Here is a 128,531-nt window from a genome sequence, read left to right on the forward strand (position 1 = left end):
ATCCAGCTTGAGTTGGCATGCTGCATCTTATTTGTTTGTAACTCGAGTTACTTGAATTGTGATGACTGATATATTACTATATTTTGTATAGGTAAATGTGTTGTAGTCCTTGGCTGCTGAAACAGTATATTTTGTAACTTGTTACTTTTGTAATATGCTACCCCCAACAATGCTTCTGATGTAGCAACAAATGCAATGTGTGAAATTGTGGAAATAAACTAAACATAAACTAAAATAAACACTTATATTGGCTTACCAAATAAATAAATAAATAAATAAATAAATAAATAAATAAGTAAGGTGTAGTAGATTGAGTTCATTTTAGCAGTTCCAGTTTTACCACTAGAGGTTGTATATGCTTGAGTTGTGTGGGAATTACCTGTTGCTGTAGTATGTTCGGTTCTGTGGGATAGCCAGGTCGTGCTGATGTAATCCTGTAAAATAAGAGCAGTTATTAGTAAACCTACCCTCCTGCATTCCTCTCTCTTGTGTGGTCTTTTCATACCAAGTTACCACATAAGGAATGACGCAAAATCACAGGGACAATGTACACACTGCACATGGACACTTAGTATGTACATAAATGGACATGAAGTCTTGATTTGAGCTGAAAAGATGTGAGAGATGTGAGATGATAAAACACAGAAATACACATTTATCTAAAAAATCTCATTCTGATTCTTATTTAGCAGATGCTTCTTTCTAAAGCGACTTTGGAAAGAAGCATCTACTAAATAAGAATCAGAATGAGATTTTGTAGATAAATGTGTATTTCTGTGTTTCCATGTTCAACCCTCTAAGAAAGCGACTTAGAATTTTAAATAATTTAAATATTTAAAAAGCGCACTTTGGAGTTTGGCAAGATCGAGTCACTTTTCGTTTAAGGTGCTTAATAGCAAGCCGCCTAAACAGGATATTCATGAGATGAACTGTAGAGTATCAGTGAAAAATAAGTAGGCTAAATATTAGTTTTGGATGGACAGAAATTCTGTGTCAGGGTTCTGTCACTTCTGTCTGGTCTGTATCTTGGTTTGGTGACAGAGCTCTGACACTCGCGGTTTGTCATGTATGTGTATAGTCTGGTTTGTTGTGAGCACATGGCTTGTCATGTATTTCCTTGTGCCATGTGCTCAATTGTCTAGCCCCTCCCATCTTGTTACCTGATTATAGATTAATTTGCCCCACCTGCTTTCATCGTTACCCTCTTTTGTTTGCTTATTTAGTCTCCCTAGTCCTGTGCTGGTTCGTTGTTCTATGTTCCTTTGTGTTTCCAGTTATGCCAGATGCCTGTCTTGTTTTCCCCTATATGGGGAGTTTTTGTTGAAGTTTTGTTTTATTTTTGATTAATTATTAAAATTCCTTCTTTCCCGCACATGAATCCTCGCTTCACTATTTTTACTAGTGATTGTGAAATGAAGCTTTGTGAAGCACCGGGGCTTTCCCCCTCGACTGTATCATTAAAGGGGGGGTGAAATGCTCATTTTCACTCAATCTCCTGTTAATCTTGAGTACCTATAGAGTAGTATTGCATCCTTCATATCTCCAAAACGTCTTTAGTTTTATTATATTTATAAGTTAAAGATTGGCTGTACCGAGTCTTTCCGGAAAAAACCGAGCGGCTGGGGGCGGGCCGTGTGGGCGGTGTGCTATAGCTGTGCTAACTGATCTAACAACAACACAGAGAGACATTTGAAGTAGTTTACTCACCGTGACTGCTCGATCCTTAAGCATTAGACGATCTGCAAATAAGTCGATCTGGGCTTTGTTTATAAAACAATCATCGTCGAAATGCAGGGAACAAAGAGTCGTGCACAACCTCCGTTGATGCTTCGAAAAAACAAACTCCATCCACTATTCCATTAACGCTGGGTTCTTTGGGAATCTGTGCAGGGTTGTCTTGCCCTGCCAACCAAAAACCCACTTCTTTGGTGACATTGACTTCCCTAAAGCCGAGCAGAGCGCTTTGAGGTAACGTACTGCTTTCGCTCTCTTCTCTCTCTGGTCTGCGAGTGCGCGCGCGGCCGCGGAGAAGTGCCCTTAGGACCCATATAAGGAAATTCCGCTCTATCTTACGTAAGACAGAGCCATACTCGAAAAAAACTTTCCGAAACTTGTGACAAACCGGAAGGAGTATTTTTGGAACAAAAATACTCCTTCAAACGTACAACTTAACTTTTGAAACTTTGTCCATGTTTAGCATGGGAATCCAACTCTTTAACAGTGTAAAAAACTCAGTATGCATGAAACAGCAATTCACCCCCCCTTTAAATGGTTCATTACTCAAAGCTTTTCAACACGTTGCACACTAACGACATCTTGTGGTCAAAAGGTGGAAAAGCTGCCTTTCTGTCCCAGAGGACTAATCCATTTTTTTTGCGCAATTTTCCACCGGACAAAATTGCGATTGTTAACTCATGATTTCTGTTCTGTCTGTGCGCACCAAACTTGTACTTCTATCTACTCCTCAACCAGACCACCTAGAGACTTCGGGTTTTCGGCATTATGTTAAGGAAGGTCTAATCTCGGGAACGCACAAAAAAATCCAGGAAAAGATTTACTATCTCTTACGCCGCCTTCACACTGGCAGTTGAAATCAGCTCCGTAATACGCAATACGCCCCCAGCGGACGTCGTACACAACGGTGAAAAGCGTCGGAAGCACTGATCTATATAGAATGACTATATATATATATATATATATATATATATATATATATATATATATATATATATATAAATGTCATATAGATCAGTGGTCGGAAGCCTCGGAAGCGAGTATATTTAAATATTGAATTATTTAATTGTATTAACTGCCCTAATAACGTTAAAACATCATGAAAATAAAAAAATGACATGACAACTAATCGTTATAAAATCATTATTTATTTTATTAAAAGTTAAGAATCCAGGTTTGTTTATCAGTACCATAGCAACGCTAACTTCCGTTGGGATTTTCGGATAGAAACCGTCCGTAGCCTTTCGCAAGAGTTCAATTTTTTGAACGCATCCGGATCGATCCGGATGGCCAACGGACACGATTTTTTTCGCACTGCACTCGTTTGCACCTGGTTCGGACCCATTCGCATGCGGTCTGCGAATCTCCATAGGAAATGAATGACTTCCGGTCGTTTCGCTGCCGGATCGGAGCTGATTTCAACCACTGATCTATATAGAATGACTGGATAGCTCATGACGTCATAAACAGTGAAGCCACCGCGCCGCCATATTGGTATTCCCTAGTGAGCTCACGCGTTCTATTGAATCAATAGGAAATTTTATGATTTGACTGAGAAAACATTGCCTAACGAGACACAGTTTTTAAATCTAAAGTCTCCCTGTATATTCTCACAACGCAAACATCCTAAGCATTTAAATGGGTATTGGTTTAAAGTCGGGAAATTTTTCCTGCTTATTAAAAAACGGCAATTTCTTTGCAAAAGGAATAAAAAGCTGTACGAGAACACTAGTCGGCCTTCACTGAAGAGCTATCTTCACAGGTAAGAAAAACAGTTTGATAATATTAATTAAATAGTGAATGCTAAAGACCTATATTTTTGTGAATTGGTGAATATTCAGGTGAATATTGTTTCGTGGCCACGAATTAATAATACCTCAGCACGTTATCTTGTGGCCACGTTGTAATTCGTTAAATCAAAATGAGGGAGGGAATTAGTTCAACGTGTCCACGATTTATTAAAACGAGGGAACAAATAAGTCGTCGTAACAACGAATTATTTAGATCAGTGGACAGGGCGCATAAGAACAACCAGAGAGAGAGACAAGAGAGGCCCGGCCGCGCGCGCGCGCACTCTCACCGCCTTCAAACAACACGAGCGCTGTATGCTCTCTCTCCCTCGCGCTTATCAACAAAATAGTAAAAGGTCGGAAGACCGGTTGTGTTTTATAGATTAGTAGTTTGTTCATATAAAGTGTTTGATTAGCAAGTACATGTTCAGGAAATGCATAATTCAAATTGTATGGGTTAATGTAACGGTAAACGGAGTCTGCACGAAGCTCTTTTGAAGCTGTCAAATGGTGTCGCTATTGGACACTTACCGTAATTGTGATTATTGCTGCTCTGAGGTTTCTTATAGGCTACTGTTGACTGTTTTATCGTTGTTTTTTGAAGAAGCAGCAGCATTACTCTTGCCTCGGAAAAAACAACACGGGCATAGCGACAATTTTGCATATAAATTATTACTTATAGGGCTTGAATTACAACCTGTTGGCAGTTTTTCTACATCCTTTTGTGAACGTCATTTTACACTTGTTTATTGCACAGCGGGTCATCTTAAAAGTGCCGTGGGAGCTACCAATCTCTGTATAACGGGCGTTGGAGCCCTCTGCTGGTAGGGAATCGTAAGATGGCCGCTCGAACACTTCCGGTGGCTTCACAGCCTACTGGCAGTTTAGAACGTCATGAGCTATCCAGTCATTATATAGACCCCTTTTGTGCGGACGTCACAGTTACGTCACGGCGCTAGCTGGAGGCAAAACAAACGGAAAATTGGAGGCGGCCAATACAAACCAGCACAGATTCGGCTACATAATAAGGAGCTTAAATTATTATTTGTATTATTAAATGTCATCTTGTTGTGTTGTTGGGTACAAGAATCGACGAAAAATGAGTATGCTGTATCTGGATTTTTTATTTCTAGAAAATATTCATATCATTAAAATTGCACCGTAGTGTCACTCTTCTTGGCGCTGGTTAGACAGAACTGCGGATCATACACACAAATCTTTACATGACCATTCAGCACATAGTTATAGGCATCTAAATATATGCCCTCAGTTTCTCTTTACCCTCGGTTTCTCTATCGGGTAGGTGTAGAAGTCAAGCCACTCAACCGGAGGTAGCGTTAATGTTAATCCTGTCAGATCGTCCATTGACTGAGCGTGTACGGTCATCTGGTTCCGTCCGTTAAAATTAACTTTTGCAAATAACAATCGCGGTCCTGGACAGTGAGTGACCTCGCACATTAAGACAAAATCGGATTTTCTCCAGTCATTGTTAAAAAAAACAGCTAACAAAACTTGCAAACTAGCGTTAGTGAAGCGGCCAGAGGGTTCTTTCTGCCTCCAGCTAAGCCCCGCCCACACAAATACGTCACCATGTTTACCAACTGTAAAAGGGTCTATAGATCAGTGATTTCAACTGCCAGTGTGAAGGCGGCGTTTGTGTTGTGATCCCATGACGTCAGAAAATTGCGCTAAAACACTCACTGAGTTTTTATTACTTGTTTTTTCATGTAATAAATCACTTTGTGCTCTGTTCACAAAGCAATAAAATTAATCATCATAATTCATGTGTAAAAGTGTTGATGTAGTTCTTACGCAATGTATGAACAAACAACTCTATGAATGAATTTATGAAGAAAAAAATTTATAAATGGGACAAATGAACTTGTACAGAAACAATTCTTATGAATCTGCTTTGATCAACAAATGCAGCCTTATTCACATAAACTTTAGCCTCAGTCCTAATCGTATGAGTTAATAGGCAAGGCTCATGTAGGAATATATAGCCTAGTCAAAATAAAATAAAATGAATGTGGAATGGTGAAGTGCTTGTAAACTGGGGAGGTGACATTTTATTTTGTGGGTAATTTAAGAAATTAAAGATTTTTATTAAGGAACAGGACTTGTTCAACAGTGTGAGGGCTAAGTCTATTTCTTTTTGTATTTACTACTACCGAAGAGCATGACGCTCGAAACCTGCTCAAGGGGTTCACGCTATTTTTGAATCTGAATACGAAGCAGTCACGTGACTGTGTGTGGAAACGAAGCTCCGAACGTCACAGATCACATGGTTATGGCAAAACGAATCAAGCTCCGATACACTGCTTCAATGTGAGATGTTTTTTTTTTTTTTATACAAGCTTCGAAGCCTCGGTGCCGAACGTCACATCACTAATTTTTACCATTCCGTGACATTCTGATCACAAAATTTTAAAAATTTAATGCCGCTATACAGCATGTAAAAAATCAAACTGGGATCAGGAGTGTGATCCTGAAAAATAATTATACTTTTACAGGCTATATCACTACTTCTCTCACACTCTAAAGGTTCTTTATTGGCCTCTACGGTTCCATTAAGAACATTTATGACATATTTATGATGCTTTTGAAAGCTTGAAAGTTTCAAGATCAAAGATTGTTTATTGTAACTGCATGTAACATTTTTCCAGATTGTAAGACTTGATTTTCCTGCTAAGACAAAAGCTGAGATAAAACGCACTCTGCAATGAAGCAATAAAACGCACCCTGGAGAGAAGATCTTAAAGAAAGAGAACAGTACTGCCCTACAAAGGCAAAAGACCTTAAGTCGCTAGAGTGTGGAACTGAGAAAAATGACTTTAAAGATTTTTAGTTGTCCCGCCAAATTAATTATAGGTAGGACACTGGAAATCTGGCAAATAGATGTTTTAGTAATGGAAATTATATACATAAAAAAATCTTGAGCTCAAACTTGACTTTTGTCCACTATTTTAAAGTTACTGTACTCTGCCTTTGTATTGTCAGCAAAAAGTGAGAAGTCATGCCAAGGCAAAAGGCAGTAACTTCCACATTATCAATATTTAGTTGCTGATCACCATTAACAAAATCATTATAGTACACACCTGTATAAAATCTAGTGATCATGGCATTTATTTTGTATGATTTACAATTATTTATAGCCATCTACTTATTGCTATCCTGTGCTTTGGTTGCATTCTGATGGCATTATTAATACATTTGACATGACAAAATACCTCCTATTAGTCCAGCGTTGACTCGACCGCGTTTAGGGCGGGGCTGAAGGCGAAGTTTTGGCACTCTGCCAGCTAGTTTGCCGAGCTTTAATTCTTGGTTGTATTCATCTGATACGGCAATGTGTAACGTTTTTCTGTCAACTCTGCATAATCCTTCGCGATCGATATCGCACGTTTGTCGATGGAGCAGACCATACTAAATGTTCTGACCGCTCTGAGGACATCAGAAGTCAGAGCGACTGATGGCAGCTGTACAAAGTACACAGGCTACACCGTAATTTTAATTTTAATGAACATTAAAACAAAGGCAGATAACCGTACAATCTGGTAGGTAGCATTATTTGATTAAACACCGGCACATTAACTTCATATTGACGCGCGGCTAAACAAAGGCAGAGCACCGTAACTCGTAATTTGAGCGTTCCAAAACAAAGCCAAAGAGCGGTAACTGATGTTACGGTGTTCTGCCTTGGTTTCTCATGGGCTTTTGGAAGTTACTGTTAAGACAAATCATTATTTTCTCGAAAAAAAAAACGGAATTGATTCAAGATACTTATCCACATGATAAAGAAGGTCTTGAATGTGCCAAAAATATAAATAACTCATTTTCGACCAAAAACGAAGTTACGGTCTTTTGCCTTTGCACGGCAGAGTACAGTACATCACCTTGTCCAAACTTTTCTCCCTCCTTATCTGTGCATCCCTCTCTCCCTCCTTCCTTCCCTTTCCCCTGGTTCAAGTCTCTAAAAGTTCACTGAGAATGTCTATATATGACATATTATGCATCTTGTGAATTTATTGTTCCCTTTCGTTCAGTCACTATGAGTTACGTCAGTGAATGACGAAATGGGGGTTTCGCTTAGAAGTTCACCTTCGAGTTCTAGAAAACGAGCCAATGGCAATGGAAATGCCATGGGTCTGTGGAATTTGCATAGCATAAATCCGCCCGACCGCGTGGGTATAAAAGGAGGACGCCGGCAATCTCGCATCATGTTTTTGCTTCGGAGCCAAGAGTACCTCTTCACTCCCTACAAGCCTGTTCTGAGTTCTTCGTGGTTCTACGAGACGAGCGGCTCTCCAGTGTATTGGTGTAACGGCACGTTCCAGCGAGATCACATTGCCTGCTGCTGATCTGTGCATTGATCTGCCATCAGTGTGTGTGTTTCTCCCTGGGCACTTCAACACTCTGCAGAGTATTTCCTCTCATTCACAAAAGAGCTTGCACGTGGCACGTCTTTTTAAAGATGTCTCGCCCATGCACTTCCGAATGCAGTCGGTCCGTTTCATTCTCTGATGGGCACAATCGCTGTCTAGTGTGTTTGGGCTTAGATCACGCTCAGGCAGCGTTTGTGGATGACTCATGTTGTCATTGCGGGAACATGACCATCTGACACTCTGGTTGAGACTCGATGACCTCCATAGAGGTATAGTCCCCTCTGCCACACCCCAATCTATCCCCTCCGCGAGAGGTGGTACTTTGGCTGGTGGCCAGGGTGACCTGAGGGTGACGGTGTGGAACAAAGCCCCGACGATGCTTCCTCGGGCTACACCCCCCTCTTGCGCACCGCAAGCCGCGAGCATTCAGAGTGAGATCGCGGGTCCATCTTCGGATGCTCCCCGCGTCTCATTCGGCGCTCCAGATGATGAGACCATGTCCATCGCCACATTACAAGTCGGGCTGGAGTCTTCTGGAGATGAAGACTCGGCTGTGCTGCCTCCTTTGGGTGTGCCAGCACTGCCCGAGTCCGATCCAGAATTGACAGCCATGCTCTCCCGGGAAGCCGCGAGCATCGGGCTGGAGTGGAACCCTCCGCCCTGTCTCGAGCACTCGCGGCTGGATGATTGGTTTTTGGGGGCGGCGAGTGCTGATGCCTGTCAGCACCCGCCCCCAATAACTTTCTTCCCAGAGGTGTATGAGGAGGTCACGAGGTCCTGGAAGTCACCATTGTCTTCCCACGATCGCTCGGCGGCCTCCTCTTTGTCACCTGGGGCCGGTTTCACAAAGATAGACTTTGACTACTAAATACTTTTTGCAACCTCCTTTTTCCATGATAACAGATCTGAGTCTTCTCCTATAATGCCTGATGAGTTTGGAGAACACCTGACAAGAGATCAGAGAGCATTCCTCCATACAGAATCTCTCCAGATCCTTCAGATTCCCAGATCCATGTTGGCGCTTCTTCTCTTCAATTCAGCCCACTCATTTTCTATAGGGTTCAGGTCTGGGACTGGGATGGCCATTGCAGATGCTTAGTTTTGTGCTCAGTGACACATTTTTGTTTGGAGGAATGGAGGAATGCTCTCTGATCTCTTGTCAGGTGTTCTCCAAACTCATCAGGCATTACAGGAGAAGACTTAGAGCTGTTATCTTGGAAAAAGGAGGTTGCAAAAAGTATTTAATAAAAGGGGGCAAATAATTATTCCCAACACATTTTGGAGAAAAACATTTGGTAACACTTTATTTTGATAGTCCGTTTGTTGAGACTTTACTAGTTATTAGTAGCCATTCAGTAGCTTGTCAACAGTGCATCAGTTGACATTCAACAACACTGTTTCAACTGACAAGTAACATACGTTCAACTGACTGCCTATAGACTATAAGGTACAATTCAAGTGTTAATCTACAGATTTTACGAAAAAGTGCCTGTTGACTGTCAATGTTATTTTGCAACAGGTTATTAACCAATTGGCGACTAACTTTCAATTGTCAACTAACTTTCTGTAGATTGAGTACCAACAACTCAAGATCAATCTGTCAGTTAAAAGTCAACAGTCATGTCAGCATATGAAGTACATGATACTGTATATCCTACTCAAGGGGTCTCATGTGCATCAAATTAATAATTATTTTAGCTGATTTAAAACTGTTTTTAAAAAATTGTTAACCATTTGTAGATAGTCTGTTGATATAGTCAACTAAAGATTAGATCTGTTGCTTGTCAACAAATAAATTGTTTATGATCAGTAGACTATTAATAGACATTATCCACTAAGTGTTAGTAGATACATTTTAGGACTATCTAATTAAAGTGAAAAACAGTTTATGCCAGTAGAAAGTCTATAACCTATCAACAGATTAATATATTGTTTATGATCAGTTGACTATTAATAGACATTATCCACTAAGTGTTAGTAGATATCTTTTAGGACTATCTAATTAAAGTGAAAAACAGTTTATATCAGTAGAAAGTCTATAACCTATCAACAGATTGAAAACATACTTTTTTTTGTACGTTTGGATAGATGCTGAAACGTATGATACAGACATGTCTGCAACGTAGAATTATTACAAATTCACAGCTACAAAACGTTTACGAATCATAAAGATATCTGTATCATTTCCCTTATACTGTTTTATAGATAAATGTAAGTTCCCTTAACCCTACTCCCAAACCTAAATATAAATTACTCATTTTATACAGACTATAAAAAGAATAAAACACTTTATGGACAGAGATGTGTAGGGAAATGCCAGTTTTATTAGTAGCATTTGAGCCACTAACATTAATCCTACTCCTGCCCCTAAACCTACCCATAACCATTTCTTAAAACTATGCAGGCTAAAATTATGAAGAAAAACAACAGATGTGTAATCATAATAATTTATTGCGAAAATGTAAATCGGTACCAAAAGTCGCTCAAATGACGACGTGTTGCAGTCCTCTCTGGCAGTATATAATAGTTTTGTATAAGGGACAGAGCAGAATTTAAGTTATTAATACATGACAATGTTAACCCAGCTTCCCTCTGCATGAAGACGGCGCGCGCGCTTCTGCATTTCAATGTTGTTTAAACTGAAACACGGCGTGCTGCAATCTGTGACGAAGCAGGCGAGAGCCAATGAGCGTTTGATATCACTGCCGTAAAACATGTCGTAACGCTTCTTGAGGGCGCAATTTTTGAATTTAAATTCATCACGAGCGCGGGATTTGACATTTACGAGATGGAGATCGTTGGATGTGGATGAAGGGCTGAATTTGGATCTGTTTCTTGCTTGCGTATGGATTATAAAGATTTGGATTACATCTAACGTTATGTTAGCAAATAAAAATTATGTATTTTGTTAATTTATATTGTGTTTTGGTGTATTATGGTTCTATAGGAGAAAACGCCTTTTGTGTCTCACCGTAACGTTAAATAAACTAAATGTTACAAAATGGTTAAACGATTAAAGAAGGTATTGTTAATGGTTTAAACTATAGTCTTGTCTGTTAATCCTCCGAAGCGAGTTTGCAGCAGGAACAGAGATTATTTCTTAAATGAGTAACTGTTATAACGTTAAACTGCATTTATGCGATTTTCTGTAAAACTTACTGTCATGAAAGGCTAAATGTATTCATTAATAATTATTGTTATTTGTTGTTTATAACTTTTGATCTTGGCCTCGGGCATTTGAAATGATGTAGACTATTGAGAGTTTTCTCATTTGGAATGCTCAATATAATTTTTTTCACATAATCAGATGGTTCAGATGTGATCGTGATATCCTTGTAAATAATGGGTTGTATTTATTTATTTTTTATTTAATAAAAGTGATTTTTTTTTTTCTCTGATGTGCTGGCCATAGTGTTTGTTCTACTTCAGTCAGGTTAGGTATGCAATCTGTTGATAGGTTATAGACTTTCTACTGATATCAACTGTCTTTCACTTTAATTAGATAGTCCTAAAAGATATCTACTAACACTTAGTGGATAATGTCTATTAATAGTCAACTGATCATAAACAATATATTAATCTGTTGATAGGTTATAGACTTTCTACTGATATAAACTCTTTTTCACTTTAATTAGATAGTCCTAAAATATATCTACTAACGCTTAGTTGAGAATGTCTATTAATAGTCTACTGATCATAAACAATTTATTTGTTGACAAGCAACAGATCTAATCTTTAGTTGACTATATCAACAGACTATCTACAAATGGTTGACAATTTTTTAAAAACTGTTTTAAATCAGCTAAAATAATCATAAATTTGATGCACATGAGACCCCTTGAGTAGGATATACAGTATCATGTACTTCATATGCTGACATGACTGTTGACTTTTAACTGACAGATTGATCTTGAGTTGTTGGTACTCAATCTACAGAAAGTTAGTTGACAATTGAAAGTTAGTCGCCAATTGGTTAATAACCTGTTGCAAAATAACATTGACAGTCAACAGGCACTTTTTCGTAAAATCTGTAGATTAACACTTGAATTGTACCTTATAGTCTATAGGCAGTCAGTTGAACGTATGTTACTTGTCAGTTGAAACAGTGTTGTTGAATGTCAACTGATGCACTGTTGACAAGCTACTGAATGGCTACTAATAACTAGTAAAGTCTCAACAAACGGACTATCAAAATAAAGTGTTACCAAACATTTACTTCATAATGTTTTTTTCCCCCCACTTTCAGTTCTTTTACTTCAATGAAAGGTTAGATTTTTGCTTTTTTTTTTTAAATAAAATATCAAAAGGATAAACAATGCAGATTTATTTTTTACAGCTATCTTTGATCATATTTACCAAGGGGGCAAATAATTCTGACCAGCACTGTATATATATATATTCCAAACAGAGTTGTATTAACATTTTTGCAATGGGAGACAACATATGTTTGCATTGAACACATGCATTTTTCACAAGTCTCTAAGATTAGAATAAAACAGAAGAGAATAAATCTTTATTGTCCACTAGGGTGGAAATTTTTCTTTGGCTCACCAAACATACTGTAAGGATGGATTTCTACTAAGACTGAATTCAAGAATTCGAACCTGCAATAAAACAATAAAACTCACTAATCTGAAGAAGAGATCTATGGGACAGAGAGCACAACACAACTGGCCCAATCTCATCTCTTCCCCTTCATGTTGAGTTCCTGACTCTGCACACTATCTTCTCCCCTACAGGTCTCATTCAGTCATGCAAATCTCACGAACCTACTGTCTGCAGCTGTTTTATGAGAGGTCTGGAACAATGCCTGTTCTTCTGATGTGGGGGATTCCCCAATAAAGATTGTTGATAAAAATTTGTCTATACTGTATCCCCCAAACTCAGGCGTGACCACTTGGGGCATGAGAAAGAGTCCAACGAAAGCTGAATAAATATTTGGGTGCTAGATGTTTATTGTTCTTTTGTTCCACTTGGGTATTTAAAGGGAATTGGCAAACCACTCAAGGAAGCATCTGTGAACAGAACTTCCCACACTGTTGCTGTGTGTCTCTATTGCCAGGTATGCAGACTCTTTTAAACTATTTTTGATATTTCATTTTGAATTATGTTTGTATTTTATGCTGATCAGTTATGTATTGTGTATTCTTTTTAATCATTTTAATTGATGTTTAACTCTGCCTGGCAAAATAAATGTTACATCTTGATTTATTCTGAAGTATTCTGAAAACATTATTTTAGTAGATTATAAGGAGGCTGGTGCTACCGCAAATCTTAGTTAGGGTAGGTCAAACTAAAGGTGTCTGTATGAACGGAGCAGTGGGCACGTCATCTGAAGACCTTTTGATTTCTGTCTATCACTGATTTAGCAAGTTGTATGGAAATGGCTAAAATAAACTACACTTTTTTTGTATGAGTGAGCAGTAGGCAACCGACTTAAGAAGTATTAGCAAACCCTGCATCCACTGACTAAAGTCAGAACTGACAAGTTTGTGTCCGGGTGAAACATGATCCGGCCGACGTGATCTCTATGCGGCATTGGGTCCATAATGAATTAAAAACTGAAAGAATGAAATGCCCAGAAAAACGTCCTGGTTGCGTAGACAACCCACCGTTCCCTGAAGGAGGGAACGGAGGACGTAGTCGACGTCGACTGAATGGGATCACGCTAGGGAGCCTGTCTTCTTTGAGCATATTAATACGGAAATACGGTTAATACGGCATAAATACGGAAGCAGATGCACACACCACTTGCTTTTCGCTGAGGAGCTGAGCGGAACTCGGGGTCAGCGGTGGTCCGGCTATAGTGGCAAAAGGACTACGTCTTCCGTTCCCTCCTTCAGGGAACGGTGGGTTGCATATGCAACCAGGACGTTCCCTTACAGTCGAGAAAGTCAGACGTAGTCGACGTCGACTGAATGGGATCTTTAACCCTGGAAAACGCCACTAGAGCTGCCACCTTCCAGTGCCTGGGTAAAAGCCTCAAGTCCCCCCGCAACTCTAAAGCGGAGAAGGGCGAGGCTTAGGCCAGGGAAGTCGACTGCTGTTCCACAGGACCACTGGGAAAGCGTACCCTGACAAGGAAGGAAGGGACGCTGCGGAAACCACATCCTGCCCGAAGGGAGGTAACATGTGGGGGATACACATATGGACTGGGCGGATGATCGGGCAGTACCACATATGGAATGTCACTGGGATGACTCCAGCCTATAACAGGGGGGAGGATCAACCAACAGTGATGGCAGAAGACACGGCTCACCGCAGGGAGCCGTACCATGGAATAATACACATATGGGATCGCCGTAGGGATCACAACATATGGACCCAGCCTAACACAGGTTCCACCAGAGCATACGAGTGATAGGCCTGGCTTCGGACGCTCCGCCACGTCCGATGCCGAAGGGTATGGAGGAACTCAACAGGTTTCAGTTTAAGAGGGAACTCAACTGGAGCAAAAATTGCGCACGTATCCAGTCCATAGGAGGGGAATGACGCAGCAAGCCGACACTTATACTGTGCTTATAGTGAAAACTGGCTTCATGTGAAGGGAGCCCATGGGAAGCAACAGTTCGACACATGCTAGTTCTCTAGCAAATGTGTATAGATGTTGCCCAGCCCCCAACTCTATTCAACATCTGTTCAGCGAGGCACTGTATGCCAACGCCTATTAGGGAGCAGTACTCTCACTTAGGAGGAGCTCACCGCCCAGGTGGGCACAAAAGCAACCACTTTGAAGTGGGCCAATTTCTGCTTGGAAACAGCCTTCCCTTCTGCCTTCCAATAACAGATAGAGCTGGTCTAAGGTCTAGGCTTTGCATTCTGGTAACGTATAACCGCACTGAGGCGGACGGACAGAGAAAAGCCAGGGCTGGGTCTGCCTCCTCCGGGGCAGCGCTTGCAGGCTCACCACCTGGTCCCGTAGGAGAGGTAGGAACCTTTGGCACAAATTCAGACCAGGGTCTCAGCTTGTGAGAGTTAGCTGACCCAAATTCCAGGCACAACTCATTGACCGAAAGCTAGCAAGTCCCTGCCCTCTAGTGGAGACCATGCGAGCAGGAGAACTGTTTCTTAAAAAACAGAAATTTTTTAACTCACTGCCTGTGATGGCTCAGGGGCGGTCTCTGCAGTGCAGTAACACCAGAGAAGAAGACACAAGAGGGTAAGGTGGGGACGCAAGGCGGATATATCTCCTTGTTCGCCTCAGAGACCTGACGATCAAATCGCACTCCGCTTGGATTTGAATCCACTGCCTCATGATGTGTGCCAATGGAGAAGCCACAACATTTTGAGGTGGAGGGGACAGCCCTCACTCCAACCATAAGCAGTTTTTAAAGGGAGCACTAAAGTGAACGAACACCTTCGGGATCTCCTCACGGAGAGAAGACTCAATTGACCTATGGCTAAGCCACGCCCCCAAACACGATGAGCCAATCACAGTGCGCATAGCTAACCCAATACACTCGGACATTCTCTGCTTCCACATCCAATGAAATGCATTGCAGTTAGTCAGTTTTCATTCGTTTTTATATGTTTTTTCTTGTCATTTTAAGTTTAAAATGGTCAAACGGTGTGCATGGGCAACTCCGACACTAGGTATCCAGAGAGGCTGGGCGACGGTGTGTCTTTTTTACCCTTTCCCAAGCCACATCTCAACCGAGATAAGTGTCTGCTCTGGATTAAGTTATGCGGTAGACCACAACACCAACTAAACGTGGATAAATTAAACAAGGATGTCTACATCTGTTCTAAGGTAAGTCAACAACGTATTTGAACGTTATCTTTAACATCTCTTTAACATCTCATTTGGGTTTTTTTTTTAGCAAAACATGTAGCCTTTTCACTCCTCTTCAACATAACTAAATATTCTAACTATTTACATACAGTGTCAATAGACAAGAGGTCAGGATGTTCAAAAGGTCATTGATTTGTGCAGATTTAGTGTGAGTAATAACTCCTAATAAAATGCTATATTTTTTGTGTAAGCATTTTGTCAATGGAGGGCCCAGCACTGAGTTTCCCGATCCTCACCAAGCTACAAGGACTGGATCTACTGTAGGACAGAGGTGTCGTCCATCTCCAAAAAAGAGGTACCTCAAACGCGTGTTGGGTGCACACATACATGAACACACACAGGTTCAAGTCACACTTTATCATTGATGACATAATATCAAGCTGAAAGCAAAAATCAGAAAAAGGATCTGCACACTGTTAAAAAAAAATCCCAGCAGCTTTAATAGCAGAAAACATTGGTGTGGCGAGGGGGGCGTGGTTTTGCGGAGTCTGTAGCGGGAGAGAGAGGACGGAGCAGAGCGGAGCGTAAGTAGGTCAAGTGCAGATGATGAACACCTGTGTCTGATTTCAGTAATTGGCGTGGAGAGACCGCATATAAGCCGGAGCGCGGCAGAGAGAGAGAGAGAGAGAGACGAGCTGGGACCTCGCGTGTGCTGTCTTCTTCCTTCCTTATTATTACTGAACTGAACCTTATCACACTGGTGCCGAAACCCGGGAAGGAAGAAGATCGCCGCCAACATGCAGTCCCCGCCAGGTACACCATTTGCGGACATCATCCAGTCGCTCGCCGGTCTTCACCAAGAGCAACACCAACATCTGCTGGCGATCAAGGAGGAGCAGGATAAACGCTTCGAGGCGCTCCTCCGATCCCAGCATGAAGACCGCGAGCTGTTCCGGAGCTGGGTAGACCGGGAGGCTCGGGCCATCCCCTCATCTAAGGACAGCACATCTCCTCTGCCGCTCAACAAAATGGGGCCTCATGACGATCCAGAGGCCTTCTTGGATTTATTTGAGAAGTCGGCAGAGGATCGGGGATGGCCCACAGGAGACTGGCCAATGCGGCTGATCCCCCTGCTGTCGGGAGAAGCGCAGATAGCCGCACACCAACTGCCAGTCCAAAACCTCCTGGTCTACCAGGACCTCAAGCGTGCCATCCTCCAGCGGGTCGGCCGGACGCCGGAGCAACATCGCCAGCGGTTCAGGACCCTTACCCTGGAAGAGTCCGGCCGACCCTTCGTGATGGCACAACAGCTCCGGGACTCCTGCCGCAAATGGTTGATGGCCGACAGTAGCGACGTCGAGGATATAATCGATCGTGTGGTACTGGAGCAGTTCGTGGCCCGGCTGCCTAGGAAGACTGCGCAGTGGGTCCAGTGCCACCGCCCGACGTCGCTGAACCAGGCCATCCAGCTGGCGGAGGACCAGATGGTGGCGTGCCCAGGGGTCGGCGATCCTTTACCATCTGCATCTCTCTCTCTCTCTCTCTCTTCCCCTCCCCTCTCTCTCTCCAAACCTGTTCCCCTTCCCAGGTCCCGGGGAGGGCTCCCACCGAAACCAGCGCCACGGTGGAGAACGGGGTATTCGGCGGAGCCAACAGCTGCACCCAGGGTTCCTCCAAGGGGGGGAAGTTCGACCACGGGATTCTTCACCCCGCCCACTCCATCACCGCTCTCTCCACGCCAATCGCTTGACCCGCTTCCTGCCGCCAGGGCGGCGGTAAAGTCTGGGCCGGCCTGTTGGCGCTGTGGGGACCCAGGACATTTTATTGACAGGTGTCCAGTGATGGAGGTGGGGACATTGATCCGGGTCCCCGACGCGCCACAGGCTGCCCTCGATCAAGCTGGCCTATACCAAATACCAGTGAGTATCAAGGGGGGTACATATCAGGCTCTGGTGGATTCAGGATGTAACCAATCCTCTATACATCAAAGTCTGATTCAACCTAAGGCATTGGATAATAGCCGCGTGGTTAAGGTTCGGTGTGTGCACGGGGAAGTGGTGAGTTATCCTATTTTGCCTGTGGATGTTCAATTCAGGGGAGAAAAGCATAGAATAGAGGTGGCAGTTAATCCGCACCTCCGGCATCCGATAATTTTGGGTACTAATTGGCCCTCATTCAACAAATTATTGGGATATTTGTGTTCGGATGCCTCTTGGGGAAAAAGAGAGAAGAGTAGAATAGCGGTTGCACAGTTGGGAGAGGCTGAACCGGAACCTCCGGAGCCTGTTTCAGGGGAACAGAGTGCTCTGGAGCGAAACATCCTCCCTGAGCGTGATGATTTTCCCCTGGAACAGTCACGGGATGAAACGCTGAAAAACGCCTTTGATCAGGTTCGTTCTATCGACGGTCAGCTTCTTCATCCTGAACAACCGCTCTCCTATCCTTATTTTTCAATTTTAAAAGATAAGTTGTATCGGGTGACCCAAGACGCCCAGACAAAGCAAGATACAACCCAGTTACTGATACCTAGAAGCCGTCGGGAAATGCTTTTCCAGGCGGCTCATTGTAATCCAATGGCTGGGCATTTAGGACAAACGGCTACACTAAACCGTCTCATGGCCCGGTTCTTTTGGCCGGGCATTCCATTCCATTCATGCCAGTTGGTGAATCCACCGGCCACCCCAAAAGCACCATTGTGCCCCCTTCCATTAATGCAGGTCCCCTTCGAACGAATTGGTATGGACCTCATCGGGCCATTAGAACGGTCAGCGCGAGGACACCGCTTTGCATTAGTTCTGGTGGATTATGCAACGCGGTATCCTGAAGCAGTACCTCTCTCCGCACTATTTCTGCTAAGAGTGTGGCGAGCGCACTGTTTCAATTGATCTCCCGGGTGGGGATTCCAAAAGAAATCCTCACCGATCAGGGCACGGCGTTTATGTCACGTACTATTCGCGAGCTTTATGAATTACTGGGCATTAAATCGATTCGAACAAGTGTCTATCACCCACAGACAGACGGGCTGGTCGAACGGTTTAACCGCACGTTAAAATCCATGATTCGTAAGTTCGTACATGAGGACGCCAAAAATTGGGATAAGTGGTTAGAACCCCTCTTGTTCGCTGTACGGGAGGTCCCGCAAGCCTCCACGGGGTTTTCCCCCTTCGAGCTTCTCTATGGACGTCAGCCACGTGGGGTGCTGGATGTCCTTAGAGAGACTTGGGAGGACGGACCTTCTAATAGCAAAAATTAAATTCAATATGTCATGGACCTGAGAACAAAACTCCACACTTTGTGGCGGCTATCAATGGAGAATTTGTTACAGGCACAAGACAAGCAGAGTCGGTTGTACAACAGGGGGGCTAGACTACGTCAATTCGCACCGGGAGATAAAGTGCTTGTATTACTCCCTACTTCTAGTTCAAAGTTACTCGCGAAGTGGCAAGGGCCCTTTGAGGTTACACGGCGAGTTGGTGATCTCAACTATGAGGTAGTTCGAACAGATAGAGGCGGAGCACATCAAATATATCACCTCAACCTGCTTAAAAAATGGTCTGAGGCGGAATCAGTGATGCTGGCGACGGTAGTGAGTGGGGAGGAGGATCTCGGTCCAGAAGTGAATTCAAAGTCCCAATCCCTCGCTCTGGCCCCTGGAGGAGACTATCTCTCACCCTCGCAGCTCACTGATATCAAATCAATACAAGCAGATTTTGCTGATGTGTTTTCACCCCTGCCTGGTCGAACGAATCTCATTCAGCACCATGTTGAGACTGAGCCGGGCGTGGTTGTTCGCAGCCGGCCGTATAGATTACCAGAACACAAGAAAAAAGTGGTTCAAAGTGAATTAGAAGCGATGCTAGAAATGGGAGTAATAGAAGAATCCAACAGTGACTGGGCGAGCCCGATAGTTTTAGTTCCTAAAACGGACGGCTCAGTACGGTTCTGTGTGGATTACAGGAAGGTGAATGCTGTGTCAAAATTCGACGCATATCCAATGCCTAGGGTTGACGAATTGCTTGATCGACTAAGCACTGCTCGTTTTTATTCGACACTGGACTTAACTAAGGGTTATTGGCAGATCCCCTTGTCTCCCATGACCAAAGAAAAAACAGCTTTCACAACGCCGTTCGGATTACACCAATTTGTTACACTTCCGTTCGGGTTGTTCGGGGCTCTGGCCACCTTTCAGCGTCTGATGGACAGAATTCTCCGGCCGCATGCTGCATATGCCGCTGCATACCTAGATGATATTATCATTTATAGTGGTGATTGGCAGCGACATATGCAGCATTTGCGAGCTGTCCTGAAGACGCTGAGAAGGGCTGGGCTCACGGCCAATCCGAAGAAGTGTGCAATTGGGCGGGTGGAAGTAAGATATCTGGGTTTCCACTTGGGTCATGGGCAGGTGCGTCCACAAATTGACAAGACGGCAGCGGTTGCGACCTGTCCGAGACCCAAGACCAAAAAGGAGGTTAGACAGTTCCTGGGGCTGGCAGGTTATTATAGAAGGTTTGTACCTAATTTTTCGGACACTGCCAGCCCGCTGACTGATTTAACTAAAAAGGAGGCACCAGATAGGGTCCAGTGGACGGAGCAGTGTCAGCAGGCTTTCACCCATATAAAGGCTGCTCTGTGTGGCGGTCCGCTCTTAAATGCTCCTGACTTTTCTCTCCTCTTTATCCTACAGACAGACGCGTCGGACAGGGGGTTGGGCGCTGTCCTGTCCCAGGAGGTGGAGGGTGAAGAGCGGCCGGTGCTGTACATCAGTCGAAAGCTCTCTAAGAGAGAGACGATGTACAGCACCATAGAGAAGGAGTGTTTGGCCATCAGATGGGCCGTTCTCACCCTTCGCTATTACCTCCTGGGACGGGAGTTCACCCTCTGTTCGGACCACGCTCCCCTGCAGTGGCTCCACCGCATGAAGGATACCAACGCGCGGATCACTCGTTGGTATCTAGCTTTACAGCCTTTTAAGTTCCAGGTGATCCACAGGCCGGGTGTACAGATGGCTGTGGCTGACTTTCTCTCCAGGAGGAGGGGGGGGGAGGCTGCAGACCGGATGGCTCCCCGGCCTGAGTCGGGCGGTGGGGGTATGTGGCGAGGGGGGCGTGGTTTTGCGGAGTCTGTAGCGGGAGAGAGAGGACGGAGCAGAGCGGAGCGTAAGTAGGTCAAGTGCAGATGATGAACACCTGTGTCTGATTTCAGTAATTGGCGTGGAGAGACCGCATATAAGCCGGAGCGCGGCAGAGAGAGAGAGAGAGAGACGAGCTGGGACCTCGCGTGTGCTGTCTTCTTCCTTCCTTATTATTACTGAACTGAACCTTATCACAATTGGGTTTTGAGAAACACGTAGAAACATTTTATGACATATTATGAATCCACTTAATATCGATTAATCCATAAAATAATCAAAACACATTGATAATGAAAATAATTGTTTCTTGCAGCCCTAATAATGTTATTTTTCTTTCATTTACAGGTGTGAATCAGCTCCCAGAAGGACCAAGAAGGACAGAAAAATCAGGAGAGGAGGTGAGATCTATTTCTTGGGACAAAAGTTATTTCCATGAAATTCATGAAGCTTTGCAATCATTGAATTGATGAACAGGACATCTTTGTGAACTCTCTCAATGTACAGATCTGCTCTTGTGTAAAGGACAAAATCACAGAAATCAAGTCCACTTAAAAGCAGCTGCCCTTGGATTTGATAGCAGTTGTGGCTTTTTGATACTTTGATGTCTTGTCCATTGTTGATGACATAGAAGTCTTTGATAGTTGAGGCAGCTTCTTCTATGGTCATGTCTCTTGATCCAAAGGGGCACTTAATTTCGAGCAGTCCAGTTTCCCCATCATCACATATAATAGCATCCGAGGTTGCACCAAGAAACGGCAGCTCTGGCTGTAGCATAAGGCCAGCATCGTGTACATGTCTAGATGGATATTTCTCTTGGTAGGGCTCCTTTGCCTTTGGCTCACTGGCAGTGGCATAGCTCGTTGCCTTTGAGGTGAAGGGTTTGGGGTAGTACATCGACTGGATGAATTCCTCTGTAACTTTTTTTCTTTTCAATATTTTTCCAAAGTTAGAGCCTGTCAGCCTTCCCTCACAATCTTTGTGCCATTTCTCACAGGCAGCCTGCGCCTTTGTCGTCACTTGAATTTTCCTTGCTTTTTCAAGTTTGAAACTCTGATTGACTTGTTCAGTAGGTGTTGGTAGAGAGATGTCTTGGGAGAGGGGCCTGGGGATGTTGTCAGCACAGGAACAGGATACGGGCAGGGATGATGCCGGCTTGTTTACACTGGAAGCTACAGGAAAAGAAAATTGAAGTTATGACAAATACAGAAACAGCAGAAATTACAATATAACTAATAATAACAACATATGAGAGGGAGTGCTCTGTTGTGGTTATTGGCACTGGTGTGCTGCGGTCTTAAGGTATTTAGTCAATTCATAGTAAATCATTAATTTTTCCTATTTTTCTAACACTATTTTCTCTTCCAAATTTTAAAAGCATTTATGTTCCATGGCTTCACAGTTTTCATTGTTTTACTTGTTTCAAATATTATGTGCTCTATCAAGTGTACATTTTAGTTTGAATAATTTTACTGATATGTTGGTTGGTTTGTGACATTTGGCTTGTACCAGAACATCTTTGTTTTCCTTCATTCATTTTAAACTATAAATTTATATTTGCAGTGCCGCTAGAGGATGAGCAACCACCCGTGCAACAGCAGCCAGAGGAAGTGCCAGAACATCTGGACCAGCATCCGCCACTGGAGCTGCCTTAAGGGGAAGTGGAGCAAGAGCTGCTGACATTAAGGACTATTCTGGCTCAGAAGGATGCTGAAATTGAAGATTTAAAAAAAAAAAAATCAGACTCTAACAACACTGACACCAGAACTCCTGCACCGCAGCAATATTTCAAACTATTTCCAGTACTGCACTGGCTTCAGTTACGATCAGTTTAACAACTTGTGCTCTGTGTTTGCTGTGCCAAATACTTATACAGATCCACAAACCTTTGTCTCATTAACATATAAGAGGGTTGATTGAGAAATAAATAAAATGCCACCACGTCACCAACTTTTGCTGGTTCTCATGAAGTTGCGCCAAAATTTAGACTTAAAGGATCTGGCTTACAGATTTCAGATACCAGAACGAAGCGCAGGCACTCTTTTCAACTCATGGGTCGATTACTTGTTTGATGTACTTGGTGAATTACCTGTATGGCCACATAGAGACACCATCATCTCCCAAATGCCAGATAAATATAAGATCAACTTTGGAACAACTCTAGCAATATTTGACTGCACAGAAGTAAAGATTGAGAGGCCAAGTTCGTTAGTACTGCAAAGTCAAAGTTTCTCAAACTACAAGTCAACCAACACTCTGAAATCACTGATTGCATGTGATCCACGTGGCGCTATCATGTTTACATCGACTCTTTTTACTGGATCATTGTCTGACAAGGAAATTGTTCAGAAAAGCAAATTCCTAGAGTTGCTGACACTCATGTCTCATAGCTACCTGAGCAAATGTGATGGTGTAATGGTTGACAAAGGATTTCTCATTGAGAAATAATTGGAAGAAATTGGACAGAGTAAATATCCCCCTTTTGCTCAGTCAAACAAACAGATGTCTGCCGCTGATGTACACAAAACAAAAAAGATAGCTGCTCACAGAGTTCATGTGGAGAGAGCTATTGCCAAAATAAAGAAATTCAAAATTGTATCGGGGAGATACATTAAATCAAATTTGGTATGTTGTAAGCATGCTCTCAAATTTTCAGCCTCACATATTATAGGCTAGTTATCCTGTATTTCTCTGTGTTGAGTAAGGGATTTAAAATGTCAAAAAGATGGCTCATCTGAAATAATTGTATTGTATGTGTGTATATATGTGTAAAGATTTTTTTGTGACTGGAATAGTTGTATTTGTTGATAATCTACTGTGATTAGCTGTAAGTGTTGCACATTTTGACCTCTGGGGGTCCCGCATACATCATTATGAGAAATGATGTAGAGGAATGCACATTGCTTGAATGTTTTCAAATGTAAATAAAAATAAATTGATCAACTGTTAGCTGTCATAGTCTACTTATGTAGATATGAATATGAATATTTCAACCATCTTTCCTCCAGATACTGTGCAGTGTGCAGACTGTTAGAGTATTATTTACCTGGTAACTCAAACCACATCCGATTGGAAGTTCCTTTCCCTGTACTGTGTCACCCTAGCAGCTGTCTGATTGACTAGGTAACTTATTGGGGCCCCGGTCATGTTTTTTATGACATCATATACGTCTGCTCTCACACCTGACTCTTTCCTAAAAAAGGCAGCAAGGTTGTTTTAGGTAATGTATTGCAAAACATGAGCTTCATATTCACCTCACAATGTTAGTCATACTTGGATATTGTACAGTACATGCAGCATCACAAAGATGAAAACATACTGTTTCTCTGAGTTCATGAAGAGAATATGAATGGATGAAAATAAAACACACAGACTGTTTAACTGCAGAATAAGTACTTTGCCCACCACTGTGTACTGTACATGACCTCAACCTATGATTACCTGTTTGGGTTGTAGGAGCAGATGACCGGCTTATTTTTCCGTTTAGCCTATTTGCTTTGGCAACAATGACAGACGTGATAGGTTGGGCACTTGTGATCTGCTTGCCTCTCGGCCGATGCCACTGCTGGGCCTGACTTGTACAGGACAGCTGATCTCTCCCCCGCAGCCAGTCAACATAGTGGAACAGACCAATAATATGGGAGCAGTAACCCGGTTCCCTATGGATTCAATCCCAATGATGTGTCAGATCAATGACATGGAACTTGTTACTGTTAACAGATGTTTAGCAAAGCCTAGTATATTACAAAACGCTGCTTTAGCAGAAGAAAGCACCGTTGTAATATAACAACACTCTTCAGAGACATCGACGTGAAGACCAATCGGCTCCGAAGCGAAAGACAAGTGGTACGTGCATCTGCTTCCGTATTTATTCCTGCGCGGCGGGGCGGAGCGCACAATGCATCTCACGCACGCCAATGCGCGCATCTCATTTGGCCTGTCAAAGTTGACATGTGGAATTATTTGGAGCAGAGAATGCAAAAAATAAGTACGAAAACGGTTTCCAGGTCAATGTCAAACATGGTAGATGATATCTAAGCACAGAAGTGATGGATTGATGTTTTGTGAGGTCAAGCACAAGTAGCAAAATTTATTTGTAAATGTTAAAGTTTACATTATATAATATATGAAATTTCATATTATTATCTTTTGAAATATGTAAAAATAACAATAATAATAAAAATAATAATAATAATTTGTTATATTTATATAGTTTATATACTTTTATCAGCACTCAGAGTGCTTTACATTTAAAGTGCCCCTATTATGGATTTTTGAAAATGACCTTTCATGTAGTGTGTAACATGTAGTGAATGAAAACATCCTGCAAAGTTTTAAATCAGAAAGTGCACCGTATATTTTGGACCAAAGTTATTGTCTTTCAAAAGTAAGAGTCAATGAGTCAATGAAATTAATTGTTTTTCAAATGATTTTGTTTCGTTGTGTCAAGACAAAAAATTTGCATATTGCCCGCCCACTCACTACATGCGCAGACACCAGGGAAAACTTGAACCTCAAACACTGCAGCTGATTCCTGTGGATACTGGATAGCATCATGTCGAGAAGACGCTGTGCTCTACAATGTGAAGGTAAAGCTAGTTTTTTTTACTCTGCCCAAGGACGATCATATGAAGAATCAGTGGTTAAATGAATCTTTACCATGATATCACAGCAGTAAAATTTCGGAGTTCAATGCAGGATTCGTAAACCGCTTGCTCTTGAAAAATGGTGTTCAAAGTACTTAGTTTTGAGTTTTATATTATGTAACTTAGGTCTCCTGGCTAACTCACGTTATTACTGTTTGAAACACTTCGGCTAATCAGATGTGGACCACTATTACCTAAAACTGTCTATTAGTGCAGATTATCTGTCGTTCTCACTACTTTGTAGAATGATTAATCATGGAGCAAGATTTGTTTTACCAACGTTTATGTTACATCAGTCATTCACGCTACAGCTCGGCTAATGTATGCGCTGTTATTGATACAGTTTCCACATGTTCACCAAAAAAATAAATAATAATAATAGCAAAAATCTAACATTTCACTGAAGTAAAATAATTGAAAGTGGGGAGGAAATCACATTATGAAATAAATGTTTTTCTCCAAAACACGTCGGCCACAATTTTTGGCACCCCTAGAATTTTTTACGAGTAAAATATCTCTGAAGTATATTCCCATTAATATTTACCTTTATTTAGCACACCAGGGTGACTAGGAATATGAAATTGTCTAGCTATGACTTCTTGTTTCACAGGAGTTTAAATATGACGAATACACAAAGACCAAATTTCTTTAATCATCCACCACAATGAGTAAAACCAGTTCTGAAGTGCATCAAAAGATTTTTGAGCATCACAAAATAGAGAGTGGCTGTAAGAAAATAGCTAAAGGTTTAAAAATCACCATTTTGACCATCAGGGCAATAATTAAGAAGTTCCAATCAACTAAAGATGTTACGAATCTGCCAGGAAGAGGACGTGTGTCTATATTGTCTTAATGGACGGTGAGGAGGAAAGTTTGAGTGGCCAAAGACTCTCCAAGGATCACAGATGGAGAATTGCAGCGATTACTTGAGTCTTGGGGGTCAGAAAGCCTAAAAAAATGATCAAATAACCCTTACACAACCACATGTCGTTTGGGAGGGTTTCAAGAAAAATCCTCCTCGCTCCTCCAAAAGTAAACTCCAGCATATTTAGTGGTCAGACACGACTAGATCTTCAAAAGGGACCGGATTTTATGGTCAGATGAAACAAAAAATCTGGTGGCTTTTTGGCAGCAAACCCACCAGATGTGTTTGGTGCAAACAGGAATAAAAAGTACCCCATGCCTACGGTTTAATATACTGCTGGATCTTATATGTTGTGGGCCTATTTTATTGCTGGAGGTCCTGGACATCTTGTTCAGATACATGGTATTATGGATTCTAGCAAATACCAAGAGATAAAAAATCAAACCCTGTCTGCCTCTGCTAGAAATCTTATAATGGGCCGTGGTTGAATCTTCCATCAGGACAACGGTCCAAAACAAACATCAAAATTAACACAAAATGGGTAACTGAGCACAAAATGAAGCTTCTGCCATGACTGTCCCAGTCCCCTAAACTGAACCCTATAGAAAATAACAGAAGAAGAAGCACCAACATGAACTTGTGAATCTGAAGGATCTGGAGAGATTCTGTAGAGAGGAATGGTCTCTGATCTCTTGCCAGTTATTCTCTAAACTCATCAGGCATTATAGAAGAAAACTCAGATCTGTTATCTTGGCATAAGGAGGTTGCAAAAAGTATTTAATAACAGGGAGCCAATTATGGCCAGCATGTTTTGGAGAAAAGCATTTATTTTATAATGTGATTTACCCCCCACTTTCAATTCTTTTACTTCAATGAAAGGTTAGATTTTTGTGAATGTTTTGAATGAAAGATCAAAAGGATAAACAATGCAGATTTATTTTTTACAGCCATTTTGATCATATTTACCAGGGGTGCCATTAATTCTGACCACCACTGTAATTACTACAAACACACACAGCAAAGTTCAGCCTCAACTCCTAAGCAGGCCAAACCAACCAGACTATCTGATGCAAACGGTACAAACCAGAGCCACGAGCTGTCCAGAAACTCTCAGCCCTTCAATGTGACTGGCTGAAACCTACACCGCTTCCAGGACTCATGCAGGTTTTTATTCTTTATTATAGATCAGTGTCATTAACACATTTTAAAAAGCGAACTTTGGAGGTTGGCAAGATCGAGTCACTTTTCATTTAAGGTGCTTAATAGCAAGCTGCCTAAACTGGATATTCATGAGATTAACTGTAGAGTATCAGTGAAAAATAACTAGGCTAAATATTAGTTTTGGATGGACAGAAATTCTGATCACAAAATTAAAAAAATTGAATGCCGCTATATGGCATGTAAAAAATCAAACTGGGATCAGGAGTGTGATCCTGAAATGAATTATACTTTTACATGGGATTTCATGTGTTGCGTGATATCTCTGCGCCCAAGTAGCAGTGCTTCGCCTGTGCTTACCCCTAATATAGTCCCAAGTCAATATCTGCCTAGGAAATCGCCTAGTGTTAATCTGCATCGCTATTTGTACTCGTTGTGAATACGCAGGCCACAAGAAGGTGGTTTTTTTTTTTTGGATCACTTTTACTCAGGACATGCTAGCTGGCAACAAATGATTCCATTCATTATGCTAAGCTAAGCTTGTGCCGACCCTGTCAAACTAAAATAATCCAAGTGTAATGGGTCAGATATGTGCTTCCACTTGTTACATTTATTTTCATGTACTGTATGGCCCCTTTAATTGCACTCTCCGCCCAGATCTGGTAGTATGATGAACTGGTTCCGGTAGGGTACTTTAGATTCGCTCCAGCCGAGAGAGTGAATGGCTGCGGTGAGTGAGTGCTCCATGAGTAAAATATGTTGTAGTAATTGTTTAACCATTTTATGGGTTAATACTGAGTAATACGTGTGTTTAGAAGTATGTTATATGATCTGGGTTCGTGCCACTGTTATATGTATTGTAATATCAAGTTTAATGTTCACCTCCATTATAGAATGTGCACGAGGGTGATTCCTGAATCTGATCACCGCTGTTCTATGTAATCAACAGGTACAGACCATGAGTTTCAAATTTGTTGATTTATAATTGTTTATTATGTAGCTTATGTAAAAAAGAGTTAATTTAGATTCGCGCCAGCCGAGAGATTTAATGGCTGCGAATGTGCAGGAGGGTGATTCCTGAATCTGATCACCTGTAACCCAGGGCCAAAATAGGGCCCAATTTAACAGCCATAGTGAAAACTAAATAAATAAAAAAAAACAAAATTCCTTAGATGATCAAATAAATTGTTTTGATTTTATTAAATGCAATAATATTCAAATTATATTAAATGGAATATAAGGCATATTGCAGAAAAACTTACCCAATGAAAATGATGAAATCGCACTGCAGATGTAGATTGACCAATTAGGTTGATTCAGTGATGGTAACTCCGCCCACCAGTTAGAGGGAGATTTGGTTGAACTTGGAGAAAGATGTGTTTTTCCGCAGAGAAACCCTGAAAAGAGAAAATATGAGAAGTTACTGGTTAAAACCTAAATCCGAATTGTTTAGGAACATATATTGAACGAGATTTTCTGATTTAAGTGAGTTTTGTAACGAGTTATAGACTTTGAGATCGTATAAATCAACTTTATATCAGCTGCGTCATATAGTTTATATCAGCTGCGTCACACGGAGGAAACAACATTTGTTGAGTTGTTTACAAAGGAATTGGTGAGTTCAATATTCAAATTGAATAATGTTTTGTTGTTTGAAGATAGACTAATAGGCTACTGTAAATGTATTTTGTTTTGTGCATGATTTATGTTCGTAATATCACTTGTATGATGTTAACAACTAATCTTGTGATCTGTTAAGTGTACAATATTGAATTGAAAATCATTTCAAGGTTGTCATGATTTAATGTGAGTGAATTAAGTTGCTGTCCGGTTATGTGCAGGCCGGGTTTTTTGTGCTTTTTGAACAGTGTTCGAGTTACTGAATCGCTGACGCTGAACTGCGTAGTCGAGGAGAGAAACAGATGGCGGGCCACCCAAAGAGCGGAATGGACTGAAATCTCGTGGATTCACGTTGGATAAACTGGTTGGATACACCCTTGAGTTTTCTTTCACGCGTTATATTTCACAACTGAGCAGACAGAACATTCTAACGCTTGCTCACTGAATGAACTGAGCGCTTTAGGGAAAAAAGAACGTTTTCTACTGACTCTTCCGTTCCCATAGAGACTTTCATAGCTCATTCGCAGTGTATGGACATTTCAATTGTATTCACTGTTCATGTGATGTGTTCTGACATTGATATGTGAAATTTGAATCAGTTGATTCTTTTCATTTGAGTGAGGTATTACCTGCACATTTGAATTGTCTAGCATTCAGTAACTTTGATATAACCTGTGGAAAAGTAGAAAAATAGTTCTTAGTTATCAATTAAAGGGAAGGAAAGAAAAAACTAAAAATTCAGAGGATTTATACCAGTGTTTTAAAGGGGAAATTTCTCAAATTTGAATGTGATGTGTTTTGTTCTTTAGCTGTTTTTTTTCCATTCATTTCTTTCTCAATTTACGGATTTTCAAAGGGTAAAATTATTTGAAATTTGAACCTGATATTCATTTTTTTGTATTAATACATTGTTATTTTACTGTTTCCTCAACAAACATACGTATACATATATATAAACTAATTTTCCCTAAAATATCGGGTCTGTGTGTTTTCCTGCCTCCTGCGATACCTAAATCTTCTGAGGGTCAGTGATTAGGTGAAGTTTTCAGGGAACATTTATACCTGTTACTTACCCTAAACTGATAAAGTATCACACAGGTGTTACATAAAATTGGCGAGCCAGCAGCCAGGAGGCAGAAAAAAACACTAAGGTTCACATTCAAATCATATTACAAAGTATCAAGAGCTGTTTAAGACAGAAAAAGAAATTTCAGAAAAATTATGGAAATTATAGAGGAAAAAGGCATCAAAATCCCTAACGCGATTCTAGTTAGTGGTATAACAGAAACTGAGGTAGATGAGGAAATATTAGACTTTGTGAAGCAATATGGATCAATTACCAGAATTATTTCAATTCCTGACCCTACCACAGAGTCACAGAAGTCTTTGATTGTGGAGTACACTTCTGGCCTGGCTGTGAGAAACCTCCAGCCACTGTTGCCATATGTTCAACAGGCGAGAGATAATCCTGATGTTTCCTACCATGTAACAGCTCTGCCAAACGTTTACACTCAAAAAATGGGAAAAGATGTGACTCTGACTTACCTCAAAGATTTGAAAACTTTAGCAACACGCAGTGGAGAAGATTTTGCAGGAATTCTCAAGGAAATGCTATCTCATATTAGCGAAGCTGTAGACCCAACACAGAATCCTGAGTTAGTCGTAAATGAGCCTCATGACGCTACATCGGCTGAAAGTGTTGTTCATCCAATGGCTAACCTCAATCTTCTTACTCAGCCTCCAGTAACAACAGCTGATGCACCAATTTACTCTGTTCCTTCAAAGCCAGTTTCAGTGAGCCCTGCAACTCCCTTACTTTCTGCTTGTGATCTGAACCCTCCTGAAGTCCAGAGAGTCGTCGTAGAACACATTGTGCGTACCAATGACCTGGTTGCTCATGGAAGTTCACCCTCAAGGCTCCGAACCTCCTCTGGGCGAACTCCTCGCCCTCCTAATGAAGTCGATTATGAAACGTGGCGCTCTGGCGCTGAATTGCTCTTCCGAGACCCAACGGTTTCTGACTTCCATCGAATACGGAGGATTTGTGAAAGCCTTCTTCCACCAGCCGCTGATGTTGTCAGGTCAGCTGATCCTATGGCTTCACCCAGCGACTACATTCAATTACTTGATTCTGCTTTTGCTACAGTGGAAGATGGTGATGAATTATTTGCAAGATTCATGAATGTTTTCCAGAATCTTGGTGAAAAGCCATCTGTGTACCTCTAACGTTTGTACACGGCACTGCAAACAGCTGCACGAAGGGGTGGAATCCTCAGTTCTGAAGTAAATAAACATCTTCTAAAACAGTTCTGTAGAGGATGCTGGGATAACTCATTGATCCTGGAATTACAGCTCGAGCAAAAGAAATGCTCTCCACCATCTTTTGCAGAATTTATGACCATGCTACGGACTGAGGAGGACAAACATGCTTCCAAGAGCGCACGGATGAAGCAGTATTTAGGAACTTTCAAACAGCGCGCTGCAATACAATCCCAGACCCTCCCACCAACAGATGAAATAGCCCAACTTAATTCCGTTACCACCCAACTGACCAGTCAGATAGCTGAGCTTCGAAGTCAGCTTACCACTCTGGTATCAAACCAAAAGAAGGACAAGCTTAACCCCAAGTCAAGTGTCTCTAAGGCGTCAAACAAAAAAAACACTGAGCAGGCCAAAGATGAATGTAAGACCACAGGCAGGCACTCAGTTGCCAGACCCAGACCAGGCTATTGTTTCAAATGTGGGGAGGATGGGCATATTGCCACCTCTTGTCCAAATGAACCCAATCCCACACTAGTATCAGAAAAGAGGAGGCAATTTGAAAAACGCCAAAGAGAGTGGGAGTTGAACTTCCCTCAGTTAAACTAGGCACAGTTCCTGTTGTGGGACAAACAGGGACTGACAATTACCAGGCTCGTCCCAAACATTCACAAATGTTGATGGCTCAACCACAATCCAAGTTGCATCGTCCTCTTTTACCCAAAGGGTTAATTGGGACAAAGTGCACAGCTCAGATAAATATTGCAGGAAAGAAATGCAATTGCTTGCTTGACACAGGGTCACAAGTTACTACTATTTCTCACTCCTTTTATAATGAGAACTTGTCAGACCAGCATATTCAATCTTTAAACAACTTATTGGAAGTTGAGAGTGCGAACGGACAAAGTGTTCCTTACCTGGGCTACGTGGAAGTAACAATTACCTTCCCGAAAGACTTTGTAGGTGTTGATATTGATGTGTCCACCTTAGCTTTGATCGTCCCTGATCTTTCCCCTAATTCTCAACCTTCAGTTTTAGTTGGCACAAATACATTGGATGAGTTGTACAAGGAATTCTGTGCGCTGCAAACCTGCTACTTTTCTCCTTCATTTGGCTACAAGCAAGTGTTGAAAGTTTTGCAATTACGCCAAGAGCAGAGTACAGAGGGGAATGTTGGGTTGGTGCGAATGCCAGTAACACAGCCACAGGTGATCCCAGCTGGCCAAAGCACAGTGATTTGCGGTACCGCCACTGTCAGACAGTCACATTCAGACAAGTGGGTAATAATTGAGCATCCTTCAGTTTCCCCTCTGCCTGGAGGGTTGATGGTTAAGACTTGTGTTGTCACGCTGGGCGAGAAATCCCGCTGTCACTTACCTGTGGTAATTTCAAATCCTACAGCCCATGATGTCACAATTCCTCCCCGGTGCGTTGTAGCTGAACTAATGGCCATCCAATCCGTGCTTCCTAAAGTGAAATCAAACTGCAAGAGCGTGTCTGAACCCATCACAGCAGACAGCCTTAAATTCAATTTTGGTGACTCACCTGTTTCACCTGAGTGGAGGGACAGAATTACCAAAAAGCTGGAGAGCATCCCCGAAGTCTTTTCTATGCATTCTCTGGATTTTGGATGTACTGATAAGGTTAAACATCGAATCAACCTGGTAGATGAAACTCCATTCAAACATCGACCCAGGCCGATACATCCTGAAGACAGGGAGGCTGTTAAAAAACATCTTCAAGAGCTACTTGATGTCGGAGTTATCCGAGAGTCAGAGTCTCCTTTCTCTTCGCCAATTGTCGTGGTTAGGAAAAAGAGTGGGGATATTCGCCTATGCATAGACTACCGGAAGCTAAATCAGCAGACAATAAGAGATGCATATGCGTTACCAAAACTGGAGGACACCTTCATGGCTTTAACTGGATCAAAGTGGTTCTCAGTACTCGACCTAAAGTCTGGATACTACCAAATAGAGGTCGAGGAGAAGGACAAAGCGAAGACTGCCTTTGTGTGTCCTTTGGGATTTTATGAATTTAACCGCATGCCACAGGGAGTGACAAATGCTCCAAGTACTTTTCAACGGATAATGGAGAAATGCATGACTGACATAAATCTCAAAGAGGTCCTTGTATTCATTGATGACATCATTGTTTTCTCCAAGGACTTGGAAGAGCATGAGGAAAGGTTGATGAGAGTTCTTAACAGGCTAAAGGACTATGGTCTAAAACTAGCCCCAGAGAAGTGTGTTTTTGCACAATCCTCCGTAAAGTACTTGGGTCATATAGTCTCTGACCAGGGGGTCCAAACGGATCCTGACAAGGTGGCTGCTGTAAAAACCTGGCCAATTCCAAAAAACTTGAAGGAATTAAAATCATTCCTTGGGTTCATTGGATACTATCGTCGATGTATTAAGGACTTTTCCAAGAAGATCAGACCCCTCAATGAATTGACTTCAGGGTATCCACCAATCCGGAAAAACTTGAAGCTAAAGAATGATGCCAGATATCACAATCCAAAAGGGCCTTTCGGTGGAAGGTGGACCACCTCTTGCCAGGAGGCATTTGATCTAATCATTAAGGAACTTACTCAAGCTCCCGTATTGGCGTTTGCAAACCCAAGACTGCCTTACATTCTGCACACTGATGCAAGTGCTACCGGGTTAGGTGCGGCCCTATATCAGGAGCAGGAGGAGCAGCTCCGAGTGGTTGCGTATGCGAGCAGAGGACTTTCACAGAGTGAATCGAGGTACCCCGCGCATAAACTCGAGTTCCTTGCCCTTAAATGGGCAGTTGTCGAAAAGTTTCATGATTACCTCTATGGCAGCCCATTTACAGTGGTAACAGATAGCAACCCTCTAACATATGTGCTTACCACCGCCAGACTTGATGCAACAGGTTATAGATGGTTAGCTGCACTATCAACTTATGATTTTAAGTTGCAGTATCGGTCTGGGAAGCAGAATATTGACGCAGATGGGTTGTCCCGACGGCCGCATGGAGGGCTCTTGAATGATGCTACCTCGCAGAAGGAGCAATATCGTATTCTCCAGTTTGCTGAGAAGCACCTGTCAAGCTCTGATGGTGAAATCGGCACTGAAGTGGTACAGGCCATTTGTGATAGTCGCCTCATTCAACAGGTTGCATGTGATGCTGACCTACCTGCTGCCTTTATCAATTCATTGGCCATACATTCAGCTGCAGTACCGGACACTTATGCGAATGAAGATCATTGTGGAGGATTACCACTTATCCCACATCTGACCAACCTTGAAATCCAGAGCTTGCAATTGGCTGATCCTTGCATCGGAGAGGTCATCAAACAAATCAAAACTGGGGAGAATCCACCCCCAACAGTAAGAAGTGCACTTCCCAGATTGCCATACCTACTTAGGGAGAGGGAACGTCTAGAATTTCATGGTGGTGTTCTGTATAGAAAGAGGCAAAAAGGTGAAAAGACAGCTTACCAACTTGTCTTACCTGAGAAGCTTCAGTCTGATGTCCTCAGAAATCTGCATGATGAACTTGGTCACATGGGTATTGATCGCACTCTAGACATGGTTCGGAGCAGATTTTTCTGGCCCAAAATGGCTACTGACGTGGAGCACAAAATCAAGACCTGTGGTAGATGCATGAGGAGGAAAGCCTTACCTGGCAAGGCTGCTCCGCTTGTAAACATTACAACTACCCGACCCTTGCAGTTAGTATGCATGGACTTTCTTACCTTAGAATCTGATCGTAGTAACATAAAAGATGTGTTGGTCATCACAGATCATTTTACGAAGTATGCTCTAGCTATTCCAACACCGAATCAAAAAGCGAAGACAGTTGCAAAATGTCTGTGGGAGCACCTGATTTGTCATTATGGATATCCTGAACGTCTCCACAGCGACCAGGGACCCGATTTTGAGTCCCACTTGATTAAGGAACTGTGTGAGGTCGCTGGAATACGGAAGATCAGGACAACTCCGTACCATCCCAGAGGAAATCCTGTTGAAAGATTTAATAGGACACTTTTAAACATGCTTGGAACTCTGGAAACAAAAGACAAAAGCCGTTGGAAGGAGTTTGTGAGACCGCTAGTTCACGCATACAATTGCACCCGGAATGAAACCACTGGTTTTAGCCCCTACGAACTAATGTTCGGACGTCAACCTAGACTCCCGGTTGATTTAGCCTTTGGGTTGCCTCTGAAGGACAAAGACGAAGTGCCACACTCCCAATACGTGAAGAACCTCAAATCTAACCTTGAAGAAAGTTTCAAAATAGCAATGGAGAATTCAAGGAAAATGGCAGACCGAAATAAAACTCGATATGACCAACGTGTAACAGCATCACAATTGAAAGAGGGAGACAGAGTTCTAGTAAAGAATGTGCGCATACGAGGAAAAAACAAACTTGCGGACAAATGGGAGGGAGCAGTTTATGTAGTGGTGAGCCAAAGTGGTGACCTACCTGTCTTTAAAGTACGTCCTGAGAACCAATCTGGACCCATTCGAACATTACATAGAGATCTGTTGCTCCCTTGTGGAAACCTTCCTTCTGAAACGAATGATCATGTAACTCCAAATTCACTTTGGAAGCGCAAAGCACGGAGAAGGACGGTGGGTGACACTTTTGAATGGGAGGCAGATTCCCCTGATTCTGATGAAGAGGATGTGGTCTATTGTTTAAGACCTATGTTTGACACTGTCGACGAGTCCCTTGTATCCCACCAATCGTGTGTGGAACCGTCTAACAATGCAAAGGAAGCTACATCTGACACCAGTCTGCTGGTAAATCAAGGAACTGAAAATTACTTACCTGAGGAGTCCACAGCTGTTGATGATCTGCAAATGGGGGACCATGTGGTTGCAAATGACTTACCTGAAAATGAACCTGCTGTAAGACATAATTTACCTGTGAGGCCTGAAGTCCACCCTGTGGAAGGAAAAGTAAATGAACCAAGCAGTTCACCCATTTTGGATGTGCGAAGAGAGTCAGGAGTTTCATTAACTCAGAGTGAAGGAGAACCTTTGCAAGAGGCAAATTCAAGTGGGCAAGAGCTGAATAAGGGAGCTGTAGTTGAACCTGTAACAGAACAACATGAGCATGAAGTGAGGAGATCTTCAAGACAAAGAGAAAAACCAAAGATACTGACCTACCCTGAACTGGGAAATCCTCTCGTAACAATTGTCCAGTCCCTTCTCCAAGGTCTTAATTTGGCATTAGTAGAGTCGTTTCAAGATGTTACTCATGTTGAGCATCTGAGAGCTCCCCATTTTGAAATCAGTGAAGGTGTGCAAAGGGACTTGCACATGTTAAAAGGGGGAGGGTGTAACCCAGGGCCAAAATAGGGCCCAATTTAACAGCCATAGTGAAAACTAAATAAATCAAAAAAAAACAAAATTCCTTAGATGATCAAATAAATTGTTTTGATTTTATTAAATGCAATAATATTCAAATTATATTAAATGGAATATAAGGCATATTGCAGAAAAACTTACCCAATGAAAATGATGAAATCGCACTGCAGATGTAGATTGACCAATTAGGTTGATTCAGTGATGGTAACTCCGCCCACCAGTTAGAGGGAGATTTGGTTGAACTTGGAGAAAGATGTGTTTTTCCGCAGAGAAACCCTGAAAAGAGAAAATATGAGAAGTTACTGGTTAAAACCTAAATCCGAATTGTTTAGGAACATATATTGAACGAGATTTTCTGATTTAAGTGAGTTTTGTAACGAGTTATAGACTTTGAGATCGTATAAATCAACTTTATATCAGCTGCGTCATATAGTTTATATCAGCTGCGTCACACGGAGGAAACAACATTTGTTGAGTTGTTTACAAAGGAATTGGTGAGTTCAATATTCAAATTGAATAATGTTTTGTTGTTTGAAGATAGACTAATAGGCTACTGTAAATGTATTTTGTTTTGTGCATGATTTATGTTCGTAATATCACTTGTATGATGTTAACAACTAATCTTGTGATCTGTTAAGTGTACAATATTGAATTGAAAATCATTTCAAGGTTGTCATGATTTAATGTGAGTGAATTAAGTTGCTGTCCGGTTATGTGCAGGCCGGGTTTTTTGTGCTTTTTGAACAGTGTTCGAGTTACTGAATCGCTGACGCTGAACTGCGTAGTCGAGGAGAGAAACAGATGGCGGGCCACCCAAAGAGCGGAATGGACTGAAATCTCGTGGATTCACGTTGGATAAACTGGTTGGATACACCCTTGAGTTTTCTTTCACGCGTTATATTTCACAACTGAGCAGACAGAACATTCTAACGCTTGCTCACTGAATGAACTGAGCGCTTTAGGGAAAAAAGAACGTTTTCTACTGACTCTTCCGTTCCCATAGAGACTTTCATAGCTCATTCGCAGTGTATGGACATTTCAATTGTATTCACTGTTCATGTGATGTGTTCTGACATTGATATGTGAAATTTGAATCAGTTGATTCTTTTCATTTGAGTGAGGTATTACCTGCACATTTGAATTGTCTAGCATTCAGTAACTTTGATATAACCTGTGGAAAAGTAGAAAAATAGTTCTTAGTTATCAATTAAAGGGAAGGAAAGAAAAAACTAAAAATTCAGAGGATTTATACCAGTGTTTTAAAGGGGAAATTTCTCAAATTTGAATGTGATGTGTTTTGTTCTTTAGCTGTTTTTTTTTTTCATTCATTTCTTTCTCAATTTACGGATTTTCAAAGGGTAAAATTATTTGAAATTTGAACCTGATATTCATTTTTTTGTATTAGTACATTGTTATTCTAAACTGATAAAGTATCACACAGGTGTTACACACCGCTGTTCTTTGTAATCAACAGAATAAAAATCCATCATAAAGCGTCAATTGGTGTCCATCATGAGTTAAACACAACACAACGCAGAGACAACACTGTTACACATGCACTGAGACAAAAATGCATTTGCCCACCTATCAAAATGTAGGAAAGAAGGTGAATAAGCCCTATTTCAAAAAAACGGTGGAGTGTTCCTTTAAGTTCTTCTCGTGTCCATGTTCATTGTCGGTAATTGTGGTTAGCACACACTGTTTGTGTTGGATCACACTGTTTCACTGTGTTAACTAATTGTTGTTTAGAATAAATCATCTTGTTATTTTTTGTATCCATTGCCTCCATCGTCCTTTTTGAGAACCACAGCGTGACAATATGGTTCCATTAAGAACATCTATGGAACCTTTAGTGATGGTGGTGAAATGAAGCTTTGTGAAGCACTGGGGCCTTTCCCCCTCGACTGTATCATAAAATGGTTCATTACTCGAAGCTTTTCAACACGTTGCACAATAACGACATCTTGTGGTCAAAAGGTGGAAAAGCTGCCTTTCTGTCCCAGAAGAATTTTTTCGTTTAATAAATCATTTTGTGCTCTGTAAACCACAAAGCAATACAATTAATCCTCATAATTAATGTGTTAGTGTTGATGTAGATCTTATGCAATGTATGAACAAACAACTGTATGAATTAATTTATGAAAAAAAAAAAAGTATAAATGGGACAAATGAACTTGTACAGAAACAGTTCTTATGAATCTATTTTGATCAACAAATGCAGCCTTATTCACATAAACTTAAGCCTCGGTCCTAATCCTACGAGTTCATAGGCAAGGCTCATGTAGGCATAATCAAAATAAAATAAAATGAATGTGGAATGGTGAAGTGCTTGTAAACTGGCGAGGTGACATTTTATTTTGTGGGTAATTTAATAAATTAAAGTTTTTTATTAAGGAACAGGACTTGTTCAACAGTGCGAGGGCTAAGTCTATGTCTTTTTTTATTTATTACTACCGAAGAGCATGACACTCGAAACCTGCTCAAGGGGTTCACATTATTTTTGAATCTGAATACGAAGCAGTCACGTGACTGTGTGTAGATAGAAACGAAGCTTCGGACGTCACCAATCACGTGGTTATGGCAAAACGAATCAAGCTCCGATACACTGCTTCAATGTGTGATGTTTTTTTGTTTTTGTTTTTATACAAGTTTCGAAGCCTCAGTGCCGAATGACACATCATTACCTTTCAATTCCACAAAAGGTTCTTTATAGTCAAAAAAGTTATTTAGATTTTTAGAATGTTTTTTACAGTAAGAATTTTTTTTCTTTTTAAGAACTGTTCACTGAAAGGTTCTTTGGGGAGCCAAAAGTGGTTCTTGAATCGTTGTGAAAACCCATTGGAACCTTTATTTTTAAGAGTGCATTAACATGTAAATGAGAGCAGATGTCATGAGATTCAATAACTTGAGTGGCTTCAGATGTATGCATGAGTTACATGGTCCACAATTCTGACATATTTATGATGCTTTTGAAAAGATTCAGTCTCTGTTTATTGTAACTGCATGTAACATTTTTCCAGATTGTAAGACTTGATTTTCCTGCCAAGACAATAGCTGAGATAAAACGCACTCTGCAATAAAGCAATAAAACGCACTCTGGAGAGAAGACCTCAAAGAAAGAGGTATTTCACGAAGTACACACTCAAAAGAAAAAAAAGAAAAATTTTGTTAAAGTAACACACATATTTACCACCAAAACACTATTGTGTTGCGTTTAATTAACTTAACCTGAATAATTTTCCAATACTTAAATATCAATTTAATTACAAATTACATTTAACTAATGTAAAGGGTTTACTTTCGTGATTTAAATAAAAAATGGATGTGACGATTTCCAGCGTAGGCTATTGGATGAAGACGGCGTGCGAAGAAGGTGGAAAGGTGCATGTCAGAGCTAGAAGTATCAGCGAGGTAAGAAAATATAAAGTTAATCTAAAGGCAAAGTCTTTCATTTCTGTTAGCATTTCGGAAAGTCTGTTCTGGGATGCTTTTAATACATAAGGGTAAGTGGCAGAGCAGTCTTTGGGAACCTGTAAGCAGAAAACCCCCATGCAGTGCTGTGTCAGTGTCTTCCCAGGTCTTGCACTCGGAACACACTCACACACACACCACTGTGTACTGTCAGGTGCATTTCTTACTCTAGTATAGATCAATGTGGAGTTTGGTGTTACCTGAAATCTCCATCCAGGATAGATCAAACTGAAGGCACTAATGAATGGAGCATGGAGCAAATCGTTAAGGAGACCTTCTGATTTCTGTCTATCACTGACTTACTGTAGCACGTTGCAGCTCGTGACTATTAAAAATGACACTTTTTGTTATGAGTCAGCAGAGAGCGACCACTTAAAGGTAAAATAGTTTACACTGCATCCTCTGACTATTTCAGAACTTGCTATTTTATGTCCGTGAGCTCGTGATATTCGGCTGACGTACAGTCTCAAAGCGATACTGGGTCCCTTAATGAACGAATAATTGAGAGTATGAGATACCCAGAATAATCAAAGATCTAAATTAAATCATAATCAATATTTTCTAATAAGAAACACAATCTAAATTTGATAATCATTTGAAATTGGAGTCAGATTAAGTGCAGAGCTAAACTAAGATTCAAAACTAAATTCTACAAATTGAGTGAACTTCACAGAAAACTGAAAAGACACACGCATTATACCTTCGCCCACAACGTTGGATTCCATCATTGGGCCAATGGATGGCCTTTACAAGACTTCTCATTTTGTGTTCTGTAGAAGAACGTCTTACAGGTTTGGAATGACATGATGGTGAATAGCTCAGGGAATAATACTGAATTCATGTTGTAATCTACAGTAACCTGGTAATGTTTTGCGAGATGACAAAATGGCACAATAAAAACCAACAAAAAATCAATTTTGACAATTAAAACATCTTTTATTGCTAGTATAAGTGTCATCATTAAAAAAACAATGCAAAACTATATCAACATATAAAACTATAATTCAGTGAGACATTTATATATATAAATCAATTCACAGTTTATTAAACAAAAGCATGTTTTCACATCTGATACCTCACTTATCACCAAGAGATGATAAATTAAATAGAAAATTCTATATTACAGTAGTAATAGTTGAATCAATCATTTCCTTTAGTTGCTGTTTGTGAGGTTCCTCTTGTTAATCCTGCAAACATGAAGAGACATACAGTACATTACAATCTGAAGGATGAAAAGTGCTGCAATGTCCAAGTTTAAAAGTATGAATTAAAATGATTCATTAGCATGATTTGATTTCACTTATAATAGATAATAAAAGTAAAACATCATCATAGACAAACGTACTCTTCCTTGAGAGAGATCACCCAGTCTTCACTAGGATTGAGACACAACTGTACTTTCTTCAATGTAGCACTGCAAGAAAACAAATGTATGATTATTTAAAATCTATTATTATTTTGAAAGACCACTGTAAGGAAAAAATACATAAAAAGTGTTGTTTTAGTAAGATTCACACTCACATGATCTCCTCATTTTTGCAGTGTGGTCCAGCAGGAATCACCTTCAACGAGAGTATTCTTCCAGTAGGAATTGGTCGGCCTGAATGTGTTTGAATGCACTGGCAGCGCCTGCTCATTTGAGGCATTCCTGCAGTGACAGAGAGAGAGAGTTGGTGTAAATATCTGCAAATGAATTGATTTAAAACACCGTTATGAATGTTATATTCTGCTTACCTTCTGTTGTGGACAGCAGTGCAGCGGTGCAGATCAGAAACACGAAGGCTATTACGGTGAACTTCATCATTCTGAATCAGTGTTGTGCAGAGAAATGCCAGTAAACGTGTGAAGTGAGCGTCTGCTGTAGTCTAACACAGGCCTGCACTCTCCCTTTTATAGAGAGAGACTCCCACACGACACGAGAGTGTGTTGCGCAATCACGGTTCCCGACTAATCTTCTCTTCCAAGGAACTCTATCTTTCTCGCTCTCGCTCTCAGTGGCTATTAATCTATTGTAATTTCCGATCAAGAGATTATAAAAATACTTCTTAACCCTACGAAGCATACTGTATTATATTTGAAATGATACTTTCTGAGGCCTCTAAATCATCATCCTGATCAAAACTTTGCTGAAACTTGCAGTTGCACACAATCTACCACAGTCCTTCTGTCGTCTGATTGATAGTTCATACTTTTTTGGGTAAGTTAAAGGCCTTTTAGTGTAATTGTAAAAATGTCCAGCTTCAGCTTGTGGTTCTTTTTTTGCTGTGAAATCTTTACTGATTTTTATAAAGTAAAAGAATAAGAATAACTAAGCAATTTAGCTTTACTTGAACTACAAATGTAGCTTTGATCATAAAACTAAGCATTTGAAAATCATCATATTATAAGACATGGAGATATCAAGTGAAAACTGATATTTATATGCATTTTATGTAAGTCTGCAATACTGTTATAAAGATCTCATTCATTTACATTAAGCTTTCAGAATTTTGAAATAATGTGAATGTTGACCTCACGTGCTATTGGAATTATCTTAAATACAAGTTTCCTAGTTGAAAATTGGACGTGAATACCCTCTCAAGTAGTATTTTTCTACAGGGAAACTGGGATCATTTTGATACCCGAGTCATAAACTCCCCAGAAAAGGTATATACTTTTATTTTGAATCCATAGTTCATCTATTAGTTAGATTTGTCTGAAATTACTTATGTAGAATACATCTAGCTTCTAAGCTCATACACACATTTGTACATACAATACAATACATACAATAATTCTGAAATTAAAATAAAATGACAGAAACAAATGAATGTCTTAATGCGTTTCTAGAGCAAAAGTGCATAGACCAACATTTAAGAGTAATACTGATGTTGTTAGAAAAAAGAATATGTAGGTTTCATAAGATCTGGATCCAAACTTGGATATGAACGATCAGACGGGTAGGCCTACAGCCGAGCGTTGCCACGATAGTGTTCAGTTCTTAGATCACGTTGAAGATGAGGACTAGAGCGGTCAGCTAAGCCAGTTTCTTGCAAAGTGTGCACTATGCCCCCACAGTATGGATCATGAAGATTTCTAATGGGCCGATACTCTGAACGCGAATGACAAGTATGTGCATTGCAGGAGAATGACTGAAATCTCGAGGGGGGTAGAATGGCAGATTTGGCTGCAACAACATGGCATCATTGCACTGCAAATAAGGAGGATTAGACTGACTCTGCTGCGAACCACGGACATTAGCAGCTCGGCCAGGAATGTGTTGCGGTGAGTCATTCGCACTATTAGGAGGTTCAGTATACTGAGATGTTGACCGGCCTGAATGTAATTGGCTACCACTCAGTCCACCTACTCTATTTAGATGATTAGTAAGATCTTCAATAATAGCATCTCTTTATTCAGACTCATGGTCCATCCACACAAAAACAATACAAATACAAAAAAAAAAAAAAAAAAATACACAGCACAAAGTTACAAATGACTCGCTTTTAAAAGACACTTTTAAAAGATACCAGTGTTCCCAAAACTGAGACATGCAACGTGTGGCACTGTACCTAACATTCACCAGCACCACAACAACTTGATTTTCAGAATCATTCAGCCGACGAATGAACCTAAACATCGCTTTTCGCAGGGCAGACTGCAGTGTGTCAACTCTAGTGCTCACAAACAACTCACTTGATGACCATCAAGACATGTGTGCAGGGACTCATCCCTAGGGGGCACCGATGGCACGTACTCAGATTGACCTGGATTTCGATCATCATGATGTTAGGCCAACATACTTATAGCCATCGGTGTAGAAGATACCCCAACTTCCGCACAAAGAGATTGCCGTGAAGGTGATTAAACATGTAGTGGAGCTAACACAGGAGAACTAGTGATTATATCTGAGATACGTTTCACATCTTGCCGCTGCTGCTTGCTCTCCTATCTCATTTCACGAATACACACGAGAACATCAGCATTCATTACCGTATTAACCTGCTCATCTGCAAATGTGAGGTGCCTCTGAGGATGACTAACCTCATAGTCCTGAGGATACAGCGGCTGTCGAATAATTCTGTGTGGGCGAACCACCTCATCCTCTACCATTCCCTCTCTGGGTCTGGATGATCTATGTGATGCAAATAATGTTTTCTGTGGAAAAATCCTTTCCAAATAATGGTCTAGTCCTCCTTTCTGCTGCACGCTGAGAGACTGAACAGAGCAGTGGTCATACAGAGGACATGAGAGAAGTTCATTTTCATCATTTTATCTGGAAGGATAAATCTGCCAAAAGAAGGAACTAAAAAAACAAAAGGGTCAGCATTAGTTTAGTGGCGTAATGCATGAAGAAATATTTGTTAATAAATAAAAATTCAAGACAAGTTTCAGCACATGAGTGTTTAATGGACGCCACTATGACTTCCTTGCATGCAGGAGGAAAGTCATTTGATAACAGTCAATGAATCTTCTGGTATAGTATTACATTAATCATTTATGTACAGAAGTTCAGTGGAAGATATGCAAGTAAAAAAAGGATGATTCTTGCATGATTAATTATTGTAAAATCACAATTTTCCCAGGCATCAAAATATAAATAATCTCAGCTCTTTCTTATGTTTTTCTTACTTGCTGCTATAAATATCACAAATCACAGTGGCTCAAACTGTATCTGTGTGTGTGTGTGTGTATGTATATATATATATATATATATATATATATATATATATATACTTTGAAGAACGATTAAGCATGGAGCAAGATTTGTTTTACCAACGTTTATGTTACATCAGTCATTCACGCTACAGCTCGGCTAATGTATGCGCTGTTATTGATACAGTTTCCACATGTTCACCACAATAAATTAGAAAAATACTCTGTAAATAAATAAGTACAAGTAAAATAATGGGTTTGTTGATGGACATGCACTTGTTAATGCTGATGGTGAGGAATTACAGTTGCAACATCTCATAATGTACCTCAAACTGAGTAGTGTATCACTGAGAAACGTCCTGCTCGAGTCGTCCTTGTGATGGAGGTTCAGGTTGAATAACTAGTTCTTTCAATGTTTCATCATCGGAGTCGCGCTCAGACAAGCCTCAGGACAAGCAGAGCTGACGTTGTTATGGTAATGTTCGTTTTTGTTTTCGCACGCTGTACGCCAGTAAACCAATCACAACAGACTGAGCTGTCTAGCCAATCAGAGCGCAGTAGCTTACGGAAAGGCGGGATTTAGAGAGATTGATTCATCTGACGAGTCGTTTGAGAATCATTGAGAATGTAGTGATGTGCAAATGTATATTATGAGAAAATGAAACAGTTGTGACCTTTGATGCATGTAAACCTGTTGTAGGAGACTCCAAAACAACATTAGAAAACTTTAAAATAGCATAATAGTGGCACTTTAATGCTATATGTAAAATGTTTCTCAAGTGAACATGCAAATGTGTTGTCAAATTCTAATATTTTAGACCAAAGGGGTTCAGATGACAAAAAACTTTGGGAATCCCTGAAGTAAGGAATGACACAAAATCACAAGGACAATGTACACACTGCATATGAACACTATGAACATAAATGGATATGAAATCTTGATTTGAGCTGAAAAGATGTGAGAGATGTGAGATGATAAAACAGAGAAATACATATTTAGCTAAAAAATCTCATTCTGATTCTTATTTAGCAGATGCTTCTTTCCAAAGCGACTTAAAAACGGAAAATATCACAAGCAATTTGTCATGAGAAACAACAATATTAGCAGTGCAAAATGCCAAGTTTAAAGTATAAGGCTATTAGATTATACACAAGCAGGAGCAGATAATTGAATAGGTGTTGGATATTGGTTGTCAGTTATGCAAAAAAAAAAAAACAAAAAAAAAAAACAATTGAATTGCAGAATGCCACCAGTCACCAATCAATTAAGTATTGACAGAATCATAAATGCACTTTTGTCTATTATTGTCTGTTATTATGTGCATTGCACTATTTGCACAATGTACCAAATACATTGTGGTTTAATCTAACATACAATTAAATTAGAGGTAACAGTAAGTCAAGATACAAAATGAACTGAATCTGACCACCATGAAGGCCGATATCAAGGAGATGTGCACTAAAACATGGATTTTAGTTCAGTGACAATCTGAACTACTACACACAATCTTACTACAAACACACACAGCAAAGTTCAGCCTCAACTCCTAAGCAGGCCAAACCAACCAGACTATCTGATGCAAACGGTACAAACCAGAGTCACGAGCTGTCCAGAAACTCTCAACCCTTCGATCTGACTGGCTGAAACCTACACCACTTCCAGGACACATGCAGGTTTTTATTCTTTATTATAGATCAGTGTCATTAACACATTTTAAAAAGCGAACTTTGGAGGTTGGCAAGATCGAGTCACTTTTCATTTAAGGTGCTTAATAGCAAGCCGCCTAAACTGGATATTCATGAGATGAACTGTAGAGTATCAGTGAAAAATAATTAGGCTAAATATTGGTTTTGGATGAACAGAAAAATTCTGATCACAAAATTAAAAAAATTGAATGCCGCTATACGGCATGTAAAAAAAAAATCAAACTGGGATCAGGAGTGTGATCCTGAAATGAATTATACTTTTACAGGCTAAATCACTACTTCTCTCACGCTTTAAATAAAGGTTCTTTATTGGCATATACGTGTCACCACGTTCATTGTCACTGTCATCGTCTTCTTCACTGTCACTGTCATCGTCATTGTCTGCACTACAGTTCCCATGATCCCCCTTGACACACACCTGCACTTCCTTCTCCATTACCCGCACCTGCCAGTCATCTAGTCATCATCGTGTTATCATTGTTCTTCAGTGTATTTAAGTTCCTCTCGTGTCCATGTTCATTGTTGGTAATTGTTTGCGGTTAGCACACACTGTTTGTGTTGGATCACACTGTTTCACTGTGTTAACTAATTGTTGTTTAGAATAAATCATCTTGTTATTTTTTGTATCCATTGCCCTTGAGAACCACAGCGTGACAGAATTACCGACTGCCCTATATGGATGAACGTGCAAAATTCATCGGCGTGGACCAGGAGAGCCACGATTTGTTGAGTTTCACAAGGGGGTTTGTTCGGTTAGCATTAACCAGCTATTTTTTGTATCCATTGCCTCCATCGTCCTTTTTGAGAACCACAGCGTGACAATACGGTTCCATTAAGAACATCTATGGAACCTTTCCATTCCACAAAAGGTTCTTTATAGTCGAAAAAGGTTCTTAAGATTTTTAGAATGTTTTTTACACTAAGAGAAAAACTGTTATTTTTAAGAACTGTTCACTGAAAGGTTCTTTGGGGAGCCAAAAGCGGTTCTTGAATCGTTGTGAAAACCCATTGGAACCTTTATTTTTAAGAGTGCATTAACATGTAAATGAGAGCAGATGTCATGAGATTCAATAACTTGAGTGATTTCAGATGTATGCATGAGTTACATGGTCCACAATTCTTACATATTTATGATGCTTTTGAAAAGATTCAGTCTCTGTTTATTGTAACTGCATGTAACATTTTTCCAGATTGTAAGACCTGATTTTCCTGCCAAGACAATAGCTGAGATAAAACGCACTCTGCAATAAAACGCACTCCGGAGAGAAGACCTCAAAGAAAGAGCACAGTACACACTCAAAAAAAAAATAAAAAAAAATATGGGAAGTTTTGTGGCACTGTTCTTTTTACCCAAATATTGTCTGTTAAAGTAACACACATATATTTATTTTACCACCAAAACACTATTGTGTTGCGTTTAATTCACTTAACCTGAATAATTTTCCAATACATGAATATCAGTCACGTGACCTCTTACGTCATCCACTCTTTTTCCAGTTGACTGCCGCCATCTTGAGTACCTACCGAGTACTGTCTATGGTACTGACAAGCATTGGCTAGCTTGCTACGATTTACAGCTTCGTACGGATACAGTAAATGGCTTCGAAAGACAACATTTCTCACCTCGACTGCCATGAAAAGAAACGCTACTTTGAAAAAATATCATTGTTAGGGTGTGATCCCTACGCGATACCTGATGCGTACCTCCAGCCTCTGTCCGCTGCTACCAATCCTGGCATTCAATTATTTATATATATATATCTAAGTATATATATATATGTATATATATATATATATATATATATATATATATATATATATATTGTTAAGTAAACATGCAATTTATTCTATTAGAACGCCTCATATATATGGGCTGATATGATATTAATCACCATTGTAGTTTTAGAAGTGAAATATATATGCAATTTATTCTGTATTAATCGGTGACCTTCATATATAAAGTATGTATGTTATTAACCACATTTATAACCTAGTAAAATAGAGTGTTATATAAGAAAAGACACTGTAACTTGTTTTGTAAAAGTCTTTTATTTGTGAATCTGGATTATTAAGGAGAGACAATGCAACTTGTTTGGTAAAAGCCTTTATTGTGAAATTGTTTTACAATGGAGACAATGGAGATGGTTTTGCAAAGGTCTTTATTATTGAACTGTTGTGTTCAGAGAGACACTGCAACTTGTTTTTGTAATAAACTTTTTATTGTAATAATGCGTGCAAGAAACGACAATAATGTACTCATGTTTAAGCATTTAATCAATAGATAGAAGTAACATTAAGTAGTGAAAAGCATGTAACTTAGCAAAGTAGAAATGGCAAGCATTACCCGTTTGATGAGGAGCATGAGACGCAGGAGAAAGGCAGAGGGTCCAGAGCAGCAAACAAAGGAGAACAAAGGAAAGAGCTTTATATATGGAGTTACAAGGGGGTTTCCAGAACGGAGGACAGTTCAACACTTCGGATTGGACAGATTGTCTGTAAAGGACTGTGCGGAGGGTGTGTGGACTATAAAAAGTATTGTAAGGAATGTCATAGTCAGACGCTGTTTCACCAAGGATGGCCTCTCCGGTGTTAGATGCCTTGCGATTGCGCCTCATGAAGATGAAAGCTTGTAAATTATTTAGTTTTGATTTACTTTTATTTTTATTTTATATATTAGTACCTTTTATGTAAACTAGTTAACCTGTATTTAATAAAAATTACATTTAATTGAAATTAAGAAGCTCGCTAGGGCTGTCGCGATAACCGCAATATCGCAGTACCGCGCTACTGACAAGCCAACCGCAGAGGAATTCAAGTAACTGCAGCAACCGCGATATTCACGTGTTTTCTTTTTTCATAAGGCTATACCCTTCTTGTTTTGAACTTCGTGCATGTGTATTGAATGTTAAATAATTTAATAATGATAATAAGACGTGGTGATCATGGTTTTATCATGGTGATTTGTACAGAGGCTTCGTGGATTTGCACTTAAGCCTAAACAGACAGTGAATGAGAGAGATCGACTGAGCGCGTGCCATTACCTGCGTCTGTCTTTGAGGTCAAAGTCATATCCGTGAAAGGCCGTGTCCAAGGAAAGTTAAATATTTGTCCTGTCATCCTTTTAACGTTTAAAATAAAGGGTATTTACCATGAATGGCATCAGCGACAGCGCTGGTCAGCATCCACAGCACGAGGAACTCGCGGTCGCGGGAAACAAAACTCAGTGAGTCACGCATTGAATCAATGCCATTTGTCTCTATTAAGTGAAGCTTCAGCGCTATGCAACGCATTGCTGGTCAGCTGAGCCTTGAAAAGTGGAGCTCAAAGTTAAAAATTAACCTTGTTTCATTATTATCTTTTAATGAATCGTTTTTGAACGTGTTGTTGAATGAATGGTTTATGACTCACTCAAAGACAGTCCGTTGCCGTAACAACTGCGCGCTGAGTGACAGGCTTTCAATGCGCAGATACGCTGTTTAGTTTCGGTTTATTGGTTACTGAAAATGTACTCGTTTTTGTGCATGCTGACCACATCGTAACACTTATTTATATAGCAACAAATAAATAAAAATAAATAAAAATAAATTAATAAATGCGGTAAAACCGCATATCGCGCTACTGAGCCACTCATAATTACCGCAAGGGAAAATCCTTCACCGCGACAGCCCTAAAGCTCGCCTGCCTTAAGTCTCTGTTTTACCAAATATTGAGCTGAACTAAACCACGGAGCAGTCTTTCGACTGAATTGTAAGTATGCAAATTTATATACTTATTGTTTAGGACGAATTCGACTGACTATACCTAACCTGAGAATAAACAAAATAAGGTAGAAGGTGTCTATATTTAAGACCCAAATAAGGGGTTAAATTAAGCACCATAAAACATATATATATATATATATATATATATATACATATATATATATATATATATATATATATACATATACATATATATATATATATATATATATATATATTAGGGCTGGGTGAATTAACGCGTTAATCTTTGCGATTAATTTGAGATGTTTAACGCGTTAAAAATAATAACGCAATTAACGCAGCGCTTTTTTTTTTTTTTTTTTTTGCCTCGTTTTAATGATTTCCTGTTGCGGCTGCTATTGAAAGGGCCGAAAATATGCCGCCCCGTCCCTCCGTGATCAGTGATCAGGTTTCATTCTCGCGCGGCTTTCATGAGCGGGTCTTTTCCACTCCGTGTGTGCGACGCGATCTCCGTTCTGTGTGTGTGTGTGTGTGTGTGTGTGTTTGTGCGTTTGATTTATATTACACTGTGGGAACCAAATGTCCCCACAAGGATAGTAAAACCTGAGATCACCTCCATTGTGGGGACCAGCCAGCGGTCTCCATGAGGGAAATGGGTTAATAAACATACAAAATTATATTTTTTTGGAAATGTAAAAATGCAGAAAGTTTTCTGTGATGGGTAGGTTTAGGGGTAAGGAGATAGAATATACAGTTTGTACAGTATAAAAACCATTAAGTCTATGGAGAGTCCCCACAACGATAGTGAACCAGACGTGTGTGTGTGTGTCGGCGCGTCGCGCGCTCTGCTCAATGTTCTGCTCTGTAGTTAACGTCCCAAACGCTCGAATCATGTACTGATCACGCATTGGAAAAGCAAAGTCCGCTCAAATATCGTGACATTTCTGGGTAATAGACTTCTGTTTGCTGAGCTGGTATAGTCATGCTGGGCAACAATGGTAAAATGACCTGCTCTGATCACATGCTCTGGTAATAATAGCTTTGTAGGACTATAATTTATTGATAATTAATCAAAAAAAATTAAAAAAATAAAATCTGTTAAATTGATTATGTTGATTGATTATTATTTTGATTATGATTTTATTATTAATATTATTTTAATAGGGCTATTTTTTTCATGTGTTGTTTAATTTAATTAGGTGATTCTAAGTTTAAATATTGACGATTGAAAGCTTGGGGAAAATGCAATTAATTGCAATTAATTACAGCAAATTGTGCAATTAATTAGTTAATTTTTTTTTTAGCGATTCCCAGACCTAATATATATATATCGTTTAATGAGGCCTATTATATGTTGATCCGACTATTTTAAGTGTGTATTTAAATGGTCCAGGGGCAGAACTTTTGCCAAGCGTGTCAGAGGTTCTGGGTTCTAATCATAGACTGTAAAAAAATATGGACGTAGTGTCCGTGACGTCACCCATAGGTTTCTGAAGAGCATTTTTGAAGCCTAAAGTGGGCGGAGCCGGCCGTCGCCATCTTGGCCTTGCGTCACTCCCGGATAACAGAAAATGGGCAAAGAGGCGGGGCGTGAGTGGAGCTGAGGAGCCTGGCTATCTGAAATCACGCCCACTCGACGTGATCGAGTTAGCTCAGGCTGGGGAGTCTGCGACTGCACAGCGCCTCGCACTAAAGTGACAGTTGATGATGTAAAGCCAATTAAAAGTTCCTATTTTTCCCCTTCGAAATATTATAATAGTTAAAAGACATGGCTACAAGTGAGACTCTGTATCGTGATTCTGTACTATTCTGCTAGTTGAAAATGTATTATGCAGTAACTTAATATTACTCTGAGAGGGTGTGTGTGACAGTGATTTATATGCATAACGTTACATGTCAGTCACTCTTTTTTTATAGTCTATGGTCCGTCAGCGCGGCATCGCTCGTCAAGTTCGTAGAGAGCTTATTCAGTCCATTTTAAATTCTGATTTTGGCCGCCTTTCAAATGGGTTAAACCATAGATATATTGCCTATGAAGTTCAAGTAAATGCGCTAGAAAATCCGCGCTCATTCAAGGATGTGCATTTATTGCATGGACGGAGAAAGCGCCGACACCTGCAGGATTTCACCTGACGGTACATAAGCATATTATAATCCATCTGTTCCGTGAGAGCAGAACGAACGAGCCTTTATTGACGTTTTTAAATCTGAAAACTCCAAAAAGCAACGAAATTGTCAGACATCCATTAGTGCATGTTCACAGAGGAAAACAACTGAAATACAGCGCTGGTTGTTCTCTCGAACGATACTCGACGACAACGACGGAATACTAAGCCGTGGGCGAAGTAACTTAATGGGTGTATTAAATTATATGAAATAATCCCGAAAAAAAGCACAAAACATTGCAGGGATGGCAAGTTCAGCAGCTAACATTTGCTGAGGTGAAGTGACGCTAGTAACAGCAGACAAACGGCTAGCATTGACATCAGCAGCAATCCACCTGTCACTCAAGTGGCCACACCCTTAATTATGCAGAACTTTAAATATTAATCAACTAAACGGATGAGTTATAAAAAAATTCACCCCCCTCACAGTTGTTATGAAGGGCAAATTTAGCTGTATAGACCAAAGCCACATAGAGATCCAGGCTGTAAACATGTTTTTTTCTGCTGTAAAAATGGTAATTTTAACATGGGGGAGATACAGATTTGACTCACTTGTGCAGCCAGCCTCAAGCGGCCAGTCAATGAATTGCAGTTTAACTCACTTCCGTGTTGGTTTCAAGAGAGAGACGGGGAGGTTGCCGCTTGGTTCTAATCCTCACTCATATCGTTTTTTTTGTTTTGTTTTTCTCATCAAAACCGATTATGTTTATCAGTGGTTGTATGTCAGGCAGGGACACGTTTGTGTGCATTTTGTTTGGTAATTTCACCGGAACGAATAGAGAGTCTCTCCACAACGGATTGAAGCGTGCATCCAGTGAAAACTGTGCGCGAGCCACAAACAAACACAGTCTCCGCGCCACTGATCGCAGCGGCAACAAGCACTTTGATCACTTGATTTCAAAGACAACACATTTCAGCGCTAGATCGCCTCTTATTTAACAAATGAACTAAATGAATGCTCTGCTAGTTAACTGGAGATGTTTTGTTTATTTGTATTGGTACATTCGTGCCGCCAGATGTTTCAAAAGTGGTGGGGACTATATTGACCTTAGCAAACAGTGGTGGGGGACATGTCCATCCCCCAAATTACGCAAATGGATGTGATGATTAAACGATCAACTGACCTTTGACGATAAACTCATGCTGTTAGACAGTATATGAACCAATTCACTCTGATTACTTAATAAATTCGTAGGATATGTTATTATCTTTAGTTTGGCCTGTAAAAGGCTTTAGTTTTTTTTTCATCCTGAGGTAGCCTGTAAAATGATATTTTGGGGTCTCCTTTTTGTTGTTGCACCCCACCGCACAACATATTGAAGGTAGCTAGCTAGTTCCTTTGCGACTGACGTGAATCAGGTACTCAAGATTGCGGCAGGAAAGTTTTAGAAGTGAGTGACGTCAGTGAGGAGACGTTGGTGATATCATCTGATATTCATCTATATACTTAATTATAAATTTTTAAACTAATGTAAAGGGTTTAATTTCGCGGTTCAAATAAAAAACGGATGTGACGATTTCCAACGTAGGCTACTGGATGAAGACGGCGTGCGAAGAAGGTGGCAAGGTGCATGTCAGAGCTAGAAGAAGTATCAGCGAGGTAAGAAAATATAAAGTTAATCTAAAGGCAAAGTCTTTCATTTCTGTTAGCATTTCGGAAAGTCTGTTCTGGGATGCTTTTAATATCACCATGTCCAAACTTTTCTCCTTCCTTATCTGTGCATCCCTCTCTCCCTCCTCCTTTCATTTCCCCTGATTCAAGTCACTTAAAGTTCACTGAGAATGTCTATATATCACATATTATGCATCTCGTGAACCTATTGTTTTTTCCTTTTTATGTTTGGAATCATTTTAAATGTCTCAGTGTGATTGGTAAAATTGTCTTAATTTCATTGCAGTCATTGGTATTATGAGAAAGATTGAAAACTTAGGAGAATTCTGTTCTCATTTTTGGGGTGTGTCTCTTCAAGATATCTGATAATTCTCTCCTGGGGTATACATGAATAGACCCAAAACTACTCTAAAAAATATTTGTACAAGCCTTTTGTTCTGGTCTGCATACATAAGGGTAAGTGGCAGAGCAGTCTTTGGGAACCTGTAAACAGAAAACCCCCATGCAGTGCTGTGTCAGTGTCTTCTTAAGTCTTACACTTTGAACACACTCACACACACACCACTGTGTCTCTGTCAGGTGCATTTCTTACTCTTAGAGTCATCTTTGAGCAATTGATGTCATGTATTTATTATTTCTGAATTGGCTTTTAATTGTTAACTTGTGTAATTGGCATGATACACTTTTACCTGACAAACAAAAATTTATATTTGATTTATTTAGCATTATTCTGAAATTGTTATTTCTAGTATAGATCAATGTGGAGTCTGGTGTTACCTCAAACTGAAGGCACTAATGAATGGAGCATGGAGCACATCATTAAGGAGACCTTCTGATTTCTGTAGCACGTTGCAGCTCGCGACTATTAAAAATTACACTTTGTGTTATGAGTCAGCAGAGAGCGACCACTTAAAGGTAAAATAGTTCACACTGCATCCTCTGACTATTTCAGAACTTGCTATTTTATGTCCGTGAGCTCGTGATATTCGGCTGACGTACAGTCTCAAAGCGATACTGGTTCCCTTAATGAACGAATAATTGAGAGTATGAGATACCCAGAATAATCAAAGATCTAAATGAAATCATAATCAATATTTTCTAATAAGAAACACAATCTAAATTTGATAATCATTTGAAATTGGAGTCAGAGTAAGTGCAGAGCTAAAGTAAGATTCAAAACTAAATTCTACAAATTGAGTGAACTTCACAGAAAACTGAAAAGACACACGCATTATATCTTCGCCCACAACGTTGGATTCCATCATTGGGCCAATGGATGGCCTTTACAAGACTTCTCATTTTGTGTTCTGTAGAAGAACGTCTTACAGGTTTGGAATGACATGATGGTGAATAGCTCAGGGAATAATACTGAATTCATGTTGTAATCTACAGTAACCTGGTAATGTTTTGCGAGATGACAAAATGGCACAATAAAAACCAACAAAAAAAACATTTTGACAATTAAAACATCTTTTATTGCTAGTATAAGTGTCATCATTAAAAAAAACAATGCAAAACTATATCAACATATAAAACTATAATTCAGTGAAACAATAAATATAATAAAAAACATCAATTCACAGTTTATTAAACAAAAGCATGTTTTCACATTCGATACTTCACTTATCACAAAGAGATGATAAATTAAATAGAAAATTCTATATTACAGTAGTAATAGTTGAATTAATCATTTCCTTTAGTTGCTGTTTGTGAGGTTCCTCTTGTTAATCCTGCAAACATGAAGAGACATACAGTACATTACAATCTGAAGGATGAAAAGTGCTGCAATGTCCAAGTTTAAAAGTATGAATTAAAATGATTCATTAGCATGATTTGATTTCACTTCATAAAATAAAAGCAAAACATCATCATAGACAAACTTACTCTTTCTTGAGAGAAATCACCCAGTCTTCACTAGGATTGAGACACAACTGTACTTTCTTCAATGTAGCACTGCAAGAAAACAAATGTATGATTATTAAAAATCTATTATTATTTTGAAAGACCACTGTAAGCAAAAAATACGTGACATTCTGGTAAGTCATGATTTTATGGTTAAATTATGTTCACCCCCCAAAAAATTGACATTCTCTCATTATTTTCTCGCCCTAATGCTTTTCTAAATTTGTATGACTTTTTTTCTTCTGTAGAACACAAAAGTATTTATTTATAGCAGAATATCCAAGCTGCTCTTTTCCATATAAAGCAAGACCTTTTATTTTATTTTACAGAAGAACAGCTCAGGCATTCTGCTAAACATCTGGTGAAAATAAAAGCCATACAGGTTTGAAACAACATGAAGGAGAGTAAATTAAGCCTCAAATTCATTCATTCAGACGAAACATCCATGTATCATCATCAGTTATGAATTTTAATGATCTTAAAGACCTTTTAATATGAAGGCTTAAATCACTCAAATTAGTGAAAAAAGCATCAACAAGTGTCCACCACACATGTGAATTCATGAAATGATGAAGAGAAGAAGAAGAAGAGGAGTGTGGAACCTTGACAGATGGAAGCAAGAAGCAATAATGTGTCTGTATTTGAAGTGTTGTTTTAGTAAGATTCACACTCACATGATCTCCTCATTTTTGCAGTGTGGTCCAGCAGGAATCACCTTCAACGAGAGTATTCTTCCAGTAGGAATTGGTCGGCCTGAATGTGTTTGAATGCACTGGCAGCGCCTGCTCATTTGAGGTATTCCTGCAGTGACAGAGAGAGAGAGTTGGTGTAAATATCTGCAAATGAATTGATTTAAAACATCATTATGAATGTTATATTCTGCTTACCTTCTGTTGTGGACAGCAGTGCAGCGGTGCAGATCAGAAACACGAAGGCTGTTACGGTGAACTTCATCATTCTGAATCAGTGTTGTGCAGAGAAATGCCAGTAAACGTGTGAAGTGAGCGTCTGCTGTAGTCTAACACAGGCCTGCACTCTCCCTTTTATAGAGAGAGACTCCCACACGACACCAGAGTGTGTTGCGCAATTCCGGTTCCCGACTGATCTTCTCTTCCAAGGAACTCTATCTTTCTCACTCTCGCTCTCAGTTATTGTTATATATCGCTCTCTGGCTATTATTCAGTTGTCATTTCCGATCAAGCCATCATCATGATCAAAACTTTGCTGAAACTTGCAGTTGCACACAATCTACTACAGTCCTTCTGTCGTCTGATTGATAGTTCATACTATTTTTGGCAAGTTAAAGACCTTTTAGTTTAATTGTAAAAATGTCCAGCTTCAGCTTGTGGTTCTTTTTTTTTGCTGTGAAATCTTTACTGATTTATATAAAGTAAACATAAGATTAACTTTAGTGATATTTCAAGATGAACATTTACAAGACTGATGCAACTAAGGTTTACTTGAATATACATACATTTTGTTAAAATCTGAGTATCAAAAATGATCCATCAGGCTTTTGAGGAATGTTTATTTTTCTTCTCTCAATCATTATTGTGTTGATACAAACTACAGAGCTTTGATCATAAAACTAAGCATTTAAATATCTAATTATAAGACATATTGGGAGATATCAAGTGAAAACTGATATTTATATGCATTTTATGGAAGCAGTCTGGTATACTGTTATAAAGATCTCATTACATTACAAGCTTTCAGAATTTCGAAATAAAATAAAAAAAAGCTCAGTTTGGGCCTCTGAATAACATTTTGATGACATAAACTCTCCAATTGCATTTGAGTCTTTTGACCCAGAAAATATAGATATTTTTTTTAATCCATAATTTTTAGTATGAAGATGAAATCTTTTAAGTGTGTTAAAATAAATATCACTTATTTTTTAACAACCTTTTAAACTAAATTGTTACACCTTTTGCGTTCTGGACCGTTTTGACCTGAAAGTGAACTGTGGCTTTACACACTTTTTTCATCTATTAGTTTGCTATTCTGTAAAATACATCAAGCATCTTTCCTACGCACACACATGTTTGTTCCTTTCCTCTGGGGCTGCGTTTTGTTTAGAAACATATTTGTGAATACACACAATCATTTTCATGAAAACACACAATTATTCTGAAATTAAACTAAACTAAAATAACTAATGTCTTAATGTGTTTGGTGTGTTTGTAGAGCAAATGCATATAGACCAACATTTAAGAGTAATATTGATGTTTTTTAGAAAAAAAAATTTGTAGGTTTCATAAATTTAAACATTGAATTCCATAGTATGAAAAAAAGAAAAAATACTATGGAAGTCGATGGGGTCCATCATCTGTTTGGTTACCGACATTCATCAAAATATCTTCTTTTGTGTTCAGGAGAAGAAAGAAACTCATGCAGGTTTAATCAGAACAACTTCAGGGTGAGTAAATGATGACAGAATTTTCATTTTTGGGTGAAGTTATTATGAATGTTTTATAAGCTTATACATTCCACCGGGTCAAAACATACATAAAAACATATATATGTATATAATTCTGAATGATTTGCTTTTTATTCTACTCTAACATAAATATTGGTAGTCCAAACAGATATGCTTGGAAAAACCTTTTAAAATGATATTTTCAGGCGATTGGTTTGTTGCATCTGCCAAACTTCAGTTAAGCAGAAGTCTTGCTGCTTGTGTCAGTTTGCTCTTTCATCAGTCCCTTTTAGGAAAAACATTGCAACAATGCAAAAGTACTGAAACTGCTGATGACTAATTGAAATACTCAAGCAGTTAAAAAAAAAAAAAAAAAAAAAAAAAAAGAGAAAATGTCAGAGGTGAATGTGTCCTTAAAGGGAACACATGACATTTTCAGATGTGAATTTTGACACTGCACAGCTGTACAATCAGGAATTGGACGGGAATTTGATTGTGGTTGAATTCAACAAAGTGTTTGTGCTGGCAAGATGAGCTACGGTTTCTTTTGTATCATTTTAAATCTGAACATCAGATAACAAAGTTTACACAAACAGTGCCAATTTCTGCTACACAGTTTATGAGTAAGTGGCGGAAAATGTGTAAACAGAAGTTTCATCATCTTTCCACTGAATAACTTCTCTATGGCCAATACAGATCAAAGTGAACTTTCTCATCTCCAGTTTGTTTATTGCGCTCTCTGTTTGGAGAACTCCAGAATTTCAGAGTCTGATGACGAACGTATCAGGAATCTAGGCATGTGAGAACAGATATCAGATCAAAAAATCATGTTCAAGATGACTAGATGCGTCACTAAATCACACGCTGCCTACACCACTAACTGCAACACAACGGAAACATTATCTTATCCACATTAATTATTAGTTCACCCAGAAATTAAAGTTTAGTCATGTTAGCTCACCCACATCCAAACCTAGATGTTGCTCTCCCATGGAAAACAAAAGCAGATGTATTGTCTCGGCACAGCTTTAATCCTGCTCATCATTAGTCAAGCAAGTATATTGCTCATGCCTGGGTGAAGTTTTGTTTAAGTTTAGAGACGTGCTCCAGAAAAATAGTTCACGGAGGTGGAGAGGCAGAAAGCATACCCTGTTTATTTTCTTTATTTTACAAAAGCACAATGTTTTGTTTTGATTGTAAGTGGACACATAATAAAATAGACATTTAACAGTTTATTTTTTCAGATTTCTTAAGTGTGTATGACCATAAATGACGGAGTATTTTAAGTCTATTTTGCTGCTATGTGAAAAAATCCAACACAACGCGCCGGCGCGTTTGTCGACACCAGAGGATTGTTACTAAAAATATATGCTCACTCACATAAAGACGCCGCTGCAGTGATGGAGTCCATGCAGGAGGAGCAGCGTTTGGCACTGCGTCGCTTTCCAGCGCGAGCAGTGCTGTTGCAACCAGCAACACTACACATACGCCCCATCCTAACCACTGTAATAAAGCTAATGTTAAAAATATACGCTAACTTGAAGCTATCCTAACTGATGTAATACTATGCTACTAACTATGCCTCTAACTACACTAACTGCGAATTAACTACCTAGGCTACACGAAATAATCTAAATAACTATATAAATGTTATGTTAAGTAGGTGCTATACGCTATCCTGATCGTTTTCAATACTGCAATTCCAACTCCTGACTCGATACAGTGGTTTTGACGAAACAAGATGTTAGGCTTGTTCGACTTCATGCAGCTCTGCGCAGACCGATCGGCGGCTGACTTGAAGCAGTTCATGCCGGTTAGAAATTTTGTCCGACTTGATACAGCGCCGACGCCACGTGACTGTGACATATGCCATCAAAGTACCGCGAGAGCAATTCGAGAGTAGCCGGAGAACTCAGCCAGCGCAGCTTCTCAAGAGCGGCTGCACGAGGGCTGATGACGACACAGCTGTTCCACGATTGGCCGGATTCACCGCATGACAACGATCACGTGTGTTTCGTGTTTATTCGAACACCTTTAGTTCCTCTAAAGCTCACAAATCAGTTTTGTATAACAGTAAACACTCTTTTCATGTAGCTGTGATGTTATATTGTGCCATGTTTATCAAATTAAAACTGATTAAAAAAAGTAGACTCCACTTCATTGATAGCTTATGTTTGAACGAAAATGTCTTTGAAACATCTGTGTATTATTTGGCAAATATTGCATTTATTTCATTTCAGCTGTGGTAAAGTATGCAAACACCACATGAGCGGACACTACGGGAACCAGAAAGTGTCTGAATTCATGTCTCCGTTTGTAGCTCCTCCCCGCCTGCACACGGCTACTCTCGCCGATCGGTTACATCCAGGGGGGCAGTGTTCTGGAAAACATTGAAGTTTCCCCGGGCGCCGCCATTGATTAGCGGACCATCACCTGCTGTTAGCATTCCATTGACTCCCATTCATTTTGGCGTCACTTTGACAGCGAATAACTTTACATCTGAGGCGTTCAAAGACTCCATTCGTCCATTGTTTATTTCTAAAGAAACACGAAAATGTATAAATGGCTCCATTACCTTGTATCTTACGTTATGGCCCAGTAGAAGCAATTTTTGTAAAATAGGCTAACGATTGCATCATAACCACGCGACTCTCTGTCGCACAGTAGAGAGATTACCGTATGGACAGGAGGAGAAGCTCGTATAAAAATAAAATTTCTTTTACTGTCTATGGTTACATCCAGCCGCAGCCTATGTCAAACACACCTAATGTCACGCAGTACCACAACATCCAAAAGGAAAATTCAAATGCAGTAGCCACTGTTCAACCTGAAGAGGGCAGCGCTCAGACGTTTTTACACCATATACTGTAGAATTAAAACACTTTAAACCCAAATGTCAAAAAAAGAAAGAAAAAGACTTGAATCAATGAACAGCACTAATAAAGCCCCAGTCTTACAAATCATTAACTAAAAAAATTGTTTTAGGGTTTAGTTACCCTTTAAATAACAAACTAAGATCAAATTTATTTAAAAAAAAAAAGCACACTTAATCTTACATCAACATGATAAAAACTACCTAAAAATGACAGAAAACATCTAAGGAAAATTTTTATTTCAAGGGTGATAATTTGATTGTTTAGTTTGCCTCACGTCCCATTGGACTTTACGGAGAGGGCAGGTTTTATGACCTATACTGGGACAAACCACCTGGGGGCGATCGAGACGCTTTGGCATCTCTTTGCAGACTTTATTGTGTGGCACGCTTGTAGTAATGAGAAAAATGTAATTTTGACATGAACATTTTATCGTTCTCGATAAAGATCATTTTATAGTTCTCGTGCATGTAAGAATAATAAGCGACTCAACTTGAAACAAAGTGCTGTAAGGACAGGAAAGCAAAAAACAATCACAATTCAGTATGCAAATATCACAACGACATCATCGCCATTGGATGGATCTAGAATTGTAGACATTTTGAAAGTTTATAAGTCAATAGATTAGGCTTCCTCTATAAAATAGAGGCTGATCAGTCTGTTCTGCAGTTTAAGCTAAATTAATGGCAGAAAATGAAATAAACATAGAAACTGAGTTAAATAAAACAAGAAAACAACTTCTGTTACAATATAGACTGTTTTTCTTGGGTTCATCCATGTTGCCAATTAATATTGCGCAAACACAGTTCCTACATTTCATTCGAAACAACGTCAGTTGGTTTCATCACGATAATGAGTGCCTGAAGGGGACATGGGAACTGAGAAAGAATAGCTGTAATTTGACCACATTTGTCAAAACCTTTTTTTTTTATCTAGGAGTGATTAATAGATTGCCCTGAAGCTAAATATCACTTGAGTGGTTTGCACAAGTCAGAAAATAGCTGTGCGATTCTCTGAAGTATTTCATCTGAGCAAATGTTCCATTATAAAGAGCTTTGTCAATTAATATTGCACTTTTTCTGCTCTTATACCATTAAATTGTGTAATTTGAATTATATTGGTCACTAAAACACTCATACAATGAGCATGACATAGCGTAAATAGGTATCTATCTGCTATGTGATAACTAAATCTAACCTTTGAATAAAAGTGATTATATTTAAATGTAAAAGCAAATAAGTAATAGCAATGGTTTATAGATCATTCAGAGCTCATCCGGTTGACTTTACAGGGAACAAACCAAGGTTGGTTATGGTTGAAGTTCATTTAAATGTGATGAGGTAATCTGGATAAGCCTGGCAGTCGTGGAAAACCACAAACATGGAAGGATTTTGGATGTTATCCACCACGCTGTCATAATTGTGGTCAGGTGCGAGGCGAACAGGGGGTGTCTTCATGCCCGCCTGACCCTGAGCGTAATGACCCGTAAGCACGCGAGCCACAAACATGAGCTGAGTCCCGTCTGCTGCAGGAACCGCGTAGGTAGGATTGGCAGAGTAGCTGGCGTTCACAGCAAAGTACGTCCCATTACCATAGACGGTGGCTGAGAACAAATAAAAAGTTAAAAATCAGTTGACCAATTAGTCTTCAAATTGAACAACCAAAGAGATCCTCAGCTGATTAGTTGGCTAGATTATTAAACTATAAAGAGGAAGTTCTTCAAATGAAATAAACAATGTTCACCCAAAAATAGCAATTCTGTCATGACTTCAATTAATAAAATTCTAAATTTGGGTTTGTTCCTCCCACAGTTATTGCATGACTTCAGAAGAATATAAGTGAGTCATATGGATTATTTTGGTGAGTCATATGTCATTAACTTTTTTGGAAAAGAGCTGCAATTCTTAAAAAGCAAAAACAGCTAGTGCCGATAGGTAGGTAGGATTGGCAGAATAGCTGGCGTTCAAAGCAAAGTACATCCCATGACCGTAGAAGGTGGCTGAGAACAAATAAAAAGTCACCAGTGTGAGTCCAATGAGATCATCAGTGACTGATCAGTTGGATAGTCCATCAAATAAAATAATAATGGTAACATTCACCCAAAAATTACAATTCTGCCATGATTTGCTGTTCAATGAACAACATCCTAAATTTGGGTTTGTTCCTCCCACAGTTATTGCATGACTATAAGTGATTCATATGGACCATGGTACTTTTTTATCGTTTTTGGACCCTGACAGCCTTTTCACTATTTTGGAGAAGAGCTGAAATTCTTAAAAAGCAAAAACAGGTGACGCCGATAGCCTCATGGGCAAGTGCGCCGACATGTAGCGCCGTTGCGCTTCGGAGACCCGAGTTCGAGTCTCGGCTTGTGGACCTTTCCCGATTCCGTACCCCTCTCTCTCTCTCTCCCACCTCACTTCCTGTCTAGCTACTGTCCTATCCTAATAAAAGGCAAAAATGGCAAAAAGCAAAAACACCAAAAAATAAACCCAGGGTGTAACAGTACATGTATTTGTCCCGAACCGTCGCGGTTCAGTGCATACAGTTAGACAACGAAGTCAGTCACAGACGATACACACTCTAATCCAGAAGGGGGCGCACGCAGTAATGCAACGCTGTTTGCTAAGAACCACAACAGGAAAAAGGGCAGAAGAAGAGACGATCACCTACCCAAAACAAGAGTTTGCTTGCTCGAGTTTTGATTAATTTTTGTGACGCGCTTCACAAACTTCACGTAAAGGAAACCGGGATGGCGGAAAGCATCATCATGTTTGTTTCTTTATTTTACAAAAGCACAATGTTTTGTTTTTATTGTGAGTGTACACAAATAAAAATAGACCCTCTCGAATGATGTCTTACTCTTATCTGTATGACCATAAATGACAGAGTATTATAAGTTGTTTCTGCTTTTATAATGAGACAAGTCATTTGGCATTGTGCTGATTTGTGTCATTGAAGTCAAGTGATAAAATATGCGTGATGAATATGTGTGCTGGAAATGGGAATCCTCAGGTGCCGCTTCACTCGCTGTCTCCCCGTGACTTCTGTGTACCATTACACCCCTAATATATTCAAAAGTGAATATTTATGTATAGGTGAAATATAATTGGCGATATATAATTTCCATTTTTGGATGTTTATGTACAGGATGCAGTGAATATGATGTAAATAATACAGTCTGTGCGTCAGTGCCGTCAAAATAAAAGTCGCACTAATGAGATTCATCGGCCAAACAGAACAACCTACATAATTGAAAAATGCCTTTTCGACATCGGTCACAAGGAAATAGTAACAGAATTCCCAATTTTGGGTGAACTATTTATTTAAATTAATTAACCTTTAAAAACAAACAATTACCATTTTGCCCAGCAAAACTGCGATTAAAGTTTGTCTTCATGATGGACGAGCAGGACGCCTCTGATGTGCCGTGATAAAGGATCTTCTCTCCTGCTCCCACAGGGAGACCGTTTCTGTTCTCCAGCTCTTTTTTACGTCCCTCATATAACCGCCGAAGATTCATGTTCTGGATGCGCTCGATCTATTGAAACACATTTGCACACAAACAACCATGAACAAATATATTAGATGGACATTACATTCACATTTCTTGTTCTTCATAGAAGCAAACTGTAAGGACTATACTGCCATACAAAATCAAAACATGGTACATTATAGACAAACACTTTCAAAAGGTTTTAAATAAAACAAAATGTATATATATAGATGATGATGATATTTAGTCCAGTAATCTAGCCTTGTTGTAGACACTCTAACCCAGAAATACAAGTTTTGGCATGTTAAGATATGATTTTGTTTAGACATAATGTGGTTCTTTAAAAGGATTGTATGTCGTTCAGGATGGTTTTTGTCATGTAAAGCACACTTTGGTGTTGAGTGTCAAACCTTGAGCACTGTTTTTGGAACGGTCTTCTTGAAGTCTGCCTTCACGTTCTGGTACTCTGTAGATTGCTGATCTAAAGCAATCACCTTTAACAGGTCACTGTGACTCATGTTGTCCCAGTTAATGGGCAAAGAGAAATCTGAAATGCAAAAAATTGAGGGTTTTGATTCAGTTTGATTATTTTCAAGGATGTTTAATTTCATACTATAGATGTTGATCAGTGGTTTTAATCTGATTTTATATTTTCATATTTCATGAAAGCGTCCGCACCTGCAAGGTTCTCCAGTCGTTTGAGAGACGTCACCTGTTTTGAATCACATGCAGTGGCCTCCATCTTACTCAAATCCACAGTCCATTTCACACCCTGTGCATCCATAATTCCATCTTTCACATCTCCCCTCTCAAGCTTATAATTCACCACTACGGGCACCTTCTGCCAAACGCCCCGTGGTCCCAGAATGCACCATGTGACTTGAGTGAAGAGGGATGCCTGGTCCTTCTCTCTTACCTTAGAGTTTGAGAGAAAAATTTGCACATTCATTTATTTATTTCGTACATTTGTAAAGCCATGGTTTTAAGTTAGTAAGTTTATTACTATGTGAATTTTATATGCATATCATGCTCAGGGGCCTCATTTATAAACGTCGCGTACGCACAAAAAAAGCGTACGCCGCTCTCTACGCAATAATTGGTATTTATAAAAAGCAAACTTGACGGGAAAATGTGCGCTCCTTCATGCAAACTCTGACCCAGGCGTACGCACAAAAACGGGTGAAATGAGAAATGGTGACACCGTCGGCAGATGGAAGAAACACGTGAAAGTGTGTGAAACTGTAGACCGTTGTGTAAAATAAATGGCAATACTGCCTCTCATAAATAACATGAAGACTTCACAAAGCAAGTCTTACAATTAACAACCTACACGAACACCCGTTTGATCGATCTGCAGTGTAAAACAAACAAAATCAAACGAAGATTACAACCGAAATGCAAATTAACACATATTTGCAAAAAGAAAAGTGAAATATGTTCTGCAATAATATTGGTATGTTATGCAATTCATCCTCATAACACATATGTAGCTTGTCAGATGCAATCAAATGGATGGTAATAAAATGCCATGATGACATCACAATGCGTAATGATGCACAATGGCTGATCTTGCACTTCACGCTTGCGCGTGAGTGAAATTACGTTTCTTGGATTTCCTCTCTGTTTGCCATGATTTCGCAATCGATGAATATTAATTTGTGGGCGTTTCACGGACTATTTATGGGCAACTATGGGCGTGACATGAAGCCGCAAAAGCTGCGCTACATTTTGAATTGATTGTGATTTATTAAGGGAAAACTGCGTAGGATGTGCGTGAGCAAGGTTTTATAAATCCGAATATTTCTGTGCGTACGCACGTCCTATGTTTCATCCGTACGCCACTTCTGACGCAAATCCTACGCAAAGTTTTATAAATGAGGCCCCAGGTGATTTGCTCAAACTTACATTTAAATTATATATGCACCATATTTAATTATATTGTATGCAAATTATATGCATTATATGCTTAGGTGATTGTCTATAGTGCTATTTTCATTTTAATGTTGTCTTTCTCACCTGTCTGCGAAGTGCATCTTGTGTCAGTCCAACCACCTCATTCACACCATCCTTCAGCCCTTTCACTTCCCATCCTCCAGAGCTCCTCTGTTCCAGCTGCAGGTGCAGTGAATTGACTTTAAAGAGCAGCTGGTTCATCTCATCCCGAGTGAGACTTTCAATGTCCTCTGGGATGAAAGAATGTGTGGAGCACTGGCTCTCATACGCCCGCTGAAGTTCTCTGCAGGCATCAGACACTTCATTATCTGTGTGACCGACCAGTAGAAATGATGCTGTGTTCTTTGTGACTGGCAAAGCTCTGACTAGAGAACTCAAGTCAAGAGAGTGTTGTAAAGAAAATGATTGTGATCTGCGTGACATAGTTGATCCACTGCGCCCTCTGGAGGTTACATTTGTTGGTACAAGTGGTGCAGGAGCTGAAAAAGGTGAAAGTGCAATACTGTCAATATAGTGATGAAGGAATGACGTATTTTTGTAGGCCAAAACTGGGAAACGAGTTAGCATTTTAGCACTTTCCATCGTCCAGATGTCAATGTTGTTTTTAGTGGGTTTGTGGTGAAATACCTGAAATAATGTCAAGCTCAAGATATTTTCACGCTTTATTCTATGACATAAAATACATCAGTAATACTCCCCTGAGATTTTTTAAAAAGCTTTTACCTTAAAGTCATCTGCTGACTATTTCACTTTTGTAACCTCATTGTGTTTATAATTGTGCTCTTGCAAACTATTCTAATTCAAACTTTCAGGGAATGTTTTTAAATAAAAACTGAAGAGTTGTCAGAAGCTTAGTGATGGTGATGTTGAGGTCGTGTGACGGTGGTGTGGTGCGTTTATAGTCTAGCAATTGTATTTAGGCCTCAAAATCCATAAAAGTAGTGTTCATTTGTGAAGATTATCATGATGAATGAAACGTTTCATAAACGTTTGTTGGTTACAGAGCTTATTTCCTGAAATAATCCAAAAGCCAATGGACAAATCCTATTTGCTTTTTGATAAGGAAACCAGGGTGATGCTAATGTCTGTGTTGACTTACAAAAACATGAGTGTCTCACTGTAAAAGCATTAACAAAAGCTAAATATATATTTATTTAAATGCATGACAATATATAATAAAAACTGTTATTGCCTCTGCATTCCACAGATTTATCCTCACCTGTCAACTGTGTATTACCACCAAAGATTTGCTGTGCCATCGCTTTAAACTCCAGGAAAACATTAATCTTCAGCAGAATGATCCGAATAGTTCGGAGATATTGAAGATTAGCTCCTTGAACACCGTCCTTTACTCCCTCTAGAATAGACTTGGCCACCACTTTTGGATCCAAACCTCCTTGTCCTGCAAGTATTTTTTTTCCAGCAAATATATATATAAAAAAAAAAAAAAACACGTCAACATACACCAAACTGACTTAAAAGACAAATGGTTTATTATTTTGCATTGTAAGTAAAAATGAAGCTACTGACCAGCACAGATAGCAGGAATGGCCACAGACTGGTAGCGGCCGTTTTCACATTGAACCACTATTTCTTTCGCCAAGGTCTTGATAACACTGGCATCCCTCTCTCCACAAACATGCATGATTGTCTTACATGGGAATCCTCCTGGCGGTGTCGTAAAGATCTGTCCACTCGTTACCTGAGCTGGAGAACATATATAAAGGGTAGGGTTAGATGACATGTTGCATATCATTGCTCCCCTAAACATGACAATTCACGTGTAGAGCGATTGTTTGATCATCTCCTAACAAGGCCACATATTAAGGTCTGAGTAGATTAGATGGTAAGCAAACAGTTCTCGTAATCAATGTGTTGAATGCAGGAGAAATAGGCAGGAATAAAGATCTGAGTAACTTTGACAAGGGCCAAATTGTTATGGAAAGGCATATATATATATATATATATATATATATATATATATATATATATATATATATATATATATATATATATATATAGGAAATTGCATATTTAGGGGCCCAGCACCTATTGCAGTGAATCGTTAGTGTTCTTCTTGTTCTTGTTCTTCTTTTTCTTCTTCCGCTCTTGAGTCTATGGCAGCCCACAGAACTGTTTGAGGGAAAGTTGTGAAATTTGGCACACAGATAGAGGACAGTCTTATCTGTCCTCATAGCCAGTTTGAAGTCTAACTCAAAACCTCCAGCACCACGGACTGTCCAAAGATGCTCTCATGTTCATGCAAATAACTTTTGAACCCTAAAGGGTTCAAACAAAATGTGTTCCTCTTGTTCAGGGCTACATATTGGTCAGGAGATATGACAAATGTTTATTTTTCCTTTTAACACCTGAAGAGTTTGCCCCAAAAACATTAAAGTGGTCTCTTTTGGGTTAGGGTTAGGATTAGTGCAGAATAGTGCAGAGTCCAATGCTATCCAATTTCCCCATTTGAATTTGGTCATAAATAGCTGTATTTTATGAATGCATTCGCATATCATTTTAAACTCGTATGTGTCATTGGGACCATGCAGTGAACGTATTAAAAAAGTTTTGGAAAAGCGCCACCTTATGGTCAAAATGTATAATGAAATTAAAAAAAAAAAATGCTAAGCGCTTTTGATTAATCTAACCTATTCTAATAAATTAGTCTTGATAGATAGCTTGAGTCATATCAAGGACTATAATATTAATCAATTATGCCATATTTGGTCAAACTTGTTGTCTGACAATTGGAATTTCTTTAAAAACCTACTTTTTCAAACTTTTCCTACTTTTTTTTTTGTTTTGTTTTTTGCCAGGTTTGACTGTGTAGATACCTCAAATAACATAATGCAGACACACAGGGAGTTCCATCCAGTGTGTTGATGCTGAACCCCCATGAGATTAGACAGGCTCTGGACCACATCAACCCGAGCAAGGCTACTGGGTCAGACGGTCGGACGGGTCCTGGCACGATGTGCATGTGATCTGACAGCAGTATTCACCGACCTGTTTAACACCTACCTGGAGCAGGGCACTGTTCAAACGTGCCTCAAGTCAGCCACAATTATCCCGGTACCAAAACAGGCAGCAATCAGGCCAGTAGCCCTGATGCTGGTGGTGATGAAGTGTTTAGAGCGACTCTTTTTGTCACACATCAAAAGCAATATTTCACCCTCTTTGGATCAACACCAGTTTGCCTACAGTGCAAACAGGTCAACTAAGGACGAGTGTCACTGGCCCTCCATGTTGCTCTAACACACTATAATCAATTAATAGTGTCTGCTAATCTATGTTCTGCCTTGAACACCATTCCTCTTTATAACCTGGTCAACAAACTGAACCATCTTGGTCTCAACACACATCTGTGCAACTGGTGCACGACTTCCTCAACGGTAGACCACAGACTGTGCGCATGGGAAAGCATTTCTCCTCTTCCATCATGCTGAACACGGGAGCACCGCAGGACTGTGTGCTGAGCCCCCTTCACTTTTCCCTCGACACGAACGACTGCAAACCCTCTTACAAGACGAACACCATCATCAAGTTTGCAGACAAAACCATTGTTGTAGGCAGAATAACCAAAAAACAAAGACTCAGCCTACAGAGCAGAGGTCAAGAACTTGGAGAGCTGGAACCAAAACAACAACCTGATCCTCAACGCAACAAAGACGAAGGAGATGATCCTGGATCTCAGAAGGCTGAAGCCCTCTACCCATCGCCCCATAAACATCAATGGCGAGAGAGTGGAGGTTGTGCAGAGCTTTAAATACCTTGAAGTCCATATCAGCCAGGGTGCTTCGTGGACCATCAATACCTCAGTGATGGTTAAAAAAGGACTCCAAAGGATTCATTTCCTAAGGTTGTAGAAGAAAGCATGGGTCGCCACAACTGCTGCTGGTTAACTTCTACAGGTCGATCATTGTATCTGTCTTCACCTACTGCATCGCAGTCTGGTACTCTGCCTGTACTTTAGAAAACAGGAAGTCTCTCCAGCGCATTATAAAAACAGCAGAGAGGATCATCGGCTCCCAATTCCCCAGTTTGGAGGACATTTATAGGCCCAATAGTAGAGAACCTTCACACCCAGGTCATAACGTTCACCCTCCTGCCGTCTGGTAAACGATACAGGGCACTGTATGCCCACACAACAAGACTCAAAAACAGTTTCTACCACACAGCAGTAGCACTATTGAACACCCCACCCTTTACACAAACCTAGAGATCTTAAATATTTCCTCACATATTGCCTCTTAGTGCAATCTTTTACTGTGCAGCATTTTATTTTATTGTGTAATGTCCTATTTATTGCAGTGCAATACGACAACTAAACTGTTTTAGCTCTTGTCACTTTCTGTTTTATTGCACATATTTTAATGTTTACATTTATGAACATTTGTTTTATTGTATTGTGTTGTATAGAGTATTGGCATCTGGAGGTTGTTCCACCAGAGTTTCACTGTACATGTACAGTAACAATACATATTTTATCTTCCAAAATTTTGTTTGTGTCATTGTCTGCTCACACTGACCACACAACAATTTGGTAGCACCTTTTGGTCAAAAGTAATAAGCAATTCAGTCATATTACATGTGATTGTATTTGTGATTTTGACAAAAATAATCTAAAAACGTTTTATTTGTAATTATATTTTTTATAATTTTTATTTTAGAAAATATATTTCATTTATAATCTAGGCTAGGACTGTTTAATGTATTTATATTTTATATATATATATATAACTTGACCACATTTTTTTATATACATTTGGTTGTCGCAATTATGCCACTGACTGTACATCAAATCATCTAAATTGGCCAGTTTATTCTTTAAATATGTCAGCTGAGCTTTTAAAACAATCTGAAGGTCTAAAATGTTGCCATTTCTTCACTTCTGCACTTCTAATTGTTTTTGCAAACAGGTTTGGTTAAGGGTATGTCGTTTCTCCTGCTTTACTAGAATCACACCGTCTCCAATGAAGGCATGAACTTCTGTTTTATGTGGGTTAGAAGTTTTTTATTTTATTGCATTTTTTGCGAGAAATTGGCTTCCACAGTAAACTAATGTGGATAGATCAATACTGATACTATAAAACTCTTTGATAAAAAAATAAAAATTACTTCAGATATTTACACACAAAGGATTTTTAAACTGCACTCAAACATACAGTATTTGAAAACTCTTTTAATAAAATAATAAATCAAAAGCTTAAAAGACTGTGGTTTATTTTCTTACCTCCTGTCAGTTGACCCTGGACATGAGGTCCTGCTTTGGTGAGGATGTCTTTACACACTCCTGTGACAGATTAGGTCAAAAGTAAACACTCTCTTATGGTTGAAATAGTTTAATTTGATATCAAGAATCCTTTGGTTATTTAGAAATCTGCATAAATACCACTTGTCTGGAAGTCCTTAAAGTCAGTGGTGTTCACGATGGCATCAGTAGTCTCATTGGTGATGTCGCCAAACACAAGATGGAGTTCAATCCTATTTACTGGCATGATGATCTCATCAAGGTCAGAGGTCAGTGAGTGAAACAGAGCTGTGGTGACAGTGAAAGACATGCAGATGAAGAAACCATTTAGACTTTTATTTTAACTTATTTTTTTGCTCTTTTCTAATAAATTACTGTTGATAAGTTGGGAGCGGGTCAAAATAGCATGGATCAAAGAATGCAATACATAATTCTTGAATCTCTTGCCTTGTCCTGTGTTGTCCACCATTTTTGCACTCAGATCTGCACAGACTGTCTGGAACATCTGCAAAATATTTCCAAAATAAGGTTAGGAATAAACATCACTGCAATAAACTTAATTGCATAGAGGGCTTATAATATGTAGATTGCTTACTTCCTCAGAATGAGCGTAATTAGGCATTATGGCGATACAAATGGTCTGCAAGCAACCAGTGGATCGAGATAAAAATTCACAGATTTCATGAGTAAGAATATTAACGGCATCTTTGACCGGTATCGACAGCACTATGCCAGGTCCTATTATTGGCAGTGCAACTGAACCCCAAGAATTCTGCTCACATAACGCAAAAACTCGGCCAAGTCCACAGCGAAGTGCCTGTAACAAAATATATAATATTGATGGCAAAACTACTAAATCTTTTCTGTAAATCTCATCCATTCAATCATCCGTTCAGTCAAAACACATCTTAACCCTTTTTAAATGTCTTACTGCCTCTTACTTTTTCGCTGTTGTGGTTTTTTCCTTTGGGCACACATTCTACGAAGAAAACCTTTGAGCATCCCAGCGCTGGTGTCGCATCCACCTCCAGCACGTCTCCAGGCGTAAGTGTGTGCTTTCCCTTGGCATTGTTGAAGTTAGTCTGAAGCTGCTGTCCTGCTTTTTTCAACAAGGATGATCCAATCAAGGTTGAGGTCATGTTTGTTTTTATCATTGGAGCAACAAACACATCGGCCTGTATTAATGACACAAATTATCAAAAATTAGTAGTGCTGTTGAGAGGTATAACAAATAAATACTGGTCTATTTTACTTGTTAAAGAGATATTTCACTCAAAAATGAAAAATTAATTCACTCACTCTCATGCCATCCCATATAAGAGTATAAGAGTTTCTTTAGATGAGCACAAATTAATATTTTTAGAAAATGATCTATCTGTGCGAGTCTGCAAGTGTGCGGGATCTCCAAAGCTGATGCTTGAAGAACCAGAAAATGACGGTAATCCATTTGACTCCAGTTGATGACTCAATGTCTTCTGAAGCAGAACTATATGTGTTTACTGGGCCTAAAATTAAAACCCGCCAAGCGCCAAATGCGGCATTGGAAACCGTCATTGGTGAGTACAGTAAGTCATTACATTTGTGATGGCATGAGGGTGAGGAGATGATGGAAGAATTTTTAAAAAATTGGGTGGAGTATCCCTTTAAAGCTAAGTATTTAAGAAAAAAAAAATTTGTTAGCCTTACCTGTTGTTGCTCAAGACTACCAACCACAACTTTAATGTTTATCTCATTGTCATAATCCAGAGAGTATTGGGCAGATGCAGCAGCTGGCAAGCTCAGAAAAGGCATACTGTTCATGTATATGGGCATGTTACCACTTTTACGCCCATCATCGATGGGCAGTATGCAAACCATACAAGAAGTTTTCACTAATTTCAAAGTCTCTATACCATCACTTTGAAAGAATTTTTGAACTCCAGGTCCTTTCACCTCAAATTGTTTAGTGACAAGACTCAGAAGAAACGACTCAAGGCTGTCCTTCAAACTCTCAACTTCGCAACGAGGTCCTGTGAGGTGGACGCATGGGGAAGGCAACCTCGTTGACTTAATTTCCACACTGCTCTTCTTTACACCGGCCATCAACAAGATCTCAGGGAAGTGGTCTGCCATTTCTGGCTTGGGAAGAGGCAGGGAGTCATGATGTTTCTGATGGTTTCTTTTGTATTCTTGCACAATGTCCTTCAGCCTACTAACTTCAGTAGTGTAGCCCACCAGTTGCACTTTGGGGTCAAAACTTGATTCATCCAGGTATTTAAGCTCCACTTTGACACCACCACGATTGGCCTGCTTGACAGCTTCACTCAAATCCTCCTTCAGCGTATTAAACGCAGATGATTTCTGAGTGTTTTCCAGGCGCACAGTCTCCAAACACAGGTCTCTCTGTACGGCAGCAGCCGCCTCATGTAGCGCTCCGTCGGACAAACTCAACAAAAGGAGATCTGAACCTAAGGTCTCGAGCATAACTGGGCTGCGGAGGCTCTTCTGAAATCGGTTTTGGAAGTGCTGTATACCACCACTTGATTCCAAGAAGGTCACAAGAGGACGATGTGATGGGATCCTCTTCTCTTTGATTTCTTTTGCTAAGTTTAAAAGCTCCTCTTTGCCTGCATGGACCTCTTTTTCAGGACCCTTCAAAAGGAGAATGTCCGTTTTTTCCTGAGCGATCTGAAGTGCAGGCAAAATAGACTTTATGTACGACTCAAACTGCTCTCTGATGAGGGTGAATTGCTTCTCAGACACATGACACTCTTCTTGAATCTGCTGTTGATCATGCAAGCCACTTACAAATTTTAAAATCTTCTCCACTTGTTTTCGCTCTCCAACCACGACGGCTAAACACGTCTCTTCTTCACAATAGATTTGTAAGTCTTCACCAGAGAGGTAAAGGTGTTGTTTCAGAATTTCAGATTTTTCCCTATCAACCTCAAAGTAGATATTATAACATGACTTTAAAGTCTCGAACACTTGGTCGACCCCAAATTCCCATTTCTTCAGGGTCATGTCCTCAGCTGCTGGATCCCTCCTCACCACCACCTCTTCAGAGTCAATGTGGATCTCAAAGGTGCTGTAGAGCGCAGACAGAAGTTTCTTCAAGTCTGAATTCGCCTTTTTACATTCGCTGAGGTAGCGTAATAGATAAAAGTCTAGTTTAAAAACCTTCTCCATACTTTTATCACTTGCACATTTCTAAAAAAAAAAAAAAAGAAAAGAACAAATAATAAAGACATGCATTCATTAATTGTACAAAATGCTTCATAATGAAGATTCAAAGCAAGCGAGTGATGGGAAGTGATACTTCCCATTAGTGATGGTAAGTAGGATTCATTTCCGCAAACTGATTCTTGCGGGCAGTTTTAATGAACCGGTTAAAAAAACGGTTTGTGTACACAATCACGCAATGACATCATGTACACCCAATGAGATAAAACACTTATGTTTAAAGCATATAAAGTGAATAAACTAGTATTAATTAACTCACCTTTTTACATATACTACGAGAAACCATAAAAAAAACGTTTATTTTATCCCCCTCAATTAAGTCAACTGCTTGGTTCACTTAAATCGTATCAGTAGATCATCGGTTCTCCACAGACATGTGCGAGTCCAAACTGTTTCCTCAGTTCAGTACTGATGACTTGACAACTGTCGTAACCATTAACTTTTGACTAAGTGTATGACTCGAGAACTACTGCCATTAGATCAGTTTTATAATTCCAATATATTTTATTTGTTATTCTTTTTGCTTTTTCAGATTTCAGCATGTTGGAGATGTCTGTTCTTTTCTCAGTTGGACTGTTGAACTAACTGGAGTGCTGAAATGGCATCATGGGATTATATAATCCTCTATAATGGCTCATTTCAAGTCAAAGTGACTGTCAGGCACGTCCGGGACAGTGAACCAGTTCAAAAGACTGATTTGTTCATGAATTGGACATCACCATTAACAATAAGGATATAGGGGCCAAGCACCGAAGCTGCGTAGACACCTGTTGTATCTGTTGGCATTATTCTTATTCTTAGATATACTCCGCTATTGAGTCTAAGGCAGCCCATCGAACCGCTTGCGGAAAAGTTATGAAATTTGGCACACAGATAGAGGACAGTCTGAACTGTCACCATAGCAAATTTGGAATCTCTAACTCAATCCCTCTAGTGCCACCAACTGTCCAAATCTGCACATTTATGCTAATAACTTTTTAACTATAAGGGCTACAAACAAAATTATTTTAATCCTCTGATTCCCCTTTTTCCGCCATTTTGCGAAACCCCTACTTTTTAAAATTCCTTCTAGGCCGTTGTTCCGATTTTCACGAAAATTAAACCAGGTCATCTTCAGACCATGCTGACAGAAAGATGTGCAATTCAAGTCGATTCGTCAAACCGTTCTCGAATAATACGCAAATGAATTCGACGAAGAGCATGCTAAAATGAAAGTGAGGCAATATCTCGACAATGTTTTAGCGTATTCTGACCAAACTTGGTGTGTGTTATGACAAACATGATCTGAGACTACTTGAACAGTTTTGGCGCAGTGCCACCTTGTTGTCAGGAGACATTGAAAATGGCCGTTTTCACTAATTCACAAAACTGGTCTCTCTAGAGCAGAGTTCTCAAACCGGTTCCACGGAGGGCCTAGTGAATGCAGGTTTTTGGTCTTTCCCTTCAATTAGTGCCCAATTAAGACCTAGACTACCAGGTGAGATGAGATCTTAACCAATTAGTGACCTACTCAATCAGTTTGGTTCAAGGTAAAAGAGAAAACCTGCATACACTAGGCCCTCCGTGGAACCGGTTTGAGACCACTGCTCTAGAGTCTCTTCAGCATGCCGAGTCATATGACACCCCATCGGCCATTTCGAATTTTGTAAAAAAAAAAAGCTAGATTTTATGAACGCATTGGCGTATCGTTAAGAAACTCAGTATGTCTTCATCACTATGCCCTGAAGGTACTCAAAAAGTTTTCTTGGCAGCGCCACCTTGTGGTCAAAAGTTATAATGAAATTTCCAAAAATGCTAATCATTTTTAATTATATTAGCCTATTGTAATGAAACTGGTCTTTATAGATTCATTGGGTCATGCCGAGAATTTCCTGCCCGCCACTTTTAATTTTCTTTAAAAATCAACTTTTTCAAACTCCTCCTTGTCCGATTTTCACCAAAATCGAAATGTATCATCTCCAGGCCATACCGACAAAAAGTTATTGATTTTGGGTCGATAGACGAAACCGTTTTTGTATACCGCATTAACAAATTTGATGGCATGATGCCAAAAAGACTGAGGCTGTATCTCTGCAATGCTTTGGAATATTGACACCAAACTTTGATTGTACAAGTGATTTTTCAGCCATTTTGCCTAAAATTATCTTAATATGTCTTTAATTGCTCATTGTTGCAGTTGGTCTGATGCTCCCAGCCATGTTGGCATGACTTATCGTGTTCTTTGTGCTTGGCCCCAATAATTGCTGCTTGCAGCTATATTTCTAATTAAATTTATTGTATGATTTTGACATATAATATTATGCATACATGTAATAAGGTATAAGATAAAATACCATATAAAGGTTAAAATAAATTTAAAGAGGCAACTATGGGCCTTTAATTTGACATTTTTTATGAACTAGTGACAGCACAGAACATGAAGAATATGAAAATCTTCGGTAGATAGCGGTCCACGACAGGCCTAAACCAGCCAAGGTACCAGCACAAAAACACACTCAGCAAAATTATTGTTTTGACAACATAACAGAAAATATCAAGATGTCATTTTTTTGTCAATATTACACACTACAAGTCCCAGGCCAACCTTATTGTCAAGCTTCAAATAGCAGGTGATTTCCTAGAACTACTCAATGTATTTATAGTATCTACGCAGAGGGTTGGTGTCTCTGGGCAAACAGGTTTGACTACATTGTATCAGCAGAAAACAATGTAGAGCGGGCACATACATCTAAGCTATCTCTGTTTGTTTTATGACTGTGCCACTTACCTGATTAGCAGATGCTTTAGGCTGTTTGCTGCTTTCAGCAACATTGTCACAGCGTAATGAAACACGGAGATCTTCTCGTCCAGGTATATTGATGACATGATCCTTTCGGGCTAGCACTCTTTCCTGGGCTTTGAATACAAATGCATGTTGATGAACATAAAGAACTAAGGAACAGATTATTATTACAGTTGTTTTGACAAGGTTGAGTGAGATAAAAGTACAGCACTGATTGTAACAAGGTGCAAAAAAAACCTTTAATAATAAAAACACGCTTACCTTCTTTGTTCGTAAAACTTATCTTGAAGGTGTTGTCACCCACTTTGCTGATCTCACACTGTTCTCCTCCTGATCTTCTCTTGATGCTAAAGTATTTGTGTATTTGTTTAATTTCCACATCAGAGAGATCATTCGCCTCAAAAAACACAGTGTGCTGGTAGTTTTCCATCTTTAATCTGTTGTTGTGTTTGGCTTTGACATGAATATAGGTGCTCTGACATACTTTCACTTTTGCTTCGGCTCATTTTACAGACTGTGGTTTCCCTTGCCACTCCTCCAGCTTCCTCTAGATGCTGGTATGTGGCACAAAAACATATCTCTACCATGATATGATATCTCTACCATGACCATTGTTTACATTTTGTTTTTTCATTTTTTTCTTAATAATCCAATTACTGTAAATATATTTATATATATAATAAAAGGTGTTACTTGCGTTACATATAGGATTTTAGTTACCCACAACAGACTGGGCCATCTGACCAATCAGAGCAGAGTACAAACTGGGCCATCTGACCAATCAGAGCAGAGTACAGACTGGGCCATCTGACCAATCAGAGCTGAGTAGACCAATCACAACAGACAGGGCCAGCTAGCCAATCAGAGTAGAGTAGCCCACGAAAAGGAGGGATTTAGAGAGACTGATTCATCCATTGAGTCTTTGAGAATCATTGAAAAATACGGTGATGTGCATGTGATGTATATTATGAGAAAATGTATGTTTTTTTTACCTTTGACCTGATGCATGTAAGCCTGTTGTATGAGACTTTAAATCAAAATTAGGAAACTTTAAAATAGCATAACAGGGTCTTTAACCTAATTTTGTGTCACTTCACCTAACACCGACGTGATGATTTTTTTTAAAATATATATTTGGAAAAGATGAGCAATTCTCTACTATATTTTGAAGATGTTTGCTTCTTTATTAAACAGAGGAGATATTCAAGACATAGTAAAACAAATAAAGACTTAATGTGAGTATATCTTCATATTAATAAAATAATTTCGGCAAACAATGAGGATAAACATTTGACAATTTACTTCAACATTCAGAACATTGAAAAACAGAAGAAACAATATGATAGAGATACAATGATACAACAAAGCTGCAGTAGCTCAGGCAGAGTTATTTGAATTTTTTTTTTTTTTTTTTTTTTTTTGTCAAATTCAGACACATTATGAATATAAGTGAATAATGTTTAAAAAGAGAAAAACAGAATGGGATTCATTCATCAGGACAGCCGACTTTCACTCCTCTGTTACGGCATATTGACTGATCTCATCAGACTGAGCTGTAAAACACAAAATATTGAAAAAATTACATTCTAATTATTCATAACGATAATCGATCTGGTTAAATTAATCTGTGGGAGAACAGATCAGGGGTGCGTTTCCCGAAAGCATCGTTGGCCAACTATGGTCGCAAGTTCCGTCGTTACCAATAGAGTTCAATGGACATTGCGATGAACTTGCGACCATAGTTGGCCAACGATGCTTTCGGGAAACGCACCCCAGAGAGAGAGAGAATCTCACCATGAGCTCTGTAGCATTTGACTCACACAATGACGGACACGAGCAGATATGGAGAAGCTGCCAGTAGAAAACTGAGCAGTTTGAGAACTGAGAGAACTGGCAATGGAGCTTCTGAACCTGAAAAATTAAACAACCAAATCATTTCATCATCATCAAATGGATTTCCTCATCTATAATAAAAAATAATGTACCGTCTAGTCTAGTGCCACCAACTGCTCAGATTTTACTTTTCTTCATGTGTGTGTATATATATGTTTTTTTTACTTTTAACCCTTTCGATTACAACATTCTTGTGTCATGTAGGTCTCAGTGAAGCCATTGATTTGTATTTCTGCTCACTGACTGTTATTTTGGAGTTTGACTAATTTTATCCAACATATTTTATACTTAAAAGCATCATACAATTATTCTTCAATTCACATATTATGCCACATGCTCCTTTCATTTTGGTCTTTATAAGTGTTTTAAAAGTACTTTGTTTTGTTGAAGTATAAAAAAGATACACTGATCTCAGTGGTAATATTTCCATGGATGTGAATCAGATTGATGTGAAGGAGATTCTCACACTCACCTGAAAGCGTCAGTGTAACTTCATCACTGGTGTGTGTGTATCGTGATCCTCGCGTCTCTCTTCCACTACAGCTGTAATGACCTGTGTGAGATTCACTAACTGAACTGATCCTGTATTCCTGTGATTGACTGACATGAATCTCTGAATCATCTTTATTCCAGCTGTAGGTCCAGCTAGTGACGTCTGTCTCCTGTATGTCACATGTGAGAGTGACCGTCTCTCCTCTGAACACTCGTCCATCAGGCTGAACACGCAATACAGCTTTGGGTCTCTCTGTGAGAAATGAACTGTGTTTAATTTAACTGGCAGAACATGATACTGTTGATGGATGACATTCATTTTCATAATATTACTCTTATTAAATCAGATTGCCACATTACCTCTGACTGTTAGCGTGACTCTATGACCTTGTGCTGTGGAGTTGTTTTCTCTTATTACACCACACTTGTACTCTCCTCCATCAGAGACTCTCACATCTCTCAGTGTTTCTGTTTCATAACCAGATTTTATTCTCTGGAAGTCTTTGTACCAGATAATCCTCCGTCCAGTTGAGAGTCCCACGTCACATCTCAGAGTAACTGTGTCTCCAGTGAACACTGAACTCTGGGGCTTCACAGTTACTCTGAGTTTGTCTGTAAATATTTCATGATCTTGTGTTAATATACAGCCTTCTGTCATCATCTATCACTATGTTTTCTATCATTTATAATAGTTATAATTAATATACTTTTTTAATACTTTTCTCTGTTCTTGTGAGTAATGTAATTTTATGCTGTTTTAAGTTCATCAAACACAAGAGGTTCATTTAAACTTTAAACTCTCAGAATGAAAGTACATGAAGACAAATCCAGTGCTTCAAAGAATCAGATGATCCTTTTTTAATAAATTGATCTTAGAACTATAATTTAAAAAATACTTTTGTAATACCATTTTTACAAAAAACTAAAACATTAATCATTTCATGTTTGTCAGGCTCTATAATCATAACCTTTGGTCTCTCTATAACATCACATAAACAGATGTAGATTAAACATGGAGCAGCATCTGTGACATAAACAACAAACTCTCACTGTACTCGACACTGCTAAACACTTTCTGTTTCTGTTCCACTGTGTAATGTGTGTGAAGACTTGAGGAAATATATAAATCACCTTGAGTTTGTCCATGCTGGATGTTTGAAATCAGCACTACAAATCAAAAGAGACAAATTGCATTGATTTATTTGTTATTGCCTCATTAATTTTCATACATAAATGCATTTAAATCAGTATTTGAATAATTTATGATGGTTATACGGTGGAAGAAAAATAATAAAACAGCCTCATTAACAGAATACTTGTGTGCTTATATTTTTAAATGTTACTAAGACATGTAAAAATAAACTATTCTGATATAAACACTGATCATGTGTTTATGCTGAGATCTCTGTTGTGGCGTTGAGCAGAACTGGAGAATCAACACACACACCAGCTGCATCCTCACAACTTCATTCTGGAGAAAATACAATATTGATTTACAATATCAGTCTCTCCAAAAAAGGCTTAATTTGTCTGCTGATTAAATGCAATTATTATTATTATTATTATTAGATTTTTTTTTTTTTTTACACCAATTCACAATGTCCTTTCAGACAAACACAGACTGTGTTGTTGGGTTAGTATGGAGTTCTTACAGAAGTAAATGCTTTAGAAAAACTACATTAGGGTCAATGACATGACGCGCACAATTTTGTGTCCAAGTGCATTATTCCCTTTTAATTTGATAAATTTATGACATATAACTTTTTTCCATAAAAAATATTTAGTTTGAATAAATTTTTAGTATATTCAAATAATAAATATTACTTTATGTTTTGGTATCTTAAACCCCCAAAATGTCAATGTTGAGCAACCGTCCGTAAAAATGAACAGACTAAGAAAACTATTTAAAATGGTGTTTTAATAAGAGGAAATTCACAAGAAAATATTATGGCAAAATTGAAACCTTTCATATAAACAACTTGCATAAATATCAGAAGTTTAAAACTGTTAAGAGAATTGAAAAACTTTTGTCCAGGATTTGTATATTCTCAGATGTCAGGGTGACAACATGGGTCTTTTATTATGAAGAGAAATAAGACTAACATGATAATGAAACATCCAAATGACCCCAATTTATCCTTGAGGCAGAGATAACAGGTTTGTAAATCTCTCTTTGAGAAAAATAGATACTTTCAAGTATGGGTAAGTTGGTACACTCTCCATTTTAGATAGTACAACCAATGTAAAACTAGGAAAATGCTATTTTAATCTTAACTTCTTCATTATGTATATATGTATGTATATATGTATGAACTTGCTTCATTTTCTATTCCATCAGCTCAACTTTGTTCATTTCTATTATATCAAATCAACTCTATATATTCTTCCAGATCTATATAAGTCAATAAGTGGAGAGATTGAGGGTGAAAGAGGAAGAGTGAAGAAAACATCTGTTCAAGAATAGTTCGCTGATGCTGTCATGACAGAGCTGAAACCACAGTCTGAAGATCTTATTTTCCATGCCATCATTGCTTCATATATGGTAAGTGGCATCATCGTGGTCATTAACGTCACTGGTCAGAGTTTGAGACTGAAGAAACGCAAGCCATCTCACAACATCATCTATACATCTACTACTAAACTCTTGAACAACTCCAGGAGTTTCCAGAACAACAAAACCTGACATCAAATCAACATCTGAGTTTCTGAGATCCCCATCACAAGTAAAGACTAAATGTAGATAGTGAAGATCTATTGAAGAAAACAGACAACTTTACAGAACATGACAACATGTTTGATTCACACATGAACCATAACTAAACTGAACTACAATCACAGTAATGATCAATACACTGATCTCATTCAGCACATCAGGTGTTTTTCACTTTCACACACAGATGTCATGAACTACTGATGGATTTGATGCTCAAAGTATTAGCAGCATAAATAAAAAACAGACCGAATACTTAAAAAGATGAATGGACACTGATTCATTACATAATTATACAAAATGCACAACTGATGCATAAATTAGAAAATAATACTCACAGATCATTAGAGGAAGTGAACTGAGCTCCATCCTGATCTATTAATGACACGCTGTCAAACACACAGTCAGTCTTATAGACTCAACACTTCCTGCACTTAAAGAAGAGAGTCAGAGCAACAGAGAGGAATTAAATAGACACAAAATATCTGATTCGATTAAGTATTGAGTCTAACAGCATCTGACAGCTTCTTTAGCTCAAACGTGTGTTTTTTTTTTTTTTTTTAGGTGAAAGTTACAGGTAATAATGCATGTGTGCATCCTGAGGTTAAAGCAAAACAGATAAAAAACGCCTCAAAATTTAAATGTTATGAAATAAAAGTCAACAAAAATATTTATACTTAAGTAGAAATACCAATAAAACTGCACTGGATATAATACTTTAATACATCTCTGGTTCACTCTTTAGAAGAAACATTATAAGGGTTCTGCCAGACACTTAATAAATAGAACTTTTTAGGGGTTCCCATCATGTGATCATTATATGGATTTAGTTCATTAATTCTGTTAATCAATTAATTGTTTTATTTTAATAAAATGTTATGAATTAAACAGTTTGTAAATTTGTCATCACTGGATTTTTTTTTATTTTTTTTTTATACATGAGCTCAGTCCGTGTCATCGCCGTGTCCACAATGAAAACACTCAAAACTAACTCAAAATCACTCGTATAGTTCAGTTCAAATAAAATAAATACATCTTTTGTCTAGTTTTACGTCAAAATCACTGTTAATCACTGTTAATGTACTCATGTAATGAATAAAAAAGTAACTGTAGTCTGATTACAAGTATTTTAAAACATAATATGATCTATGTAAGGAATAATTGACGACAGGCCGTTGAATTATTAGAAAAATAATGCACACCCGAGGTGGTAATGCGGTCACGACGCGAAGCGGAGTGGCCGTTACACCTCGGGTGTGCATTATTTTTCTAATAATTCAACGGCCTGAAGTCAATTATTCCGCTTATACTACAGTTACCACACCTCGAAACATTGTTCAGATTATGTATTTCAAGACGTTTGTAAAGTTTTGTCATTAAAACGCTCTTGTATGTAGGACTAATTTCTTACGCATCTAATCCAATGTCTCTGTTGCTAATTCCAAAACGTAATTTTAGAGTTAGTAACGGAGGTTTGAGCCACTGATAGCAGACTAATGCTGGGACACACGACTAGCTGACACATATGACTGTTTTCATCGACTGCAGCAGATTTTAAACACCGATTTTGAACACAGACTGAACGCGCTGAACACGCGTTTGGGCATGATCAGTCATAAGTATCAAATTACATCATAACCGGCCTTAAAGTGTGTCCCCGACTTTATGCAGTTATTAATGCAGCAGTTATTAGAGAGAGATGTTGCAATAATGAGACAGAAAAGCATGTGCGTCAATATTATTATTTATTTATTAATTCAATTCGTTATAATTAATTTGTTCATTCTTTTTTATATTATTGACAGATGACAGTAGACTAGCCAAATAAATGAAACACAAAGTCATTTTAACAAGTAGGCCTATCAATAATTATTTATTTGTTATATATTATCTAAAAATCCGTGCTGCAGGACTATCCATTTATTTAGCCTATATTCAGTTTAATTTTCTATTGATTATAGATAGCCTAGGACTATATACTTTATATATTAAAATTAAACTGCATGTTTCCATTGATTGTGAAGCTAGACATTGAAAATTCCAGATCAAGCGCATGCGGCTGCATGTTTTTTCTTGTTTTGAATTGTATCCTATTTTCCGTTATTACAGTTGACTACGCGAAGTGATATGGAACTGTAATGCGGTCAAGACCTGCCTGGAACTACTTTAGCTGTGCGTTTCCCTGAAAATAATGCACACCTTAGAACGTTCTTCAACCAATCAGATTCAAGCATTCAACAGCCCTGTAGTATAAAAGAAGTTACTACTCAGCACTGAATATAATGTACTGGCAGATATATATATATATATATATATATATATATATATATATATATATATATATATATATATATATATGAGGTTTTATTTAACAAAGTTCGGGAGGAGCAGGTTCAGATAATTAACCAAATTATGCACAGCTGGAGATTAATCAGTAATCAACTCAATGACAGAGTATAAATTCACAGCAGACCTATCTCTGTTCATTGAAAGTTTGTCAGCATTTGGCTGCGCCCTATCTTCCCCGAACCAAGCTCTCCCATCCGATGAAGGAATTTTCCGTCCTTTTGGAATATCTGCCAGAATCCTCGGGTATTATATTGCGGGCGTCAAGCCAAATAAACGGGTCCTTGCCACCACAGGCGAAATACCAGCAAACTTCTTCCGCATTTTTTCTAAACCAGATCATTCAAGTAACGTTTTTTCCTGCCATGGAGAATGGTCATAAGGACTGCAAAGCACCACGCTCGCGTTTCGGAAATATGGTAGCACAAATTTTCTTTTTTGGGGAAGTACCCCTAAATGTGAGCTGCATCTGAATCAAATTTTGTGGTGATCGCATAAAGTACTCAAAAGTTACAGCATTTGGAACAAAGGTAGCCTTTTTGTTTAGTCCTCACACATTTGGAAAGCAATTAAAAAAAAGAGTTTTCTGAGTGACATACACAAAACTAAAGACTCATAACTTCAAAACTATAGCAAGGAGAGTCAAAAGGTAGGTATCGTTTGAAAGAACACTTTTCACATTTTTTGAAAATATAAATTAAATTACATTTGGACATTCTTCTGCCGAGAAACTGCTGATAAAAGACAAAAAATAAATATAATTTTTATAATGATAATGCATATCTTTCTTAAATAAGGAAATAAGGTAGGAGGAAAATTCTTTTTTGGGGAAGTCCCTCTACATATGAGCTGCATCTAACGTAATCAAACGTTACAGCCTTTGGAACCAAGATAGCATTTTTGTTGAGACCTTGACGCCCCCTCATGGGCATTTTTTATAGTGTTTCACCATGAAGAATATCTTGTCATAAAAGCAATAGATAAAGTAAATTTTGGGCTCATTTTAATTGTATGAATATGCTGTAAAAAATGAAGTGCCATTTTCAACGATTTTTGAATGTTTCGTGAGATGTATGATGTTTTTGACACATTGCAGTACATAGTACAAAAAAGTATTTTATAGATTATGAATTTTTTTTTATATCTTTATCAGCAAATAACTCAGCAATACTTGAGTTTTTCAAATAGGCTACATTCACTGTAAAGTTCAGACTCTAAGGTTTCAAATGACACCAATTTTGTTTGAATCAAGGCAATATTTTTGAAAAATATGATAATGAATATTTTCGCAGCTAGGGGGCGCCATGGGTGGCGCACGCGGGCGGTACACTCCGGTTTAGAGAGACTAGTCAGCACTCGTTCAGAGTTGATCGAAGTGGTTAGATTCTTTAAAAAGCTGAGATTCTAAGCTTTAAAATGATACATATTTTGTGTTATTCCACGTTTGAAAAAGAGCACGGACGGTTCCGGGAAAATTGGAAAACACTTTGCTCCCCAGAAGGATGAGAGACTTGTTTTTTATCCAAGTATGCATTACTTCATGAGGAATATCTCGTGATCAAAGCAATGGATTCTGTTGTGTGTGGGCTCTTTGTAATCGTGAGAATCTGTTGTCAATAAAGATGTTCGATTTTTCAATATCTATGCATGTTTCATTGAGTTATGAGCTGAAACGTCACATCAAAACAACATAGCATCACTGCTATTGCTACTTCATAGGTGCGCCTCTGGTATTTTTTTGTGTCAGAACGCTATAAGGAATATCTTTAGACCTGAGTGATGGATTATGGTGTGTTTGGGCTCTTTTTAATCGTAACATTCTGCTGTAAATAATGATGTGCCATTTTCCACAATTGATGCATGCTTCATTGAGTTATGAGTTAGAACGCGACATAAGTGCTACATCTATAATAAAGATCTATGTGCGCATTTGTGTTACAACTCCACGAGGCATAACTTTAGATATGAGTGATGGATTATGCTGAGTTTGGGCTCTTTTTAATCGTGAGAGTCTGCTGAAAATAATGATGTGCATTTTTCTACGATATGTGCATGCTTCGTGAAGTTATAAGTAAAAACCAAACGCGAGTGCTTCATGAGTATATATTTGGCTAGGTACGTCTTTGGTATTTTCTGTGTTAGAACTCCATGAAGAATATCTTTAGATCTGACTGATGAGTTTGGGCTCGTCTTAATCATGAGTTCCTGCTGTAAATAACGATGTGTCATTTTTCATGATCGATGTATGTTTCATGAAGATACGAGTAAAAAGGCCAAGTCTAAGCTACCTCGCTTGGCTACGTGCGTTTGTGTATTTTTTGTGAATTAGAACTCCATGAGGAATATCTTTAGCTCTGAGTGATGGATTACGTTGAGTTTGGACTCATTTTAATTGTAAGCATCTGCTGTAAATAATGATGTGTCATTTTCCACAATCGGAGCATGTTTCATGAAGTTACAAGCGGAAATGTGTCTAAAATTCAGCATCCATATATGGTTTACCCATGGGTCTCTTGAGGGGCTTATTTTACAAAAACCTTGCTCAAGTTTAGTAAAAGCCTGAAACAATTATGCTTGTTGTATTCTACTCATTGAGACCTTTCAAATGACATATGACACATGACTATCTGAGCAGTATGATGTTTTTGACACATTGCAGTACATAATAATTTCCTCTTCCTCATAAATTATGTATTAAAAAAAAATCATTTTATCAGCAAATAACTCAGCACTACTTTGGAGATAATCATAATGGCTACATTCATTGTAAAGTTTAGACTCTAAGCTTTCAAATGATGCCTATTTTGTGTTGATCAATGCAGTAGTTTTGAAAAATATGACAATTAATTTTTTCCATAGCTAGGGGGCGCCCTCCGGCGGTATAATCCGTTCTAAAGGAATAACTCAGCACCTTTTAGGAGTTGAATAAAATGTATAGGTGCATTGAAAAGATTCTGAGATTCTAAGCTTTAAAATGATACCTATTTTGTATCATATCATTCAGTGGTTGCTTAGTAATTTGATTATGAATTTTTTTCATGGGGTGCCGTCCCGCCGGCGGGACGCTTAGGGTTTAAGGGGTTAAAGAGCAGCGCCGCAGATTCAGTACCGGTCGGCCAGCCAGACGCTCTCAACCCCGTTGGCTGAACTCGGCGAGCGCTCCGCTCCGTGGTTAAATTTCGCATTGCATTCAGTTGTTCAGTTATAACGAGGGGAACACGTTTTTAAATGGTGTCGGTCCAAATTATTTTATGTCATTAACGCGCTGCTTTCTTGTGGCTAAAACTCACAAGCACAGTAGCTCGCGGCCTCGTGCATTACGTGCTGAACGCATGCGCTCAGAATCTTTAACCTAACTTATATCGTTAACTATGTCCTGCAATTCATCTGCATAAATCGCGTAGAAACTTAGTTATAGCATAAATGTTTTTATACATGGTTACAAGCAATGTGCTTCACACCAATAGTTTAGTGATCCTTAAATGAAACAAAATTAAACAAACACAAAGTGCCTAAACTAAATTTATGCAAAGCGTCGTCTTTTACGTAAGCTGTCTCCTTAGAAACCAGCAACAGATAAACGAACAATCGTTATCGAAATCAGAGTGTACTTTGACGTTGTTAATCATCAAACGTTCAATAATTGATCTTTCAGCCCTGCAGTTTGGCTAAGCTCTGGATTCCAAACGCAGGTTAAAACCATGGGTTCAGCCTCATCAAATCCTGGCCATTAATTTGAACACAGTTGATCTCCATTATATAAATAAACAAATAGGACTTTCGGATCTCATCCACCTCTCAGACAGTCAATATTGTTCTAAGCAAACTGATATCTGTGCTCGGTCACTTAAACAACAGAAACGCATAATCCTGCAACGATTTCATCTCTAACTTCCTCTCCATCGCGTCTTAGATTAACGCACAAAAAGATGACCATCGGCTCTCCAAGCCCCACTCTCCTCCTCCATTTGCTCATCCACACACTGCAGGAGCTCATTTCCTGGTTTCATGTGAGTCTGGTTATTTTTTTTCCTCTGCCACAGCAGTGATGTTTCCTCTGCTCCCACAGGTTCTCTGTAACTCTGGCTATTTGCTCCATTGCCGCAGCAGTGATGTTTTCTTCTGCTACCACAGGTTTTATCTTACTCCGGCTTTTCCTCCATTGCCGCAACAGTGATGTCTCCTCTGCTCCCGCAGGAGCTCTGTTCCCTTAGCTAATCTTGTTTACTGCCACTGCAGTGTCTCCTCTGCTCCCACAGGATTTCCGTTTCTCTCGCTATTTTTCTCCCCTGCCACAGCTGTGACGTCTCCTCTGCTCCTGCAGGGACTGTTTCTCCAATCCACGTACACTAACGTCACTGATAGTTCCTATAGTGCTGGTTTAGACCCTACTCTGAAGGAGGAGCTAAATTAGTTCCTCCAAAAGAGTTCCTAGAACTAAAATTGTTCCTAGTTCCTGCGGTGCGAATGCGCCGACATCCGGGTACTTTCGCCAATAGTTCTAGGAACTATGAAAAGGTTCCTGCAGTGCGAAAGCCCCTATTATGTATGGTAATGTCAATGTGTCATGCAAAGAAAAGGAATTAATTGAAAACTATAGTCTCATATAGCCAGATCTATATAGTCTATGCCTGGTCTCAAATTTACTTTATAATCAAACTATCATAACAGTGTAATTTTACTTACCTCATCTGTCGACATGATGCCAGTGAATTGCAGAGATGGTCCAAACATATCCACAATAAACAGATGCTTTCTTAACTGCTACTTTCTCACCACTGTCATTTTAGCAGTTTATTTTGTTACTGAGAGGAAAGCATGCAGCACATATTTACATATTCATCTAAACATTGTTCTCAGCAGCGTGGACAGCGCCTGGATGCAGCTAATTCTCTACTGCTTCAGCAGTGATGTCTCCTCTGCTCCCGCAGGTTTTCTGTTACTCCGGCTATTTTCTCCACTGCCACAGCAGTGTTGTCTCCTCTGCTCCCGCAGGAACTGTTTCTCCCGCTAATTTTCCACTGCCACAGCAGGGATGTTTCCTCTGCTCCCACAGGTTTTCTGTTACTCCGGCTATTTTCTCCACTGCCACAGCACTGATGTCTCCTCTGCTCCCGCAGGAACCCTGTTTCTTTAGCTAATCTTGTTTGCTGCCACTGCAGTGATGTCTCCTCTGATCCCGCAGGAACTCTATTTCTCTGACTAATTTTCTATACTGCTGTAACAAGGCTGTCTCCTGCTCCCGCAAGAGCTCTGTTTCTCTGGCTAATTCTCTACTGCTACAGCAGTAAGGTTTTCCTTCGCTCTCATGGGTTACTGGCTATTTTCTCCCCTGCCGCAGCAGCAATGTCTCCTCTGCTCCTGCAGGAACTGTTTCTCCGGCTAATTCTCTACTGCCACAGCAATGAGGTTCCTTTGCTCCCTCAGGATTTGTTACTCTAGCTACTTTCTCCCCTGCCGCAGTAGTGATGTCTCCTATGCTCCCGCAAGCTCTGTTTCTCTGGCTAATTCTCTACTGCCATGGCAGTGAGGTTTTCTTTGCTCCCACAGGATTTGTTACTCCAGTTCATTTTCTCTACTGCTAGCAGGGATGTGTCTGCTCCAGCAGGAGAACTGTTTCTCCGGCTAATCTCATCTTCTGCTACAGCCTTTCTCCGTTCAGCGAGCTTCGGTCTCCCAGAGGATGTGCTGTAGCATGCATCTAAGTTTTCTCTTCTCTGTCCAGCGAGCATTGGTCTCCCAGCGGACAATGCATGCATCTATGTTTTCTCTTCTCTGCAAGCATCGGTCTCACAGCGGAGAAAGTCCTTCCGTCCAACCTCATAGACTGCCCAAATAATTCCAAACGCGAATTCTTCTCGCCGCTCGGCCACCTAAACCATGCTATACACATAATTCAGCAAGGCCGCCCTGTCATCACGCACCTCCTCGCCTTAAGTTTATGTATAACTTACTCTAATCAGTGGAATGGCTTAACCTTTTTCTTCGATTACATCTCTCCCCCCCTCGATTTAAGCTGTTGACAGCTCCTTCCAATCGTCGTCACTGCTTTCTCAGGGGGGAAAGTGGTCAACTAACAGAATCCTGGTCCATCGCGACAAACTAAACTATGCATTGCATCAACAAAGGTCATTCTTACTCACCCGTGTTAATTGCCACTCCTCAGATGCCTCATCTGGAACTCCGCTTGATTAGTTTGTAACAACTGCCAAACTCGTTCCAGGAGCACAAAATCAAATCGCTGACTCTCTCCCATTACTCTTTCCAGAAATTCAGGACGTTGGTGTCAGAAGCATAAAAAGCTTAATAGAGCTATCTAACCAGCATTCAGTTTTCAATAAATTAGTCTACGGTAAGCCTGCCCCCGCCATAAATAAATCTCAAACATCCCTTCTCATTAAAGGGTTCAAGAACTTATCCCACTCGTCCGGATACCAGTCAATCGTTGCAATTGACATACTCACCAAATGTATTCCAACACTTCCATTCCACCAACTCCTTCTGCACACTGGAAGCACGTCTGTCCTAACTGTCTTCAATTGACTATCACATCTAACGTCGACTCAAATACCTATCCTTCAATCTCAGATTTACAGATCGTAGATATCGAAACCATATTTTCTTCATTAAACAAGTAGTAAACTGATCAAGCAAAGGTCACTTCGTTTATATTTTCAATCCGCCAACCCCCATCCAACTGTACCACTCTCGTTTGATTTACTGCAGTATAAACGTTCAATGTTCAAATCCCTACTCGGCCCACATCAGAAGCGTTCAAAACCTACATCAGATCCAGCCGCTTCCACATCAAAACGCTCACCAAGCCATAATTAAATCATTCATTTCCATCACCTGCTGCGCTCAATCCATCGTCACTCTCAGTACCAGTACCAAGTTCCAACCCACTTCCAGTATCATTTGGTTCGCTGCGTTCAAGCTCGATACAATAAACATCTACAATACAGCGTATATTTTTTTTACAAACAATGGCAGGCTCCCCCGTTCGCACACGTAATGGCTCCTCGTTCAAGGGCCGGGCTCTGTCCCCCTTCCGAAGCGCTGATCGAGCCCTTCCGTTCGAATCGCAGTGAGAGTCTGCCCGTCTTAGTCATCATGGGACGGCCGCGCTCGTGTCGCTGTGTGGGCTCCCCATTCGTCGGGCCGCGAGGGTTCTGTTCCCATGTCCCAGCCCCCTTCGAAGCGCCGGTCGAGCCCCCCGACAGAGTCCAGCGGGCGCCCTCCCTTCCGCTGGCGAGGCCTACCCATCCGATGCCGTGAGCATCCAAGTTCCCGTCGGACGCTGCGAGGGCCCTCCCAGTTGAATGGCTAAACGCTTTCTCAAATCACGCTCGTAAAAATCTTGCGTCATCGAGTTGACAGTCCAACTGCCGAATGGGCTTATCCGTCCGATGCCGTGAGCATCCAAGTTCCCGTCGGATGTCGCGAGAGCCCTCCCGGTCGAACAGTCAAGCTCGTTTTAGTAAGTACCTTCTCATGCCCTGCACTTTTTGGGGGAATTAATTGCACATCATTTTACGATTGCTGTCCTGCGCTCACCTGGCTTTTATGGGGGGAGAACTTTGGGTTCGGGCCTAACTCCGAGCTCGGAGCCCTCCCCCCGGACAGCACGCCAAATACGCATAAACTTATTGTATTAATTATATGTAGATGTGAACTCGTGAAATGAGGTTTTATTTAACAAAGTTCGGGAGGAGCAGGTTCAGATAATTAACCAAATTATGCACAGCTGGAGATTAATCAGTAATCAACTCAATGACAGAGTATAAATTCACAGCAGACCTATCTCTGTTCATTGAAAGTTTGTCAGCATCCCTCCTCCACCCCATCTCCTCACTTCCAGTTCCATCTACACTTACTAACTGGGGGGAGTACTTTGGGTTTGGGCCTAACTCCGAGCTCGGAGCCCTCCCCCCGGACAGCACGCCAAATACGCATAAACTTATTGTATTAATTATATGTAGATGTGAACTCGTGAAATATATATATATATATATATATATATATTGTTGTGTGAAACATGCAATTTGTTCTTTTATGACCCATATAAACACTGTAAAAGATTTCTTATAAGGGAAATCTTTATATAAAGGAAAACATTGTAAAAGATTACTTATAAGGGAAATCTTTGAATAAAGGAAAATGTATCCTGTGTTTTGAGCATTTATTAAAGGAAATAATAGGCTAAGATAGAAATAATACAATGTATTAGAAAGCATATATTTAGTGAAATGGAAGAAAAAAGTATTACCTGGTTGTTGTATTCTAGACCAAGAAGAGAAGACGGTGGAGGGCCCGAGCTCGTAAGAGGAAAACAAGGCAAAGGAAGGCGTCTTTTATGGAAGTTGTAAAAAGACTGAAGGAGTTGACAATTGCTCCAGACCTGGGATTGGATAAATTGTCTATATGTGATTGAAAATGTAATGAAGGGGTGTGATGAAATGAATTATAAAAAAGTACAGTGAGACATATGAGAGGCAGACGCTGTGAAGGAAGACGGCCTCTCCCTTGTTTGATGATCCAAGCCTGACACCTGCTGGCGAAGCTTGTGAACTGACAACTCTTGAACTTTACTTTGACTTTCGATATATGTAAAACAATTATTATTGTAATAATAAACTACTAATAATTGATATAAAAAGAACCAACTTGCCACAAGTCTCTGCATTGTGAGAGAGTTGAGCTGAACTAAACCACGGAGAAGTTTTTCTTCTAAGTTGTGAGTATGGACATTCAAATACTTATTATTTATAACGAATTCGACTTACTTTACCTTAACCTGAGAATAAATAAAAATAAGGTAGAAGGTGTGGTCACCATAAAACAAATATTATATATATCTTTTTTTTTTTTTTTTTACCACAATGACCAGCACAAGCACTCTGTGACCCAAAACCAGTGACTTTAACTTCTTTTTGTGTCACTTTCCCAACACCGACATCAGTGATGCTTTTTGAAGATATTTGAGCTTCTCCACTATTTGTTGAAGATGTATGCTTCTTTATTAAATAAAGCAGAAATTCAAGACATAGTGAAACAAATAAAGACTAAAATGATACCTTCATATTAATTACAAAATCATTTTGGCAAACAATGAGGATAAACACTTGACAATTTACTTCAACATATTCAAAACAGAAATAAAGAAAAAAAAATATGACAGATACGATTAGTGAAGCTGTAGTAGCTCAGGCAGAGTTCATTTAGGCCTTAAGTATGTCAAATTCAGACACATTATGAATATAACTAAATAATGTTGAAAAAAAGAGAGACCGAATGGGATTCATTCATCAGGACAGCTGACTTTCACTCCTCTGTTACAGCATGTTGATTGATCTCATCAGACTGAGCTGTAAAACACACGAGATGTGGAATAAGGGTTAATTATTCATAGTGATGGTAGATCTGGTTAAATTAATCTGTGGGATAACAGATCAGAGAGAGAAAGAGAGAATCTCACCATGAGCTCTGTAGCATTTGACTCCTATAATGATGGTCACGAGCAGATATGTAGAAGCTGCCAGTAGAAAACTGAGCAGTTTGAGAACTGAGAGAACTGGACCTGAAAAATTAAACAACCAAATCATTTCATCATCATCAAAACTTGTTAGATTTTCTAATCTATAATAAATAATAAGGTACTCTCTAGTGCCACCAGATTTGACTTTTCTTCTTTAACTTTTAAATCTTGCGATTAAAAAATATTATTGTCATGTAGGTCTCAGTGAAGCCATTGATTTGAATCTTTGCTCACTGACTGCTATTTTGGAGTTTGACAAATATTATCCAACTTTTAAACCAACATTTATTTACAGTCATCAATCATGTCTCTGTCACTGTTCATCATTCATACTTAAAAGCATTACAATTATTCTTTAATGCACATATTTCAAAGAGTTTTAATAGCACTTGTTTTGTTGAAGTATAAAAAGATACACTGATCTCAGTGGTAATATTTCCATGGATGTGAATCAGATTGATGTGAAGGAGATTCTCACACTCACCTGAAAGCGTCAGTGTAACTTCATCACTGGTGTGTGTGTATCGTGATCCTCGCGTCTCTCTTCCACTACAGCTGTACTGGCCTGTGTGAGATTCACTAACTGAACTGATCCTGTATTCCTGTGATTGACTGACATGAATCTCTGAATCATCTTTATTCCAGCTGTAGGTCCAGCTAGTGACGTCTGTCTCCTGTATGTCACATGTGAGATTGACCGTCTCTCCTCTGAACACTCGTCCATCAGGCTGAACACGCAATACAGCTTTGGGTCTCTCTGTGAGACATTAACTAAAGTTTAATTTAACTGACAGAACATGATACTGTTGATGGATGACATTAATCTGAATAATATTGTTACTATTAAATCAGATTGGCACATTACCTCTGACTGTTAGCGTGACACTATGACCTTGTGCTGTGGAGTTTTCTCTTATTACACCACAAATGTACTCTCCTCCATCAGAGACTCTCACATCTCTCAGTGTTTCTGTCTCATCACCAGATTTTATTCTCTGGAAGTCTTTGTACCAGATAATCCTCTGTCCAGTTAAGCGTCTCACGTCACAGATCAGAGTAACTGTGTCTCCAGTGAACACTGAACTCTGGGGCTTCACAGTTACTCTGGGTTTGTCTGTAAATATTTCATGATCTTGTGTTAATATACAGCCTTCAGTCATCATCTATCAATGTTTATGGCTTCTATTATTTACACTTAATGCGTCTTAATTTTACCTCACCCTTCAGCTCATTATGAGTAATGTAATTGTATGGCTGTTTTATGATCTAACATGAGCATAAAGAAGATGTAGAAAGATACAGATCCTGAGAGACATGGCTTGTGAAATCGGATGCTACTGTAACTCACAGTTCAGTCTGTCTAACATGCAGCATCTAGAAATGTTCACTAGTACATTTTTGCAGTACAAGTTGCAGTTTATTAATTCTTCATATATAATTTAAGCAATATCCTTTCTATGAGTGATGATCACTCACCCGACACAGTCAGAGTCACTTCATCACTCCAGTAAGAGCAGTCTGATCCTCTGCAGCCGCAACACCTGCACTTCTGTGTGATCTCTGCTGTGATCTTGAACTCTTTCTCTTCAGAGTCGTGCTGTTTATCATCTTCATCTTTATCTTTAAAGTTGTGCTTTCTATCAGCATCACACTTCCATCTGTATCTCCATCCTTCCCCCTGTAAGTCACATGAGAGAGTGACAGTCTCTCCTCTGGATATCTGTGATGGTTTAGGCTGAACAGTCAGAACAGCTTTAGGTGTCTCTGAAAGAACTGAACAAACAGAAGTTATGATAAAACATCCAAAAGAAACCAAGATAAGTGGATAAAAGAAGATAATGAAAATGTATTTCTCGGCTGTCCAGTAATTGTGCAATACAATTAAAATCTCAATAAAGCTCTGTTCCTCTTGAAACATCATGCCCTGCTCGCTGAGAACAATAACCTCACTTTATTTACAACCACCTTCTTTTCTTCTGTGCAAATAAAAGCCCTTCTTATCACGTCATCACTTCTCAGTGTAACAGATTTCTGCGGTGAAGAGGATCAGACTCACGTGGTAATATCAGTGTCACAGAGTCACTGATCTCTGACTTCTGTCCATCACTTCTCTCTCCTCTACAGGTGACATCACTGCTTATCTGAGATACACCAGTTTTGGCGCTGAATTCTCTGTCAGAGCTGAAGGACTGAGATGATCCGTCTCTAAACCAGCTGTATGTCCAGTCGTCTTCAGTTCCTGGTATTTCACATCGGACAGTGACGGTTTCATGTTTGTCAGGCTCTATAATCACTACAGCCTTTGGTCTCTCTATAACATCACATAAACAGATGTAGATTAAACATGGAGCAGCATCTGTGACATAAACAACAAACTCTCACTGTACTCGACACACTGCTAAACACTTTCTCTTTCTGTTCCACTGTGTAATGTGTGTGAAGACTTGAGGAAATATATAAATCACCTTGAGTTTGTCCAGGCTGGATGTTTGAAATCAGCACTACAAATCAAAAGAGACAAATTGCATTGATTTATTTGTTGTTGCTTCGTTCATTTTCATACATAAATGCGTTTAAATCAGCATTTGAATAATTTATGATGGTTATACGGTGGAAGAAAAATAATAAAACAGGCTCATTAACAGAAAACTTGTGTGCTTATATTTTTAAATGTTACTAAGACATGTAAAAAATAATTCTGATATAAACACTGATCATGTGTTTATGCTGAGATCTCTGTTGTGGCGTTGAGCAGAACTGGAGAATCAACACACACACCAGCTGCATCCTCACAACTTCATTCTGGAGAAAATACAATATTGATTTACAATATCAGTCTCTCCAAAAAAGGCTTAATTTGTCTGCTGATTATATGCAATTATTATTTTTTTTTTTTTTTTTTTTTTACACCAATTCACAAGGTCCTTTCAGACAAACACAGACTGTGTTGTTGGGTTAGTATGGAGTTCTTACAGAAGTAAATGCTTTAGAAAAACTACATTACGGCCAATGACATGACGCGCACAATTTTGGGTCCAAGTGCATTATTCCCTTTTAATTTGATAAATTTATGACATATAACTTTTTTCCATAAAAAATATTTAGTTTGAATAAATTTTTAGTATATTCAAATAATAAATATTACTTTATGTTTTGGTATCTTAAACCCCCATAATGTCAATGTTGTGCAACCGTCTGTAAAATGAACAGACTAAGAAAACTATTTAAATGGTGTTTTAATAAGAGGAAATTCACAAGAAAATATTATGGCAAAATTGAAACCTTTCATATAAACAAATTGCATAAATATCAGAAGTTTAAAACTGTTAAGAGAATTGAAAAACTTTTGTCCTCAATTTGTATATTCTCAGATGTCAGGGTGACAACATGGGTCTTTTATTATGAAGAGAAATAAGACTAACATGATAATGAAACATCCAAATGACCCAAATTTATCCTTGAGGCAGAGATAACAGGTTTGTAAATCTCTCTTTGAGAAAAATAGATACTTTCAAGTATGGGTAAGTTGGTACACTCTCCATTTTAGATAGTACAACCAATGTAAAACTAGGAAAATGCTATTTTAATCTTAACTTCTTTATCGTTTTTAAAAATTCTATGTATGAACTTGCTTCATTTTCTATTCCATCAGCTCAACTATGTCCATTTCTATTATATCAAATCAACTCTATATATTCTTCCAGATATAAGTCAATAAGTGGAGAGATTGAGGGTGAAAGAGGAAGAGTGAAGAAAACATCTATGTTCAATAATAGTTAGCTGATGCTGTCATGACAGAGCTGAAACCACAGTCTGAAGATCTTATTTTCCATGTCATCAGTGCTTCATACGGGAAGTGGCATCATCGTGGTCATTAACGTCACTGGTCAGAGTTTGAGACCGCAGAAACACAAGCCATCTCACAACATCATCTATACATCTACTACTAAACTCTTCAACAACTCCAGGAGTTTCCAGAACAATACTGTAACCTGACATCAAATCAACATCTGAGTTTCTGAGATCCACATCACAATTAAAGACTAAATGTAGATAGTGAAGATCTAAGAAAACAAAGACAACTTTACAGAACATGACAACATGTTTGATTCACACATGAACCATAACTAAACTGAACGACAATCACAGTAATGATCAATACACTGATCTCATTCAGCACATCTGGTGTTTTTCACTTTCACACACAGATGTCATGAACTACTGATGGATTTGATACTCAAAGTATTAGCAGCATAAATAAAAAACAGACCGAATACTTAAAAAGATGAATGAACACTGATTCACTACAACATTATACAAAATGCACAACTGATGCATAAATGAGAAAATAATACTCACAGATCATTAGAGGAAGTGAACTGAGCTCCATCCTGATCTATTAATGACACGCTATCAAACACACAGCCAGTCTTATAGACTCAACACTTCCTGAACTTAAAGAAGAGAGTCAGAGCAACAGAGAGGAATTAAATAGACACAAAATATCTGATTCAATTAAGTATTGAGTCTAACAGCATCTGACAGCTTCTTTAGCTCAAACGTGTTTATTTTTTAGGTGCAAGTTACAGGTAATAATGCATGTGTGCATCCTGAGGTTAAAGCAAAACAGATAAAAACGTCTCAAAATTCAAATGTTATGAAATAAAAGTCAACAAAAGTATTTATACTTAAGTAGAAATACCAATAAAACTGCACTGGATATAATACTTTATAATACATCTCTGGTTCACTCTTTAGAAGAAACATTATAAGGGTTCTGCCAGACACTTAATAAATAGAACTTTTTAGGGGTTCCCATCATGTGATCATTATATGGATTTAGTTAATTAATTCTGTTAATCAATTAATTGTTTTATTTTAATAAAATGTTATGAATTAAACAGTTTGTAAATTTGTCATATCAACCACACAGGGGCGCTGGTGAGCACCCTTCTAAACCTACTTCACAGTCATGTGCATCCGATTGCCATTTTATACCCACAAGAGCATACGCAACCCATAGACGCAACCCAGTCTCTTACTACTGCGTATCTATACCACGAGTTTTCATTTTCATTTGGCGTAGTATTTACACGCCAAAGTCACATTTCGCGTTCATATGGTACGCAAAACCCTCCCGTTTATGGCGAGTGGATAATGCCACGGATAACTTACCGAAGTCTACAGTCGTGTACTTTTACGTGACAGAAGGGGTACGCCGCACCACAGACGGGTGAAACCAACGTGTGACTCCAACGTCGCATCACAGCACGTCGCACCACTGACGCGTGACTCCAACGTCTCACCACAGCACGTCGCATCACAGACCCGTATGGAACGCCGTTGGGGACAATACCTATTATATGCAACGCGTGAAATTTGGACGCATTAACACGCACAGTTTGTACGCGTAAATACGAAGTATATGTTCGGGTGTCGCGTCAGACCGCACAACAGCCAATAGCGTTGCTCTATTTAGGATTTCATTTGCATTTGTGATGCGATGGCACGTTGCTGTATACATATATAAACATCAGACGACATTTCTTTCCGTGAGGGATGATGTGCTGTTAGGTAAGCAAATACCTATGCAAACGTCACACGTAACATTTGTTCGTGAATGAGATCGTAATTTTACGTTGGCATGTACATAGGCAAGCGTAAAACTTTAGAGTCAATGATGCATTTATACGTTGGTTGTGATGTCAGTGCTGTGTCATCTCATCTGAATGCAGGTTTTTTTGTCTCCGGTAACGTGGAAAAGTGGATTGCTCTCTACGATGGCTCTTAGAATTTTTTTATTAAACTGTCAAAGAACTTTTACTGACTGCGTTCAGTTGGCATCCTCTTATAACAGGCTATATACACATGTATAACATATGTTAACATGTATACAACATACAACACTGGATACGGCCATAGCCAGGGTGTCAATAATTATACATAATAGTGCCAATAAATGCCATAAATCATTCAACTTTAATAAATACAATGAATAATAAAGTTAGCAAAGGCTAAATAAATACTAAATACTGTGGCTATTGTTTTTTTCAAAATGACTAATGACTAAATGAGTAATCTCCGAGTGGGCCAGCATCAATCTGGTATGAGAGACTCTGGAATGCTCCTTGAAGTCGGGATGTCAGTTTGACTGGAAATAATTAATACACATATACTGTATGTGTACTGTATATGTCAGATAAAAATAATCTAATAACAACAATATATTGTAACAATCACAAATTTAACAATTATATTATAACAATAGGGCAAATACAAAAGCAGAAAACAAAGCACCAGTAGCCTATGACAATTTACAAATCTTTTTTCAACATTTAAACACAGACACAATCATACAACACATAAACATTACAGAATCACTACAGCAGGCGGACCACGTAAACTGTGGGGCAGCCAGTCCAAGTCCAAGTGTAAATAGCAACAGTTGTGGATTCAGTAGACATTTAGATGCTATTTACTTATAAATAGCGACAGATAACGTTACTATTTGCTCATCAGTATTGTTGTGCATTAAACATCCTGCAATATAACTGACATTAGATCATTAGATTTATAAAACAATATTTAAATCATGGCAACTTATTGAGATATTAAAGACCTAGAGCTACCCCTAACCTTACCCTAAATGTAACTTTTATGAATTAAAATGAATTTTAAGTCAAATAATTTTTATTGAAAACAAATGCGTTTAATAACTGTAAAGTTATTAAAAAAAAAAGCGCTGTCAGTGGGAATAGAACCCCGGTCTCCCTTTACACGTTACGCCACAGAAACCGCTGACTAAAGAGGTGACTTTTTCCACATATAGGGTAGACTGGCCTAGTGTAATTAGTTCTGCCAACAAGTAGGCTATTTGCAGTGGTCCAAATAGACACCTCGAATGTATTAACCAGAAGGGAAATATGGTCGTTTACTTTACCTACAGGACAAATTCCTTTAACGTTACAAAATAATATAATGTTAATTCATGCAGTCATTGAATGTATTTAATCATTGACTCTAAATTATCACCAGTTTAACTAAAACAGAAAAAATTGTATGTGGGTGGGAGACATGACATGCAATTCTACCCGTCCATGATGTCATAACCTATTAAAAATGGGTATTTGTTAAAAATATATATCTTCATGTTGTTCCTCTGACAAGATATTATTACAGCATACCATAGCTGTAGTAGGTGTATAAAGACCTCTACTTCAAAATTTTATCTAAACATCAAAATTGTCATGTGGTGTGACTGTCCGAGATATGTGTGACCTTACTAATATGACAATATATATCAGCAAAGTATAAATAATTGATAGATTTACAGTTTAAGTAACAGAATTAGGCCATTTCAACAGACACAGAAAGTGTTGATGTCTGTGTATGATTTTAAAGCAAGTTCTGGACAAATACATTTTGTCCGTAAAATAGGCGTCAAATGGTGTGACACTGCAATCTATATTTTTAACGGGCAATAATTTGGACATCATTATGATGAAGAGGTCCACACTCAACCAGGAAGTTGCAGTGCCATCTCTGGAGTGGTTTGCAAGGTCAAGAGTTGAGTTCTGGCTTTTTAATTTTTAATTAAAAAGCTCTGTATCTGATATGCTCACTAGTGGTCAATGTTTTGTGTCTTATGGTGTGACATTATTTACATAAAAATTAAACACTTTTATACAAATTTAACTTATTAATTCTTAAAAATCATTCCTGCCATGTGGCAAATTACATGCTAAGTATAAGCTAGCTGTTTTTAGTTAACCAAGAGATTAGCTTAACTGAACAAAACGTCAGATGGTGTGACACTGTATCATACGGTGTGAGTGTTTTTCTAAGTCACACCATATGATATATTTGTCACACAATATTACATACACCTTTTTTAATGATAAATAAATAACTATTCAAAACATATTCAATAATAATAGTGAATGTTTAATAGTGAACATTAAATTACCTATACAATTAATGTATTTCTTTTAAATTTTATACTTAATTTAATGTTCTTGAAGTGAGATGGTGTTTGATTTACTCATTTTTATGAGTTTATTATAATTTTAAAAGTTTTAAAACAATGTTAGTATGTTTTTTTGATTAATGTTAACTGAATTAATTGAATGATGAATGCAAATAAAAAACAGGTTTTTTACATTGACAAATCGTGGAGTGTTGCAGTTCATCATATAGTGTGACACTATATAATTTGGTGTGACATTCAGAATTGTGCCAGTAAAAATACTTTCTTAATCATAAATCATAAAAAAGTCAACGGAACACAAGAGAAATAGTATCAGCAAGATTCACAAGCATTTTCATAGATTTATAACCGGGTTTAACATAATTAATCTAAAATATCTGGAAAGGCTGAGGAGAGATTACTTACTTTGCATGATGATTTAGAAAAACAATACAAAATCTAATTAATCTGCACAAAAGAAATGTTAAATCTTAAGATAGTAATGAAAAAAATGTATGTTGAAGTTAGTTACTTAGGGAGAGTATATCCCATTTTCATTTTATATAGAATAACGTTTATGTCACACCATATGACAATTTTAGGCACGAATGCAACAAATTGGTGAATAAATCCAATTTCAAATACAAAATCTAAAAGACCACATATATTGTGGGAAATGCAAGAGTCAGTACAACACAACTCAATATTTTTTATGCCTAATATTTGAAGTAAAAAATAAAAACTTTTTTCAGGCGTCTCCCACCCATGTCGCACATCAAATAAGACTCAGAAATATTACACGTTCAAAAATGTCATGTTTACACGACGAAAACGTTCGTCTAGAAACACGTAACAAAAAAATACACGGCCATAAATGTTGCGTTAAGGCGATACAAACGATCGTGTCTTTAAATAACATGACAAAAAACTTCGCGTTTAGACGTACAAAACGTTGGCGTTTACACGGACCAAAAAGACGCGTACAAACTGTGCGTGTTAATGCGTCCAAATTTCACGCGTTGCATATAATAGGTATTGTCCCCAACGGCGTTCCATAGTTCACCTCTCAGTTTGCTTCGCGATCGCCAAAAAGTGCACAAATCACACCTCATACACCTCATATACGTTACTACTGTGACGCCGCCGTGACGTCGCCGCCGGTCTGTCGTCTGACGTCTCTATCAATCCCATTCAAAAATAGACACGGACTGACGGCGACGGAAGGGTAGACTGCTCCTTCGCCTTCTTCAGGGTAGACTTAGAAAAGGCATTATCCGCTCGCCATAGGCTACCCGTTAAACTTCTATTGACGGAAAATGCGTATGCATTTTTTTTTTTTTTTTTTTTTTTTTTCGCGGTATTCTACGGGATTTTAGAATTTTTTTTTTTTTTTTTTTTTTTTTTTTTTTTTTTTTATTAGAACATGTAATTAACATTACAGAAAAAAAAACAGGCATGAGTAACATAAACTCCAAGGATGATAAAATAAAATAAAAATAAAGAAAAAGAGACATTCATAAGACGCCAAATACAGATTCATAATACCTTACAATAGACATAGCTTTTGAATTTTTAACAATTTTAAGAGACTTCATTAACAGAGTGAGTTCGTTACAGAAAACCTTGTATAAAGGAGGAGATTTTGACAATCTACATTTATGAATGAAAAATTTGCCATTCAAGATGATAAAATTTACAAAATTGTGAATATTTTTATCATCCTTCTCAAAATAGCAAAAATGCGTATGCATTGCACGCAGAAATGTATTATAGTTAACGTCATCGTCCCGCCCCTTAATCGTACGAAGATTCACGATTCCATCTCGTGCAGATGCCGAAGGTGCATGCAGAAATACGTGTTATTATTTTATTTATTTATTTTTATTTATTTATTTATTTTTGTACAGAAACATAACTCATAATCTCTAATGTATTTTAAATGGGAAGCATTCTTTCTGCCTATCGAGCTTCAGCAGAGAACCTGTTTAATCAACATTTAATTCACGAGATTTTATCTTATCATGGACCATGGTTTATGTATTTTTTTAATGTTATTTTTTCGATCTTATTGTCAGGGAAGCTGGATTGCTTTGCTGTTTATTGATATTTAAAAAAATCATATTTTATCAGTAGGAAATCGCGCTGAAAAAGTCTCGTTCCGAGCACATCGCGATATTTGGCATCAGTTCACGTGTGCCAGATGTTGGTAAGTAGTAATAACGCTGTCCTAATAATGTGTGATATAATGTCTTTTCTGTTTGTCGATATTAATAAGATTAGCTCACATCCAGTCACTGCATTATATCTGTCATCGCCACGGAGGCTTTGCGTTTCATTGCTTTCTAATTCTAAACAGGGTGATTAAACACCGTCTGTCACGTGACGTGCTAGAAGCACAGTAAAAACAACACTTACCATGCTTTTACCACATTAACATTAGTTTTACTGTGATAAGTGTAGTAAAAAGACAGTAATCACAAAACTGACCATGCGTTTACCACACTATTGGTAGTTTTAATGTGATACGTATTGTAAATGTACAGTAACCACAATACTTACCATGCTTTTACTACAGTAACCCTAATTTTACTGTGATAGGTGTGGTAAAAGAACAGTAACCACAAAACTTACCATGATTTTACCACAGTAACCCTAATTGTACTGTGATAGGTGTGGTAAAAGGACAGTAACCACAACACTTACCATGCTTTTACCACAGTAACCCTAATTTTACTGTGATAGGTGTGGTAAAAGGACAGTAACCACAACACTTACCATGCTTTTACCACAGTAACCCTAATTTTACTGTGATAGGTGTGGTAAAAGGACAGTAATCACAAAACTTACCATGCTTTTACCACAGTAACCCTAATTTTACTGTGATAGGTGTGGTAAAAGGACAGTAATCACAAAACTTACCATGCTATTCCCCAGAATTGGTAGTTTTAAAGTGATATTTGTTGTAAATGCATATTAACCACAACACTTGCCATGCTTTTAATGCTTTATAATGTAACATCCAATATTTGTAAGGCAGTACTTTGTCCTTTAAATAATCCTATATATTATTAATTATACATAATGATATTTTCTTTTCTTTTTTTTTTTCAGATGAAAAGACCAAAAGGGCCCTTCGGACCCAGTCAGCCCCATATTGTTTGAGGACAAGTAAACGGAGGAAACGGAAAGCTGCATAGGTAAATATTTGCAATGTATGTATTGTTTTTAACCCTAAATCAAATAATTTATCAAGCATTTGTTGTTTCTTAAACCTTTTCTCACAAAACCCATAGCCCAATCAGTATAACATAGTCTGAAGGTCTTAATAACTCAAAAGATTTAACAAGTTGTCAAATTCGTACGATACTCGTACATATTTGTATACTCCTACATAATCCTGCAGCTTTTACTCCTAGTGCTGTCATTGGCTACTGCCTCAATTCCTGTACATATTTATCGCGATATTTGTAAATCAGTTGCGCCCCTTCTTGGAAAGTAGTCGGATGTCCCACACACTGTCAGAAAGTTGATATTAATTGCATTGTATTTATTACAATTATTACAAATTGGTCCCCGTCTGTTTATGTTCCAGTGATACATGATGTCTCTCCACACCTCATTACCTACCTCTGTTTGCAAGAGGGGAAAAGCTTATCTGACATTATCATGTCACATGACATCAGATACTCAATTATTTTGTCGTAATCAGATCAGTTACACTGCCCTACCCGTTTGCATGTAAATCATTTTCATACGATTATTGCGTGCTATTAAAGACATACTTTTATTCATAGAAATGCCCACATATCAGTGAACTTATAACATAAAAATGCTTTTAACATTTAATTATGCAACACTCTTTACAGAAAAATATCCCACAGTTATGGATAAACTCACAACGTCATCATCAAGTGCTGTGCTGGGCACATTGGGCGACAAGTGTCCTCCAACGTATTCGATCCGTGGCCAAGTTCTCCACATCTTCCCATGGGACACTGACATTCTTCAGGTCTTCGTGAAACATCTGTCTCCGTGTCTTCCTTGGTCTTCCCTGTCTCCTGCATCCTCCTGGTGGTGTCCTCTTCATCACTGTGTTTGGGTGTTGTTGTTTGGGCATGCGTAGGATGTGTCCAGCGAGGTGCACCCTTTGCTCTGTCTCAGTTTCTGAAAGTCTTCAAGTGAAGTCCCACTCCTCCTCGTGATCTCTTTGATATATGCAGAACCAATATTGAAAATAGTGATTTATCTTTTTCCATATTGTTAAAGCATTTTGTTTTCTCTTTCAGCTTCATAAACTGTACTTGATTTCTGCCTAATGCCTTTATAAAAAAGGGTCAGTGCTCATCAGGTGTTTTGCTATTATTGCTATTTGTTATGTTTTGGACATATTCATTGCATAGTTACAATAAAAGTGACCAATAGTGCTTTTGTTACATTTATTTGAATATAGTTGATATACCTGTAATATACTATACCTACACTGTAAATGTTAGAAGCACTTTAGAACATGCAATTATCTTTAATTAAAATACTGCAAAACTACCCTGCTGTAGGACATTGCTTAGAAAAAAGTTTCTCTTTCAAATGTATGCATCAGTCTAATCAAAAAGGCAAATTTGTAGCATAGATAATTTGAACTCGTTTTTGGATGGTAACCACACAACGGAGTATTTTGTTTTTAAATATGAGTTTTATAATTTAATTAGAAAGAATACATATCCCTGCAGGCGGAACCAGAAGAGATCTGTCATCATTTACCATAAATGGGCATGTAAGTGTGACGCGTCTGTTCAGCTGGGTTGTTATTGGCTGTGACTTTATCGCAGAACTCGCTGTGATTGGACAATCGTTTAACACATATAAAACGGCGCTTCATGTTACAAAGTATGTTTTGGTGTTATTATTACGTTAGTTATAGATTAAGCTAACTATAAAGTGACTCTATGTTGTGAGAAATTACTCCTTTACCGAGATCCTAACCCTAACCCTAAGCATGTCTGCACATTTCAATGAACTACAGAACCATGCTTCCTGTTCCACTGATAGAATGACAGAGACATGTGGGTAATGTAGTTTAAAACGTTTAGTAATGAAACAATAAATGTTAAATAATAGATGTTGAGACTTCTTCCTCTGGTTGAGAAAAAGCTACACCACATCAGTGATCACATCTTCTGTTCATGTACTGTAGGGATCAACTGAACAAACTGTTTAGACGAGGAAGAAGAACATGAACACGATACGTACATCAGAAGAGCAAGAAACCGGTTTAGCTGTAATAATGAATCATTATATTCCAACACAATATACAATTCTGTAGGTGACTGAATATGATTCTCTGGCACTCAGTTTATGGCTTCAGCAGATGTGAATGGATCAATATGATGTTAATGTATTTTTGAAGACACATTTTAATTTATCTTGAATCTCATTTGTCTTTATGCTACTTTATCAACTTTATTGATAAAGTGTTGTTTAATAAAGTATGGTGAATATTGTGTATTGAAAGTGGTGTTTTGTACAGTAAATAGAATTTTTTATTTTAGAAATTTTTATTTCTTATTTAGTATTTATTTTTAATTTAGTTTTAGTAGTTTTAATTTTAATTTAGTAATTTAGTACTAGTAATTTAGTACTTTAGTAATTTAGTAATTTAGTTTTAAATTCATAATTTAAAAACAACTACATATAACTAATGACTATGATTATTTTACTTAGGACATAAAAACTTAGATCTGGTTAATTTGGGACAACAATGCAACATAAGTTGCATGTACTTGCATGTATGTCATGTTTCAGTGAAATAAAGGGAAACTAAATTACAAGAGGCTGCAGTGGGCTATCTTACTATAAACACTTCAAGCATAATTGAAGATGATACATGTTGATCATTCCAGTACATCTACTACTGCTTTTCAAATGAAAGCATAGACATTACTGATGTCAGGCATATAAGCAGCAATCAGAAGGGGTAAAAAGGAAATTCTGGCACTGTTTTTTTTTTTTTTTTACTGAATGGTGCATTATCCTTGTGTAATAGTAATGTATGTGTAGATCTGTGTAGATTATACTGCCCTTCCACCCCCAGGGGCCCAGCAACGGCCCCCAGAAGAGCAAAAAAAAAAATGCACATTTCAAATGGCTGTAACTCAAAGTCCGGTTCGTGTATCAAAGAGAACATCGGCAAGACAACTGCTTATGCTATGTTTAATAAATAATGTTGGCCACAGTTTTCAGACATATATGGAAAGCTGGCATAAAGGTTATTTTTAAAGTGCTCACAGTAAAATATAAAATTTCAGTCTGTCCCTCATATATGTAATAAAGGTTTGCACAATTAACAAATTTAGATATCCAGTTGTCCATTAAATATATTATTTATTTAACATTTATTGTTTCATTACTAAACGTTTTAAACTACATTACCCACATGTCTCTGTCATTCTATCAGTGGAACAGGAAGCATGGTTCTGTAGTTCATTGAAATGTGCAGACATGCTTAGGGTTAGGGTTAGGATCTCGGTAAAGGAGTAATTTCTCACAACATAGAGTCACTTTATAGTTAGCTTAATCTATAACTAACGTAATAATAACACCAAAACATACTTTGTAACATGAAGCGCCGTTTTATATGTGTTAAACGATTGTCCAATCACAGCGAGTTCTGCGATAAAGTCACAGCCAATAACAACCCAGCTGAACAGACGCGTCACACTTACATGCCCATTTATGGTAAATGATGACAGATCTCTTCTGGTTCCGCCTGCAGGGATATGTATTCTTTCTAATTAAATTATAAAACTCATATTTAAAAACAAAATACTCCGTTGTGTGGTTACCATCCAAAAACGAGTTCAAATTATCTATGCTACAAATTTGCCTTTTTGATTAGACTGATGCATACATTTGAAAGAGAAACTTTTTTCTAAGCAATGTCCTACAGCAGGGTAGTTTTGCAGTATTTTAATTAAAGATAATTGCATGTTCTAAAGTGCTTCTAACATTTACAGTGTAGGTATAGTATATTACAGGTATATCAACTATATTCAAATAAATGTAACAAAAGCACTATTGGTCACTTTTATTGTAACTATGCAATGAATATGTCCAAAACATAACAAATAGCAATAATAGCAAAACACCTGATGAGCACTGACCCTTTTTTATAAAGGCATTAGGCAGAAATCAAGTACAGTTTATGAAGCTGAAAGAGAAAACAAAATGCTTTAACAATATGGAAAAAGATAAATCACTATTTTCAATATTGGTTCTGCATATATCAAAGAGATCACGAGGAGGAGTGGGACTTCACTTGAAGACTTTCAGAAACTGAGACAGAGCAAAGGGTGCACCTCGCTGGACACATCCTACGCATGCCCAAACAACAACACCCAAACACAGTGATGAAGAGGACACCACCAGGAGGATGCAGGAGACAGGGAAGACCAAGGAAGACACGGAGACAGATGTTTCACGAAGACCTGAAGAATGTCAGTGTCCCATGGGAAGATGTGGAGAACTTGGCCACGGATCGAATACGTTGGAGGACACTTGTCGCCCAATGTGCCCAGCACAGCACTTGATGATGACGTTGTGAGTTTATCCATAACTGTGGGATATTTTTCTGTAAAGAGTGTTGCATAATTAAATGTTAAAAGCATTTTTATGTTATAAGTTCACTGATATGTGGGCATTTCTATGAATAAAAGTATGTCTTTAATAGCACGCAATAATCGTATGAAAATGATTTACATGCAAACGGGTAGGGCAGTGTAACTGATCTGATTACGACAAAATAATTGAGTATCTGATGTCATGTGACATGATAATGTCAGATAAGCTTTTCCCCTCTTGCAAACAGAGGTAGGTAATGAGGTGTGGAGAGACATCATGTATCACTGGAACATAAACAGACGGGGACCAATTTGTAATAATTGTAATAAATACAATGCAATTAATATCAACTTTCTGACAGTGTGTGGGACATCCGACTACTTTCCAAGAAGGGGCGCAACTGATTTACAAATATCGCGATAAATATGTACAGGAATTGAGGCAGTAGCCAATGACAGCACTAGGAGTAAAAGCTGCAGGATTATGTAGGAGTATACAAATATGTACGAGTATCGTACGAATTTGACAACTTGTTAAATCTTTTGAGTTATTAAGACCTTCAGACTATGTTATACTGATTGGGCTATGGGTTTTGTGAGAAAAGGTTTAAGAAACAACAAATGCTTGATAAATTATTTGATTTAGGGTTAAAAACAATACATACATTGCAAATATTTACCTATGCAGCTTTCCGTTTCCTCCGTTTACTTGTCCTCAAACAATATGGGGCTGACTGGGTCCGAAGGGCCCTTTTGGTCTTTTCATCTGAAAAAAAAAAAGAAAAGAAAATATCATTATGTATAATTAATAATATATAGGATTATTTAAAGGACAAAGTACTGCCTTACAAATATTGGATGTTACATTATAAAGCATTAAAAGCATGGCAAGTGTTGTGGTTAATATGCATTTACAACAAATATCACTTTAAAACTACCAATTCTGGGGAATAGCATGGTAAGTTTTGTGATTACTGTCCTTTTACCACACCTATCACAGTAAAATTAGGGTTACTGTGGTAAAAGCATGGTAAGTTTTGTGATTACTGTCCTTTTACCACACCTATCACAGTAAAATTAGGGTTACTGTGGTAAAAGCATGGTAAGTGTTGTGGTTACTGTCCTTTTACCACACCTATCACAGTAAAATTAGGGTTACTGTGGTAAAAGCATGGTAAGTGTTGTGGTTACTGTCCTTTTACCACACCTATCACAGTACAATTAGGGTTACTGTGGTAAAATCATGGTAAGTTTTGTGGTTACTGTTCTTTTACCACACCTATCACAGTAAAATTAGGGTTACTGTAGTAAAAGCATGGTAAGTATTGTGGTTACTGTACATTTACAATACGTATCACATTAAAACTACCAATAGTGTGGTAAACGCATGGTCAGTTTTGTGATTACTGTCTTTTTACTACACTTATCACAGTAAAACTAATGTTAATGTGGTAAAAGCATGGTAAGTGTTGTTTTTACTGTGCTTCTAGCACGTCACGTGACAGACGGTGTTTAATCACCCTGTTTAGAATTAGAAAGCAATGAAACGCAAAGCCTCCGTGGCGATGACAGATATAATGCAGTGACTGGATGTGAGCTAATCTTATTAATATCGACAAACAGAAAAGACATTATATCACACATTATTAGGACAGCGTTATTACTACTTACCAACATCTGGCACACGTGAACAGAGCCATAGAGAGAAAGAGTTGCGACACTCCCATAGACCTCCGTTGTAAATAATGGCGGCGCTTTTAACCGCCCACTTCCGGGATTTGAAGATCGGAAAAGTTCCAAACACTGTCATTTTGGCGTTGGACACCATTCACTTACATTGCTGCGCGTCGAGTTGTTCCAGAGTTAAGTTGTTGAAATATCGACCTCTTTTGAATTGTCAGCTGTCTATATTGTATCAGAGGCCCTTTGCGATGCTTATACTGGTCTTCATTTGTACATGCACAGCGTAATTATTTATATTTTATGTTAGTTGTTTCAACCAATTTTCAAGCACTGCCTGCTAGCTAGTTAGCTAGCGCGACTTCGTCAGTTAAGAGTTCGGTAATGAATCGCTGCCACCTTTATAGCAACTTTTATTTAATGTAATTTTTTGGGATATACTAACTTTTCATTATGTTTTATTGTCTTGAGTGAAGCGGCTTGTGAGAACAATGCTGGACCTCTAGGATTGTTATGGCCATCACCAGTCCTGTCTGTTTCATGGATCACCTGCCCCTGGTTTTTGCTTTTCTTTTTCACACAAGCACACATTTTTTGTTGTCTGTCATTGTTTAATAAAAATAGTTTATTTGAAAACCTTCATTTGTATCAGCAATGCTTAAATTCGTTTTTAATCTGTTATAGTTTTGATAATGTGTATAGCTTAATATTAAAATAATATTCTTAGTCTTAACATGATAATGTTTCACGTTGTGGTCCTGGGGTGGCCACTTTCATCAGAAGAAGTGAGCTAGCTTAAGCGAACTCTGAACGGACCGCCACGGCAGACCTCTTTGCGTGATCACGAAGGTAGGCTAATGGCTGAATCAAAATTTATAAGCAAAATCACGGGAATCAATAGCCTAATACGGCCCAGTTGTGCTAAACTAAATATCATGAGACGTCCATCATCAGATGAATGATATGGAAAAGTTAAGTTAGAGCCGCTAAAGCCAGTGCTACTACCATGCGAACATGAACACTAAGCTTTTCCCTCCAAAAATATAGCCTAAAACTTGTCTCCAAATGCAAAACTGACATTAACAAAATGCAATAACAGCTGAAAAAGTACTTGGGGTGTGTTTTATTTTATATTTACCGTTCAATAATGCAATCGCTGCTGTCTGTCCCATAGAAGAACATGACAGCCTGCGTATGTTTTGGAACTATTGGGGCTTACATGAACCACGTGACAGCCATAGCGGCGACATCAAAGAGTGTCGCAACTCTTTCTCTCTATGGCTCTGCACGTGAACTGATGCCAAATATCGCGATGTGCTCGGAACGAGACTTTTTCAGCGCGATTTCCTACTGATAAAATATGATTTTTTTTAAATATCAATAAACAGCAAAGCAATCCAGCTTCCCTGACAATAAGATCGAAAAAATAACATTAAAAAAATACATAAACCATGGTCCATGATAAGATAAAATCTCGTGAATTAAATGTTGATTAAACAGGTTCTCTGCTGAAGCTCGATAGGCAGAAAGAATGCTTCCCATTTAAAATACATTAGAGATTATGAGTTATGTTTCTGTACAAAAATAAATAAATAAATAAAAATAAATAAATAAAATAATAACACGTATTTCTGCATGCACCTTCGGCATCTGCACGAGATGGAATCGTGAATCTTCGTACGATTAAGGGGCGGGACGATGACGTTAACTATAATACATTTCTGCGTGCAATGCATACGCATTTTCCGTCAATAGAAGTTTAACGGGAGGGTTTTGCGTACCATATGAACGCGAAATGTGACTTTGGCGTGTAAATACTACGCCAAATGAAAATGAAAACTCGTGGTATAGATACGCAGTATTAAGAGACTGGTGGTCTCATTCTCCCAACTACAATGAAAAGCTAAAAGAAGTTATAAAATATGAAAAAGTGATGTGCCCCTTAAAGGTGTTTCCCTCATACTTACATAACTTTTTCCCATTCATTATTTCACTCATAATATTCAATATTTCCTCTGTTTCCTATACTGACAATTTTCAACAGACTGCATCAACTTGTTCATGTTTCAGTGTGATTTGTGGACAAGCAGAGAGTTGTTTAATCAAACAAATAGCAAACCTTTGTTTGATTTGTTTTGTTTGCACTGCAGTTTGTGCCAATATTCACCTTGTGTCTCAGGTTATGTAACTTAAGAGGTTTTTTAATATTGTATCAGGTATTTAGAGTAGCCTACATGTTAATTTTGTGGTGTCCCTTATGGACTGCATATTTAATAATGTTAATTTACTAATTACTATTTTATAAAAATCCATCATGACTTCCAAGTAACAGATAAACTTGTGCCAAAAAATACTATCAAGTCTTGGACATTATACGAAATAAAGTTTTTCTGCCTTTTCATCCTACATATGACTGATTAAAAAATTAATAGACTATAGTAAAAAAAAATATTAATCCCTGTACCACTCAATACACAGACCAATTTAGAAAGACAGCAAATTCTCAGACAACATCAGATCAACATCAGATTCTGTGCAGCCTTTATAAAGAGCATTCTGACAGAAACTGCCGGAACATGCAGGGACAAGAACAGACAAGCACAAGGCTGGAAAGTTTCACAAAAAGCACAAAACATCGAACACAAGGGGACACACAAATGCATTAATCTACAATTAAGCTTAACCTGATTTAAAAAGAAAAATAAGGCTAATAGATAATATAGGATGAATAGTATAGTGATCTCACCATGAATTATGACCGATTTGATTTGAGCTTTTTAGAGTGGAGAAAACATTAACATAGGCTACACCTTGGAACACAAAACTGGTAAAAGTTTAGTATAGGCTACATGTTAACAGACCCCAGAATGTGTCTGTGAAGTTTCAGCTCAAAATACCCCACATATCATTTATCATAGCTTGTCAAATTTTCCCCTACTCCCTCTCCTTCCCTGGGTCGCCCGTCTCAGGTGCACTTTGAAGCCTTTAGTGGGTTCTTAGTAGCCTGTGGGCGAGCTGGCGGTGCCACCTTTCTGCGAGAAGGCCGTTGTTGGTTGCTGGTCGGAGCAGCCTTCACAATGGCAGAGACTTCGCAGACTTCGAGTTGTGTTAACATAGATTAGCGATTTAGAGAACTAGAGAAAACTTCAGAATAATGTCACAGAGTTAATTTATGAAGTTGTGTGAACAACACACGACATCCATGTAGAAATGATGTTTTATTAACAAAGTTCGGGAGGAGCACATTCAGTTAATCAACCCAACGAGTTAAGAGGTATATACAGTGCTGGTCAGAATTATTTGCCTCCTTGTTAAATATGATCAAAGATGGCTGTAAAAAAATAAATAAAATAAAAAATTCTGAATTGTTAAATCTTTTTTGATATTTTATCAAAACAATTAGCAAAAATCTAACCTTTCATTGAAGTAAAAGAATTGAAAGTGGGGGGAAAATCACATTTGCTGTGAAATCACATTTTTTCTCCAAAAAACGTTGGGAACAATTATTTGCCCCCTTTTATTAAATACTTTTTGCAACCTCCTTTTTCCAAGATAACAGCTCTAAGTCTTCTCCTATAATGCCTGATGAGTTTGGAGAACACCTGACAAGAGATCAGAGAGCATTCCTCCATACAGAATCTCTCCAGATCCTTCAGATTCCCAGATCCATGTTGGCGCTCCTTCTCTTCAGTTGAGCCCACTCATTTTCTATTGGGTTCAGGTCAGGGACTGGGATGGCCATTGCAGATGCTTGGTTTGTGCTCAGTGACCCATTTTTGTTTTGATTTTGATGTTTGTTTTTGGATCACTGTCCTGTTGAAAGATCCAAACATGGCCCGTTATAAGGTTTTGATTTTTTATCTGTTGGTATTTGATCGAATCCATGATGCCATGTATCTGAACAAGATGTCCAGGACCTCTGGCAGAAAATTAGGCCCACATCATTAAAGATACAGCAGAGTATTTCATTTCACACATGGGGTACTTTTTTATCCCTGTATGAAGCAAACCCATGTTAAGTATTTGCTGCCAAAAAAAGCTTCTTCTTTTTTGTTTCATCTGACCATAGAACCCGTCCCGTTTGAAGTTCGAGTAGTGTCAGTTACTTTTCAAACACTTAATATGGGTTTGGTTCATACAGGGATAAAAAAGTACCCCATGTCTAAAATGAAATACTCTGCTGTATCTTTAACCTCGTGCACGAGCAGATCCGTTTCCTCTCTGGAGAAGCACTCAGTCTTTACGCTTGCAAATTGTGTCATGTAAATAGCAAATCCACCTTTACAAGTGCAACTGACTTTTTAAGGGAATGGGAAATGAGACTCTGCCCAAAGCCCAAAACACACCCATTACTCATTAAGAGAATAGGGACAACACTTTTAGACCATGCGCCGGGAGCGCCAACCATTTTTCCCGTCTTTAAACTAGCAAAAGTGGATTCGGACTCGCCCTAAGTGCACTTGCGCCGTGCGCTTTAGACCATGCGCTTAGATCCTTAAAATAGGGCCCAATAACTTAAAGGGCCCTATTTTAACGATCTGAAATGCAAGTATCAAGCGCGAAACGCAAGTGACTTTGTGGGCAGGTCTTGGGCGCTGTTGCTATTATACCGGCGGGATAAATGACTCTTGCACCCGACGCAAATCTAAAATGGGTTGGTCTGAAGTAGCTTCATTATTCATAGGTGTGGTTTGGGCGTAACGTGAAATAAACCAATCAGAGCGACATCTCACATTCCCTTTAAGAGCAGACGTGCTTGTTCCATGGCGGATTGCTACTATAACGGCGGATTTGCCAGGCGGACGCCAGGAGCGGTTCACAGCCGAGGAGACCGACGTTCTCGTCAGGGCCGTAAAAGACAGAGAAGTGACATTGTATGGGAATGGGAGAAACACACCCAAATTAGCTTCGGTTAAACAGGTGCATGATAATTTTGGTAAATATGTAAGCTAGATTTATGCCCATTTTTTCACATCTTCATGGACACAGCAATGATTTCCCTCGTGTGTTAATATTTTTCCTTGTAATAATGTATGGTTTTCTAAAAATGAGAACTGCTGCGTCTGTGTGTAGATGAGATAAGATGTAATGATGATTTGCTAAAGCGCGCCCGAACCCTGACGTGACATCAGAAACAGGCGATTTCAAACCGCGTCTTTTTTTCACTGCAGTTTTAAACAGAAAATACTCAGCAATGGTGTTGACTTATGAATTTACACATGGTTTGTCTTAACGCATACTAAAAACACCACATAGACATATAAACAACATTAAAAACCTGATTTTCACCACAGGGGGGCTTAGAGCTACAATATAAATAAAAGTGTCTGACACACAATATAACAATATACAAAATGTACAATAAATACTGGATGTATGAGTATTTTTGTGCCAACATTTTAAGAACATTACTACAGACCCAATAACTTTGAACAAATGTTATATTAACGTTACTGGAAGAAAATTTGTTCATAACTTTGAGAGAAAATTGCCAGACCATTCTGAGGTTCATTAGGCAAATTTCATGGTTCTGTAAGGTCTTAGAAGATAAAAATATTCCAGTGTCTCATTTCAATAAAGATGCATGATTTCCCTGGATGTGGAAAATAAATGTCTCATTATTTGGAATGACAAAAATGAAGCAGACCTCTTTGAGAAAGAAATGATGACTGTATGATAGCTGATGATCACCATGTTTCCCCAATTTCCTTCAAGACAGGTGTAAACAGATTTATCATGACATCATCATTACGAGGGATTTTCTTCATGAGGTCTCTTGTCTTCAGCACTGACTGTAGTTTACCCCACTGTTTTAGCATTAGTTCTGCTAGATCAACTCTGTCTGTTCCCTCTATTGAGCTCATGGGTATTCTGTAGTCTTCATTCTGTTTTAAGTAGTATTTCATTCTCTTCAGTTCATCATCAGAAAGCTCATTCAAGATATGAAGAAGAGTGTGACTCCAGTTGCGTTGAGCTGAGCCTGAGGAAATGTGATCAGATAAGCTGAAATGATGCATTGCATTCACCAATGAATTTGTACAAATATTGATATACTATAAAAACATTTGTTTAATTCCATAGTCATGGAAATTAACAATACAGCAATGTGACGACTATTAATGGGAATGAATTTCCACACTACATCTTCTTTATGCATTAATCATGCATGATTACTGCACCCAATGAACCTTGTACTTGTACTTACCATTTGAAGGAACTTCTAACTGTATTTTGGCCTTTCTTGAGTTCACCGTTGTGACGTCTTGTCCGAGTTTACTACGATAGACTGCATGTGGTCTCTGATATCTAGTTATTTCTCGCAATATTTGTATCTCGTTTGTCAAATCTTCAATCTTAGTATCCTTCTCCTTTAATTTTTTGTTCAGTGTTTCATCCTTCTCCTTTACTTTTTTTTCCAGTGTTTCCTTCTCAGTATCCTTCTCCTTTATTTTTTTTTTCAGTGTTTCATTCTCAGTATCCTTCTCCTTTAATTTTTGTTTTAATGTTTTAATCTCAGTATCCTTTTCCATTAGATCTTGTTGATCTTGAGTTATCACTGACTGTAGCCTCTTTATCTCCCTCTCTTTTTCTTCAAGAATAGATTTTAGTCTCCTTAAATCTTCATCCTTTGAATTGAATAGCTTTTTTTTGTCCTTATTTTGTTTTTCTGGATTGGACAGCAGCTTTTCCTTGAAGGCTGAGATAGAGGCGATTTTAGATTTGATCCTCTTAGCAAGATATTGACAGTCTGACAATTTAGCCTTAAGTTCATCGCCCTCTCTCTCAGAAAGTTTAAAACAAATCGGTGAGTTCTTCCTGATAATGAGCTCTTCAATTTTGTCAGTAATCTGTTTTCCATCATTTTTTTGGATATCAAAATATCTTTGTCCACACTTTTCAATTAAAGACTGAAGCTGCATACTTCTGATATAATCCTTAATGTTGCAATGTCCCAGTTTTTCAGCATGTGTAAATATCACTATAGTATGATTCCACAGCTCATCAGTAAAAAGTCTTTCTAGGGTGCTGATGGTCGACTCTGGCAGTTCAGAGTTCACTTTAAGAGCCAAGAGGACTGCATGAGGGCCAGTATTGTATAAGGTCTGCATACAGTGAACAATTTCCCTTCTGGTTTTCTCTGATCTATGCAACTCTCCTTTCCAGCCTGGGGTGCGAGCCAGATGAATCTGTGTTCCTGATACTGTACGAGTCTCCTTGACGTAATCACTTTTATAAGATGTCCAGAATGTAAAGACTTTTTCCCTAAAGATGACATTTCCAACAGTGTTTTTTCCAGCACCTTGAATTCCAATGAGCACAAGCTTAAGTTCATCCAAAATGGGCTCAATTTCTGAAAGAATGAAAGTGTACAGATCATGGAAGTGCATTTGTTTGTTGAGTAATATCTAAAGTGCTATTAAACTAAGCATGGAAGTGCATTTGTTTGTTGAGTAATATCTAAAGTGCTATTAAACTAAGCAAAAAGTCTAGTCTACCATATTTTTCCACATGTGTTACAATATATAAATCAAAACAAAATGCACTGTGTTTCACAATAGGTCTGGATGTAATTTGTATTGCAAATATATTTCTTAAATAATAATAACTCTAAACACACAGAGATGTTCATATACTCACCTTCATCATCCTCTAACAAGCGCACCTTGTCCTCTCGTGCTAAAAAATTAACAAAATAAATCTGTTATAAAACTTGATATAAAAGATTCATAGGATGTATTTATTATAGGAAATTATGTATTGTTATAAAGACAATAAAGAATTGTTTTTGTATATCTATATATTTTTTCAAACACACAACTTACATGATTTGTTTCCCATTTGTCATGTTCCAGTCAGGGAAAGTCTTGATAGCTTCAGCTGATAACCTTCCTAATGAATAGATTAGAATGAGTTGACATTAATAGAATAAAGGATTATATAAATATCAAAGCTGCAAATATTTTTCAGTCCAAAAACCAGTATGAAAGCCTATCCTAAAAACTGTCATGAAATCACCAAAAAGAGGAAAAAAAACTAATTTATGTGTTAGGATTCAGGTTTTTTGTGTGGGTTTGGTTGTTTTGTTTTCTCTTAGCAGGTTTGATTAGTGATTGGGCGTGACCTGAGAACACCTGAATCCAGTCTTGGCTCCTATTTAAGCAAGCAACGTGGTTAGTTGGGGAGCTGCTGTTGCTTGAGCAGACTGCCAGAGTTGCGCTTAAGTTTTGAGAATGTTACTTTTGCAAGCCTTTAATGACAATCGCATACACAACAACAACAACCCGTAGCCCACGCGCATGCTCCACCGGGGTCTGCTCATTCAACCTCAATATCAAGACCCACATAACGATCCACGTCACACATGTGGGGTCCATATGGGTATGAAATGGGCTGAAAAATGGGCACCATATATGATTGTCCGCAGGTTCCATAATGGGCCCATGTTAATTGCCCAGGTGGATTTCATGCAGGATTGCACTTGCTACTAGGTGGGACCCAAGTGCGCAACATGCACAAGACCCATCTCGGCCCAGCTATACTGGCGCCGCCCATTTTCCCTCCAGATTATACACCCTCTTCTCCGGCACCTGTTGACTTGTGAAACACACAAACAGGGAATAAATTGAATGAACCATCTGTGCAGTGCCAACAGCACAACAGACCCTTATGGAGCTTCATAACACCAATGCAACGCATCAACACAACATCCTTAAAGCCAAAATAAGAATACAGGTGAAGACAGCCCATCTATTGAAGCTCATAATCTTTCAACTTGTCAGGGAGCCGACGGAGACGGGCAGAATGCAGAGGGACCTGATCCGACAGCTGAGGGCGACATGGAATCTCCACCGAACAAGATGGGGACACATTTATGATGGGGGCATGAGTGGCACTCCGCACTCCTCTTCACTCTCAGACGCTGCACCATCTTCCCAATGACCTACAACACTCGGGAAAGAGTCAACTTTATAACAGTCCAGTAAGTGGACCCTATAAGGATCATGCCGCAGCTGGGAACCCGTAAACTTACAGATGCTGTCACCACGTTCCGTCGGATCTAAGCACAAGATATCGGCTTTGAGCCCAAGACTTATTGCGGTCACTATAAAGGTATACAGGGTCACCCGGGCTAATATCTGGGCTAGGTGCACCCCGACATCGTGGTGCTTTTGTCTTAACACTGTGGCGGTGGTTGTGCGTGCTTCAATGAAATCAGTTCCCGGTCACACATCAGTAACTGCTCGAGAGAGAACTGATCACGCTGCAAAAACATCTCATGGGCTGACATGCCACATGACCGGAAATGGCTATTTAACTGAGCAACAGCTACCGACCCTGTAGCTCCTAGATAGCCTTTTCGGCCACCAGGTTTTTTGTTGATATTTTTAGTATCGCCTACCTTAATGGCCAGCCTGTATTAAGCAAGTCCTGAGAAACCTGGCGCTGAGTCCCTTCTAACTACAGCAATCAATCCGCTGTTGATCAGTTCGTCATCAATCAACAAAGCAGCTGTGAAGGATGTCACACACTCACAAATGGCTAGGAAAGGCTGACGTTCATGTTGAAGCACGTCAGCTGCAAAGGTAGACCTGACCATTTCAGGTGGATAGCAGCTGGACTGCTCCACTGGGAACACTGGGAACTGTGCAAGTGCAGCACATTAGTGACATACTGGTAAGCTGGACAGTCGAATCCAAATCCAGGGCACAGAAGTACCAGCCGACGATAAGGAACGACAATGTACTCAGTGGAGGTCAACAGTGTTGTGTTACGCCGTACGACTAAAAGCCATTCTCTTGCCAAGGTCACTGTGTTTAAATAACGTATTATGTCTTTAACATTAGTAACTCTCTTGGAAGGGCGCGTACCCTGCCGAAGATGTGCGGGCACCCTACTCTGCCTGAATGGACACCCACGTGGCTCTATTGGCAAAGGGTATCTTTTGAGCTCCAAGTAAGATGTCAGCGACGTCAGTATGGCACACCATAGAGACCAAAGATTCACGGAAGAAGCTGTCCGTGTAGGACTGTCACATTGTGCAGCATTATGACTAGCATAATCTGATGGTTAGAATAGCAGCCCCGGCAACATGATGAACAGAGACCTGGAAGCAGCTTGCAGTCGACAAGAAAGTGGTAACTCGCTAATGTCCGCTGTCATAATACGATTGGGGTCTAATGAGATACGGTCAGAGAATAGTGTAAGACTGGGTGAACTGGACTTGCGAGGAGAGGCCTGAGGAGCTTGCATTGGGGCCTATTCGGTATAGGTCATGTGAACATGGCATACATGGTCTTGTTTCTTAACGCCCTGCAGTGTGTCAGTCAAATTGGGAATCCTGATTTTTATGGATACACCTACGAACAACAATGGAGCAAACCAGTGCACACAGCCCTCATGTGGCTCAACATCAAGCTCGTGGGTAATGTTTGCTAGTTCTGCTGGAAGTTCAAGTTCGACAAAATCCCCTGGCCACACAGTATGTGATGAGGTGGCAAAAGAATGTGAGCTCGCCGAATGGCATGTCTGTCTTCATACGTCCGATTGGTGCCTTACTCATATGTGTCACTGACCTGATGTCTAGCGGGGCGAATGGACATGTCATTACACTCCATAAAGGGGATGCCAGCGAGAATGTCCCGAATCAAGGTTTTCTACCACAAGTCCGTCGAAAAAGAGCTTGTGCCCATCTCTCCGAAAAATTTGAGTGTGTATCTCCGACCACCATAAATGGCGAGGAGCCATCTGCCTGACGAGCTGACAGCGTACTACTGGAGACTTTAAGGCAAAGTCTGCTGGCACACGCCACCCTTATCATATTTCATGTTGCACCATTGTCAATGGTCAGCCTTATGGGGACGTGGTCATGGAAGGCTTCAGTGCATAGTGACTGCATGATAAGAACGCGCTGTACTGCCTTAAGGTTGCACGGCGTGTTGTCGTCATTGTCATCCTCGGACTCGCCGTCAGAGTGGCACGGTGAGCCAGCAACTAGCCGCGCCTATAAAAGCTCTGTCAGGAGATGGCAGTAAGTGATTGTCCAGTTTGCGAGCCTCTTTACAAAGTGGGCAGGACTTCCTGAGTCGACCCAGTGAGGGGGGGTTAGGCACGGCCGAGCACATAGCTCTAGCATCCTTTGACAACTGCTCCTCATCTAACTAGATGTACCGCATGGCGGTACAAAATATGACCGCCGCTCAGGCCTGCACTGGCTTTCCACAAAAATAAATGACGTGGAGCAATTTGGCTGTATTGCGTGTTTATGTATATACCTAAAAAAAGTAGTAGTATGTGCATGTCTGTCTGTGTGTGTGTGTATGTGTGTGTGTTTGTGTATGTGTGTGTCTGTGCGTGTATGTATGCGTGCGTACATGTGTGTGCGCGTGTGTGTATGGGTGTGTGTCTGTGCGTGTGGATGTCAGTGTGTGTGCATGCTTGCGTTTGTTTGTATTCCTGCATGTGTGTGTGTGACAGTTAGGGTTGGCAACTTCAGAAAAGGAAAATGCGGGACAATCGTGGTTATTTATAGGAAAACGAGGGACAATCGTGGTTATTTATAGGAAAACGAGGGACACTCAAAATATTTGTACTGTATCACACAGTGTACGTCATTTCAGTGTCTGCAGTTAAGTTTGTGTTTAAAAGGTTATCAGACATAAACACATTTGTATTGCTTAACCTATTTATGTACAATTTAATTCTAAAAATAATTTTAATGTCATACATGAAAAAAGTCACATTACAAACAAACCATAGTTCAAAATAACAGCATTTAAAATAGAAAGCTTTTTTAACATTATACACTAGGCTTTCAGTTCAAAAGTTTGGGGTTAGTAAGATTATTTTTGGGAAAAAAAATAAAGAAAGTAATTGCCTACTTTTATTCAGCAAGGATGCATTACATTAATCAAAAGTGACAGTTAAGATAATGTTACAAAAGCTTTCTATGTACTTTCTAAAAGCTTTAAAACATTAATAATAATCAGAAATGTTTTTTGAGCATATTATTCCCTCAGGTAGATTACATGTTTTCTTGCGTGGCTGGATGTTAGACTCATGAACAATAATCACGTTGTTTGCATTCGCCAAAATTGATTAGCCGAAATCAAAACGTGGACAGTGAAAGGAAATTACCGTTAGCGCGAGACGAGTCCGGCTTGAAGCGGAAGTGACCAGACGGCAGAGGATGTTCGCAAATCAAACAATGATTTGTCTCAAAACAGTGATTAAAAAAAGCTGTGATTGGATGATGACAGGTGTCGGTGATCATTCTCAAGTGTCGTGGTCAGCACTGCTGCTGTTGTATCAGTCAGTGGTTTATCAGCTTGTCAAAAAACGGGACACGGGATGTCACGCACGGGACAAATAAATTAGGCCCAAAATACGGGACGTCCCGCCTAATTCGGGACAGTTGGCAACCTTAGTGACAGTATCATCCTAAACCAGCAACCCTTCGCTCAACACCACCATCTACAGGCCGATGAGTGTACAGTCACTAAATGTGCACATAAATGAATTTATTTTATACCCCCCCATGGATGAAATTCTACGAAACTTAGCATACCCCCAGAGGATGTCAAGTTAATCATACACATGAAATATGGTGCAGTTCTGAACATCTCCACTGAAGATAGGGGCGATTAAAGCAGAATAATATTGCATTTTCATTTTTTATGGGAGGGGCGCAAATCACAAATGAGTGATTATGGGCTAGGTTGATGTGGGCCCTTAAGACCAACATACCATAAAAATTTATTCATCCTCGGTGCCACGGTTCAGGTAGTTATTTAGGAAAAACTGCATTTTTTGGGTTTGGGGGGGCCCAGCGCGGGGGGGGGAGTGGCCCCCGGGGACCAAACAAATTTTTTCCGTAAAAGTATAGTGGGGCTACATGCCCACCAAATTTCATGTTCCCCGGTGTTTCGGTGTCCCTGGTATCGTTGACGAAAAATTCAGTAGATGACGGGAAAAAAACCAAAAAAAAACTTATAGACAATCCCTATATGACCGCTTTCGCTAGCTACGCTAGCGGCGGTCATAATAATGAACACAGGACTTGAGATATCTGGTTTGATGGACTCCAGAGTGTGTGACCGTAACTCTGTGCCATACCTTTGCTTTACAAGCTTCGGCAAATCGCAGTGTATAAGACGAAGCCAACTGAGAACAACAAAGTTTTCTATCATGGGGGACACTTAGATCTTTAACCTATTTTAAAGAAAGCCTGCTAATTCGGTGGCCATATTTGCAATTATATAAATCTTAATAAAATGCACCGTTTTACAATAGGCCTAACAGAGATGTTCATATTCTCACCTTCATCATTCTCAAACAAGAGCACCTGGTCCTCTTGTGCTAAAAAATAAAGAAATTATAAATTATTACATAAAGAGTCACAGTAAAGATTCATAGGAACAATCTTACATTATTATAGTTACCTTCATGTTATAAAGTGGATTTAAATCTGTACTTACATGAACTGGAACCCTTTTTTCATGTTTTCAGAAAAGTCTTGATAGCTTAAGTTCATGAAAAAAAAAAAAAAAAAGGATTCAATATAAAAGTGTCCTATCCTAATCACTAATAAAAACCCTGATTTATGAATTATGTATATTTCTAACTAAATCATTCACATATAGCTCTGCTCATATTTGAGGTCCTGTAAGTGTAAATATAAATTTTCATAACATAAATTAAAATTGGCTCTCAATTTGCACTTAACCTGTTCAAAAATAATCAGTTAAATCTGTATCACATAACTGGTTTTCAAACACCACTCATCTGATTGCTTTTCAACAATCTTTATTTAATATAATATGAATTTTTGGGGGCCGATGCCGATACCGATATTAGGGAGTAAAAAAAAGCCTGATATCGATATATCGGCCGATATTATTTATGTGTATATTATAATACAGTAGCAATATTATTTATGTCAAAAGTCAAAAGTTTGGACATACTTTCCCATTCGTGTGTACACACTTTTGACTGGTACTATATATAGAATACACACTATACATAAACAGAATATATATACACACGTTTTGCAATGATCACTCAAATGTGATGATCAATCACTTGGGACAAATATATGTAATGGAGGCAGGGTGAATGATAGAATGGGAATGATACATTTGAGCTGTAACCCAACTAGTTTGCATTGCATGTTCTATTCTATATTATATTCTAAATACTGTTGCATAATCTTCACTAATGACTTTGTCTTTTAATTTAGTCAAGTTATATAAAAAATAACTTGTATCAATAAATATATCAAAAGTGTCACTGGCAATTATCTTCTAGTCTTAATTCCTCTAGTCTCTATACCAGCGGAGGAAGAACTCGGATCTTTAAAGTAAAAGTAATAATGCCATAATGAAAACGTGTTTCACGAGTTCACATCTACATAATTATTATGGTAAAGGTTATGCGTATTTGGCGTGCTGTCCGGGTGGAGGGCTCCGAGCTCGGAATTTCTGCCCGAACCCAGAGTAGCCTACTCCCCCCGTTGGTAAGAGTAGATGGAACTAGAAGTGAGGAGATGGAACTAAAAGTGAGGAGATGGGGTGGAGGTGGGATGCTTAATAAACTGTCAAAGAACAGAGGTGGGTTCTGCTGTTATTTATATTGTCCTGAGTTGATTACTGATTGATCTCCACTTGTGCTAATTGGGTTAATCGCGTCGCAACAGCTGTTTACCCTACACACGAAAAAGGTATCAGTTTTCTGTTGGAAATTTGTCGCTCACGCTGCGTCGCATCCAGTGTAGACCATCACTGATTATAATGGGTTCAACTGTCTTTTGTCGCATCCCGCCACTCGCGTCCGGTGTCTTGTTCAGGCAGCAGCAGACAAGCGGTGTCTTAACTGTACTTATACCAGTGCGGTCTGTTGAATGGTGATTTAACGCTATGTTGTCACCTGGAGAGACGCAATGCTATACAATAAATAAACAGTGTCTCCGTCTTTTACTCTCACAACAAGCATTAGCAAGCTAGCCATGTTTCATATCTTGTCAGTGGAGTTGAAGCTAATGTGTGCGCATCTTACACCGTGTCTGAAGTAGAGACCTCACTGTAAAAAAATTCTAACCCTCCCAAATCAAAAATTTCAAGTGACCTATAACATCTAAATTTTTCAATTGGCCCAAGTGAAATTCTGTAAATTATAAAATTAAATATACAGATTTTCACTTGGGCCAATTGAAATGTACAGAATTTCACTTGGGCCAATTGAAAAATTTAGATGTTATCGGTCACTTGAAATTTTTGATTTGGGAGGGTTAGAAATTTTTTACAGTGCTCCTTTTAGTGAAAGAGTTGATTGGTGTCACTACAGTGACATGGGTCGCCATTAGCAAACAATGGAGCGCACTCTGCTGGACAAACTACGTATATACAAGCATTTTATCAGGGTTATATGTTCTGTAAAAAAAATAAATAAATCATATCGGCGGCATATCTGCGTCATATACGCGATACCGATATATATGCGACAGGCTCATAACGGCCGATAAAATCGGCAAACCAATAAATCGGTCGGGCTCTACTAATTACTAAGAATGAATTAGTCAAACTAATATGGAGGTGGAAACATCAAGCTTTTGATACTTGTTGCTTTTAAAGTAGTCTATTATTATGTGATGCATTTCCAAAAAGAAATGCATCTGGTCGTAATCTGTTTTAATATCAACACAGTATTGCTCATTATCTACAAAGCAATTATGGATGTCAACCTGAAGTAATCTCAGTTTCAATGCCTTGCTTTAGAATAGTATTAAGTGTTTCTTAGCTAGAATTACTAACTGAAATATCACCTCCACTTGGTATATTTAAGAAAAAGAGCTTGTCAAGATACTTTCAAAATGCAGCACTCATTTGATCAAATCCAATATAGTACATGAATCACTCGCACACATTCAAAGACAGATAACAGAATTATATTTACTGTACATACGTCAGTTTCTTCTTGTGAATCATGGCTGCTGTTTAGGCTGAGTATCTGTTGTAACAAAAGAGGAAGCATTAAACATGGCTGGAGATGGAAAAATTCCTCCTTTTGTCAGTTATCTTAATGAGGAGAGATAAGATAAAGTCCAAAAGTCGTCAAGAAGTTTATAGGCCTACTGCTTAAATCTATAATTATCAGTAACGCATTGGACTATAGCTCTTTTGTTGTTTGTACAGAACCCACCTGCAGATTATCCGTTTCTCTTTTCCTGTATTCTTCTCAGTCATGTGACTATTTTTCTAGACAGATAAAAATAGCAATAATAAACAGGTAGGCCTATGAACTAGACAGAGGGCGTTATTATGTTTCATAACACAAGTGCAGCGACAATTGATACACTCTATGTGAAGGCTTTTCATTGTTTTATTCATAATATCCTGGGTCTATATTTTGATGATCTTTAACAG

The 128,531-nt window shown here is 38.8% G+C and overlaps 5 protein-coding genes and 1 long non-coding RNA gene across 6 annotated transcripts; all 6 read right to left on the minus strand.

Annotated features, from left to right (window-relative positions):
* Nucleotides 1–41,052: 41,052 nt before the first annotated feature.
* Nucleotides 41,053–42,009, minus strand: cxcl8b.1 (chemokine (C-X-C motif) ligand 8b, duplicate 1). The gene is made up of 4 exons (XM_079867367.1): nucleotides 41,868–42,009; nucleotides 41,655–41,781; nucleotides 41,479–41,547; nucleotides 41,053–41,320 (listed from the first exon to the last, which is right to left on the minus strand). Exons 1-4 carry the CDS (start codon nucleotides 41,935–41,937, stop codon nucleotides 41,287–41,289), a joined length of 300 nt encoding a protein of 99 aa, XP_079723493.1. The 5' UTR covers nucleotides 41,938–42,009; the 3' UTR covers nucleotides 41,053–41,286.
* A 13,421-nt stretch (nucleotides 42,010–55,430) lies between these two features.
* Nucleotides 55,431–57,010, minus strand: LOC307156179 (permeability factor 2-like). Its single transcript, XM_079867409.1, has 4 exons — nucleotides 56,764–57,010; nucleotides 56,551–56,677; nucleotides 55,859–55,927; nucleotides 55,431–55,704 (listed from the first exon to the last, which is right to left on the minus strand). The coding sequence occupies exons 1-4, from the start codon at nucleotides 56,831–56,833 to the stop codon at nucleotides 55,671–55,673; spliced, it is 300 nt and encodes a 99-aa protein (XP_079723535.1). The 5' UTR covers nucleotides 56,834–57,010; the 3' UTR covers nucleotides 55,431–55,670.
* A 3,497-nt stretch (nucleotides 57,011–60,507) lies between these two features.
* Nucleotides 60,508–78,393, minus strand: LOC307156083 (protein mono-ADP-ribosyltransferase PARP14-like). The gene is made up of 15 exons (XM_079867292.1): nucleotides 78,137–78,393; nucleotides 77,861–77,988; nucleotides 73,558–75,060; nucleotides 72,813–73,046; nucleotides 72,467–72,688; nucleotides 72,319–72,376; nucleotides 72,013–72,159; nucleotides 71,854–71,913; nucleotides 68,148–68,324; nucleotides 67,837–68,019; nucleotides 66,681–67,096; nucleotides 65,343–65,580; nucleotides 65,075–65,211; nucleotides 64,529–64,709; nucleotides 60,508–62,771 (listed from the first exon to the last, which is right to left on the minus strand). The coding sequence occupies exons 1-15, from the start codon at nucleotides 78,303–78,305 to the stop codon at nucleotides 62,491–62,493; spliced, it is 4,134 nt and encodes a 1,377-aa protein (XP_079723418.1). The 5' UTR covers nucleotides 78,306–78,393; the 3' UTR covers nucleotides 60,508–62,490.
* A 1,002-nt stretch (nucleotides 78,394–79,395) lies between these two features.
* Nucleotides 79,396–83,339, minus strand: LOC307155228 (B-cell receptor CD22-like; the record flags this gene model as incomplete). Its single annotated transcript, XM_079865790.1, has 6 exons — nucleotides 79,396–79,428; nucleotides 79,670–79,786; nucleotides 80,173–80,513; nucleotides 80,621–80,872; nucleotides 81,392–81,427; nucleotides 83,309–83,339. 6 exons carry the CDS (start codon nucleotides 83,337–83,339, stop codon nucleotides 79,396–79,398), a joined length of 810 nt encoding a protein of 269 aa, XP_079721916.1.
* An 11,278-nt stretch (nucleotides 83,340–94,617) lies between these two features.
* Nucleotides 94,618–100,175, minus strand: LOC307155229 (leukocyte immunoglobulin-like receptor subfamily B member 2; the record flags this gene model as incomplete). Its single annotated transcript, XM_079865791.1, has 8 exons — nucleotides 94,618–94,684; nucleotides 94,795–94,896; nucleotides 95,339–95,611; nucleotides 95,720–95,968; nucleotides 96,331–96,627; nucleotides 96,911–97,165; nucleotides 98,706–98,872; nucleotides 100,030–100,175. 8 exons carry the CDS (start codon nucleotides 100,173–100,175, stop codon nucleotides 94,641–94,643), a joined length of 1,533 nt encoding a protein of 510 aa, XP_079721917.1. The 3' UTR covers nucleotides 94,618–94,640.
* An 8,655-nt stretch (nucleotides 100,176–108,830) lies between these two features.
* Nucleotides 108,831–113,295, minus strand: LOC307156144. The gene is made up of 3 exons (XR_013820661.1): nucleotides 112,105–113,295; nucleotides 111,114–111,199; nucleotides 108,831–110,444 (listed from the first exon to the last, which is right to left on the minus strand). It is a non-coding gene; the product is annotated as an uncharacterized lncRNA (long non-coding RNA).
* Nucleotides 113,296–128,531: the final 15,236 nt, after the last annotated feature.

Source organism: Squalius cephalus, assembly GCF_949319135.1.
Source record: "Squalius cephalus genome assembly, chromosome: 3".
NCBI lineage: Eukaryota > Metazoa > Chordata > Actinopteri > Cypriniformes > Leuciscidae > Squalius > Squalius cephalus.

Coding starts and splice junctions, on each gene's coding strand:
- cxcl8b.1 (XM_079867367.1), bottom strand. CDS start 41,937: ATGATGAAGTTCACCGTAATAGCCTTCGTGTTTCTGATCTGCACCGCT. Junction 41,782..41,867: donor ACTGCTGTCCACAACAGAAG/GTAAGCAGAATA, acceptor CTGTCACTGCAG/GAATGCCTCAAATGAGCAGG. Junction 41,548..41,654: donor TGCAAAAATGAGGAGATCAT/GTGAGTGTGAAT, acceptor GTTTTCTTGCAG/TGCTACATTGAAGAAAGTAC.
- LOC307156179 (XM_079867409.1), bottom strand. CDS start 56,833: ATGATGAAGTTCACCGTAACAGCCTTCGTGTTTCTGATCTGCACCGCT. Junction 55,928..56,550: donor TGCAAAAATGAGGAGATCAT/GTGAGTGTGAAT, acceptor GTTTTCTTGCAG/TGCTACATTGAAGAAAGTAC. Junction 55,705..55,858: donor GTGATTTCTCTCAAGAAAGA/GTAAGTTTGTCT, acceptor TCATGTTTGCAG/GATTAACAAGAGGAACCTCA.
- LOC307156083 (XM_079867292.1), bottom strand. CDS start 78,305: ATGGAAAACTACCAGCACACTGTGTTTTTTGAGGCGAATGATCTCTCT. Junction 72,160..72,318: donor GGTGGACAACACAGGACAAG/GCAAGAGATTCA, acceptor CTGTCACCACAG/CTCTGTTTCACTCACTGACC. Junction 67,097..67,836: donor TGGTAATACACAGTTGACAG/GTGAGGATAAAT, acceptor CACCTTTTTCAG/CTCCTGCACCACTTGTACCA.